The sequence below is a fragment of the Mobula birostris genome, chromosome 9 (assembly GCF_030028105.1).
Source record: "Mobula birostris isolate sMobBir1 chromosome 9, sMobBir1.hap1, whole genome shotgun sequence".
NCBI classification, from domain to species: Eukaryota; Metazoa; Chordata; class Chondrichthyes; order Myliobatiformes; family Myliobatidae; genus Mobula; species Mobula birostris.
In genome coordinates this window covers 53269855-53407438 of record NC_092378.1, presented here as the reverse complement: position 1 = coordinate 53407438, position 137584 = coordinate 53269855, and the positions used below count along the sequence as shown (strand labels likewise).

Here is a 137584-nt window from a genome sequence, read left to right as displayed (position 1 = left end):
AATTTTTATTTCACTTAAAACATCTTCCAGTTCTGAAAATTATCAGCTGGAAATATTTACTATTGCAACGAGGTATTGTAAGATTTCTCAAACAATAGGAATTCTGCAGATGCTGGAAATTCAAGCAACACACATAAAAGTTGCTGGTAAACGCAGCAGGCCAGGCAGCATCTCTAGGAAGAGGTGCAGTCGACGTTTCAGGCCGAGACGCTTCGTCAGGACTTACTGAAGGAAGAAATTGATATTCATGCCATCATGTTGGAGGCTAGCCAGACAGAATGTTGTTGTTCCTCCACCCTGAGGGTGACTTCATCGTGACACAAGAGGAGGCCATGGACTGACATGTCAGAACAGGAATGGGAAATGGAATTAAAATGTTTGGCCACCAGGAAGTTCCACTTTTGGCGGATGAAGCACGGGTACCTGACAGAGCGTTCTCCCAATTTACGATGGTTCTCATCAGTGTAGAGAAGGTGGCATTATATCGTACAAGAGTTCTAAATAATTGTATTATCTAAATGGGGAGAAGGTTCAAACATCAGAGATGCAGAGGGACTTCAGAGTCCTCATGCAGGACTCCCAGAAGGTTAATTTACAGGTTGACTCTGTGGTAAAGAAGGCAAATGCAATGTTGACATTTACTTCAAGGGGAATAGAATATAAAAGCAAGGAGATAATGCTGAGGCTTTATAAGAGACAAGTCAGGGCCCACTTGGAGTATTATCAACAGTTTAGGGCCTCATATCTCAGAAAGGATATGTTGTCATTGGAGAGAGTCCAGAGGAGGTTCACAAGAATAATTCCAGGAATGAAGGGCTTGACCTATGAGGAACGCTTGGCAGCTTTGTGCCTGTACTCACTGGAATTTTGAAGAATGTGGGGGGAACTCATTGAAACATACCGAATGTTGAAAGGACTAGATAAGGTGGATGGGGAGAGGACATTTCCTATGATGGTAGTATCCAGAAATAAAGGGCACAGCCAAAAAATTGAGGGGTGACCTTTTAGAACAAGGGTGTTGAGGTTGTTTTATAGCCAGAGAGTAGTAAATCTGTGGAATGCTCTGCCACAGACTGCGGTGGGGGTCTGGTATGTCGGTATATTTAAGGCAGAAGTTGCTAGTTTCCTGATCAGTCAGGGCATCGAAGGATATGGCAAGAAGGCAGGTGTATGGGGTTGAGTGGAATCCAGGATCAGCCATGATGGAATGGCAGAGCAGACTCGACGGGCTGAATGGCCTGATTCTGCTCCTATGTCTTATGGTCTTCTTACAGAACTGTCTGCATCCATTCAACCAAATTCTATCATAGAAAGATAGAAAACCTAGAGCATAATACAGGCCCTTCAGCCCACAAAGCTGTGCTGCACGGCCTTACCTTAGAACCACCTAGGCTTACCCACAGCCCTCTATTTTTCTAAGCTTCATGTACCTATCCAGGAGTCTCTTAAAAGACCCTATCGTTTCCGCCTCCACCACCGCCGCCAGCAGCCCATTCCACGCACTCACCGCTCTCTGCGTAAAATACTTAGCCCTGACATCTCCTCTGTACGTACTTCCAAGCACCTTAAAACTATGCCTTCTCATGCCAGCCATTTCAGCCCTGGGGAAAAAGCCTCTGACTATCCACATGATCAATTCCTCTCATTATCTTGTACTCCTCTATCAGGTCACCTCTCATCCTCCATCGTTCCAAGGAGAAAAGGCCGAGTTCACTCAACCTATTCTCCTAAGGCATGCTCCCCAATCCAGGCAACATCCTTGTAAATCTCCTCTGCACCCTTTCTATGGTTTCCATGTCCTTCCTGTAGTGCAGCGACCAGAATCGAGCACAGTACTCCAAGTGGGGTCTGACCAGGGTCTTATATTGTCATGGCCTGATCCGTTGACTTCTCATTTCAGTTCATTTCCTTTTCCCTGTGTTCCACTGGGCTCCTTGATTAGGGCACCTGATCCTCATTCGAACCGGCAGCATAAAAACTCCAGCTTACATCTACTCGCTGCTGGTTCATCACCGTAGCCAGTGCGGCTATGCTCATCCCGGAGCCGCCAAGAATCATGGACTTTTAAGTTGCTTCACTGCCTGTGGCTGCTTAGTGAATTCAGTTGTTTTCATGTCCAGCTGATTGCCGGCTGTTTGGCGCTTCATGAGCTACTCCGTGTCAAGATTCGTATTGTCTGTTAGTTGGTTTAGTCGTCTCGTTTCCAGCTGAGTAGGTTCGGCCATTTGCTGCTACTCCGAGTTGGGTATTCTGTCTCTCCATGTCCGAGGCCAAGTTCAAGTCCAAGTCCAGGCTTGGGGCCAGGTCCAAGTCACTTTAAAACTTTTTTTATTGATTTAAAAGAATAAGGATAAATTACCTCCTCAGGCGGGAGGAGAAGATGGCGGCGCGACGCAGCGCACGCAGCTCTCCGGTGAAATGATATCGTATTTGTAAGTAGGATGCCGTGCACAATTCTGATCTGATGGAGACAGACGTGAGAAGCAGAGGAACATCTGGAGAAATTTCTGAAATGTCCGGTTTGCTGCTGCTGCTGCTACTGTGTGATCGAGAATCTCCGGAGGGAAAGCCCCAAAATCCCCGGCTTTGCCTGCTGCTGGCGACCGAGGCTGAGGTCGAAGTGTTCGGCAGAGATGGTGCTCAGTACTCGGTGTCGGAGGGCTGATCAGAGCTCGAAGTTTTCGGATGACTCAGTGTCAGACTGTGGTTGGGCATGGCAAGGAGAGTTTTCTTCCTTCTCCCATCTGAGTGAGATATGGGACTTTCGAGAGACTTTGAACTTTTTTACTGTGCCATGGTCTGTTCTTCATCAAGTTATGGTATTGTTGCACTGTTGTAACTATATGTTATAATTATGTGGTTTTTGTTAGTTTTTCAGTCTTGGTCTGTCCTGTGTTTCTGTGATATCACACCGGAGGAATATTGTATCATTTCTTAATGCGTGCATTACTAAATGACAATAAAAGAGGACTGTGTGTCCTCATAACCTAAAAAATACAAACCAGAGGAGAGATTATCTCAAATACATATTTCAATAATAGTACAAAGGAATATACACTGTCAAAATCATATATAGTATTAAGCTAATCTAAAGAGAGAAAAGAACTACTTCTCCTCTTAACAGTTCATAGAAAAAAAAGACTTAAGATTTCTGTTATTGAGGGAAAAAAAATCCCCACTAAGCCAGCCTAAAACAAAAAAAAGGGACTGGGCAGTCCATTTTGAGGATACAGTTTTAAAAAAAAGGAAAAATCCTTCTGGTCAAATCTAAAACTCTGCGGAGAAGAAAAAAAAATTAACTGAAAAAGTAAAAAGAATTAGATCATATGAAAGTGTTGAATAGAAGGTCGCCAAGTTTGCTCAAATTTAAAAGATGTATCAAACGTCTGACTCCTTATTTTCTCTAAACTTAAAGAAGACATAATGGAGGAGAGCCAAAAAAAAACAGTAAGTGGATTGGGATCCTTCCAGTACAATAGAATAGTTCTCCTAGCCAATAAAGTTGAGAAAGCTATCATGCGTTGAGCGGAAGCAGGAACGTTTCCTGCTTCCTTTAGAAGAACCCGAAAATTGCCATAAATGAATCAGGTTGTAGGTCCAAACCTATGACTTCTGATAACGTTCTAAAAACATCTCTCCAAAAGTTATTTAACTTTATACAGGACCAAAACATATGAGTTAAGGTAGCCACCGCAGCGATGCACCTATCACACGTAGGATTTATATTAGAAAAAATATGCGCTAGTTTATCTTTTGACATATGCTCCCTGTGCACTACCTTGAACTGAATCAAGGAGTGACAGGCACAGATAGATGAATTGTTAGCTAAATGACAAATTTTATTCCATTGGTTATCTGAAAGTGACTCCTGAAGTTCCAATTCCCAAGCACGTTTAACCTTATCATTAGACATCATTTGTAAATTCAATAGCCATTTATATATAACGGCTATCAATCCTTTTTGAAATGGTTTAAGCTGAAAGATAACATCTATCATATTTGGTAAATGAGCAAATGGGTAATTCAGTAACAAATTGCATAAAAAATTCCTGACTTGTAAATATCTAAAAAATTGTGCATTAGCTAAATCATATTTGTCCACTAGCTGCGAAAAAGACATTAAGCAATCCTCTAAAAACAAATCTAGGAAAGTTTTTGTTCCCTTAGTTTTCCATGTTAAAAAGGCCTTATCTAAAATTGATGGTTTAAAAAAGTAGTTAAAATGGATATTACTAGAAAGAACAGAGTTATTTAAGTCAAAAGATCTGAGAAACTGAAACCAAATTTTTAATGTATGTCTAACAATGGGACTAAGATCTTGTCTACCAATCTTAGAAAACAAAAAAGGGAGAGGAGCTCCCAGTAAAGAAGCCAAAGAGAACCCCTTTACTGAGTTCTCCTCCAAGTCCAACCATGAAGGACAGTCCTGGTTATCTATATAGTGAATCCAAAAAGTAATATAACGATTATTGATTGCCCAGTAATAGAGCCTAAAGTTTGGTAAGGCCAAGCCACCATCTTTTTTTTAAATTTTTGCAGTAAAGGTTTACTTACTCTAGAGCTTTTATTATTCCAGATATAGAATAATCAATTCACAAGACAAGCCAAAGGAGCAGAAGTAGGCCATTCGGCCCATCGAGTTTGCTCTGCAGCTCCCCCATGAGCTAAACTATTCACCCATCTAGTTCCAATTTCTGGCTTTTTCCCCGTATCCCTTGATACCCTGACTAATTAGATACCTGTCAATCTCCTCCTTAAACACCCTCAATGATCGGGCCTCCACAGCTGTATGTGGCAACGAATTCCACAAATCCACGACCCTCTGGCTAAAAAAATTTCTCCTCATCTCTGTTTTAACTGGGTACCCTCTAATTCTAAGACTATGGCCTCTTGTCCTGGACTCACCCACCAAGGGAAACAACCTTTCCACATCTACTCTGTCCAACCCTTTCAACATTCGAAATGTTTCTATGAGATCCCTTCTCATTCTTCTATACTCTAATGAATACAGTCCAAGAGCCAACAAAGGCTCCTCATATGTTAGCCCCTGCATTCCAGGAATCATTCTCATAAATCTTCTCTGAACTCTCTCCAACATCAGTACATCCTTTCTAAGATAGGGGGCCCAAAACTGCACACAGTATTCCAAATGAGGTCTCACTAATGCCCCATAGAGCCTCATCAACACCTCCTTACTCTTATACACTATTCTTCTTGAAATGAATGCCAACATAGCATTCGCTTTCCTTACCGCCGATCCAACTTGGTGGTTAACCTTTAAGGTATCCTGCACGAGGACTCCCAAGTCCTTTTGCACTTCCGATTTTTGAATTTTCTCCCCATCTAAATAATAATCTGCCTGATTATTTCTTCTTCCAAAATGTACAACTGTACATTTGTCAACGTTGTATCTCATCTGCCATTTCTTTGCCCACTCTCCTAAACTGACTAAGTCTCTCTGCAACCTTTCCGTTTCTTCAACATTTCCTGCTCCTCCACCTATCTTGGTGTCATCCGCAAACTTAGCCACAAAACCATTTAATCCATAATCCAAATCATCAATATACATCGTAAAAAGAAGCGGCCCCAACACCGACCCCTGCGGAACACCACTAGTAACCGGCAACCAATCAGAATAGGATCCCTTTATTCCCACCCTTTGCTTTCTGCCTATCAGCCAATGCTCCACCCATTTCAATATCTTTCCTATAATTCCATGGGCTCTCATCTTATTAAGCAGCCTCATATGCGGCACCTTATCGAAGGCCTTTTGAAAATCCAAATACACAACATCCAGAGCCTCTCCCTTGTCAATCTTATTCGAGATTACCTCAAAAAATTCCAATAGGTTGGTGAGGCAGGATCTTCCCTTCATGAAACCATGCTGGCTTCGGCCTATCTTGTCATGCACCTCGAGGTATTTCATAACCTCGTCCTTGAGGATTGACTCCAATATCTTTCCAACTACCAATGTCAGACTAATAGGTCTGTAATTTTCTTTTTGCTGCCTCCTTCCTTTCGTAAATAGCGGAACTACATTTGCGACCTTCCAGTCCTCTGGAACCATGCCAGAGTCTATTGATTCCTGGAAGATCATCTCCAACGCTTCCACAATCTCCAAAGCCACCTCCTTCGGAACCCTTGGGTGCACCTCATCCGGACCGGGAGACTTATCTATTCTTAGTCCACTTAGCTTCCCAAACACTTTTTCTCTAGTAATCTTGACTGTACCTAATTCTATTCCCTGATACCTCTGGCTATCAGGTATATTTCTCATGTCTTCCACTGTGAAGACTGATGCAAAATACTCATTTAGTTCCTCCGCCATCTTTTTTTTATCCATTATAATTTCTCCAGCATCATTTTCAATCGGTCCCGTATCTACCCTTGTCACTCTTTTACTCTTCACATATTTAAAAAAAACTCTTAGTATCCTTTTTTATGTTAATCACCAACTTCCTTTCATAATTCATCTTTTCTTTCCTAATGACTTCCTTAGTTTCCTTCTGTAAGTTTTTAAGTCTTCCGGTACTCATTTTTCCCACTAATTTTTGCTTCCTTGTACACCGTTCCTTTTGCTTTTATTTTTGCCTGAACCTCTCCCGTCATCCACTTTATTTCTAATGCTGCGTGCATTTAATTCCCTCATCACAAGATCATAGAATCTATTCTATCAAAAAACGTTTTCGGGACAAAGGATGGAACAGCTTGAAATGTGCATAAAATTTTGGTAAAATTGTCATTTTTATAACATTTATTCGATCAATTAACAACAACGTCATTAGCGACCATTTGGAAAGTGTTTGTTGTGTATATTCAATTAAAAGAAGAAAATTATATTTATATAAGTCTTTAAAATTTTTAGTAATCTTAATACCAAAATAGGTAAAATAATTTTTAGCAATATTGCCGGCCGTTTGCCGCTTCATAAGCTACTCCGTGTCAAGATTCATATTGTCTGTCGTTGGTTGGTTTAGTCGTCTCGTTTCCAGCTGAGTAGGTCTGGCCTTTTGCGGCTACTCTGAGTTGTGTATTCTGTCTCTCCGTGTCCGAGTACATGTCCAAGTCCAAGTCCAAGTCCAAGTCCAAATCCAGGCTTCAGGTCCAACTCCAGATTCTGCAGGGAGCGCTCATGGAGTGAGGTCGTCTCTCTGGCTTCGCTCCATTCCCGTTATCCTTTTTAACCTATGATCTCCTTGATCTAATCAACTTTAAGTACACCAGAAGACTTACTTTATCTCTCTGAATTATCGATTAATTGACTTCCTTTTGTCAATCGCAACTTTTGAGCTTAAAGAAATGAGTACGAGATCTAAAACCAAAGATGGGAAAGACGCTGATGGGAACGGAGGAAAGAAGAAAGGTGACTCTAAACCAACGGAATTAACTTACGAAGTTATGGTGAAGTGTGTGGAGGAAATGTTTGAGCAGCATCGGATAAAATTATCTTAAAGTTTAACTGCTCAATTTGAACAACATCGTCAAAGCCTTAATGAAGATTTAAAATCAATCACGGAATCTTTGAAATTCCTGAATGCTGATGTTCAAAAACACGATGCAAAAATTTCTGAGCTGGATACTAAATCTCAGAAGACGGATACAAAAGCTGAGATCTTAGAGAAGAATCTAGCTTCGACTACTAAACAGCTCCAACAACTTAAATCCAAAGTTATTGATCTTGAGAATCGATCGAGAAGACAAAATTTACGTTTAATTGGCCTACCCGAGGATGTTGAGGTTGGAGATCCTGTAATATTCTTTGCTAAACTTTTAAAGGATTCGTTCGGTTCAGTTTTTCCCAACGATCCTCCATTACTCGATCGCGCCCATCGTATACCGTGGGTAAAGTCGGCAGCGGCTGTTTCCAAACCCAGACCAGTTATTCTTCGTTTCCATTATGTTAATGTTAAAGAACAACTTCTCCAGATCGCTCGTCGACAAGGGATGATCAAGTATCACTAGCATTCCTTCAGAATAGTTCAAGACTACAGTCCTGAAGTGATGAAGGAACGACTGACTTTTAAACCTTTAATGTCGGAATGCTATCAAAAAAATCTCAAACCGGCACTACTGTATCCTGCACGACTCAGAATCTCTCTTCCCGATGGAAATCGTCGTGTTTTCCACTCTACAACTGCCGCTCGGAGCTTTTTGGATGATAATTTCCCATCTGATACAGACACCCTTTCTTAATCTGTGTCGGGTGCTTCCAGCACCAATTTTTTTTTTCTCTCTGGTGTTTTTCTTCAAAATAAACCTTCTACTACTGTGCGATGAAGGTTTTTTATAAGTTTAAGATTTTTGTTCTTTGTTTTTTACTATAGTGATTATTCTATAACTTATATAGAATATTTATCTTCTGTGAATAACATCACTTTCCCTTAGTTAACCTTTTGTTTTAATCTATCCTTTTTTGTTATTACTAATGATCCGATCTGACGGTCATTTGTACTTATATGCTTCCTATTTTTGATTTTCGCATAATTAAAATGGCGACTTGTCTTTCTTTTTCTATAATTTTTATTTTTTTTTCGGGACGCCATGTTCTTATGCTTCTTCTTCCCATAATCCATTTTTCTTATTTTGGAAGCGTTTTTTTTATTTACTCGTTTATAATTAACTAATTATATGCACTGATACTGGTTTCTTTTATTTTATATATTTTAGTAATTTTTACTATGGAGACTAATTTACAATACTGTTTATTTTTCACATATTAGTCTTTGGGAGGTCACTTATCTAACATATTTTTGGAGTTGCCCCCTGCAGAAATGGGGTTAAAGTTAGTATTAGTTAGCGCTTTCTTCAGCCTTCTCTGGCTCAGTTCGGGTTTCTATTTGGGGTTGGGGGAGGGGGTGGTCTTTTTCTTTTTTAATTTTTTCTATTGGGCTGATTCAGAACTACAAAGATGTCCCCAGTGTCGAAATTTCCGGTTCCTCTCTAATCATGTATTCCTCTTCCGATTTCATGAGCTCACATTATGGTTAACCCCTTACTCACCAAAGGGTTAATTTTTAGTTATGGCTCATTCTATTAATTTTGTCTCTTGGAATACAAATGGTTTAAACCATCCAATAAAACAGAAAAAGATTTTCAAAATATTCCAAAGACTGAATGCTCATATTATCTTTGCTCAAGAGACTCATGTAAGGAAAGAGGACAGTCAACGCTTCTTTAAGTTTTGGAAAGAATAACAATACCACTCAAATGCTCAAGCCAAAATTAAAGGTGTTTCAATTTTTATTGATCCCTCAATTACATTCATTCATCAAGATATCATTTCAGATCCTAATGGCAGATTTCTGTTAATTACGGGGGTACTTTTGAATAAAAAGGTCGCTATGGTTAATGTTTACGCTCCGAATGTGGATTATCCTGAATTCTTTAAACATTTACTTACTTCCCTTCCTAATTTAAACGAGTATATGTTGATAATGGGCGGTGATTTTAATTTATGTTTGAATCCCATGTTGGATAGATCCACAAGTAGTCCGGCTTTACCGAATAAGTTGGCTACTATTATCAACTCTTTTATGTTGGATGCTGGGATTTCAGAAATTTGGAGATTTCTAAAATGATAAGGAATTCTCCTTTTTTTCACATGTTCACCGTTCTTTTTCCCGAATTGATTATTTCCTGATTGACTCTCGTTTGATTCCATATGTAGTTGATTGTAATTATGATATTATTGCTATTTCAGATCATGCTCCATTGAAACTTTCCATCAAGTTAATGGATACCTTTTGTACTACCAGACAATGGCGATTTAACCCTATTTTGCTTCAAGATCAGGACTTTGTCAAATTTATAAAGGAGCAGATTGATTTCTTCTTTTCAACTAATACTACGGATGAAGTTTCCAACGGAACTGTTTGGGACGCCTTTAAAGCTTATATCCGTGGTCAGATTATTTCCTATTCAGCCGGTTTGAAAAGACGTATTAACAATGAAATACTTCTACTGGTTGATAAAATTAAAGAAGTTGATAAAAAATATGCTATTTCTCCTAGCAAGGAGCTGTACAAACACAGAGTTGAACTCCAATTGGAACATAACTTATTATTAACATCCTTGATTGAAAATCAATTAATGAGAACTAGAAGTGATTTTTATATTCATAGTGATAAATCGGGTAAATTACTGGCTAACCAATTGAAATTTGATTTGGTTAAACGTCAAATTACTAAGATCCGCAAACAGGATGATACTTTCACAGTTGATCATGTTGGGATAAACCAAACCTTTCAAGAATTTTATACCTCTTTATATCATTCTGATTTTCCTCATGATTCTAATTTCATGCATGATTTTTTAAGTAAATTGAGTTTTCCGAAACTATCTCCCGAAGATTGCCTATCATTAGAAACTTCCATTTCAGAGGAAGAAATAATAACTGCAATCTCTTCATTAAATTCCGGTAAAGTACCCGGTCCCGATGGGTTTACAGTGGAATTTTTAAAATTTTTTTCCTCCATTCTTTCTTCTAAGTTGTCTAGAATATTTAAGGAAGCAATTAGTTTAGGTAAATTACCACAATCGTTTTATGAAGCCTCTATTTCCTTAATTCTTAAAAAGAATAAAGATCCTACGGATTGTGCATCCTACAGACCGATATCTCTTCTGAATGTAGATTCAAAAGTTTTTTCAAAAATTCTAGCTACTAGACTGGAGAAGGTGTTACCTCAAATTATTTCCATGGATCAAACCGGATTCATTAAAAATCGCTATTCATCTTTTAATATTAGGAGGTTAATGAATATTGTTTATATCCCCTCACTTACTACCCCGGAATGTATTATCTCATTAGATGCTGAGAAAGCCTTTGACAGAGTTGAATGGCCTTATTTATTTAATGTTCTTGAGAAATTTAATTTTAATTTGACATTTATATCTTGGATTAAATTGTTATATTACTCCCCGGTAGCCTCGGTCTGTACAAATAATTATAGATCTCCTTTTTTTCGTCTTTTTCGCGGTACTAGGCAAGGTTGCCCTCTTAGTCCTTTACTATTTAATATTGCTCTTGAACCTTTAGCAATTGCTATCCGTGACTCGCCAAATATTGTTGGTATTACCCGTGGAAATGAAATACATAAACTATCATTATATGCAGATGATTTGTTGTTATATATCTCTAAGCCGGAGAAGTCAATTCCTGCTATCTTAGATCTGTTAGCTCAATTTAGTAACTTTTCTGGTTACAAATTGAATCTTAGTAAGAGTGAATTATTCCCTTTAAATAAGCATGTACCTATTTATGGATGTTTACCATTTAAATTGGTTACTGATTCATTTATATACTTAGGGATAACAATTACCAAAAAATATAAAGATTTACTTAAAACTAATTTTTTACCTTTAATTGATCAGATTAAACTTTTATTTACCAAATGGTCCCCAATCTCTTTGTCTTTGATTGGTCAGATTAATGCTATTAAGATGATCATTTTGCCTAAATTTTTGTATATATTTCAATCGGTTCCAATTTTTATCCCAAAATCTTTTTTTGATAACGTAGATTCAAAAATTTCCTCATATATTTGGCAGAATAAAAATCCTAGGTTAGGTAAGAGATATTTACAGAAATCCAAGAAGGAGGGGGGACTTGCCCTCCCAAATTTTAGATTCTATTATTGGGCAATTAATATTCGATATTTAAAATTTTGGCTACAAGATTTGGACGCATCTTTAAACCCTCATTGGGTAAATCTTGAATCTAATTCATTACAAGGGTTTTCCTTGGGTTCGGTTTTAGAAACTTTACTTCCTTTTACTTCTTTTAAATCATATAAACAAATGAATAACCCAATAGTTAAACATACTTTACGTATATGGTTTCAATTCCGAAGATTTTTTGGGTTTAATCAATTCATTCTAGCAAGTCCCATTATATCAAATTTTCTTTTTCAACCTTCCATGATGGATCAAGCTTACTTTGATTGGAAAACCAAAGGTATAGTATCTTTTCGCGATTTATTCTTGGATAACTGTTTTATGTCTTTTGATCAACTCTCTAATAAATATAACTTACCCAGATCTCACTTTTTTAGATATTTACAGATTAGAAACTTTTTAATTACTGTCTCTCCTAATTTTCCACACCCATATCCAATGGACACTTTGGAAAAAATCTTAGACTTAAATCTTTCTCAGAAAGGTGTAATAGCAATTGTATATAATATAATTATGAATTTATGTCCTGATGCCTCTAATAAAATTAAAGCTGACTGGGAAAGAGAACTTGAGATTAATATACCGACTGAAAAATGGGAAAAAATTCTTCAGTTGGTGAATTCATCCTCTGTATGTGCTAAGCATAGGTTGATACAGTTTAAAGTAGTTCACAGGGCTCATATGTCCAAAGATAAACTATCTCGTTATTACTCTTATATTAATCCAATATGTGACAGATGCCAGTCTGAGATTGCTTCTTTAACTCACATGTTTTGGTCATGTCCCTTGTTGGAGAAATATTGGAAAGATATTTTTGATATTATTTCAACGGTCCTAAATATAGACTTACAACCTCATCCAATTACTGCTATCTTTGGACTACCAATGATAGACTCAAATAATTTAACCTCTTCATCACGAAGGATGATTGCATTTCTTACTTTATTAGCTAGTAGGTCCATCTTGTTGAATTGGAAAGAGATCAACCCTCCTACAGTATTTCATTGGTTTTCACAAACTATGGTGTGTCTGAATTTGGAGAAAATTAGAAGTGCAGTTTATGACCCTTCTATTAAGTTTGAAAAAATTTGGAGGCCATTTATTCAGCATTTTCATTTGATGTAATTTGATCATTTCCAAACTGGTTTTATTTCTCTATACTGTTGTTGGAGGGGAGTGGAGGCGTCGACGCTGAGGTTTTCTTCTTTTCCATTTTTAAGTTGTTAGTTTTGCCCAAGTCTTTTAGTTTAGTTTAGTTGTTTTTTTTTCCTTTTGGGATGGGTTTTTTTTTTCTTTTTCCCTTTTTTTTGCTTTATATTATCCGTGATCAGTTCTACATGTATGGGAGTTTTGGTAATTTCCACTATTTGGTTTTGCAATTACTCTTTTTTTAAATGTAACAATACATCTCATATTATCTGTATTATTGCTATGTTTTGTTTCTATATTTTGAAATTAATAAAAAGATTGAAAAAGAAAGGTCCAACTCCAAGTCCACGTTCTGGATCTGAGTCCAAGTCCACTCTGGATCCAAGTCCAGGCTCTGTGTGCAAGTCCAAGTCCAAATTCAAATCCAGTCTCCATGTCCAACTCCAGGTTTCAGGTCCAAGTCCGAGTCTGAGTCCGAGTCCAGGCTCCGGGTCCGAGACCGAGCCCAAGTCCAAACTCCGGGTCTGAGTCCGAGTCTGAGTCCAGGCTCCGGGTCCGAGTCCGAGTCCGAGTCCAGGCTCCGGGTCCGAGTCTGAGTCCAGGCTCCAGGCCCAATTCCAGACTTCGGGTCCAAGTCCTAGTCCAAGTCCAAGTCCAGGCTCTGGGTCCAAGTCTGAGTCCAACTCCATGCTCTGTGTTCAAGTCCGAGTCCAGGTTCCAGGTCCGAGTCCGAGTCCAGACTCCGTGTCCGAGTCCGAGTCCGAGTCCGGGTCCAGACTCCGGGTCCAAGTCCAAGCTCTGACCCTAAGTCCAGGTCCAGGTTCCGCGTCCGAGTCCGAGTCCAATTCCAGGTTCCGCATCTGAATCCGAGTCCAAGTCCAGGTTCCGTGTTCGAGTCCAGGCTCCGTGGCCAAGTCCAAGTCCAGGTTCCTCCGGTTTGTTGTCCAACATTTATGTCCATGTAAGCATCTAATCCTCGCTCTCTGGCCTTCCTGGCATCTATTAATAAACACATTTCTGTTATTGTTACCACCGTGTTTGTGTCCTGCTCTTGGGTCCGCTCCCCATCGCCCTATTGTAACAGAATGGACCAGCCATACGCAGACCTAGCGGACACAGACACTGTCTTACAATCTCTCGCTAACCAGAGTCCCCTTCTGCCAAACACCGCCGCCACCCCCCCCCCCACACGCCCGGGTCGTCGATAATCCGAGCAAGCCTGTTAGGTTGCTTGGAGGCTCCCGCTAGGGGGTGGTACTGTCATGGTCCAGTCCATTGACTCCTCATTTCAGTTAATTTCTTTTTCCCCATGTTCCACTGGGCTCCTTGATTAGGGCATCTGATCCTCATTCAAACCAGCAGCATAAAAATTCTGTCTTACATCTACTTGCAGCTGGTTTGTCACCGTAGCCAGTGCAGCTATGCTCGTCCCAGAGCCGCCGAGAATCACGGACTCTAAGTTGCTTCGGTGTCTGTGGCTGCTTAGTGAATTCGGTCGTTTTCGTGTCCAGCTGATTGCCGGCCGTTTGTCGCTTCATGTCGGTCATTTGTTGGGTTAGTCGTCTCGTTTCCAGCTGAGTAGGTCCAGCCATTTGCCGCTACTTTGAGTTACAAATTCTGTCTTTTTGTGTCTAGCTGAGTGATTGCTGGCCGTTTGCCACTTCATGAGCTACTCTGTGTTAAGATATGGATTGTCTGTTGTTGTTTGGTTTGGTCGCCTCGCTTCCAGCTGAGCAGGTCCGGCCATTTGCTGCTACTCCGAGTTGAATATTCTGTCTCTCCGTGTCCGAGTCCAAGTTCAAGTCCAGGCTCTGTGCCCAAGTCCATGTCCAAGTCCAGGCTCGCTGTCCAAGTCCAGCCTTCCTGGCAACTATTAATAAAATACACATCTGTTATTGTTACCACTGTGTCGGTGTCCTGCTCTTGGGTCCACTCCCCATTGCCTTATTGCAACATATATAGATGCAACATTACCTCTCGGCTCTTAAACTCAATCCCAAGGTTGATGAAGGCCAATGCACCATAAGCTTTCTTAACCACAGAGTCAACCTGCGCAGCCGCTTTGAGTGTCCTGTGGACTCAGACCCCAAGATCCCTCTGATCCTCCACACTGCCAAGAGTCTTGCCATTAGTGCTATATTCTGCCACCATATTTGACCTACCAAGATGAACCACCTCACACTTATCTGGGTTGAACTCCATCTGCCATTTCTCAGCCCAGTTTTGCATCCTATCAATGTCCCACTGTAACCTCTGACAGCCCACCACACTATCCACAACATCCCCAACCTTTGTGTCATCAGCAAATTTACTAACCTATCCCTCCACTTCCTCATCCAGGTCATTTATAAAAATCGCTAAGAGTAGGACTCCTAGAACAGATCCCTGAGGCACACCACTGGTTACCGACCTCCATGCAGAATATGACCCATCTACGATCACTCTTTGCCTTCTGTGGGCAGGCCAGTTCTGGATCCACAAAGCAATGTCCCCTTGGATCCCATGCCTCCTTACTTTCTCAATAAGGCTTGCATGGGGTACCTTATCAAATGCCTTGCTGAAATCCATATACACTACATCTATGGCTCTACCTTCATCAATGTGTTTATTCACATCCTCAAAAAATTCAATCAGGCTCGTAAGGCATGACCTGCCTTTCACAAAGCCATGCTGACTATTCCTAATCATACTATGCCTCTCCAAATGTTCATAAATCCTTCCTCTCAGGATTTTCTCCATCAATTTACCAACAACTGAAGTAAGACTCACTGGTCTTTAATTTCCTGGGATATATCTACACCCTATCTTGAATAAGGGAACAACATCCGCAACCCCCCAATCCTCTGGAACCTCTCCCATCCTCATTGATAATGCAAAGATCATTGCCAGAGGCTCGGCAATCTCCTACCTCACTTCCCACAGTAACCTGGGATACATACCATCCGTTCCTGGTGACCTATCCAACTTGGTGCTTTCCAAAAGCTCCAACACATCTTCTTCCTTAATATCTACATGCTCAAGCTTTTCAGTCCGCTGTAAGTCATTCCTTTTCCGTAGTGAATACTGAAACACAGTATTAAGTAGCTCCGCTATCTCCTCTGGTTCCATACACACTTTTGCACTGTCACACTTGATTGGCCCTATTCTCTCACATCTTATCCTCTTGCTCTTCACATACTTGTAGAATGCCTTGGGGTTTTCCTTAATCCTGTCTGCCAAGGCCTTTTCATGGCCCCTTCTGGCTCTCCTAATTTCATTCTTAGCTCCTTCCTGCTAGCCTTATAATCTTCTAGATCTCTATCATTACCTAGTTCTTTGAATGTTTCATAAGCTCTTCTTTTCTTCTTGACTAGATTTACAACAGCCTTTGTACACTATGGTTCCTATATACTACCATTCTTTCCCTGTCTCATTGGAACGTACCTATGCAGAATGCCAGACAAATATCCACCTAACATTTGCCATATTTCTGCCATACATTTCCCTGAGGACATCTGTTCCCAATTTATGCTTCCAAGTTCCTGCCTGATAGCTTCATATTTCCCCTTACTCCAATTAAACGTTTCCCTAACTTGTTTGTTCCTATCCCTCTCCAGTACTATGGTAAAGGAGATAGAATTGTGATCACTATTTCCAAATTGCTCTCCCACTGAGAGACCTGACACCTGACCAGGTTCATTTCCCTATACCAGATCAAGTACAGCCTCTCCTCTTGTAGGCTTATCTACATATTGTGTCAAGAAACCTTCCTGAACACACCTAACAAACTCTACCCCATCTAAGGCACTCGCTCCAGGGAGATGCCAATGAATATTTGGGAAATTAAAATCTCCCAGCACAACAACCCTGTTATTATTACACCTTTGCAGAATCTGTCTCCCTATCTGCTCCTCGATGTCCCTGTTACTATTGGGTGGTCTATAAAAAAATAACCAGTAGAGTTATTGACCCCTTCCTGTTCCTAACTTCCACTCACAGAGACTCCGTAGACAATCCCTCCATGACTTCCTCCTTTTCTGCAGCCGTGACACTATCCCTGATCAATAGTGCCATGCCCCCACCTCTTTTGCCTCCCTCCCTGCCCTTTCTGAAACATCTAAAGCCTGGCACTTGAAGTAGCCATTCCTGCCTCTGCACCATCCAAGTCTCTGTAATGGCCACAACGTCATAGCTCCAAGTGCTGATCCACACTCTAAGCTCATCCACTTTATTCACAATACTCCTCGCATTAAAATAGACACATCTCAAACCACCTGTCTGAGTGCATCCCTTCTCTATCACCTGCCTATCCTCCCTTTCACACTGTCTCCAAGCTTTCTCTATGAGCCAACCTCCCCTTCCTCCGTCACTTCAGTTCCTTTCCCACCCCACTGCAATTCTAGTTTAAACTCTCCTCAATAGCCTTAGCAAACCTCCCTGCCAGCATATTGGTCCCCCTGGGATTCAAGTGCAACCCATCCTCTTTGTACAGAGTCATAGAGTTTATACCGTCCAAATACAGGCCCTTCAATACTTCATGTCTGTGTCAATCTTTTTACCCACCTACACTGATTCCGTTTGCCTGTATCGAGTCTATGAGTTTACTGGAAGCTGCAGTCCTAAAGATGGCCTGTCCTGGGGTTGGAGTAGTGTGTGTATATATATATAAAGTGGATGGGAGGAGAAACAGGGCTTGTTTTGCTGTTCTATTTTGTTGTGTTCTGTGAACTTAATGGGCATGCTATGCTAGTGCTGGAATATGTGGCGACATTTGAGGGTTATCCCTAGCACATCCTTCCAGGCCTGAATCTGTATCTTCCTTGCCTGCTCAAAGGTTGGTTTAAATGTCTCTCAACTGTTGTGATTGTATCTGATTCCACCAGCTCCTCTGGCAGATATCAATTCATCTCTGTGTAAAATACTTACCCTTAGCACCCCTTTTAAACACCTTTCTCTCATTTTAAACCTATGCCCTCTTGCTTGTGCTACCCCTACCATAGGAAAAGTAGTCTGACTATCTGTCCATCTACTCCTCCTATAATTTTATCTATCTCTGCCAGATCATCCCTCAGCCTCTTGTGTTCCAGTATTTAGACCATAAGACCATAAGACAAAGGAGCAGAAGTAGGCCATTTGGCCCATCGAGTCTGCTCCGCCATTTTATCATGAGCTGATCCATTCTCCTATTTAGTCCCACTCCCCCGCCTTTTCACTATAACCCTTGATGCCCTGGCTACTCAGATACCTATCAATCTCTGCCTTAAATATACCCAATGACTTGGCCTCCGCTGTTGCCTGTGGCAACAAATTCCATAGATTCACCACCCTCTGACTAAAAAAATTTCTTCGGATTTCTGTTCTGAATGGGCGCCCTTCAATCCTTAAGTCATGCCCATTTATAAGACTATTACTCCACATCTTCTGAATTTCATTGACCTAGATGAATGGGTAGGAATTTTCCCTTTCCCCACTGATTCCATCTGCCCACCACCCAAGCTGTCTTCCTGTTGGAACCCTTTTCTCTACTGTTCCCATCTGCCCTTCCCCACCTCCCACACTTGGTTCCATTCTCATCTTCCTCTCTTGTCATTTGTGGCTCTTTGTCACATCCATTAATCACCACCCCACCTCTGACCCCATTTCCACCCTCCCCTGCTCCATCAGAAAATCACCCCTCCTCATTTGGATCCACCTATTCCAGTTCAGCTCTTGCTACCCTTCCACTCCACTTCAATGGACCTTTTTATACTGGCTATCTCCGTTCTGCCTTTCAGTCCAGATGAAGGGTCTCTACCCAAAACATGGCTGTCCATTTCCCTCCATTGTTGCTGCTCCACCTGCTGCATTCCTCCAGCAGTTTAATTGTTGCTTCAGATTCCAGCATCGACTGTCTCTTGTGTCTCCATCACTTACCTAAAGCTGGGTTACGGACCTGCATTTTAGATCCAGAGATCATTTCAATTTTACTTTCCATATCCTTCCATCATGAATTTTAAACTTAGCCTGTAAAGTTTTTAGCTCTAAATTTAGTTGGATGAATTACTGCAATAACTCTGCTCAGGAACTTTTCTGACTGGTTGAGCAAAGTGTGGAGGATGAATGTGAAGAAATCAGTATGAACTTGAAGAGCTGAAGGGCCTGGTTCTATGCTTCATGACTCTCTCAGGACCACATACAGGCCACTGGCATTGTTAAAATCAGAGAAATAAAACAAAAACAGAGTAAGAACATCTGGCACCAACTCTAACAATTTTAAACTTCTTATCTAGATGATCCAGCAAACGGTATTGGAGCCATAATCTACAACAAGCAGAAGCGGTACATTGTGAGTAAAACTTAACACCTTGGTTTATTAACTTTTGGGACCTCGGTGATATGGGCAAAGTTTGTGCTTCTTTCCCTTCCAAACAACACTTGAGAAAGTGAGGGCAAGCCTCTCCTTGGACTCGTGCTGATCACCTGGTAAAGAGGTAATTGTGGTACTTTTGGGTTGGGAATTCCAGCATTTTGGCCCAGACACAGTGACCAGTGACAGAGTTCAAAGTCAAGTTGATAGCTGGGCAGGGGGAGGTGGGGTATGAGTTCTTGGAGCTGACATATTCCCATCTTCCTGCTGCTCTTGTCCATCTATCCAGGTGGTGCAGCACATATTGGCCAAAGTCACAAATTTACACCGCATCAGCTAAATCACTGATCTGAGATAATCCCGCCTGCCTGCATTTGGCTCGTATCCCTCTAAATATTTCCTGTCCATTATCCTATCTAAGTGCCATTTAATTGTTCTTATTGTACCTGCTCTCCCACCTCCTCTGACAGCTCATCCTACACACCCAGCACCCTCGATGTAAAATCTTCCCCTTCAGGTCCCTTTAAAATGTTCCTCCCTTCCACCTTATACATCTAACCTTTAGTTTTAGACTTGCCTCCTCTGGGGGGAAAAGACTTGTCATTACATACCACCCCATAAGCCTCTGCATCCAGCTTGTCATTCGCCGTGACTTCCACACGATCCCACCACCAAACACATCTTTTTGTCCACTCCACTCTACAAGGATCACTCTCTCCTTGATTGCCTTCATTTGTCCCTTCCCACTGATCTCTCTCCTGGCACTATCCTTGCGAGAGGAAGAAGTGCTACAATTGTCCATTCACCTCCTGTCTCAGCACGAAACAGGTAAGGCAACACTTCACCTCCAAGTCTGTCGGGATCATCTACCGTATCTGGTGTTCCCGTTGCGGCCTCCTCTACATCAGTGAGACCTCATGTAGATTGGTGGACCACTTTGTCGAGGACCTTCACTCTGTCCACAAGAAGCAGGATTTCCCAGTAGCTAACCATTTTAATTCCAGTCCCCATTTGCATTCCAACAGGTTGGTCCATTGCCTTCTCTACTGCCATGATGAGGCCGCTGTCAGGTTGGAGGAGCAACACTTCGTTTTCCATCTGGGTAGTCCCCGACCTGATGACATGAACATCAATTTCTCTAACTTCCAGTAATTTCTTCTCCCGCCCTTTTTCTCTTATTTTATTTCGGACTCCCTTCTTACCCCTTCTCTTCTCCTCATCTAAGTATCAACTCCCTCTGGAGCCCTTCCTCCATTCCTTTCTCCAGTGGTCACACTCCTCCTTCTTCAGCCCTTTACCTTTCCCACCCATCTCCTCTCAGCTTCTCACTTCATCCCCCATCCACCTACCATCCTCCTAGCCTGGCTTTACCTTTCACCTTCTAGCCTGTAGAGAAGGTGAAGCAGCAAATCAAATCATGAAATCAAGAGATTCTGCTGAGGTTGGAAATCTGGAGCAACACAAGTTGGAGGAATTCAGCAGGTCAGGCAGCATCTATGGAGGGGAATAAACAGTCAACATTTTGGACAGAGAGCCTTCAGCAGGTCTGTGGAGGGGATGAAACTGGTGTTTCTAGTATGGAAGGGAATAAACAGTTGACGTTTCTTCGCTACATATTTTTGGTATGGGTACATCAGCTCAGAATTATGCCCTCTCCAATGGGATCACAGATAGGCACCAAAACAAACATTGGAATGGGAAACAAAACCATAGATACATCACCATGAAAACATTGCCTTTACAACCACCCTGTAAATGCTCTGCTCAATGAGGTCATCTCTCCTCCTAAACTCTACAGCCTCCTGTGGTCCTGTGCGTTGGAGTATACTGGTTAAATGATAATTCACCATTTTAGATTAATCCTGCTTTTAGTGAATAGACATAACTGGAATTTCCATATTGTTGGTTAGATAACAAACTTATATCTGTACTAAAAACAGCTTGGTTAGATGTGAGGTTAGTCCATGAATACAGCTGTTCAGATCTACAGCTGGATTGCAACTGGATCTTGCCTTCCACACCAATAGACCACAAGCAATCAGGGTAGGCAGTAAGAGAGGAGGCACAAGAGAGTGCAGATGCTGGAATCTGGAGCAACCAACAATTTCCTGGAGGAACTTAATGGGTCAGTCAAGCAGCATCTGTGGGAGGAAAGGAATTGTCAATGTTTTGGGTCGAAACCCCACATAAAGGTATACAGCAACACCCCTGCCTCCATTATCCTCAACAATGGTGCTCCACAAGATTGCATCCTGAGTGCCCTACTCAACTCCTTATACACTCATGACTGTGTTGACAGAATCTACTCTAATTCCATCTACAAGTTTGCAGCTGACACCAGAGTATTGGGTCTTATCTCAAATAACAATGAGTGGGAGTACAGAAAGGAGGTGGAGAGCTTAGTGTCATGACAACAACCTTTCCCTCAATGCCAACAAAAGAGCTGGTCATTGACTTCAGAAAGAGGGGTAGTGCACATGCTCTTGCCTACATCAACAGTGCTGAGGTTGAGAGCTTCAGGTTCCTAGCAGTGAACATCATCAATATCCTGTTTGAGTCCAACCATCTGGATGCCATGGCCAAGAAAGCTCACTAATTCCTTTACTTCTTCAAGGGGTTAAAGAAATTTGTAATGACCCTGTCGACCCTTATCAATTTGTATAAATGTACCTCAGAAAGCATCCTAACTGGGTGCACCATGGCTTGGTTTGGCAGCTGCTCTGTTCAAGACTGAAAGAAACTATGGAGAGTTATGGACGCAGTTCAGCACATCACAGAAACCAGACTCACCTCCACAGGCTCTGTCTGGACTTCTTGCTACCTCCATAAAGCAGCCAACACAAAGACCACCATCCACCCCGGATATTCTCTCTTCAGCACTCTCCGAAGATACAAAAGTACATACAACCAGATTTAAGGATAGCTTCTGCCCCACTATCATAAGACTATTAAATGGTACCCTTGTAGAATAAGATGGACTCCACTTCCCAATATACCTTATCGTGATCTTCAACATTGTCTACCTGCACTGTACTTTCTCTGTAACAGTAACACTTTATTCTGCATTCTATTAACGCTTTTCCCTTGTTTACCTTGATGTACTGATGCAATGAAATGATCTGTATGGATGGCAAGAAGAAGTTTTTTTTAAACTGACAGGCAACATCAGATCGATGTATGATGGTACCAAGAAGGCCCTTGGCCCATCACAGAGCAAGACAGCACCCCTGAAGTCATCCAGCGGTGAAATAATCGCTGATAAAATTAAGCAGATGGAACACTGGGTAGTACACTACTCTGAGCTCTACTCGAGGGAAAATGTTGTTGTTAGCTCAGCCATTGATGCTATCGATTGTCTACCAGTCATGGATGAACTCGACCCCGAACCAACCACTGAGGACGAGGACCTCAGCAACGCAATTGACAGTCTGGCCCCAGGGAAAGCTCCTGGCAATGATGGGATTCTTCCAGACCTGATCAAACACTGCAAAAGCTCACTCCTCCAACCTTTACATGAGGTCGTCTGTCAGTGCTGGGAGGAAGGAGCAGTACCACAGGATATGTGCAACTCCAAAATCATCACTTTGTACAAGAGCAAGGGTGACAGGAGTGACTGCAACAATTACAGGGGTATCTCCCTCCTGAGTATTGTCGGCAAAGTCTTTGCTCGAGTAACTCTGGCACGTTTACAAACTCTGGCAGAGTGGGTCTACCCTGAGTCCCAATGTGGTTTTCGTGCAAGGAGGTCAGCTGTCGACATGATTTTCTCACTCCATCAACTCCAGGAGAAGTGCAGGGAACAACAGAAACCCCACTATGTCGCTTTCATCGACTTGACCAAGGCATTCGACCTTGTCAGCAGGGATGGGTTCTTTCAGACTCTCCTCAAGATCAGCTGTGCCCCAAAACTCTGAACTATCTTCAAGTCATTCCATGCCGACATGAGGGCTACTGTTCAGTATGATGGCAGCTCATCAGAACCCTTTGCTATTCGTAGTGGAGTCAAACAAGGATGCGTGTTGGCCCCAACATTATTCGGCATCTTCTTTCTGCTATTGAAGCACGTGTTTGGGATGTCAACAGAAGGCATCTACATCCACACCAGGTCTGATGGCCGGCTGTTCAACCCTGCGCGTCTGAGAGCAAGAACAAAGGTGTGAAAGATCTTAATATGTGACATGTTCTTTGCCAATGACGCTGCTATAAACTCGCACACCAAACAGCAACTACAAGCTCTCATGGACTGCTTCTCTAAGGCTTGCAAGGACTTCGGGCTTACCACCAGCCTAAAGAAAACAAATGTCCTTGCCCAGAACGTAATGGAGACTCCAGTCATTACCGTTGACAATACGATCTAGAAGTGGTCCACGAGTTCACATACTTGGGGTTGACCACTAGCGACACTCTCTCCCTTGATGCTGAAATCAATAGGCTACCGGCAAAGCAGCATCGATCCTTGCTCGACTCTCCTCGCAGGTCAGAGAGAATCCAAAACTCGCTACAAAGACCAAGACTGCTGTGTTCAATGCATGCGTTATCAGCACCCTCCTGTATGGTAGTGAGACTTGGACCATCTACTCCAAGCAGGAGAGGAAACTCAATAGTTTTCACCTGCACAGTCTTCGCCGCATCCTCGCATCACCTGGAGAGACAAAGCCCCAAACTCTGAGGTCCTGTCCCACGCTGGACCTCCCACAATGTTCACGCTTTTAAGACAACGCAGACTGCGCTGGCTGGGCCACGTCCATCGTATGAAGGATGGTAGACTGCCAAAGGACATCCTCTACGGAGAACTAGCAACAGGCAAGAGGAACACTGGTAGACCCCAGCTTCACTTCAAGGACTTCTGTAATTGCGACATGAAAGCCTTTAAAGTCAACACAGAGAGCTGGGAGGATACAGCAGATGACCGCAACAAATGGTGAGGTACTCTTCAGCAACACCTAGAGCAAGGAGAAAGAGTGATCCTGAGTCAGTTTGAGGAGCGGAGAGCTAAACGGAGAGCACAGCGGACAGCGGACAACAATTCCACGATGCCCTACACATACAGCAACTGTAGCAGAGCCTGCCATTTCAGGATCAGCCTCAATAACCACAGTCGACGCTGCTCGACAAGCCAGTGACTACCAGAGGTGCAGTGCCCATGGTCGACCACGACCGACGGAGGCCACACACAGTACACGTGACAAGAATAAACCAATTTACTAGCTTATGTACAGCTCATATACTGTGTCAAGAATTGGCAAAAGGCAGGATTCTGTGATAGAGGGATCTCAGTATCAAGCCAAACTGCACCATCCATTTGGCACTTTTGATAAGTGCAGCAACCAGAGCTTTAGAATAGTATTTGTCACTCACCCATATCTGTGTTCTCTTGTTCCTCATCTAGAGGAAACAATCTGCCATTGTGTACCTTAAACTTTTCATAACTTCCCCTAAAGTCTGAGTAAGTGTTAGGAAAAACTGATCTGTCTGGGCCGGCTGTTGGCGCAATGACATCAGCACCGGACTCCGGAACGGAGGTTCCTGGGTTCGAACCCAGTCGGGTCCACTCCCGAGTGTGCTTTCCATCTGTGCCGGGTTGAGTGTCCAGATCGCAACTCGACCTCATAAAATAAAGGGAAAAATACTGCGAAATGTCTGTGTGAGGAGTGGCGTGCCACACAGTCTCTCTCTCTCGCTCCGCGCCTTGTAAAGGCATGAAAAAGATATTGTCCCGCCAACATCGCACACACACGGACACAAGCACACAGACGCACACACGTGCCAAAAAAAAAGGAAAAGCTGGTTTGCGTTTCCGACCAAGCATAATCTCATCTTTGTCCATCCCTAGGTGTGCCCAGAAGGCTGCAGACCGTTACCTACACATCAATAACATACAGACCGGGATTTATGCTGATGCAGTTAGAAATTTATATTTTTTATTTATTACATTTCAGAAATTGTATTACATTTGTGGGCTGCAGTAGAATAGTGATCACCCCTCATTTGAGGTGCAGTAGACAAGACACAGCGTCCTTAGTGGTAAAGCTGAGAGCAGCCCTGCTCAAAGGATCAAAACAGAGGCAGAGAGAGCCCAGGCATTTGATACAGCACAACTACTGATCAGGCACCAAATTTATCCGGTTATATCTACTACTGTGTGAAAGCGCTAACTACTTGTGGCAAGTCTTTGTGTCTCGTGAATTCTGGGAAATGTGATCAGGCACCACTAAAATGTGAAACTTTGTCCTTATTTGCATTTGCTAAATTTACTACTATGTTGCGGTACATATGTACTGCCAAATTAATTTCATTTTGCTCGATTCAGCACCACAGCTTCCCTTCTGCATTGTTGCAACACTTCCAGCAGACTCTCCAGTTTAATAGTCATCATCGAAGGGGTATTCTAGGTGATCCTTCCATCTACAGTGGGAGAGCAGAGGGTGACAGTGTGAGGTTTGATTACAAAAAACACAACCAGATTCCGCTCTAATTCCATCTATAAATTTGCAGATTATACCACTGTGGTGGGCTGCATTTCAATAACAATAGGTCAGACTACAGAAAAGAAGATAACTTAGTAACATATACAAGAGAGATTCTGCAGATAGTGGAAATCCAGAGTTACACACAAAATGTAGGAGGAACTCAGCAGGTCAGGCAGCATCTATGGAAATGGATAAGCAATTGATGTTTTGGGTCGAGACCCGTCATCAGGATTGGAAATCATTCTGGTATCTTTGCCCTTTCCTTCCAGTCCAGCTGTGGATTTTTTTTTGAACAACAGCTGCTCCAATAAAGTTGGCAGGTTGTGTACTTGAAGTAGGTTGATCATTATCTGCTTGTACCTTATTAATGCTTTGTTAGTTCATCCCAATGGAATGGTTACATCAGTGGGAAAGGTCAGGGGAAAATCAAAGCGGTCATTCAAAAGAAAATAAGAAACATAACGGATTCTGCAGATGGTGGAAATCTTGAGCAAAACACACAATGTGCTGAAGTAGGTCAGCTACCACTGTCTGGTTAAAGAAATTGCTCCTTACCTCTCTTCTATAGGGATGTCCTATTATGAGGCTGTACTCTCTGGTCCTAGATTCGCTCACTATTGGATTCATAGAAACATAGAAAATAGGTGCAGGAATGGGCCATTCAGCCCTTCGAGCCTGCACCGCCATTTAGTATGATCATGGCTGATCATCCAACTCAGAACCCTGTACCTGCCTTCTCTCCATACCTCCTGATCCCTTTAGCCACAAGGGCCATATCTAACTCCCTCTTAAGTATAGCCAATGAACTGGCCTCAACTGTTTCCTGTGGCAGAGAATTCCACAGATTCACCACTCTCTGTGTGAAGAAGTTTTTCCTCATCTCGGTCCTAAAAGGCTTCCCCTTTATCCTTAAACTGTTCTGGACTTCCCCAACATCAGGAACAATCTTCCTGCATCTAGCCTGTCCAATCCCTTTAGAATTTTATATGTTTCAATAAGATCCCCCCTCAATCTTCTATTCCAGCGAGTATAAGCCTAATCGATCCAGTCTTTCATCATATGAAAGTTCTGCCATCCCAGGAATCAATCTGGTGAGCCTTCTTTGTACTCCCTCTATGGCAAGAATGTCTTTCCTCATATTAGGGGACCAAAACTGCACACAATACTCCAGGTGTGGTCTCACCAAGGCCTTGTACAACTGCAGTAGTACCTCCCTGCTCCTGTACTCGAATCCTTTTGCTATGAATGCCAGCATACCATTCGCCTTTTTCACCGCCTGCTGTACCTGCATGCCCACTTTCAATGACTGGTGTACAATGACACCCAGGTCTCGTTGCACCTCCCCTTTTCTTAATCAGCCACCATTCAGATAATAATCTGTTTTCCTGTTTTTGCCACCAAAGTGGATAACATCACATTTATCCACAATAAATTGCATCTGCCATGAATTTGCCCACTCACCTAACCTATCCAAGTCACTCAGCATCCTCTTAGTATCCTCCTCACAGCTAACACTGCCGCCCAGCTTCGTGTCATCCGCAAACTTGGAGATGCTGCATTTAATTCCCTCGTCTAAGTCATTAATATATATTGTAAACAACTGGGGTCCCAGCACTGAGCCTTGCGGTACCCCACTAGTCACTGCCTGCCATTCTGAAAAGGTCTCGTTTATTCCCACTTTTTGCTTCCTGTCTGCCAACCAATTCTCTCCAAACCAACTCTATCCAAGCCTTTCAATATTCGGTGGGCTTGAATGAAATCCCCCTCATCCTTCTAAACTCCAGCAAGTGTAAGCCCAGAGCCATCAAATGCTCCTCAAACATTAATACCTTCATTCCTGAGATCATTCTCGTAAACCTCCTCTGGATCCTCTCCAATGCCAGTGCATCCTTCCTTAGATATGACACCCAAAACTACTCACAATATGTTAAATGTGGTCTGACCAATAACTCAGCTTAACAGCCCTGCTTTTATACTCTAGTCCACTCAGAATGAATGCTAATATTGCACTTGCCTTCCTTACTCAACCTGTCTGTTAACCTTTAGGGAATTATGCACGAGGATTCCCCAAGTCCCTTTGCACTCTCATTTGTGAATTTGCTCTCCATTTAGAAACTAGCCAATGCCTTAACTCCTTATACTGAAGTGCAAGACTATACACTGCCCTTTTGTCCCCCTGCACCTGCGTCTCAGTGAGTTCCACGCCCGCCTTGACGGTGACTTCTTTATCCACTCTCCTCGGTCTCCTGTGCTCGAGGGAGTAAAGTCCTAACCTTTTCAACCTTTCCCTACAATGCAGGTCCTCAAGTCCCAACGACATCCTTGTAAATTTTCTCTGTACTCTTTTAATCTTATTAATATCTTTCTTGTAAATTCTGACCATCAGTGTAGTATATTCTCCTTCACAGACGCTGCCTGATTCCAGCTCCAGCACTTTGTGTGTCTTATCAAATAGGAAGTGTTGTGAGAACCAAGTCTAGAACTGGGTCTGGTTGAGATTAGTGAGATTTGTGTGAACAAGGGACCGCGTCACATTAAACAATCATCCCTCATTGTTCAATCAAAGTGATGCACATCACAGAAGCAGGCCCTTCTGCTCAAAAACTCCATATTGCCCATTGTACCAGTTTCCATTAGTTCCACTTTACTGCACAGGTCAGTGCCCTTTTATGCCTTGGTGATTCAAGTACTTGTCTGGAGGTTTGTTTTTAAATGTTGTTAGAGAATCTGCCCCTACCACTTCCTCAGACGGCATGTTCTGGACTACTGTGAGGTAAAACTTCCTCCTCACGTCCCCTCTCAACTCCTTCCTCTCACCTCAAACCAGAACCCTCTTCCCTCTTATCTTTGCCACCCACCCCCCCCCAAATAGAGATCCTATCTGTTCTCCTTATGATTTTGTATATCTCTATCAGGTCACACCTTAAGGCTCAAAGAGGACACAAGCCCAGCCTCAAGTAGGTGGATGCTCTGAAATGAGACTGCTAGCAATGAGATCTGTTCAACAAATGGGAGGCTTACATTAAAAGCTCCACGTATCGTTGATTTTTGTTGAGTGCATCAATGGCTTTCATCTCTTCATCCGCTAAAGAAAAGTCAAAAATCTACAAATAAAAAGAGAATTCAAAGCAGTAAGATGAAAATAAAAGTTATTTGGTTTTTATCGACTGAAGTTCGCCTTTAAGTTATTCCTTGCCTGGATAGCAACCGCACTGTTGCTCTCGCTTCCTATTCATCCTGAGAGGAATGATTGGGCTGACATTGTGTTTGCTTCTACCAGAAACATTTCGGTGTCTATCCAGAGACCAGAACGAGAGTAACAGATTCGGTTGGGAATCTAGGACAAAGTTGCCCCCACAGAACAGGTAGAATATGAAGCTAGCTGTGACACAAAGTAATTGAAGTGTGTTACGCTGCACGGAACAAAAATGGTGACGGAGTAAGTGGGAATATGGGGTATTATTGAGTGATGTCAGCCATGGTACATGTGGGCAGCCTACAGCGCGGGAGCAATGTACTGGGCCTGCGAAGCGTAAACGTGCGCACCCGAAAGTCTGCAAAATCAATTCACCATGTGATCGATTGGCCACATGCTCACCTGCCATAGTCTTGCAATCGATCCAATACGGGTTCAAGGTGAATAAGTAAATTTAAGTAAAGGAGTTGGAGGAATATAAAGAGGTTCATATGGTGCAAAATCATTGTCATGGGTATATTCATGCAGCTGTTTGAAGTGTTTATCTCGTCATAAAAGAATCTTAAAACTTTACCTCAAAATTCTGCTTGATGCGCTCTGGGTTAAAACTTTTTGGGATGACAACAATTTTGCGTTGGATCTGGTAACGCAAGGCCACCTGTGCAGCGGTTTTCTTGTACTTAGTTGCCACAGCATTGAGGACAGGATCTTCCAACAAGGGGGGAATCTTCATGTTCACCCTGCCGACAGAAAAGCAGCATGTCATTGGAGAATGCAGTGGCCGTTCCCGAGAGAAAGGTGTCCTGTTCTGCGGTGCTGCGTATCACCTGGCGCCTGTGAGGCAAGATAGTAGTTACCAGGCCAAGCTGTTCGGCACCCATCCCGACTCTGCACACAGTCGCAGTCGTGGGAAGATTGAACAGTGGTTGGCAGTGGGAGAGCACAAGAAGAATGGGAATTCACAGTAGAGATTGGTGTGGGGAGGAGTGATGGTGGTGATAATCCTCCTTAATTCTCCCCGACTCGGGACACGTGACTGCGGTTCACTCAGCAGAGAGTAGGAACTGAACCCCAGTATTTCTGGCTCTTTCCAGTCCAGTGGATTTGATCATGTGATTAATTTGCTGTGACGACATTTGAAACCACAGGCTTGTCACAGTAGAACGAACAGTGCGCACTAAGAGACAGGGAACACCTGAGTGGTATTGGTTTATTATACAGTACTGTGATACAGCTAAAAGCTTGTCTTGGATACTGTTCACACAAATCAATTCATTACTCAGTGCATTAAAGTAGTACAAGACAAAGCGATAGCAGAATGCAGAACAAAGTGTAAGAGACGCAGAGGAAGTGCAGTGAAGGCAGACGACAAGTTGTAAGGGCCATGTCGAGGGCCATGTGAGGTCGGGAGTCTATCTTATTCTACTAGAGAACCATTTAATAGTCTTATTGCACCGGGATAGAAGCTGCCATTTAGCCTGGTGGTATGCGTTTTTAAGCCCAATGGAAGAAGGGACAAGAGAGAATGTCCTGGATAGGTAAGGTCTTTGATTATGCCGTGTCTCCCAGGCCCCAAGGTCAGCTCTTGGGTACATGGAGCCTCCATTTTCCTCCCACCCCAACTTTCCTCTCTCATCTGACATGACCAGCCCTTCTTCCCTGCTCTTCGATCCTAGCTCTCATCCGGTCCGGATATTCACAATTCCCTCTGACATTCCCCTCTCTGAGGCAGAACATTCTGTCCTCATAGGGGCCTCACCTTTTGTCCCCCTGCACCTGCGCCTCAGTGAGTTCCACATCTGCCTTGACGGTGACTTCTTTATCCACCGCATCCGTCTCGGAGCCTGCTTCTTTGCAAGGACTCTCCAGCCCGCGCTGATGACCACTTCTCCCATCTTCAGCACTCTTCCTCCTCCTGAATGCCCTGCTCTGGTCTTCTGCCTGTTCTGGATCTTTTCATTGCTGCCACCAAGACATCAACCATCTAGACTTTATCACTTGTCTCCCCAATTCTAACCTCACTCATTCCGAACGCACTGCTCTCTACTCTCTCCGCACTAATCCTAACCTCACCATCAACCCACAGTAGTCTCGTGGACTGACCTCTACCTCTACTTCTTCTTCCCCTCCCCCTACCTTCTTTTTCTGACTTCTTCCTTTCCTTTCCAGTCCTGATGAAGAATCTCGGCCCGAAATGTCGACTGTTTACTCTTTTCCATAGATGCTGCCTGGCCTGCTGAGTTCCTCCAGCATTTTGTGTGTGTTGCTTTGATTATGTTGACTGTTCTACTATGAAGAAGAGTCAACAAGAGTCTATGAAGGGGAGGCTGGTTTCCATGATGTGCTGAACAAGCTGCAGTTTCACAAAGTGGTTGACCCTGGATACGGAGTGGGGAAAATGTGATATACAGCGTTCTAAACCACAAAGGCAAGGAATGGACATATGGTGATAAATAGCAAAGAAATAAAATTGCATAATTTTTTCAGTATTATGTGATTGAAAATTGATTTTTCCTCTAATGAGATATCACATCATTCTGAAAAGTGATTTTGGCATTTCTGGGTGTCATTCAGAATGACTTTATTCCTTGAGCAACATGTTCTTACCAATACGCCGCTGAACAGGCTCTCTGCAGTGGCATCACACCACTTATGGCCACAAAAGCACACCAGTGCCTTTACCTCCTCAGGAGACTGAACATGTCCCCTTTGACCCTCACCAATTTTTATCGATGCACCATAGAAAGCATCTTATTCAGATGCATCACAGCTGGGTATGGCAAATGCTCTGCCCGAGACCACAAGACACTGCAGAGATTTGTGGACACAGCTCAGCACATCACTAGACTTTCCTCCATGGACTCTGTCTATACTTCTCGATGCCCCAATAAAGCAGCCAACATAATGAAAGACCCCACATACCCCAGACATTCTCTCTTCTCCCGGCTTCCACTTGGCAGGAAACATACCACTAAGCTCAAGGATGGCTTCTATCCCATTCTTATAAGGTTATTGAACAGTTTCCAAGAACGATAAGATGGGCTCCTGATATTACAATCAACTTTGTTACAGCCTTGCACCTTATCATCTGCCTGCTCAGCGATTTCTCTGTAACTGTAACACTTCATTCTGCATCTGTTATTGTTTTTCACTTGTACCAACTCAATGCACTGATGTGAAATGATCTGTACGGATGGCACATAAAACAAAGCTTTTCCCTGTACCACAGTACCTGTGACAATAAAAAGATAATTTACCAGTTCTTAAAAAAATCAATTTACATACATCCTTGAGCCTCCCACCCTGTTTTGAGCAACTTGTATCACCCCTCAGCATGTCCCAAACCTTCCCCACGAATGTTGTGTTCGCATCCGTCACCATCTCCTTCTCATCCTGCCACACAGGCCTGAGTTAGGTCTATGACCTCTGGTCTCTTAAACCCACACCTTACTAAAAGGTTTCTGATCCTCACACACGATTCCTAACCCGTTCCGGAGGACGAGGCCAAAATTTGAAGCTGAAGAGGTTGGCATTCTGTTGGTTCACCATTCTAGGAGAATCTAAAGAGTAGACTAGAGTTCCTTTAGGCAACTCAGTTGTCTCTGAGAGAGGTAAGTTACAAAGAAAATGTCAACTTTATTGTCATGTGCACAAATATATGTATGCACAGGTGCAATGAAAAACTTACTTCTTGCAGCATCACAGACACAGAGCATCAGAGAAACAACTTTTACAAGAAAAAGTGAAATTGAGCAACAATGACAGAAACAACACAATAAGAACAAAAAGCCCATGTCGTGCAAAGTGGTCATAGTCTTCCTATACTGAGGCAGTAATTAGTGTTCTGCAGGTTGGTTCAAGTACTGAATGGTTGAAGGGGAGTAGCTGTTCTAGAACCTGGTGGTGTGGGACTTCAGACTTCTGTGTCTCCTGCCTGCTGGTAACTTCAAAAAGATGGCATGGGAGATCTTTGATGAAGGTTTTTGTCTTTGATGAGTCAGCTGTCATGCAGATGCTACTGATGGTGGGAAGGGGTGTGCCTGTGTTGTATTGGGTGGAGTCCACAACACTCTACTCTGTCTTATTGATAAAGGCACTTTTATTCTGTCCATGATTACAATGTTCTGTCCATGATTACTATGTCGTGTCCTTTTCAGGGTGGTTAGTCCACCTTTGGTCCCCACCTGGCACTCAGCTCTCACCTGTGGCTCCCCGTAGCTGTTTGCATGCGACAGTGGCCACACCCCGGGCAACGGCTTCGACAAGCCGGCTAAACCAGGTGAGGGTAGCTGACGGGTCTCAAACCCTCGGTGAGATGGGGTGTTGTCTATCCCAGCATGTGAAGACAGACTCCGGCGGATTGAGCGGACAAGACCAATGGAAGGTCCAACGGTCAAGAATGCGGTCTCTGCAAGCGTCGTGGAACGTGTCGAGCAGGACAAGACACAGAAGACGTCCTAGTCATCCACTGCGCCTAGTCCCATCTCCAGACGTCTCGACTCTGTCTTGCCACTGGACCCAGATGGGAATTGGGAAGAGAGAATGAGGCTGACGCTGCGCAACTCTCCCTCACTTAAATCCAAATCACGTGCTAGTCTCGACACCATCATCATGGTGGCGAGGTCCTCATCGACATCAACGATGGACAAACAACAATGTTCATCCATTGTCAAATGTTAAAGCATTAGATTCAAGGTGAGCTGAGGATAGAATTGGAATTGGTTTATTATTGTCTCATATACTGAGATACAGTGAAAAGCTTGCCTTGTGTACTCTCCACACATATGAAATTATCACACATTGCACTGAAGTAGTGAAGGATGCAGAATGCAGAATAAAGTTACAGAGAAAATGTCGTGGAGGTAAACAGTAACATGAAAGACCATAACGAGGAAGCCTGTGAGGTCAAGTGTCCATCTTATTGTACTAGGGAACCTAGAAGTCTGATAACAGCAGGGTGGAAGCTGCCCTTGAGCCTGGTGGCACATGCTTTCAGGCTTTTGTATTGTCTGCCTGATGGGAGAAGGGAGACGAGAGAATGTCTGAGGTGGGTGGGTGTTTGATTATGCTGGGTAATTTCCTGAGGGAGCAAGAAGTAACTGGATTAGAATGAGATGTGGGTTATCTAATTGACTGGTACTGTGTGCTGACTCATGCTATAACACGAAGGGTCAATAAATGTGTATTACAGCAGTCTGTCTTAGGAGGATATCCACCCTCATCAAGGATAGCAGCTGAGGCACAATAGCCAGCTGCATCTTGATGGATACTCCATGTTCTGTCTGAAGGACTGAAGGACTTGGGAGAAACCTCAGCAGCTCCCACAGAAGGAAGTTAGTGACTCTGCTTACCATGTGGGGTCACGGCAGGTGCCCAGAGGGCTGTATCCCACGATGACGATGCCGTGGAGGTTACAGAATTCCCTCAACTTGGGCTGCGTGAAGTATGGGTGACATTCGACCTGAGCGGAGACAAAGACAAAAAAGAAAAGGCTCTTCTATGTTCGACAAGCCAGCAGGGGCATTTGTTCTGTAGCAGCAGGAATGAAAATAAAACAGCTCTGCCGTCTACTTTGGAGTATCAAAGTTAAAGAGTCATAGATCACAACCGCACAGAAACAGGCCCTTCTGCCCATTGAATACATGCTGAACTATTATTCTGCCTAATCCCATCGACCCACACTTGGACCATACCCCTCCCATCCATGTACTTATCCAAACTTCTCTTAAATGTTGAAATCCACCACTTCTGCTGGCAGCTTGTTCCATGCTCTCACCACCCTGTGAGTGAAGAAGCTCCCCCTCACGTTCCCCTTTCACCCTTTACCCATGATCATTACTTCTAGCCTCACCCAACCTCAGTGGAAAAGGTGCCTGCAGTCACCCTATCTATACCCGTCACAATTTTGTTTTCGTTTTTATATAATTTTGAAGTCAAAGTCAAAGTGAATTTATTATCTAAGTATGTATACGTCACCATTTACTGCCCGGAGATTCACTTTCTTGCAGGAGAGTCAGGGAATCAGGAGCTTAGCGGTCAAGAGCAGAGAAAGTGTGTTAGGATTCAGTAAGGACATTCAGTTCTGTTCACCCCCCATTATAGGAGGGATGTGGAGGCTTTGGAGAGGGTGCAAAAGAGGTTCATCAGGTGGCTGCCAGGATGACAGAGGATGTGCCCAATAAGGAGATGTTGGGAAAACTTGGCTTGCTTTCCTTGGAGCGGCAAATCCTGAGGGGAGATTGGATAGAGGTTTATAAGATTATGAGAGGCATAGATTGGGTAGAGAACTAGTATCATTTTCCCAGGGTTGAAATGTCTAATACCAGAGGGCATGCATTGAAAGTAAGAGAGAGAAATTTCAAAGACATGCAGGCCAGGTTATTTTTATGCAGTGTGGTGGCTGCCTGAAATGGGCTGCCCCGGTGGTGATGCAATCAAATGACTCTTACATAGGTACATAAATGTGCAGGGAGTGGAAGGATATGGGCATTGTGCAGGCAGAAGGGATTAACTTAGTTAGGTATTTGATTGGTAATGTAAGGTATTCAGTTTGGTTACAAGGAAGATAGGAGAGACGTTAAAGGCATGAGTTCGTGAGCTATAATTTGTTGGAGATGGAGACGGACAAAACACTTGTAACGTTCACTTATATTGGCTCGTGTATGTCTAGGGGAAATCCAGCCCAGCACACCCAGTAAATTTTAACAAATACACTTTATAGATATTACTAATTCTATGACATTAATATACATTTGATACAGAGAGGAAAGTAATGAAAAAAAAAGGCGCCAACGCTTATCAAAGTCCAAGTTCTTTGCGCGCTACGTTGGAGCTCAATTCGACTTCAGACGACCACCCGAATTCCGTCGACTCACGGCTCGGGACCGCCCTGAGTGATCGACCGGAGCCTCTCCACACGTCCGCGGTCCTCCTCGTCTCTCCTCCGACTCCCCGCCAAAACTCAGTCCACAGTCATATCATACAGCATGGTATCCGAAAACAAAACGATACATAACCACCCTTTGGCTACTGGCACCTCCCTTGGGGCCTCATCTAGCTCCTCCTCCCTGGCACCTCCTCACTTGCGTCCTCGGTCAGCCGCCCGAATCAATCACAAACATCAATCATCAGTTTGGGATTTGATGTTTACTACAATCCATTACATGTCCAGAATAACAAGTATGTTCTTAATGATTCATGGTAGATTAAAGAAGTTGCTCACCATTGTTGGACTGGGTGTAGAATTGTTACTTTTCTTGTAGTTTAACTTTCCTATGCTTGTTTGTATCTTTATATAATCACCAATATACTGAAGATGGAATTATACAGTGAATTTTCCAGTAATTACAGTACAGTTGTTTCTATATTTTTTTCTGGCAACTTCTTAGTTTTCAGTAGCAGGAGTCATGCCACATAAAACTGCCTATTTTATATGTTAATTATTATCAATGGAATTTTATTATCTCTAGTCTGATATGATATGAACATAACTACTTTTTAGAAAACATAGAAAACCTACAGCACAATACAGGCCCTTCAGCCCACAATGCTGTGCTGAACATGTACTTACTTTAGAAATTACCAAGAGTTACCCATAGCCCTCTATTTTTCTAAGCTCCATGTACGTATCCAGGGGTATTTTAAAAGACCCTGTCGTATCCACCTCCACCACCGTCGCTGGCAGCCCGTTCCACACACTCACCACTCTCTGCGTAAAAAACTTACCCCTGACATTTCCTGTGTACCTATTTCCAAACACCTTAAAACAATGCCCTCTCATGTTAGCCATTTCAGCCCTGGGAAAAAGCCTCTGACTATCCACATGACCACATCATCTTATGCATCTCCATCAGGTCACCTCTCAAACTCTGTTGCTCCAAGGAGAAAAAGCTGTGTTCTCTCAACCTATTGTCACAAGGCATGATCCTTGTAAATCTCCTCTGCACCCTTTCTATAGTTTCCACATCCTTCCTGAAGTGAGGTGACCAGAACTGAGCACAGTACTCCAAGTGGGATCTGACCAGGGTCCTATATAGCTGTAACATTACCTCTTGACTCTTAAACTCAGTCCCATGATTGATGAAGGCCAATGCACCGTATGACATCTTAACCACACAGTCAACCTGCGCAGCTGCTTTGAGTGTCCTATGGACTCGGACACCAAGGTCCCTCTGATCCTCCACACTGCCAAGAGTCTTGCCATTAATACTATATTCTGCCATCATATTTGACCTACCAAAATGAACCACTTCACACTTATCTGGGTTTATCTTATCGATGTCCTGCTGTAATCTGACACCCTCCACACTATCCACAACACCCCCAACCTTTGTGTCATCACCAAATTTACTAACCCATCACTCCACTTCCTCATCCAGGTCATTTATAAAAATCACAAAAAGAAGGGGTCCCAGAACAGTTCCCTGAGGCACACCACTGGTCACCAACCTTCATGCAGAATATGACCCATCTACAACCACTCTTTGCCTTCTGTGGGCAAGCCAATTCTGGATCCACAAAGTAATGTTCTCTTGGATCCTATGCCTCCTTACTTTCTTAATAAGCCTTGCGTGGATACCTTATCAAATGCCTTGCTGAAATCCATATACACCACATCTACCGCTCTACCTTCATCAATGTGTTTAGTCACATCCTCAAGAAATTCATACTCAAATCAATTCAATCAGGCTTGTAAGGCACGACCTGCCTTTGACAAAACCATGCTGACTATTCCTAATCATATTATGCCTCTCCAAATGTTCATAAATCCTGCCTCTCAGGATCTTTCCCATCACACTGGTTTATAATTTCCTGGGCTACCTCTACTCCCTTTCTTGAATAAGGGAACAACATCTGCAACCCTCCAATCCTCCGGAACCTTTCCCATCCCCATTGATGATGCAAAGATCATCGCCAGAAGCTCAGCAATCTCCTCCCTCGCCTCCCACAGTAGCCTGGCATACATCTCGACTGGTCCCAGTGACTTAGCCAACTTGATGCTTTTTTTTGGGGTGTGCCTGCGTGTGTGCGAATCTGTGCGTGTGCGTCTGCGTGTGCGTCCATGATAATGTCTTTTTCATGGCTTTTGTTTTACAAGGCATGGAGCGAGAGAGAGAGACTGTGTGGCACGCCACTCCTCACAGAGACATTTTTGCAGTATTTTTCCCTTTATTTTACAAGGTCGAGTTGCAATCTTGACACTCAACCCAGTGCAGATGGAAAGCGTATTTGGGAGCAGACCCGACTGGTTTTGAACCCGGGAACCTCCGCTCCCGGGTCCGGCGCCGATATCATTGCGCCACCAGCCGGCCCAACTTGATGCTTTCTAAAGGCTGATTTATACTTGTGCGTTAAATGTACACCGTAGGTATGGCATAGCTGCGAACCCTACGTAGTATCTACGCTGAACCCTACGCCGTAGCCTAACGCGGACCTCTCCCAAAATGTAACTACGCGTCGCGGCATCGCAGACTGCAACAGCTGTGATTAGTCCGCTTGGTAGCATCGCATTTCGTCCTGCGCTGTAATGGCTTCCCATTGGGCGACTGAAGGGCAAGGAAGGAACTCTGGCTGCAATGTTTTCCATAAAGCTTTACAGATCTCCGAAATTATGGAGGACCCTGTGCTTGATGCCAGTTTGTAGCTAGCTGCTACAGCCTGTTGACTTCCACCCGAAGCTAAAACTGGAATGGTGATTGCCAGTCCCTGACTATACTGTGCGTACACTGATGCGAAATAGATGGTTGGAGACGATGAACCAAATCGTCAAACCTACCTGCCGACATCTGAAACTATTTGAAATGCATTTCCTCGTCCATGTCTCTCAGTGGCCGGACAAGCACAGAAAATTCACCCTCCTTCAGTTTCAGTTGCCGTTGTTTGAAGTTTGAGTTTCTTCATGTTGAGTTTCAACACGAAGAAACTCAACACAGTGGCATAGAAACCCCACCGCCAACTAGCATTTTGGTGGTGAATTGCAGAGTGACGCAGACACACCAACGCACAAGTATAAATGCTCACAACAGCGTAGCCAACTTGTGTAGCCTGCAGCGTAAGCTAGTAAGCACAAGTATAAATCAGCCCTAATAGCTCCAGCACATCCGCTTTCTTAATGTCTATATGCTCAAGCTTTTCAGTCCGCTGTAAGTCATCCCTACAATTGCCAAGATCCTTTTCTATAGTGAATACTGAAGCAAAGTATTCATTGCATAGCTCTGCTATCTCCTCTGGTTCCATACATGCTCTTACATGCTCTTCCACTGTCACACTTGTTTGGTCCTATTTGCTCACATCTTATCCTCTTGCTCTTCACATACTTGTAGAAGGCCTTGGGGGTTTTCCTTAATCCTGATTGCCAAGGTCTTCTCATGGCCCGTTTTGGCTCTCCTAATTTCTTTCATAAGTTCCTTCCTGCTAGCCTCTAGATCTCTATCATTACCTAGTTTTTGAACCTTTCATATGCTTTTCTTTACTTATTGACTAGATTTTCAACAGCCTTTGTACACCACAGTTCCTGTACCCTACCAGCCTTTCCCTGTCTCAATGGAATGTACCTATGCAGAACGCTAGACAAATGTCCACTGAACATTTGCCACATTTCTGCCATACATTTCCCTGAGAACATCTGTTACCAATTTATGCTTCCAAGTTCCTGCCTGATAGCCTCATATTTCCCCTTATTCCAATTAAACGCTTTCCTAATTTGTCTGTTCCTATCCCTCTCCGATGCTATGGTAAAGGAGATAGAATTGTGATCACTATCTCCAAAATGTTCTCTCACTGAGAGACCTGACATCTGACTAGGTTCATTTCCCAATACCAGATCAAGTACAGCCTCTCCTCTTGTAGGCTTATCTACATATTGTGTCAGGAAACCTTCCTAAACACACCTAACAAACTCTAAACCCCTTTCTCTAGGGAGATGCCAATCAATATTTGGGAAATTGAAATCTCCCACGACAACCCTGTTACTATCACATCTTTCCAGAAGCTGTCTCCCTATCTGCTCCTCGATGTCCCTGTTACTATTGGTGGTCTATAGAAAAACACCCAGAAGAGTTATTGACCTCTTCCTGTTTCTAACTTCCACCTACAGAGACTTAGTAGACAGTCCTTCCATGACTTTCTCCTTTTCTGCAGCTGTGACATTAACTCTGATCAGCAGTGCCACGCCCCCACCTCTTTTGCCTCTCTTCCTGTCCTTTCTGAAACATCTAAAGCATGACACTCTAAGCAGCCATTCCTGCCCCTGAGCCATCCAAGTCTCTGTAATGGCCACAACATTACAGCTCCAAGTACTAATCCACGTTTTAAGCTTATCCGCTTTGTTCATGACACTCCTTGCGTTAAAATAGACACATCTCAAACCATCAGTCTGAGTGCATCCCTTCTCTATCACTTGCCTATCCTCCCTCTCGTACTACCTGCAAGCTTTCTCCATTTGTGAGCCAAGTGCCATTTCCTCCGTCTCTTCAGTTCGGTTCCCACCTCCCCCCCCCCAGCTTATACTCTCCCCAACAGCCTCAGCAAAGCTCCTTGCCAGGATATTGATCCCCCTTGAGTTCAAGTGCAACCCATCCTTTTTGTACAGGTCACGCCTGCGCCTAAAGAGGTCCCAATGATCCAGAAATCTGAAGCCCTGCCTCCTACTCCAACCCCTCAGCCACGCATTTATCTTCTACCTCATGCTATTCCTATACTCACTGTCGCGTGGCACAGGCAGTAATCCCAAGATTACTACTTTTGAGGTCCTGCTTCTCAACTTCCTTCCTATCTCCCTGTAGCCTGTTTTCAGGACCTCTTCCCTTTTCCTACCTATGTCATTGGTACCAATATGTACCATGACCTCTGGCTGTTCACCTTGCCACCTCAGGATATCGTGAACACGATCAGAAACATCTCAGTCCCTGGCACCTGTGAGGAAAAACTACCATCCGCATTTCTTTCTTGCATCCACAGAATCGCCTGTCTAACCCCCTAACTATAGAGCCCCCTATCACTGCTGCCAGCCTCTTCCTTTCCCTACCCCCTGAGCCACAGGGCCAGACTCTGTTGCTTCCCCCAGGTAGGCTGTCCTCCCCCCAACAGTACTCAAGCAGGAGTACTTTCAACAGCCACAGTGGTACGCTCTAGTACCTGCCTCTTGCCCTTCCCTCTCCTGACTGTTACCCATTTATCTGTCTCCCAGGGTCCCGGTGTGACTACTTGTCTATAGCTCCTCTCTATCACCTCCTCACTTTCCCTGACCATACGAAGTTCATCAAGCTGCAGCTCCAGGTCCCTAACATGGTCCCTAAGGAGCTGCCACTTGACACACCTGGCGCAGATGTGGCTGTCCGAGATGCTGGGAGTCTCCCAGACTTCCCGTATCTGACACCCAGTACAGAACACTGGCCTCACAGAACACCATAAATCCCCTTACCCATTTTCCTTGGAGAAGGGATGGAAGGAATGATGATGGAGAGCAACCAGAGGGATGATTTTATTAGAGATTGAGTCACAAAATAATGCAGCCAATGCAGAAATGTTCTGGATTTTAGAGGATTGCCGATGAGGCTATTGGAAACAATAATCTATTCCGAATGACTTTGTAGCAGATGCTTTTCCAGCAGTGGCACAGGAGTGGGCATGGCAAGAAAACAGTAGACCAAGATGAAGTATGATATAAGGGGTTTATCATGAATGAACTCGGCATCCCCACTGACTCCTCAGAAACTCTGGCCCATAATGAAGAAAGAGCGTTCAGAGTGGTAGTGAGGACCTCTGAGTCAATGCACCAGATGTCCCAAGGAAGGAGTTGCCATGTCACAAAATCCCCACTGGCCTGCCCAGCAGCATCAGGCTCCATCTGCTAGAGAGGCAAGCCCTCTACACTGGCCTCATTAGTTACTTCCGAACCCAAAAAAACCGGAGTGGGAGCAAATCACCTTGACCACTGAGGGATGTCAATGGAAAAGATCAGTGGAATGTTGACTATACTGAGTTGGACAACAAGGCACAGGGATAGTCTTTGAAAATATGTTTGGGACTTAGACCATTAGACTATAAGACATAAGAGCAGAATTAGACTGTTCAGCTCCTCAAGTCTGCTCCACAATTCCATCATGGTTGATTTATTACTGCTCTCAAACACCATTCTCCTGACTTCTCCTTGTAACCTTTGACACACTTTCTAATTAAGATCCTATCAACCTTCACTTTAAATATTCCCAATAATTTGGAATTCACAGACATGTGTGGCCATGAATTCCACAGATTCACCAGCCTCTGGCTAAAGAAATTCCTCCTCATCTCTGTTCTAAAGGGATGTCCTTCTATTCCAAGGCTGTGCCCTCTGGTCCTCGACTCCCCCATAATAGGAAACATCCTCTCCACATCCAGTCTATCTAAACCTTCCATTATTTGATAGGTTTCAATGTGATCCCTCCTCATTCTTTTAAACTCTAGCAAGTACAGGCCCAAAGGCACCAGACTTCTCCTCATTCAATAACACTTCCATTCCTGGGTTAATTCTTGCAAACCTCTTCATGACCCTCTCCAATGTCAGCACATCCCTTCTTAGATAAGGGGCCTGAAACTTTAATATGGAGGAAGACGGTAAGTTGGGGTAGGAAGCAGTAAACAAAGAAACAGGAGCATTCGGTACGAAGTGGAGATTGAGGTAACTGAGGTGGTGAGGTGAGTCAGTGCAGGGGCTGAGGGAAAGGGAGCAATGCAGGCACACTCACTATGATTCCTGGGTGTTAGACTAAAGTCATGATATGAGAGCTGAGAAATGTAGAACACTGAACTGCTTCAGAGAAGGTGCCAGTGGATAAGATGGCCACGTTCTGTTGACTATCACAACACCGTCATCACAATGGTTTGACCAGGAAAACAGAGGAAGGTGTACCTGGGCAGGAAAGCTGTACTCAAGGTAAAGGTTTCATCAGATGAGTTTGGCAAGGTGTGATTATGATACAGTGCCGCGACTCTGCTGTTCTCATGGGATGGTACCTGATTAACTGCTGGCTTGTACTTCAGGCCCTTCTTGTGCAGAATCTGCTCCAGCTGCCTGCGATTGAAGTTGGACACACCGATCGACTTGACCAGGCCGGCATCTTTACACGCTTCCAGAGCCTAGCAAATAAAAAAAAACCCTTATTCAAGAGTGTAACTCCGTGCATGTTCCAAATCCAAAATCAGAATTGGAATTATTATCACTGACATTGATTATGAAATTTGTTTTGCGGTGGCGGTACAGTGCAAGGCATAAAATACTATAAGGCACAATAAGACATTAAAAATATTAAGTAGTGCAAAAAAGTGAGGTAGTGTTCATGGGTTCATAGACGATACAGAATTCTGTTGGTGGAGGAGAAGAAGCTGTTCCTATAATGTTGAGTGTGGGTCTTCAGAATCAGAATCAGGTTTATTATCACCGGGATGTGACGTGAAATTTGTTAACTTAGCAGCAGCAGTTCAATGCAATACATAATCCAGAAGAAAAAAAATAAATTAAAAATAATAATAATAATAAGTAAACAAGTAAATCAATTATAGTATACATATATTGAACAGATTTTTCAAAATGTGCAAAAAACAGAAATACTGTATATTAAAAAACAGTGAGGTAGTGTCTAAGGATTCAAGCAACACACATCAAAGTTGCTGGTGAACGCAGCAGACCAGGCAGCATCTCTAGGAAGAGGTACAGTCGACGTTTCAGGCCAAGACCCTTCGTCAGGACCCTTCTCGGCCTGAAACGTCAACTGTACCTCTTCCTAGAGATGCTGCCTGGCCTGCTGCGTTCACCAGCAACTTTGATGTGTGTTGCTTGAATTTCCAGCATCTGCAGAATTCCTGTTGTCTAAGGATTCAATGTCCATTTGGGAATCGGATGGCAGAGGGGAAGAGGCAGGAGGTACAGAAGCCTGAAGGCACACATTCAGCTATTCAGTGACATTAATGGCCAAGTGAGAGATTTGATGTGGTGAATCTGATTGGGTCCTTTACCATGACCTCGTTCAAGCTCACTTTGCCATTAATATCACTGAATCACCGAGTGTGCGCCTTCAGGCTTCTGTACCTCCCACCTGATGGTAGCAGGGAGAGGACATATCCTGGACGGTGAGGGTCCTTGACAATGGATTCCGCTTTCTTAAGGCGTCGCCTATCGAAGATTTCCTCAATGCTGGGGAGGCCAATTCCCACCATGGAATTGGCTGAGATTACAAACCTCTTTAGCCTTTTCCAATCTTATGCTTTGTTGCCTCCAGACCAGAAAATGATGCATCAGTCAGAATACTCTCCTTGTTACATCTCTAGAAATTTAGTAGAGTATTTGGTGACATAACAAATTTCCTCAAATTCTTAATGAACTATAGCCACTGGTGGTGCCTTTTTCATAGTTGCATCAATATATTGGTCTCAGGATTAGTCTTCAGAGATGTTGATGTTCAGGAACTTGAAACTGCTCACCCTTTCCACCTCTGACTTCTCAATAATGACAAGTGTGTGTTCCCTCGAATTCCCCTTCCTGAGGTTCACAATTCATTCCTTAGTTTTATTGAGTGCAAGGTTATGTCGCACACCACTCAACTGACTGATGTGACTCACTCTTGTACACCTCCTCGTCACAGTTAGACTGAAAGGTTGCCTCTATTTACTCTCCATGGATGCTGCCTGACTGTTCCTGCCACCTCCTGTTCTTGCACACTGTAATAATCTTGTTCCTGGAAACACTTCTAACAGAGAAAGAATTGGGGAGGGGTACCAGAGAAAGGACTGTTCTACATAGCCAATAAAGATACAGTCATAGCTGGAATCTTTGCAAGTGTCTGTAGCTGCACATTTGAGGTGCAAGGAGTGCAAGAATTCGAAGAAGTGTTCAGAATAAGAATAAGGTCACTGGGAGGATGAGAGATTTCATGTACTGGAGATTGGGTCCTTTAGCATGACCTCATTCAAGCTCACTTTGCCATTAATATCACTTTAGTTTTTTACTTTAATTATTAGAGATGAAGAATTCTTTTTGAGTATATATATAGTTTCTTATAAGACTATCTTTCTCACCTTCTCTAACGCCAGAGGATTTAGACACACTGTTAAACGTAAGGCTTTATTCTTCTTTTTAAAGCAGCATAAACACATGGACTTTTCTTTTAATCCAAGAGTCACACTCTGTGACTGAAGACATTAAACTATGGAAATCCCAGTGGGGGAATGATGTTTGGTTTTCACATGATTCTGAACATTCTGCAGGTGTTCTTACTCTGATGTTTAGCTTTAAAGGAGATGTTTTGCACTTTGAGGCAGATACGAATGGACATTTTTTGGTTCTTATTGTTCAATATTGTGGTAAAATGTTTCTTATTGCTAATATTTATGGTTATAATATTAAAAATGATAATGATAGATTACTTGGGATCTTGGAAAAACATTTGGATTATTGGCTTTTTAAATTTCCTGATCTGTTTATTGTTATGGGAGGAGACTTTAATATGGTTTTAGATGAAAATATTGATTGATGGCCACCAAGGCAACTCTCTACTTATAATAACTTCACAAGCTTTATTCAGAAGTTTAATATCATAGATATCTGGGGAGAGCACTTTCCTGAAGTTAGAAATTATACCTGGACTAATAAATCTATTACGTGCATGTCTAGATTAGATTACTGATCACTGTCCAATACCTTAAGAAATAATAATGTCACTTTTAATTTTTCTCCCTCACCTTTAACTGATCATAAAGCTATCTCTATACAAATTGCATTATCTTCAGCTGAATCCAACTTTAAATCTTATTGGAAACTAAATAATTCCATTTTGGGGCATGAACTTGACTCTTTGCACATTAAAAAGTTGACAACCTACTTTTTACATAAAGCGATGGTAGAAAATAATTTCTCTACAAATTGGGAACTTTTAAAATTTGAATCTGACAAATTTTTTTAGGAAATACAGTAGTGATTTAGTAAAGAAAAGAAAATTGGAAGAACAATTATTGATCTCAAAGGTTGCAAATTTATGTGAATTGTTTCCAGATAACCTTTCAGGGAGAGATAAAGAGGAGCTGGCTTTGTTAAAGGATGAGCTAAACCATTTTTATCTTATAAAGGCAGAAGCTGCATATGTGAGATCTAGAAAAAGCAGCATGCCCAATTCAATTTCATTCATCAGTTTAATATTGATGGTGTGACCACAGAGGACTCTAAAAAAAATAGCAAAATATTGTTCTGCTTTTTATAGTCTCTCTCTCTCTCTCTGGCTATCCATCCCATAGGATGATGATGGTTCCTTTCAGTCAGTTAGTGGGGTGGTACCCCACTCCTCAGAAAGGAATAGCGTGTGCATGAGTGGATTTTAGGTGAGTGGGGGGTTGCACAGGTCCAGACCCACCCTCTCGACATCCCCTCCCGGATCCAGCGGCATGGTGGAGTCCAAGACAGCTGGGGGAAGTTCTGTTGCAGTGAATGGCCAGACCAAGCTTCGATGCAAGGAATGTCCTTTCCACGCTCCACGACACGTGTTTGCTAGATAGAGGTTGACCCTACGAGAGGGTTCATCTGCCCTTTGACAGGTCTTGTTCTTCACCCTGCGGGGTGTCTAGCCACCCTCCTCACCAGGCAAGCCTGGTGGGGGAGCCGGTTTAGTCGCCAACCACCCGACCGTGCGACGGGTAGTACTGGGTTACATGGTACCGGTGGCACTCAGACAAGTGACCCGACCTGACCTTTTTCTAGTAAACTGTATAGCTCAAAATATTGTGAAGCATCTACACTAAATTTCATGAATGATATTAATATTCTTAGGAACCTGTCCAATGATCAGAAAGACCTGTGTGAGGCTCTTATTACCTTGGGAGAGGTTAAGGCTGCCATTTCAAATTTAAAAAACAATGAGCCGCCAGGTGTGGACGGTCTGACTGCAGAATTTTATAAGATGTTTTCTGACACCTTAGCTCCCTTTTTGCTGAAATTGTTTTTAGAGTGTGTTGATAAAGAATTTCTTCCCACTTCTTTAATACAGGGCCTTATTACTTTAATTCCTAAACCAAAAAAAGATAAATTATTTATCAATAATTGGCATCCTATTTGCCTTCTCAATAGTGATTATAAAATTCTGGCCCAAATCTTTGCTAACAGAATGAAAGTAGTTTTACCATTTATTATTGATGAAACACAGTCAGGTTTCATGAGGGGTCGTCATATCTCTAATAATGTCAGATTAGTTTTAGATCTTATTGATTATTCCCATCTTGTTCAAAATGATAGTTTTATACTGTCTTTAGATTTCTACAAAGCTTTTGATATTATTGAGCACCCATTTATTTTCTCCGCTCTTGGCAAATTTGGATTTGGTCCATTATTTTGGAAGGTGGTTAAGGCTTTGTACACAAACACTAATAGTTCGATAAAGTTGAAGTTGGGGACTTCACCGAGGTGTGATGTGAATTGGGGGTGGGGGGTGAGACAAGGTTGTCCTATCTCACCTTATCTATTTCTTTAATGTGCTCAGCTGCTCACCTGTTCCATCAAGTCTAGTCCTCTAAAAGGCATTTCCTGTGCAAATTCCAATTTGCTGATTAGTCAGGTTGCAGATGATACGACTCTTTTTAAATGGTGTTTCTGAAATTTCATTAGCTTTAAATTGCATTTCCGTTTTTTCTAAAGCCTCAGGTCTCTGTTTAAATATTCACAAACGTGGATCGTTTCCTCTTAAAGGTTGCACTCAATCTATAATTAATAATAGGTATTCCAGTAAAAGATAAAGTCACATATTTGGGGATAACTATTGTTAAAAATGAATACATAAGGTGTGTCCATAATTTTTAACCTCTTATAGACAAAACCAAAAATAGATTAAACCAGTGGCTTCAAAGGGACTTATCTTTGGAAGGCCGGGTTTTGCTTTGTAAAGCAGAAGCTCTTTCCAGGCTTATATATTCAACTCTCTCCTTATACGTTGATAAAAAAATTTGTAAGTTTATAGTATGACGAAAAACCAAGTTATCAGAAGATTGATGCTGATGAGAGAGATAAGGGAGACAAATGGAGAAACGTTCAAAATGTTAATGACAGAGGAGAGAGATAACGAAAAGAGACACAATGCAGAATATTGACAGACCGGTTGCTTTGAACCTGAACTGTTTGAAGTTTGATGGACAGGCGATACCCCAGCAGAGGGATAAAAAGAACAGGTTCGCTAATGCATGACACGCCACAAGGTCACGAGACAATGAGACCCTGGAAGAGCGGTGTGCCCCCACAAGTTGGTGGGAGTTTGGAGGTCTGGTTCAAAGGAACCGACCATAGACTCACAGGGTGAAAAGGGACGATTGGCGGGAATCTGGTGTGTGTGTCCGCCCTTGCCTGGGTGCTGGGTTCACCATGGAAGAACGGTCGTATCCGGAACAGAGGGGTCACAGTTGGTGACCACAGCGGGATAGAAGACATAAAAGCGTTCGCCTGAAAGCTAACTGCGAAGAACATCAAAGCTCTGTTTGAATCAAAATTTGCATTCTCTCTCTCTCCAATGGCACAACAGCGATTACTGCGAACTGTACTAAGCTGAACTGAACTCTGCGTCACTTGAGACTGATCATTTTACCCCTAGACTGCGATAGAGCTTGGTTGATTCCTATTACCCTAGTTCTGTGTACATGTGTGTTTTATCATTGCTAACCTGTTGCATTTATATCCTTACGATTAGAGTACTGTGTTACTTATTTCTTTAATAAAACTTTATTAGTTTCTGTTAAACCAGACTTCAACATGTGGTCCATTTCTGCTGGTTTGGCAACCCATGTTGCTTAAATTTTTATGGAAAAACAAAGTTCATTATGTTAAAAAAAATCTGCTGTCATGAATAGTTATGACAAAGGGGGGTCTAAATTTTCTTGATTTTGACAGTCTTAATAATACTTTTAAAATTAATTGGATTGAACAACTTTTACATAATCCTACTTCTATATGGAATTGTATTCCTTTTTTTGTCTTTTCCAAGGTTGGTGGATTGAAATTTTTTCTTTTATGCAATTACAAAATCGACAAAGTTCCTCCCCATTTATCTCAGTTCCATAAACAGATGCTTTTATCTTGGTCTTTGATTTACAAACAAAATTTTTCTCCTCATAGTTATTTTATCTGGAATAACCACAACATAATTTATGAGAATAAATATTTGTTTGATAAAGGTTTGTTAGTTAAACAGTGAATTTCCTGTGACTTCAAAAGAACTTGCTGTTGTTATGACCTGGTGTAATTATGTTGTTTAGAAATACATCATATTTGGTAGTTGAATTACCCAGCTTGGATCCATCCAGTACAGCTGTAGGAAAGATTTGTTTTCTTCCATCTTTTTTTTAAAAAAATAGAGGTATTAGAAGTTTGTTTCAAAAAGACATCACTTCTATTCCTACAGCTGTCAGTTTTTGGAATAGTCGCTTGGGGAATCTGAGGTGGAGGAGTATTTGGGGCTTATTTAATAAATTTTTATTGAGGAATAAAATTAAAGAAATTTCTTTTAAAATTATACATAGATATTATCCAACCAATGTTTATTTGACAAAGTTTAATTCTGATATTGAAACTAACTGTTCTTTTTGTGGTTCTGTGGTTTTGCAGTAATCTGAATGATTACCGTCCCGTTGCCCTGACCCCCATAGTGATGAAATGTTTTGAACGGCTTGTCAAGCCTCATATCACAGCCAGCCTCCCCTCATCACTGGATCCTCTGCAGTTTGCTTATTGTCCAAATCGCTCTACGGAGGACGCAATATCCTCCACACTGCACAGCGTTCTCTCTCACTTGGACAACAAAGACACTTATGCCAGAATCCTGTACATTGATTTCAGTTCAGCGTTCAATACCATCATCCCACAGAGACTAGTGGGGAAACTGTCGCTGCTTGGCCTTAGCACTGCCATGTGTCGCTGGATTCTGGATTTCTTGACAGAGAGACCACAGTCAATCTGTGTTGGCAGGAACATCTCTGACTCCATCACACTGGATCCCCACAAGGCTGTGTGCTTAGCCCATTGCTGTTTACACTGCTAACACATGACTGTGCAGCCAGATTCAAGGAGAACCTGATCATTAAATTTGCTGATGATACCACAGTGGTGGGGCTCATCAGCAAAATTGATGAAACTATGTACAGGGAGGAGGTCAAACACCTAGAGAGCTGGTGCAGGGATAACAACTTGATGCTTAATGTCACCAAAACCAAGGAGATGATCGTCGATTTCAGACGGTCTCAACCTGAGCGCACACCCCTCAGCATCAGCAGCTCCACAGTGGAGAGAGTGGAAAACATCAAGTTCCTTGGGGTGCAGATCTCGGACAATCTCATGTGGTCCAGGAACACCACTGGGATTGTGAAAATGGGCCCAGCAGAAATTGCATTTTCTGAGGAAGCTTAAACAAGCATCACTCCCCACTAACATCTTAACTACATTCTACAGAGGCATGGTTGAGAGTGTGCTGACCTTTAGCATCACAACCTGGTACTCCAGCTGCAGTGCTGTCGACAAAAAAGCCTTGCAGAGGGTGGTTAGGGGAGCAGAGAAGTTGGGGTCTCCCTACCTTCTGTCCAAGACCTCTTTCAGAGTTGATGCCTCCAGAAGACATGGTACATCATTAAAGACCCCTCACACCCTCTCCATGAACTGTTTGTTCTTCTGCCATCAGGCAAACATTACAGGAGCATCAAAACTAAAACCACAAGGCTACTAAACAGCTTCCTCCCACAGGCAGTCAGACTGCTAAATAGCTGCCCTACCTGACTCTGCCTTGGACACTTTTAACTTGCACCGGACACTTATAACTGATTTTAACTGACATGTGGCTGTTGTGTTTTACTATTTATTGTTATGTTTATTATTTAGTGCTGCATTTGTTATGTTATGATTGCACTGCTCCTGGGAAACGCTGTCTCATGCTGCCCTGCAGAGCTGATGTACAGTTAGAATGACAATAAAGTTTTTTGAATCTTTGAATCTTATATCTTTATATCCAGAGGATTTATTTAATCTGTTTTGGGATTGTGAATATGTTAAAACTTATTGGGTCGATGTTTGTCAATTTATAGATCAATATATTAATGTGGATTTTACATTTTGTATTGAAAATGTTTTATTTCGGTTTACTAATAATATCAAATTTCATAGGGATCATTTCTTTATCATAAATCTTCTGTTAATTTACAGCAAATTTTATATCTATAAATGCAGATAGGCATCTGTTAGTCTCGTGAGACCATGGATTTGCGCCTTGGAAGGTTTCCAGGGCACAGGCCTGGGCAAGGTTGTATGCAAGACCAGCAGTTGCCCATGCTGCAAGTCTCCCCTCTCCACGCCACCAATGTTGTCCAAGGGAAGGGCATTAGGACCCATACAGCATTGGTCGCAGAGCAATGTGTGGTTAAGAGCCTTGCTCAAGGACACAACACGCTGCCTCAGCCAAGGCTCAAAAAAACGTCCTTCAGATCACTAGACGAACGCCTTAACCACTTGGCCATGCACCAACATGCAAATACAGCAATAAGAAACCTTAATTTATATTTTTTACGTTAGACTTCAAACTATACATTAATACTTTGAAAACTTCCCACAACCAGAAAGCTGTAGACTGTACAAATTTGTCAATGTTTCGGATTATTTCTGTAAATGGTTTTGTTTTGTGACTCTCTTTAGATATAGTTCTTTCTATCCAGCAGTATTTAGAGTGGATTTTTTTTTGTTTGTATATTTAAAATTAATAGCTATATATTTGTTACTGCTTAAGTGTGATTCCCTGGCATTGTTAGTATATGTTCAGTGTTTTTGGTTGTGTTTAATAATTTTTTTAAAAAATCACTTTAACTTTATTTACAGGTATTGTATTTTATTTAGAGATAGAGCATGATAACAAGCCCTTCTGTCCCAATGAGTCTCTGCCACCCAATTATCCTCACGAACAGGAGAAAATCTACAGATTTGGAAATCTGGAAATCCAAAGCTACACTCATAATGAGATCTGATGAAGGATCTTGGCCTGAAACATTGACTGTTTGCTCTTTTCCATAGATGCTGCCAAGTTCCTCCAGGATTTTGTGTGCATTGCTAACCTATTAACCTATATGTCTTTGGCACACACACAAAGTACTGGAGTAACTCACCTATTGAAGGGAATAAACAGTCAATGTGTTGGGCTGAGACGCTTCATCAGGACTGGAAAGGAGGGGAGCAGAAGCCAGAATAACAATGTGTGAGGGGTGGGGGGGAAAGAACTAAAAGCTGGCAGGTGATAGGTGAGACCAGCTGAAGGGGAAGGAGGGGGTAATGTGGGATATAAAGTGAGAAGTTGGGGGAAAGGGAAAGGGCTGAAGAAGAAGGAACCTGCCAGGAAAGGATAGTTGACTATGGGAGAAAGGGAGGGAAGAGGGGTGCTAGAGGGAAGTGATGGGTGTGGGGGTGAAGGAGCAAGAGGGGAACCAGAATGGGGAATAGAAAAAGTGAGGAGGGGGAGGAAGGAGAAATTAACAGAAGTTGAAGTACTGTGTGGAGGGAACTGGGCAGTCAGAGGAAATGCAGGCAGTCACAGAGACAACGTATACACTACCTTATATACAGCGGCAGAATTGAATCCTCGTTGCTGGTACTGTAATAACATTATGCTAATCGCTATATGACCCAAGATTAAATCCTGTCTCAAATTGTTGCTGGCCCTTCATTGCTTTAAGTGCAATGTAGTTATATTTCCAAATGGGCTCTCTTATTATTTTGTGACAGTAAACCCAACTCTCTCATTTCAGCACCATGAAGAGGCAATGCCTTCTACAAGTCCCTTCCACACCCTCCAGCACACACCCCTCACTCCCACAGCACTTTCCCACGGTCCACGGGGATTGTTCTTTGAGTCTTCCCACCCCACCGTCCATGGACACACACTCGGCGTGCCCCACTCAGTTTGTTCCCGGGAGCCGAGGAGACTGCGGGCAGTCGATGGTTCTACTCGAGTTGGATACCTGCCCTTCTCTCCCTGGAGAAACAGCACATGGTATCCATGGTACATTGAAGGTCTTCCAAGACCGATGGATGCCGGTACGTTCAAAATAGAGGTGGCTGTGTTGTGATATGAAGTTGGTGTTTGCAAATAGTGTGTATAGTGAATCACTGTAGTGTCATGAATGCTTTGGATCAGCAAGAGACCTCCAAGGGCTCCAAACCTTGGTATTCTACTTCACCTGAATATTGCTAATTTACCTTATTGTAGCTTGTTAACTGATCCCTGACCCCCCCACCCCAGCCCCCTGCTGTTTATTGGTAACAGCGGGTTTCTCGTGCGACCTTGTACAATTTAAGTTACGCATGCTGAGCACTCATCGCTTAGTCTTGAACTAGCCTTTCCACAGTGGCCTTCGTTCCGAGTGACCTGGGTATCTTCGTTGATTCTTCCGTGAATAAATTCTCGTTGGTGTTTTCACTCGAGTCTCTAGTTACCCCGTGCTTGAGTCTGTTACACTGTAATACTGCAATAACATGATGTTGTATTCAATGAACTAACTGTGAGATGGAAGGGTGAGGCTGATCTTGGAGCAGATTGACAGGTTGAAGGGCCTGTACAGTTCTACGTTCTATTCATGAAACAATGAACCTTACCTTGTTATTCTTTTCTTTTTGCACTTTTTTTTGTAACTTATAGATTTCTGTTTTTGCACTACCTCTGTCACAAAGTAACAAACCTCACTTCATATGTCAGTGATAATAGATCTGATTTTTTGGAAAAGGGGATGGGGGTTGCAAGACCCACTCCTTCTAGGTCAAGCACTCATTGCCTGTGTAAGGGGGTTTCGACTTTTATGTTACCGCAGAGGCTAATTAAAATGGCGTCTTTGTTATGTTAATCTGGGGAATGCGGCTTTGTTGTGTTAAACGCTGAGAAAGTTTGCGCTAGCAGCTTGTTTTGGTTTAGAGTGTGATAAGAAATATGTTATTAACCAATTGGGATAGTTGTTACGTTTTTGGTTTATTTGAAGATACTGTATGTGCGGGGTTTTGGGGGCAGAAGGCGGGAGAGCGAAACAGAGGATGGACGAGGTGCTGTGATGTCCGCTAACGGGGTTGGACCCCGAGGAGGGCGTTCGGTGAGGAGACGGAGACGGACTCGTGTGGAGTGTCTGGTCGACCACCGTTGTTGGTCCCAAGTGGCCAGTCGAGGTGGTCCGAGGGGTCGCAGGGTGAAGAAGAAGGTTCTTGAGCTCCAACTGTTTTGTGCACGAAGAGATTGAACTTTGATAAGTGTGGCGCCTTTTATTTTCCTTTAATATTTTATTCTCTCTTAATTATATAGTTCCAGTAATATCTATAAACTGTAACTCATTTAATCGTATCTGGTGTATTGTCTGTTATTTGGGCGGGGTGGGGTACCTCACACAGCATCCACACAAACGAATTATCCAGTTTGGCGGGGCTGAGGCTGTTTCCCTAGACGACAGCGAGCCGAGCGACCCTGAGGGTGGCCGGTGGGGGGGGGCTACACCGGCGTTTCGGTCAATTTATCATGCTGCATTCACTACTTGCAGTGTGACCCCGCCTACTGTGAGAAATCAGAAACTGACTGGGTGACTGTTCTGCCAAGACCTTCCGCTCTGCACGCAACAGAACCGCAAGTTGCCTGACGCTTAGGCTTCCCTGACCTTACCTCCCAGGTGGCGCACAGGTCTGTCTGGTGATACAAATACTTCCTATTTTCATCTTGTGGATAAATCGCATCCCCAGGCTGGAAAAGATACACACAAAGGTTTACAAGACGTGAAGCAAATGGACATCAGGCAGCATGTGTACAAACATGAATTAGAAGCTGGAGTAGGGTACACAAACCAACGCCATTAAACAAAACAGCCGTTTATCTGATGGTAATCTCAGCTCTGTATGCCTCTCTGTGCGTAGTGACCCCCCCCGCCTGTTTATCGTACCTACCTCTGCCTTAAACATATTCACTCTGAGGATAAAGACTAACTTTGTGTGTCACAAGTACATCAAAACATAAAGTGAAATGTGCTGTTTGCATCAAATCAAGTCAGCGAGGATAGTGGTAGACAGCCCACAAGTGTTGCCTTATTTCCAGCAGCAACGTAGCATGCCCACAATTTAACCCTAAACATATGCCTTTGGAGTGCGTGGGAAAACCGGAGCTAGAGGAGGAAACCCCCACGGCCACGGGGAGAACATACAAACTCTTCACAGGCAGTGGCGGGAATTGGTCGGCAATCGCTGGCAGGCGCTGTAAAGTTCTGTGCTAACCGCAACACTACCGTGTCGCTCGTGTGGAGGGAGTGAGTTCCCAGGGTGCACGATCCTCTGAAGAGAAAAATTTTTCTGTCAAGTGAATGGGTGATCTCAATGAGTTTTTGCACAGCAACCTTCCAGTTCTCTCTCAAGGAAAAACATGCTGTCTGAACCCGGTCTTTCAGGACGCCTCGACACCTTGAATGTTTCAGTTAAATTGCCCGTTAGTGTTCCCAACTCTGGTGGATAAATGCTATGTTTAACTCTTTCCTCGCAACCTGCTCATTCCGGGTATCAGGGTGGTAAAATGTTTTGTATTTTTCCTAAAGTAAGGGCCCAAATACTGTTTTCAGGCCATGTCTCCAAGAAAATGTCAGAAGTGGTCTAATGAGTGCTCGATATATTTTCCTTCCCTCGGGAAGCCTCTGGGATTGAGGATTCCTTGTATTGCAGAATAGGCTTTGAACACCTACTGCTGTGGTGTGAGGTGTTAGCTCAATGGCAGGGGCTCTAAAACAACTCTATAGTTAGGGGGACAGACAGGCGATTCTGTGGATGTAGGAAAGAAACATGGATGGTAGTTTGCCTCCTGGGTGCCAGGGTCTGAGATGTTTCTGATTGCATCTACGATATCTTGAAATGAGAAGGTGAACAGCCAGAGGTCGTGGTACATATTGGTACCAACGACATAGGCAGGAATAGGGAGGAGGTCCTGAAAGCAGACTACAGGGAGTTAGGAAGGAAGTTGAGAAGCAGGACCTCAAAGGTGGTAATCTTGGGATTACTGCCTGTGCCACGTGATAGTGAGTATAGGAATAGAATGAGGAGGAGGATAAATGCATGGCTGAGTGATTGGAGCAGGAGGAAGGGATTCAGATTTCTGGATCATTGGGACCTCTTCTGGGGCAGGCGTGACCTGTACAAAAAGGACGGGTTGCACTTGAATCCGAGGGGGACCAATATCATGGCAGGGAGGTTTGCTAAGGCTATTGGGGAGACTATAAACTAGAATTGCTGGGGGGTGGGAACCGAAATGGAGAGACGGAGGAAGGGGCAGTTGGCTCACAAACAGAGAAAATTTGTAGGCAGTGTGAGAAGGAGGATGGGCAGGTGATAGAAAAGGAATGTGCTCAGACTGATGGTTTGAGATATGTCTATTTTAATGCAAGGAGTATCATGAATTAAGCGGATGAGCTTAGAGCATAGATCAGTACTTGGAGCTATGATGTTGTGGCCATCACACAGATTAATGGCTCAAGGGCAGGAATAGCTACATAGAGTGTCAGGCTTTTAGCTGTTTCATAGAAACATAGAAAACCTACAGCACAATACAGGCCCTTCAGCCCACAAGGAGGCGCTGAACATGTCCCTACCTTAGAAATCACCCAGGGCTACGGTGGGAAACTTTGTCACATGATGTGAGCAGAATTATCTGCAGCTTAATGTGAAAAAGACTAAGGAGCTGGTGGTAGACCTGAGGAGTGCTAAGGTACCGGTGACCCCTGTTTCCATCCAGGGGGTCAGTGTGGACATGGTGGAGGACTACAAATACCTGGGGATATGAATTGACAATAAACTGGACTGGTCAAAGAACACTGAGGCTGTCTACAAGAAGAGTCGGAGCCGTCTCTATTTCCTGAGGAGACTGAGGTCCTTTAACATCTGCCGGACGATGCAGAGAACGTTCTATGAGTCTGTGGTGGCCAGTGCTATCATGTTTGCTGTTGTGTGTTGGGGCAGCAGGCTGAGGGTAGCAGACACCAACAGAATCAACAAACTCATTCGTAAGGCCAGTGATGTTGTGGGGATGGAACTGGACTCTCTGAAGGTGGTGTCTGAAAAGAGGATGCTGTTCAAGTTGCATGCCATCTTGGACAATGTCACCCATCCACCACATAACGTACTGGTTAGGCACAGGAGTACATTCAGCCAGAGACTCATTCCACCGAGCTGCAATACTGAGCGTCATAGGAAGTCATTCCTGCCTGCGGCTATCAAACTTTACAACTCCTCCCTTGGAGAGTCAGACACCCTGAACCAATAGGCTGGTCCTAGACTTATTTCCATCTGGCATAATTTACATATTTAATTATTTATGGTTTTATATTGCTATATTTATACTCTATTCCTGGTTGGTGCAACTGTTATGAAACCCAATTTCCCTCAGGATCAATAAAGTATGTCTGTCTGTCTGTTACCCATAGCCTTCTATTTGTCTAAGCTCCATGTACCTCTCCAGGAGTCTCTTAAAAGACCCTATCATATCTCCCTCCACCACAGTCGACCGGCAGCCCATTCCACACACTCACCATCCCTGCGTAAAAAACTTACCCCCGACATCTCCTGTGTACTTACTTCCAAGCACCTTAAAACTGTGCCTTCTCCTGTTAACTATTTCAGCCCTGGGAAAAAAGCCTCTGACTATCCACATGATCAATGCCTCTCATCAACTTATAAACGTCCATCAGGTCACCTCTTATCCTCCGCTGCTCCAAGAAGACTGGCCAAGTTCACTCAACCTGTTCTCATAAGACATGCTCCCCAATCCGGACAACATCCTTGTAAATCTCCTCTACACTCTTTCTATAGTTTCCACATCCTTCCTGTAGTGAAGTGACCAGAACTGAGCACAGTACTCCAAGTGGGGTCTGACCAGGTTTCTATCTAGCTGTAATGTTATCTCTTGGCTCCTAAACTCAATCCCACGATTGATGAAGGCCAATGCACCGTATACCTTAACCACACAGTCAACCTGCACAGCAGCTTTGAGTGTCCTATGGACTCGGACCCCAAGATCCCTCTGATCCTCCACACTGCCAAGAGTCTTACCATTAATACTATATTCTGCCATCATATTTGACCTACCAAAATGCTCCTGTCATAATGCAAGACACAGACACTGAAGTACTAGGAACAGGACTTGACTAGAGAGCTGGGACAAGAACACAGACTAGGGCTAGGGCATTGGCTAGGCAAGCGGGACCAGAACAAGGAACTGGGAACTAGGAGTCTGGGCTTGGACTCCAAGCTGGAGACTGGACAAGGACCCAGAACCTGGGTCTTGACTTGGGCTTGTCCCTGGAACTAGGCGAGGACATGACGTGGCTACAGGACTGGACATGGCCTGGGTTCTTTGAGGCGAGGACATGATGAAGCTTGGGTTCTTCAATGCAAGGACATGACGAGGCTTGGGTTCTTCGAGGTGAGGACATGACAAGGCTTGGGTTCTTTGAGGCGAGGACATGATGAGGCTTGGGTTCGGACTCCGAGCCAGAGACTGGACAAGGACCCAGAACCTGGGTCTTGACTCAGGCTCGGACTCCAGGACTGGACGGGGCCACAGGGACAGGACAGGATGAGGGGACACAGGGACAGGACAAGAACACAAACCTTGACTTGGTACTCAGGAACAGGATGAGGGGACACAGGGACAGGACAAGAACACAAACCTTGACTTGTTACTCAGGAGCCTTGGACTTGGAATGACAGGAATCTCGGAACCTTGGACTCGGGACGACAGGAATGCAGAACACAGAGCCTTGGTCTTGGGGAGGATAGGAGCACAGAGCCTTGGTCTAGAGCACGGTAACACAAAGCTTTGGACTTGAGAGACAGGAACACCGGGACATGGAACACAGAGCCGGGACCCCTCCTTGGGAACTGAACTTAGGGCTGGGATTCTACACAGAATGCTGAACATGACGAGACAGCTCCCAACACTAGGTAGTGGCAAATGGCCAGACCTACCTAGCAAAGGCATGGACACAGAGACGGTACGCAACACTAGGTAGTGGCAAACGGCCGAACCTACCTAGCGCAGGTGTGGACACAGTGACAGTTCCAACTCAATGATAGACAGTTCTTTATCTTGACACAGCAAGGCTCCGGTCTCACTCCGGTGATAGAACTTGATAAGGTTGCTGGGTAAGGTTGCAGAAGGAAGGAGAAGGGAAGGGAACAGTCACAAAGGAGGCCTGACTTACCCCATGGAGGCAAGAATAGGAAGGGACAGATCCATTGCAGAGTAATGGGAAAGATGGCCTGACTTGCCCAACAGAGGCGAGGATGGGATACTGACGAGATGAACCAGCAACCACACTTGAACCCAGGGTCACTTATATTCCCAGCCCCAAGACGAGCATCAGGTGCCTATGATTAAGCCCAACTGAAACAAGGGACAGCCGGAAGACCCAAAGTCCAGAGTCCATGGACCAGACTGTGACAGTACCACCTCATACTTATCTGGGGTGAACTCCATCTGCCACTTCTCAGCCCAGTTTTGCACCCTATCACTGTCCAACTGTAACCTCTGACAGCACTCCACACTATGCACAACACCCCCAACCTTTGTGTCATCAGCAAATTTACTAACCGATCCCTCCACTTCCTCATCCAGGTCATTTATAAAAACCACAAAGAGAAGGGGACCCAGAACAGATCCCTGAGGCACACCACTGGTCACCGACCTCCATGTAGAATATGACCCATCTACAACCACTCTTTGCCTTCTGTGGGCAAGCCAATTCTGGATCCACAAAGCAAGGACCCCATGGATCCCATACCTCCTTACTTTCTCAATAAGCCTTGCATGGGGTACCTTATCAAGTGCCTTGCTGAAATCCATAAACACTACATTTACTGCTCTACCTTCATCAATGTGTTTAATCGCATCCTCAAAAAATTCAATCAGGCATGACTTGCCTTTGACAAAGCCATGCTGACTACTCCTAATCATATTATGCCTCTCCAAATGTTCATAAATCCACATACACACACACACACACACACACCCCTAATCTGTATATATACACAGGTACATGGACACACACTGCACACTCAGTTACATGTATACACACACACATACAGATACTGCTGCAACTTGGATTGTGCCAGTTGGCAGCATTCCTCCATGGACATCTCGATATCCTGGCTGACCAACAACTTTCATGCAGACCAAATGCGTCTTTCACTAAGTTGATGATGTGCCAGCAGCACTTGATGTTTGTCTCCAATGAAACAGCTCGTGGATGAGAGAGTCCTCTGTCACTCAACTGCTCGGCCCTTACATCTTTCTCCACACTGTCCTCATAGATTCACAGTCCGCAACGAGGTGAGGTCAGTTCCCCACTGCTGTTATCCCGTGGACAGCGCATGGTGAGAGTGATGCTCTGGGCTTACAGGGAGACCTCTCTCACCGCAGTTGGCCATGGAAGAATTAAAATATGGAAGAAGAAGTCAAACTCAAATGGATCAAGGACAGTAGAAGCAGACAAACCAATTCTTTGTTCATGGGGTCAAAGGAATGGAGGCTGCCATTTTGTACAGCTGCTCTACATCCTCCATTTTGTGAATCAGAGTTGCTTGGCTTTTGGTGTTTTAAAGTAGACACAATGATGCTCAAGGAAATCTGATGGACTAGAGATTATTTCCAAATAAGAAGTTATTTGTGAGGTGTTCTTTGGTTGGATATAACATCAGGTTTTTGGTTGGATATAACATCAGGTTTGTGACTGTTGGGATCTGTGTCTGCCCTGATTGATTCAAACTAGTTACTGGCTTTATAACTGATTTAAAACAAAGAGCATAAATTACTAGCTATCAGTTGTCATTTGCAGAAGAAGGGCAATAAATGGAATCTGGTTTGGACCAGAGCCAATAAGAAGGCGTTAAAGGTCAGTCAGATGACCCTTAGCCAATAACACTAAAATGCAACATTTGAAATGGTAAGCAATGAATATCAAAACAGAGGTTTTCAGATACAAGGTAGTGATAACTTCAGAAATTCACCATCTCAAGGAAGAACCCCACACCAGGGGCTGGGAGAAGAAGGATCGATTGTCTGGCCAATAGGAGATCCCCTATTTTGGTGTTATAAATTGGAATAGTGGTCTGAGTGTGTATTGGTACAGAGGAACAGTAGAAGTCATGTTCTAAATTGTTGGCCCAGGGTTAACATAGTTACTTCGCCGTCTGCGCAGAGACAGTAAGGTGCGAGCTTTGATTAATTAGGTGTTGCGTAGTGAGTTTCATAACTAGCTTCATTGATGAATGGTCAACACTGCCAGCCAGGCAAGGTCTTGGTTCCTGTTAGTGGGGTCTGGTGATGAGGCATTCTGCCAGATGGTTTGGACAGTCTGATCAGGGAATTGCCCTACTGTTTCCATCAAGTCCTTCTTCTGAAGTGTCTGCAAAACGTGCTGTGCTGACCACTGCTTGATGGACTTGTGGTTAAAGGTGTTGGACTGGAAGAACTTTTCCACGAAGGACAGATAGTGTGGCAACGACCAGCTGACTGGGATGTTGTGCGGCAATTAGGCCAGACCCATCCTTTGCAACACTGGGGACAGATAGCACCTTGGTATGTGGTAGTACTTGTTTTCTACGTATTTAAGTTCCATACACAGCCTGATGCAACCACACACAAAGGTCTATGGCAGTATTGGGTACGTTTTTGCTGCCGTTCTCCAGGGATTAGTGTGGCCTGTGTGACCTGCTCCATTCTTAGATCCTCAGGTGAGCCTGAAGACAGTTCTGGTGATTCTCAAGCTGGAGAAGCAGGGGATGGGCCCATACCTGCACCAAGTACAACTACCCTGAGATCACCTCACACCTGATGACCAGCTTCTACCCAGTCATTGACAGGGAGTGCCTTCCCGCAGTCCCAATTTATGTTTTACCTTCCCAGTCCACTCTAGCCAATTCTAGTTGCACACTTCAGATTCCCAGCTGCCGACGATCATGGCCTCACTCTCCGTGCGGTTAACTCTGGCCCTTGATGCCAACTCAAATTGACCTCAGATCTGAGCAGTAGACAGTGGCATTGTTCATGTACAGGGAGGACTGGCGTTCCTCCGTTGCCTGACAACATCATCCCTCATATGCTTTTGTCCTTCCTGATGGCTTTGGTAAAGGGTCCTATGCAGCACACAAGCAAAACAGGGAGAGTGGGCAACCCTGCCTGACTCTAGATTTGATGGGGAAGCTATCCGTTTCCACCCATTGATTTGGATTGCGCTACAGATGTATGTGTAGAGCAGTTGGATCCAATTCTTGATTAGGTCCCCAAAGTCCATTTTGGAGCCAAGTACAACTCAGCCAGTAAGCCGTCACATCTGCTAGTTTTATTCGAGTCAATGAATCAGCCAATCCAGGGCTGGAGGCTCTTCCTCTTGCTGTTGTCTAACACCTCTGTGATAGAGAACAGGAAGTTCTGGGTGGCCACGGTGTCCATAGCCTTTCAAAGAACTTAAGGTAGATTTATATAAATTATACAATCTATAAATTATACAACCTTGAGATTTGCCTGCTTACAGGCAGCCACAAAGCAAGGAACCCGAAAGAACCCAATCTAAAAAAAGACCAACACCCACTGTACAGAGAAAGAGGAAAAAAAACACAAATCATGCAAACAATAAAAACAAGCAACAGCATTCCGAACCAGATTGAGTGCATAGACCCAGAGCCTGACCAGCTGGAGTGGGCCTATAGCCTCAGTCTTAGTTCATCACCTGGCAGGGAAAATTGCCGCAAAGCTCACAAGCACAAAGCGCATAGCAGCTGGAGCAGAATCACGGCCTCAATGTCATGGAGTGAGAAATAAACATTGCAGAAGATGATCAGAAGCAGTGCAACCCTTACCTCCTGTCCCTACATCCTGCCCTTTTAGTTTATCTGGGTCGGCATTTAAATTGAATTGACTTTGTTTCTTACATCCTTCACATACATGAGGAGTAAAAATCTTTACATTAGGTCTCCACCTAAATGTGCAATCATAGTAATTTATAATAACTTATAATAAATAGAACAGTCAGTGAAATGATGTAACATAAATTGTCCGAACACTGCGTCATACCCCGCACTAGGACCTGGGCCCTGCCGCAGTGATATGCAACGGGTCTAGACCTCACTGCCCAGCCCATGGCTGCAGCTGTACTCCACCTCTCCAAATCGGTACAGCATTTAAATTGATTCAACCTCGTTCCCGGTTTAGCTGGATGGGCTCTGAAACTCCTCTCTAAATTCTAAATTTGTGTATGTTTACAAAATACAATTAAGTTGGTCAGTAAAACTATTGAAAATCTTTTCTTTGTACTTTTGTCAGTTAAATAAAGGTTCACGTGAATTAACATATCACAGATTTTTGTTTTTATTGCATTTTGGAAAATATCCCAACTTTTCTGGAATTGGGGTTTGTACATTTGTTCTGCAGATTTGCTAAGTATGCCCACAGTAAAAGAATCTCAGGATTGTATATGGTGACATGCATGTACTCTGATAATAAATTTTATTTTGAGCTTTGATTTCTGAATGGTCCATGAACCTATGCACACTACCTTACTAACTTGCTCCCATTTTGCACTAGTTTTTAAAATGTATTTTTTACTGTAACTTATAGTATTTTTTACGTATTGCAATGTACTATTGCCATAAAACAACAAATTTCACGCGTACGTGCCGGAGGAACTCAGTAAGCATTCTATGAACACCACAACAAACTGCAACTGCCCTTCAAATCCTTGGAGGAAGAACTCAAGGTAACAAGAGCCAGAGAAGTGCTACAGTATAGGGACTCAAGTGACCCGAAGGTGGCTGGAGCAGGGATCCAAGTAAGTACTGGTAGGAAGTGGAGGGCAGAGGAAGCTGTTCAGGAGGCAGAGGCAAGACTGCGTCACAGGAGGCTGGTGGGAGTGGTCACACGAGGCTGAGCTGGGCTAGGATCCTTTCCAACTCCCGAAATGGACATCAGAGGGAAGGAAAGGCGTTGTCTAGTTCAGGAGGAGGTGAGGGCAGTAGTGGAGGAGACGAGAGCCTGCAAGGCGGTGGGAATGAAGCAACAGGGAGCTTGGACAAGATGGGAGAATGTGGTTGAGAGGAAAGTGACCTGGGCTGATCTTTGGAAAGCCGAACCACACCACATCGAATTTCTCATCCAGGCAGTGTACGATGTGCTTCCAAGCCCATCAAACCTGCACACATGGGGCAAGGCAGAGTCATGTGCGTACCCACTGTGCTCCAAGTGAGGAACCCTGGAGCACATCTTCAGCGGCTGTGCAAGGGCAATTGGTGAGAGACAGTACCAATGGAGGCATGACCAGGTCCTGAAGACCATCGCTGAAGCCATCAGTGCAGGTGTTGAGTGGGCAAAGCGGTCCCGACCCTCCAAGCAGACCATCGCCTTTGTCAGAACTGGGGAGCAGCCAATACGCGCCAAAAGGTCAGGTATCCTGACGTCTGCAAGGGACTGGCAGCTGTTGGTGGACCTCAAACGACAGCTGAAGTTCCCCAGCCATATCGCAGCCACCACCCTGCGACCAGACATTGTCCTTGTGTCTGAGTCTACTAAGCAAGTGGTGCTGCTGGAGCTGACAGTCCCATGGGAAGATCGCTTGGCAGAGGCCTTTAAGGACTGGTCAGCAAGCATCAGCAGGCTGGATGGAGAGTGAGGTGTCTCCCAGTGGAGGTTGGATGTAGGGAATTCGCAGCCCATTCCTTAGCCAGAGCCTTCAGCATCTTGGGCATCGAGGGAGAGAGGAAGAGGAGGGCCATCCGCAGTACCACCAATGCAGCAGAGAGGGCCTCAAGATGGCTGTGGCTCAAAAGAGGGAAGCCATGGAGTCATAAGTAGCTAGCCATCTGGACACAAGATGGGGTCTGATCAGCCCCGGCTGGGTCACCTGGAGGAGGGTGTATGATGTTGAAAGACCCGAAACACTCGATGATTCCAGGAACATCACTGAAAATGTGTCCAGAGGCATCAGTAGATGTATGTACACAGCATGGAAAAGAGTATAGTCAACTGTTTTCCCTTTCCCACTGATGCTGCCTGACCTGCTAAGCTCCTCTAGCATTTTATGTGCATTGCTTGGATTTCCAGCACCTGCAGATTTTCTCTTGTCAGTGATAGTAAACCTGATTTTGATGCTGATTGTATAATTTTATCAAGTAATTCTGTGTATTTTCTGACTTACGGAGAAAATTGTCTTATGAGTATATGTAAACACCCTTTGAAATCCAGGTATGTTATTCCTCAGTTCAAGAGTTAGTTGTGGAGCTGTACAAAATGGAGTGTGCTAACCATGAAACAGCCATTGACACTAATCTTGTAGGTTGTGTGACCAACTCAGTCGTTCAATTTTGAATATGCCACATAAAGAAGATGGCGGCGCGACACAGCGCGCAGCGGCCACTCCGGTGATGAATATCTGTTATCTGTCAAGTAAGGTGCCGTGCACAATCCTGATTTGATGGAGACAGACGTGAGAGCACGGAGGAACATCTGGTGAAACTTCTGAAATGCCTGTTTCGCTGCCACTGCTACTGTGTGATCCAGAATCTCCGGAGGGGAAGGTCCCGAGTCCTCGGCTTTGCTTGTTGCTCGGCAGCTGGGGCGGGGTTGAAGCGCTCGGCAGAGATGGTTCTCGGTGCTTGGTGCCGGAGGCTTGAAGTTTTCGGATGGACTCAGAGTCAGCTGTGGTCGGGTGCTTCCAGGGTGCTGCATTGACAAGTTTGCGGCGCTGGAGGTTCATGGCAGGGAGAGTTTCTCCCCTCTACCGCCTGTGTGAGATGATGGGCTATCGGGACTTTTTTTTACCATGACAATGGTCTGTTCTTTATCAAATTACAGTATTGCTTTGCACTGTTGTAACTATATGTTATAACTATGTGGTTTTTGTCAGTTTTAGTCTTGGTCTGTCCTGTGTTTCTGTGATATCATACTGGAGGAACATAGTATCATTTCTTAATGCATGCATTTCTAAATGACAATAAACGAGAATTGAGTGTCCTCATAATCTAATCTAATCTAATATTTTACACTAAAACCCACCTTTGCTGAATCCATGGACTCCGTCCAGTCGCAATGTCCCATGGAGCAGCACTGTAGAAATGGGGGGGGGGGCGGAATCGCAGCTGAGGGCACATTTAAGGTCCAGTGCGAGCTTCACAACCTATGCTTTCATGTGAAGAAGGAATATTTAGGTGAAGGCCAGTGTGGTGGACATGGGGCAGAAGACATCTGTGGGCTGTCCCAGACTGGCGCATGCCCTTGCGAGCAGGACGCATGAGGTGATGTGGGTCGGTTAGTTGGCATACTTGGAGATCGAGCCTGGAATTTGCGATTCTGTTGTCGGCTAGCCTAGGGGTCAATGTTGAGGATCAAGGCTTGAAAGTCTGGAAATCATTGCCTGATGGCTAAAGACTGCAGACTGAAGACCTGGAGGGCTGTCCACGTGTGTGGGTGGGAGGGAGGTTGTTGTTGTTTTGTTGCTTGTTGTGTGCTCTGTTCTGCTGAGCATTGATGGGCATACCAAGTTGGTGCCAGAAGATGTGGCAACACTTGTGGGCTGCACCAGCACATCACTATGAGTATTGGGTGTTAGCACTAATGATGCATTTCACCGTATGTTTTGACATATATGTGATAAGTAAACCTGACTCAGTCTGAAGCTGATAAAGACAGCCAGCGACAAGCGGACAGAGATCTGAAGAGGAAGATGAAAAAGCAACTTCTTTAGACAGCACTATAGATTTCAAGATCTCACCTTAAAGGCTAGCGGCAGCTCAATAATGTACAGGTCAATGTAATCAAACTTCAGGAGTCTCAGAGACTTTTCCAGGGCAGGCCTTACCAACTCTGGGGGATGGAATGTGTTCCAAAGCTGTAAGTTAGACAAGCTTGATATTAGAAAAGCAATCTGAATCAGCTTATCCAGGATTTCTTATCTTCATTATGCATATATGCTGTAGCTGTGTTCATGGCTGAATCTCAGGACGAGCCTAAAGGCTGTATGGGCTCCTGTGTTGTGGGAGAAGGGGGAACATGCACATGGTAAATGTACAATGTCTGAATCACAGAAAACTGAGAGACTGCAGGTACCGGAATCTGGTGCAACATACAAACGGCTGAAGGAACTCAACAGGTCAGGCAGCAAATGTGGAGAGAAATATAGGGTTGACCCTTCAGGATGACACCCTTCATGACCTGAAATTCAACTGTTGACTTTTTTGAGTCACAGAGTCATGTTTGATTCATAAGCTAATAAGCTGACACGCTGCTGGAAATCGATACTTCAGACCAGGAATATTCAAAGAGGTGGATCTAATGAGCCAACTCAGCCCGAAATGTAAACTGTTTATTCTTTCCCATAGATGCTGCCTAGCCTGCTAAGCTCCTCCAGCATTTTGAACGTGTTGCTTAGATGTATTTTTTTTTTTACCAGGATGCTACCTGCATTAGAGAACATATCTTATGAGGAGAGGCTGAACAAGCTAGGGCATTTTTCTTTGGAGTGAAGGAGGATGATGGAGTTGTATTAAGATTATGAGAAACATAGATATTGGATAGCCAGCACCTCCTCTCTAGGACTGCAATTGCCAATACCAGAGGAAATCAGTTTAAGGTGAGTGGAGGAAAGTTTTGGGGAGATGCAGAGTGCTGAGTGTGTGAAATGCACCACCAGGGGTGGTGGTAGAGACAGATACATTAGGGACATTTAAAAGACTCTTAGGTTGGGACATAATCTTCAAGGGTAATAATTTGTTCTATTCCTAATTCATCAGGACCTGCTGCCTTTCCTTTCTTCATCTTATTCATTGCATTATGAACTTCAGATTTTAAAATATTTGGACCTTCAATGTTCTTCTTAATTTCTGGTGTTTCGCCTCGATTGTCTTCAAACAATTCCTGAACATACTCAGTCCACCTGTTCATAATCTCATCTTTTTCCATGATAATGGTATCATCTTTTGCTTTCAAACATCCATCTGAAGAACAGAGGAGCTTTTTACCAGTGATATTCTTGATTTGTTGATGTAACCTTTTTGGATCAGTAACAGGGATTCTTTCTATTTGCTCACGTTCCTGGTTTAACCATTCTTCTTTGGCCTTCTGACATAAGCTTTTAACTTTTTTATCTAAGGACTTATATTCTATAGGATTTGCTTTCTTCTGTCTCCTTTCTTCAATTAGATTTTTGATTTCATCTGTCATCCATTTATTCTTTGTGCTTTTTCCTTTTTTAGGAATCACTGACTTTGCTGATTCTACTAAGGCATCCTTCAGAGAGTTAAACTTCATTTCTACATGATTGCTATCATCTTCAACAGATTCTATTTCTAGACTTTGAAATCTATTCCTTACTTCAGTTGTAAATTTTTGTCTTAAGTTTTCTTCTTTAATTAATTGCGAGTAGTCAAGGGATTGTTCAGGTTTTCGCTTCTTTAGTTTTTTAAGTTTTACTTTTACATGACATATTACTGGGTTATGGTCACTATCACAGTCTGCACCTGGATATGTTTTGCATTGAGTCACTGAGCTTCTAAATCTTTGGTTTATAGTAATAAAGTCAATTTGATTTCTGGTGTTATCACCTGGACTCTTCCAGGTCCACAAGTGTCTTGAATGGTTCTTAAAGTAGGTATTCATAGTGACCTGATTATTCAACTTGCACCATTCTACCCATTTCTCACCTCTTTCATTTCTTTCCCCTCGTCCAAATTTTCCTATGGTATTTCCATCAGCACCTTGTCCTACTTTAGCATTTAGATCTCCCATGACAATAACAATATCTTGAGATTTGCATCCATTCTTTGCTTGTTCAAGCTCTTCATAGAATTTATCTATGTCCTCATTTGTTCCATCTATTGTTGGTGCATATACCTGTATAATTGCTAAATCAAGTGGTTGTCCTCTGAATCTAACAAGAAGCACTCTTTCTGATATTGCCCAATGTCCTAAAAACACTTTTTGCCATGTTTTCATCCATAAGAATTCCTACTCCATTAGTATGGGATGTTCCACAAGAATAAATTAAGTGTTTTATTTCTATTCTGACATGTTCCAGCACCTGTCCGACAAACTTCACTAATTCCCATGATGGTAAACCTGGAGCAATAGAATGTGAATTACATAGTACCATATGTTTAATGAGTCATATCACCAAGATACTTCTAAGAACTTTGATGACAAGAGCTAAAAGTAAGATACAAGTTGAAACAGGTAAAGAGCAATGTGGTTTTGTGAAAGACAAAGGTACAAGAAACGCAATATTGATGTTAGGGATACTATCAGAATGAGCTATTCAGATGCAAAAAGATTTGTTTGTTTGTTTTATCGACGACACAAAAGCATTTCATAAAGTGAAGCACAATAAGTTATTTGAAATATTACAGGAAACTCGAGACTAGATCTAGATTCGAAAGACCTCCGCCTAATCAGAAATCTGTACTGGGAACCAACTGCTGCTGTGAGAATAGATGGAGAAGTGAGTCAATTTATGAAAATCAAGAGAGGCTTTAGACAAGGGTGTGTTTTCTCCCCTGATTTGTTTAATGTGTACAGTGAAACAATACTACAAAAAAATAAGAGGCATCTTGGGGAATCAAAGTTGGCGGTGAAAACATCAATAATTTCAGATACGCAGATGACACTGTGTTAATTGCAAGTACGGAGGAAGAACTACAAAACTTAATAGATATAATTGTTGAAGAAAGTGCAAAAATGGGTCTATCTATCAATTGCAAAAAGACGGAATGTATGGTGATATCGAAAAAGAAGGAGAATCCTATCTGCAGGATGAGAATAAACGGGGAAGACATAAAACAAGTACAGAACTTTTGCTACTTAGGAAGCTGGGTGACATCAGATAGCAGGTGACACATGGACATCAAAAGAAGAATATGGTTGGCAAAAGACACCTTTACGAGAATGAAGAGTATACTGACTAACACTAAACTAGGCATGACAACCTGGTTCAGAGTACTGAAATGTTACGTTTATCCAGTTATGTTATATGGCTCAGAATGTTGGACGATATCTAGTAACATGAGGAAACGAATTGTAGCAGCAGAGATGTGGTTTTTGAGGTGGATGCAAACAATATCATGGATGAAACGAATATCTGACGAGGATGTCATGAACAAACACAAAAAGAGAAATAATGTATGAGATCATGAAAAGGCAACGTAACTTCATTGGACGTGATTAGGAAAGAGGAGTTAGAATTGTGACGAGAATACACATAGATAAGATGTTAGCTGTCCTGTGTGATCAGCAGTTGGTCTGCCACCTGTCTTCAAGAGAGAGATAAGCAAGACAATGGAGCAGCATTTGGAGATGTGTAATGAAGGGACGGGAGAGAGAGCTGTCTAGAGCGGCTCCCCCTTTGAACCCTGAACTGTTTGAAGTGATGGACAGGTGATACCCCAGCAGGGGGATAAAAAGGGACTGGTTCGCTAAGGCAGGACACACGAAACCCGAGGTAACGAGACCCTGGAAGCGGTGCACCTCTCACGAGTCGGTGGGAAGTACCGGACAACGCACAGGGTGGACGGGTACGATCAGCGGGAACACGGTGTGTGTCCGCCCTTGCTTGGGTGCCGAGTTCACTGCAGAGGATCGACCGCATCTGGAGGAGGGGTCACAGTCGGTGACCTCAGGTGACATCACCAAGGACCTGCCCAAAAGCTGCTTGTGAGCAATTATCACCGGTCTGTGAGTGGAAGCCGTTTCTGAATGATCAGTCGTTCCCGTTCTCTCTCTCTCTCTCTCCCCCCATGTTGTCCATCGCCATGGCAACGATTACTGCGAACTGCACTACTAAATTGGACTGAACTTTGTGTCACTTTGAAATTGGTCATTTATCCCTGGACAACGATAGAGCTTGATTGATGCTGTTATCTTAATTCTGTGCACATGTGTGGTTATCATTGCTGAACTGTTGCATTTATTATCCTTTCGATTACTGTGTTGCTTGTTTCTTTAATAAAACTTTCTTAGTTCTAGTAATCCAGACTCCAACTGAGTGATCCATTTCTGCTGGTTTGGCAACCCAGTTACGGGGTATGTAACATAAGTGGGGTTCTCGTCCGGGATTTTGAACGCTAAATTTGGGACGGAGTAAATTGGTTGGGTTAAAATTCCCGAAAGAAAGAAAAGACAAACAGCAGAAATGGAGGCTGAGGAATTTATAAAGGCGCCGACCTTGGAGGCACTAGAGAATGCCAGGAAATCGGAATTGGTAGCTGTGGCCAAACGGTTGAATCTTGCTAAGGTGAAGTCGACAATGAAGAGGGAGGAGATACACAGAGCTATTGTAGGGCACTATGTATCTAAGGGTGTGTTTCCCCAAGGCGAGCTGGGAGTGGTGTCTATTGAAAAACCTGCTGGACACGCGGTACAGGTACAGCTTGAAAAACTGAGACTCGAGCACGAGTTCCGGGTACGACAGTTGGAGCGAGAAGAGAAGGAAAGAGAGGTAGAAAGACAAGAGAGAGAAAGACAGTTGGAGAGAGAGGAGAAAGAGAGGGACAGACAGTTGGAGAGAGAGGAGAAACAGAGGGAAAGGGAATTCGAGCTGGAGAAGTTAAGGTTAAGGGCCGAGCAGGGGCTCGTGCCGAACCAAGGTGGAGGGTTCCGGGCGACCCAGGAGGTTAGGCTGGTTCCCCCATTTGATGATACCGACGTGGATCGGTACTTTCTCCACTTCGAAAAAGTGGCTATAAGTCAGGAATGGCCGAGGGATAAGTGGGCTGTGTTACTTCAGAGTGTACTGAAAGGGAAAGCCCAAGAAGTTTATTCCGCTTTGTCCGCGGAAGATGCCCAGAGGTATGAGGTGGTAAAAGAGGCCATCCTCAGGATTTATGAGTTGGTCCCGGAGGCATACCGGCAGAGGTTCCGGAATGCGAGGAAGCAGTGGGACCGCACGTATTTGGAGTTTGCCCGTGAGATGCAGACATATTGTGAGCGTTGGTGCGCCTCGAAGGGGGTAGAGGGGGATTATGACAGACTGCTACAGCTGATCCTGATTGAGCAGTTTAAAGGTTGTGTCCCTGAGGGTATGAGACTCTACCTCGATGAGAAAGAGGCAGCCACGTTAGCCGCAACTGCTAAGTTAGCGGATGAGTATGCGTTGATGCATAAAATGAAGGTTGCCCCGAGTAAAGGCTACCAGAAGGGTAGTCAGGACGGCGGGGAGAGTCTGCTGGAAAAGTCAGAAAGTAAGCCGGGGACTAGTGAAAAAGAAAAGGTAGACCGGGAGCAGTCTGGTAGGGAGTGGCAGAGGTAAGTTTTATTTACACAGAGAGTGGTGAGTGTGTGAAATGTTTTGCTAGGGACATTTAAGAAACCTAGATAGGCACATTATGATAGAAAAATGGAGGGCTGGTTAAGAGGGAAGTGTTAGATTGATTGCAGAGTAGGTTAGAATGTCAGTACAACACCGTTGGTCAAAGGGCCTGTACTCCATGTTCTATGTACCATATCTGCATAGGTGTCTTGGCGCTGGCTTTCAGGTATCTGCAGCCACTGGGTGGAAAGGCTGGTTCTCCAGACATTCATGGAACAAACTAATTGAGAGTCAGCAGTTCGAGAGAGGGAGAGACCCTTGGAATGGAATTACCTTTCCACAGGTTGAAATCCATCTGCCACTTCTCAGCCCAGCTCTACATCCTAACAATGTCCCGTTGTAACCTATGACAGCCTTCCTTGCCACCCACAACATCACTCCAACTTTTACATCATCTCTTCCTGACACCTTCCCTAAATTTTCCTCCATTCTCCTCAAAAGGATGCCTTCTTGTAATAGCCATTGCTGTTCTGGGAGAGAAGTGCAGACTGTCTGCTCCATGTCTCCTATCATCTTACACACCTCAATCAAGTTACCTCTCATCCTCCTTTGCTGATGAATCAACATTATTTCTTTTACGTTGGTGGCTTAACAGTAACTCCAGGCTGTAGGAAATTGGAAATGTGTTTCCAGTGGAAACAGCAGAATCCTGGCCAGGACAATGGCTTGGTTGCTACAGTAGCCCACCGGCCAGCGAACTGGGACACTAAGGCCAACTCTTTCAACAGGCAGCTGGGATTGCTGCAAAGATACAGTTCTGGAGCCATAACACCAGCTGCATTGCAGTGTTATTTAACACTCTGAGACTCAAGTGTTCCTCCACTTCTAGCCTCTTGATGCACAGTTTGGTCTGTCAACCACTCCACCCGAGACCAGAAGAAACTGCAGAGAGTAGTGGGCACAGCTCAGCGCATCACAGAAATGGTCTATACTTCTCTCTGCCCTTATTAAAGCATCTAGGATAATCAAAGCCCCTACCCACCCAGCTATCTCTCTTCTCCCCTTTCCCATCAGGCACAAGATACAAAAGTCTGAAAGCATATAGTATACCATCAGGCTCAAGGACGGCTTCTATCCGGCTGTGCTAAGGCTATTGAATAGTATTGTAAAATGATATATTACCTCATAATCTTCTTCATCATAGCCTTGCACCTTATTCTTTGCATGCACTGCAACACTGTAGTACCTCAATAATTGTGCTAGCTCAATAATCAAATGACCTGTACAGGTGACATGCAAAACATCTTTCCAACATACTTCAGGGCATTTGACAAAATAAACCAGTTTACCAATTTCTTCAGCTGTCAAAGCTGCACCATTGGTAACAACACCTTCAACGGCATGGGTTTAAGATGTAGAATTCCTATCCAGAAACCTCACTACCTCTATCCATTGACCTTTCTCATTTTCTTCTTCACCATGCCCGGTGTGGTTTAGTACTCAGGTTTCTTTGACAATCACTTCTAAAACAGAGAAACAGTTTGGTAAGTGTTCATTAAAAAGCAACGCTTCACAGGAATTTCTGCATTTGAAGAGCGGTCAATCAGATACTGGGAATGAGAGAAGAGGAGACTCATGTCATCAGCATTTGAACAGCAGCCAATCGGTGATTGGGATTCATTAGGAAGGGCAAATAAAAATACGAAGTGTGTGGATTGGACAGTGTTATAGAGTGGGAATTTGAAGCTTTAGCTCAAGAAGGTGAAAAGCTGTAGGTAGATTTCTTTTTCAGTGTTTAGTGTTTCCTTCTTTATAATTGCATAGTTGCAGCAGTATGGATGGCAGGCGGGACAGTAGAATGCTCCAATTGCGGGACCTCCAGTGTCCTTGATGACTTCACCTGCAAGAAGTGCATCCAGGTATACCACTTTGGATGCTGTTGGGGTCGGGGCTGTAGCACCCGTCTGGTCACATGTGACGAGTTGCAGCACCCTTTGAGAAAATCAAATTACATAGTACTACACTAGATGCTAGTAGCCCATCGGAAGATTCTGGTATCTGAAGGAGGCAGTGAATAGAAACCACACACTTCTGGAGATAAGGTTTGTTTAGAAGAAAAATATTTACATGAGCAAGAACAATTCAAAATCGTAAATATCAAACCAAAACAAATTCCTTTTCATCCACAGAAAGTCAACTCACAAACTTGTACAAAATCTTGACCAAATCCCTTGGTATAATTTTACAGAACTAATTCCCGACTACACGGTAGGGATTTTGGACACTCGTCTTTTCCAATACTGTTGTTACGTACCCCGTAACTGGGTTGCCAAACCAGCAGAAATGGAACGCTTGTTGGAGTCTGGATTACTAGGAACTAATGAAGTTTTATTAAAGACATAAGTAATACAGTACTCTAATTGTAAGGATATCGATGTAACAGGTGTGACGAGAATACAGATAGATAAGATGTTAGCTGTCCTGTGTGATCAGCAGTTGGTCTGCCACCTGTCTTCAAGAGAGAGATAAGGGAAACAATGAAACAGCATCTGGAGATGTGTAATGAAGGGACGGGAGAGAGAGAGCTGTCTGGAGTGGCTCCCCCTTTGAACCCTGAACTGTTTGAAGTGATGGACAGGTGATACCCCAGCAGGGGGATAAAAAGGGACCGGTTCGCTAAGGCAGGACACACGAAACCCGAGGTAACGAGACCCTGGAAGCAGTGCGCCTCTCACGAGTCGGTGGGAAGTACCGGACAACGCACAGGGTGGAAAGGTACGATCAGCGGGAACACGGTGTGTGTCTGCCCTTGCTTGGGGGCCGAGTTCACTGCAGAGGATCGACCGCATCTGGAGGAGGGGTCACAGTCGGTGACCTCAGGTGACATCACCAAGGACCTGCCCAAAAGCTGCTTGTGAGCAATTATCGCCGGTCTGTGAGTGGAAGCCGTTTCTGAATGATCAGTCGTTCCCGTTCTCTCTCTCTCTCCCCCCACGTTGTCCATCGCCATGGCAACGATTACTGCGAACTGCACTACTAAATTAGACTGAACTTTGTGTCACTTTGAAATTGGTCATTTATCCCTAGACAACGATAGAGCTTGATTGATGCTGTTATCTTAATTCTGTGCACATGTGTGGTTATCATTGCTGAACTGTTGCATTTATTATCCTTTCGATTACTGTGTTGCTTGTTTCTTTAATAAAACTTTCTTAGTTCTAGTAATCCAGACTCCAACTGAGTGATCCATTTCTGCTGGTTTGGCAACCCAGTTACGGGGTACGTAACACAGGTTAGCAATGATAATACACACATATACACAGAAATAGGGTAATAGGAATCAACCAAGCTCTATCGCAGTCTAGGGCTAAACTGATCAGTCTTAAGTGAAGCAGAGTTCAGTTTAGTGCAGTTCGCAGTAATCGCTGTTGTTGTACCGTTGGAGAGAGAGAGAGAGAGATGCAATTTGGTTCAGGCAGACCTTTGATGTCTTTGCAGTTGGTTTCGGGCAGACCCTTTTATGTCCTCTAATCCCTGCTGTGGTCACCGATTGTGACCCCTCCGTCCTGGGTACGATCATTCTTCCGCGGTGAACCTGGCACCCAGGCAAGGGCGGACACACACCTCAGGTTCCCACCGATTGTACCTTTATACCCCGTGAGCCTCTGGTCGGTTCCCGCGAACCGGACCTCCAAACTCCCACCACTTGTGGCGGTACACTGCTCTTTCCAGGATCTCGTGGTGTCTTGCGTGCCTTAGCAAACCTGCTCTTTTTATCCCCCTGCTGGGGTATCACCTGTTCATCAAACTTCAAACAGTTCAGGTTCAAAGCAACCAGTCTGTCAATATCCTGAATTGTGTTTCTTTTCTGTTAATCCCTCTCTTCTCTGTTATTAGCATTTTGAATGTTTCTCCATTGTCTTTCTTATCTCTCTCATTAGCATCAATCGTCCAATAGCTTTGCTTGGCGTCACACACCCACTATTAAAAGGATTTTTACCGGGGTAAAAATTATGGGCATGAGTGCACATTATTAGATACACACTAATATACATGTAGTCATCAGCAATTCGGCTAATACAGATAACTTCAAGTTTTAACACCTTGACAGACAGTCAGCAATCACATTGTCCGTTCCTTTTATATGTTTTATTCTAATATCAAATTTCGGTAAGACCAGGCTCCAACTTAGTAACTGTTTGTTTTTATCCTTCATAGTGGCCAAAAACACTAATGGATTGTGATCAGTGTAAATTATCAGTGGTTTCCATGCTGGACAAATATAAACCTCAAAATGTTGTAATGCTAGTATGATTGCCAATAATTCCTTCTCCACAGTGGAATAATTTCTCTGATGGACATTAAACTTCTTAGAAAAATAAGCCACTGGGTGGTCAATCTCCTCTTTGTCTGTCTGCAACAGCACTGCCCTGGCCGCTTCATCGCTAGCATCTGTTGCTAGGGAGAAGGGTTTTGAAAAGTCAGGCGCATTCAGTACAGGGTGGTGATACAGAATCACCTTCAGACTCTCAAAGGCTTGTTGAGAAAGGTCGTCCCACACAAACTTCGCATTCTTCGGCAAGAGCTTAGTAAGAGGGAGGGTAATATCTGCAAAGTTTTTGCAAAACTTCCGATAGTATCCCACCATCCCCAAGAACCTTCTCAGGGCTCTCTTGTTCGTCGGGATGGGAACTTCAGAGATAGCCTGCATCGGGGCCAGCTGCCCCTGTCCTACCACATATCCCAGATAAGCGACCTTGACGTGGCCGAATTCACTTTTTGCGAGGTTCACTGTCAGGCTGGCTTCAGACAGCAGTTTAAACAGTTCCTCTACTGCCACAATGTGCTCCTCCCACGTGTCACTCCAGACCACTAAATCGTCAATATACGCTTCTGCATTCTTTAACCCTTTTATCACCAAATTAATCATCCTTTGGAAGGTCCCTGGGGCGTTTTTCATGCCAAACGGTAAAACATTATACTCGTATAACCCGGATGGAGTGACAAATGCTGAGATTTCTCTAGCCCGGTCTGTTAAAGGAACACACCAGTACCCTTTTAGCAAATCGATCTTTGTGATGTACTTAGTTCTTCCCACTTTATCGATGCAATCATCTACCCTTGGGATGGGGTAAGCATCAGTTTTTGTGATGGCGTTCACTTTTCTGTAATCTGTACAAAATCGTATGCTCCCATCGACTTTCGGGACAACCACAAAGGGAGACGCCCATTCCGATTTGGATGGCCTAATAATATCTGCGGCTAGCATGTGTTCAATTTCTTTCTCCACTAGCTTGCCCTTTTCCAAGCTCATCCTATAGGGGTGTTGCTTAATAGGCTGGTCTGAGATGACAACAACATCATGTACCATCCCTTTGCATCGCCTTGGGACATCCGGACACACATCGGCATGCCGGTTAATTAGCTTTATCAGTGGGTCACTCTGTTCAGAGGTTAAGTGAGAGACCTTATCAGCAAAGTTGGCCAAAACAATAGAGTTCTCCAATCTGGTCAGCACCATATTTATCTTTTCAAGATGGGTTTTCCCCTTATCATTTGGCACCCCAGCCTCATTAACTTTCATGATAATACCAACTAGATCTGCTTTCTGATCGTGGTAAGCTTTTAACATATTAATGTGTTCTAATTGTGTTGGCTTACGCCTGTCCGGTGTTTCGATAACATAATTCAGAGTCTATCTTTTTAATCACCTTGTACGGACCGTGGAATCTCGCCTGCAGGGGGGTGGTCACCACTGGAAACAGAACTAAGACCCGATTGCCCACTTGAAACACTTGTTCGCGGGCATGTCTATCATACCACTGTTTCATTTTAGTTTGGGAGTGTCGTAGATTTTCTTTGGCAAGGTCACAGATCCTTCTAAGCCTCTTATGAAATTTTAAAACATAGTCAATTACATTGACTTGTTCTGCCAGACTGGACCATTGCTCTTTCAGTAAGGTCAGGGGTCCTCTGGGCCGATGACCGAAGACGAGCTCGAATGGGCTGATCCCCAATGACTCCTGAACTGTGTCCCTTACAGCAAATAGTAGAAGAGGCAAGGCATCATCCCAGTCCCTAGTGTTCTCTTGACAATAAATTCTAATCATGGTCTTTAATGTTGCGTGGAATCTTTCCAACGCCCCGTGGGACTCTGGGTGGTACGCGGAGCCCAAAATCTGCTTTGCTCCCATCTCATCCAACATCCGTCGGAATGTGTGAGATGTGAAGACACTTTCCTGATCTGACTGGATTTCCCTGGGCAGCCCCACCGTAGTGAAAAATTTCACAAGGGCCTTTACCACTGTGGGATCCTTTACGCTGGCCAAGGGCACCGCCTCCGGAAACCTGGTGGCGGCGCACATCATAGTCATCACATACTCTCGTCCACTCGCACTTCTGGGCAGGGGACCGACAAAATCTTTAATTATTTGGGAAAAAGGTTCCCCGAAAGTGGGTATCGGTCGAAGGGGTGCTTTAGGCAGGACCGGGTTCGGCTTTCCTACCACTTGACATAAATGACACCGTCTACAATATTCAATAATATCCTTCCTCATGTTCGGCCAGTAAAACTCTTTCATAATTCTATCGACTGTTTTCCTCACTCCAAAATGTCCACTGAGGGGTATCTTGCGGACCAGGTTAAAAATCTTGTCCCTATAAATTTTCGGCACTACCACCTGGTGTACCACCTCCCACTCCTCATCTGCGGGCACGGTACTTGGTCTCCACTTCCTCATCAGTACTCGCTCCTTCACATAATAGCCCACTGGCTCCCTTTTTATTTCTGCTTCAGAGAGAGCTGTCTCTGTCAAAACCATCAGCTCCCCGTCTCGTTCCTGTGCCTGTATAAATTCCTTCCTCGCTAATGATAAATCTACCTCAACTCCCTCACTTCCTTCCGCTCCACTATGCTCCTTCTTCTCACTTTCTAACCCTCCCCCCGCTGGTACAAGGCTGGTAAAAACGTCTCAACTAAATCTACATTCGCTTCGGCAGCCTTTCTGGACATGTGCCGAGTCACTGCACAAACAGGTTAAACCTGTGAGTCCATGGGTGGGTCCTCAGTTCTGGCAGGCTTGCTTGTCAGCTTTACTGCTGGGTACACATCTCCGCCTGCAAGGTCATTACCGAGTAAGACCTCCACGTCTTCCATCGGTAGTTCGGGCCTCACCCTGATCGTGACCGGTCCGGAGACCAAGTCGCTTTCTAGGTGTATCTGGTGCAAAGGTACTGCTTCAGTCCCTTTCCCAATGCCTTTTATCACACTGACCTCCCCAGTCTCGGTCTCTGAACTAAAGTCTAACACCCTCCTTAAGATCAATGACTGACAAGCCCCACTGTCTCTCTAGATCTGTACTGGAATTGGGTTTGACCCCTCCTTCACCGACACTAATCCAGCCGAAATAAACCTCTCGCGCCCTTCCTGAACTCTGTCAGACCTCTTCTCCCCTAACGGTTTGTTTGCCGGCTCAATACAGCCAGTCGGAGTCGTCGTTTTTCCCTTCCCCGTCTCCTTCGTTGGGGCAAAGCACCTGGACGCAAAGTGACTGGCTTTCCCACAATTATAGCATACGACCCCAGGAGACTTCCTACCAAACTGCTTACTGTCTTCCTTACCCTTCTCACCAGTCCCCGACTTACTTTCTGGCTTTGCCGGAGGACTTACTCCGCCCTCTTGACTACCCTTCTGGTAGCTTTTACTTGGGGTAAACTTTGCTTTGTGTGTTAACGCGTATTCATCCGTTAACTTAGCAGTTGCGGCTAAGGTTTCTGCCTCTTTCTCATCTAGATAGGGCCTCATACCTTCAAGGACACAACCTTTAAATTGCTCAATCAGTATTAGCTGTAGCAGTCTGTCATAATCCCCATGAACCCCTTTCGAGACACACCAACGCTCACAATACATCTGCATCTCACGGGCAAACTCTAAATACGTGCGGCCCCACTGCTTCCTCACATTCCGGAACCTTCGCCGGTATGCCTCCGGGACCAACTCATAAATCCTGAGTATAGCCTCTTTCACCACATCATACCTCTGGGCATCCTCTGCTGACAACGCGGAGTAGGCTTGCTGAGCCTTCCCCTTAAGTACGCTCTGAAGCAAAACAGCCCACTTATCCCTCGGCCAGTCCTGACGCAGCGACTTTTTCAAAATGTAGAAAGTACCAATCATCATCAGCCTCCTCAAATGGGGGAACCAACCTAACCTCCTGGGTCGCCCTGAACCCTCCACCTTGGTTCGGCATTTGGCCCCTCTCTAGCGTCATCCTTAACTTCTCCAACTCAAACTCCCTTTCCTTCTGCTTCTCTCTCTCTTCCCGTTCTAACTGCTTGTCTCTCTCTTCTCGTTCCAACTGCTGTACTCTCTCTTCCCGTTCCAACTGCTGTACTCTCTCTTCCCGTTCTAACTGCTTTATTCGGATCTCGTGCTCGAGTCTTAATTTTTCCATCTGCGGCTGCACTGCTTCTCCACCAGGTTTGCTCATAGACACCACCTCCAGCTCCCCTTGGGGAAACACACCTTTAGGTACATAATGCTCAATGATAGCCCTGAGCATGTCCGCTCTCCTCATTGTCGGCTTCCTCTTAAAAAGATTCAACCGTTTGGCAACAGTCGCCAATTCTGATTTCCTGGCATCCTCTAATGCCTCCAAGGTTGGCGCCTTTAGAAATTCCTCAGTCTCTATTTCTGCTGTTTGCCCTTTCTTTCTTTCAGGAATTTTAACCCAATCAATTTACCCAGTCCCAAATTTGGCGTTCAAAATCCCGGACGAGATCCCCACTTATGTTATGTACCCCGTAACTGGGTTGCCAAACCAGCAGAAATGGAACGCTTGTTGGAGTCTGGATTACTAGGAACTAATAAAGTTTTATTAAAGACATAAGTAATACAGTACTCTAATCGTAAGGATATCGATGTAACAGGTTAGCAATGATAATACATACATATACACAGAAATAGGGTAATAGGAATCAACCAAGCTCTATCGCAGTCGAGGGCTAAACTGATCAGTCTTAAGTGAAGCAGACAACAGGAATTCTGCAGATGCTGGAAATTCAAGCAACACACATCAAAGTTGCTGGTGAACTCAGCAGGCCAGGCAGCATCTGTAGGAAGAGGTGCAGTCGACGTTTCAGGCCGAGACCCTTCGTCAGGACCCTTCGTTAGTCCTGACGAAGGGTCTCGGCCTGAAACGTCGACTGCACCTCTTCCTACAGATGTTGCCTGGCCTGCTGCGTTCACCAGCAACTTTGATGTGTGTTGCTTAAGTGAAACAGAGTTCAGTTCAGTTTAGTGCAGTTCGCAGTAATCGCTGTTGTTGTACCGTTGGAGAGAGAGAGAGAGAGAGAGAGATGCAATTTGGTTCAGGCAGACCTTTGCTGTCTTCGAGTTTGGTTTTGGGCAGACCATTTTATGTCTTCAAATCCCTGCTGTGGTCACCGACTGTGACCCCTCCGTTCCGGGTACGATTGTTCTTCCGCGGTGAACCCGGCACCCAGGCAAGGGCGGACACACACCCTAGGTTCCCACCGATCGTACCTTTACACCCTGTGAGCCTCTGGTCAGTTCCCGCGAACCGGACCTCCAAACTCCCACCACTTGTGGGGGCATACTGCTCTTTCCAGGGTCTCATGGTCTCGTGGTGTCTTGCGTGCCTTAGCAAACCTGCTCTTTTTATCCCCCTGCTGGGGTATCACCTGTCCATCAAACTTCAAACAGTTCAGGTTCAAAGCAACCGATCTGTCAATATTCTGAATTGTGTTTCTTTTCCGTTAATCCCTCCCTTCTCTCTTATTAGCATTTTGAATGTTTCTCCATTGTCTTTCTTATCTCTCTCATTAGCATCAATTGTCCGATAGCTTTGCTTGGCGTCACACTGTCTTGTTATACCTGCTGCGTGCTATAGTCATAGCTTCAATAAATCTTTTATTGCAATTGTCTCTCCTCTAGGGGTTTCACCCTGAGGTTTTCAAGACAGTAGCATAAAGATACAGGGTGGGGGGTGAAGCTAGAGTTGCAAAGGGGGTGGGACCAGAGTGCCAGAACAGATATTGGAGTTGTTGTAGAGACAGATGTTGCAGAGACTTCAGACAAGGCCGGGAATAAAATGTCGAGCATGGAGGGACTCATGTTCTGGATTGTGTATATTTAACCATAAGACATAGGAGCAGAATTAGGCCATTTGGCCCATAGAGTCTGTTTTGCCGTTCAATCATGGCTGATCCTTTTTTCAATTCCCCAGCCCCACTCCCCAAGCTTCACCCCATAACCTTTGATGCTGTAGCCAATCAAGACCCTATCAATCTCCGCTTTAAATACACCCAACGACCCGGCCTTGACAACGAGAGTGATGGGGACCCCCAAATTTCCCGAGGGCCTGAGGGTGAGGCCCGAATTGCAGAAGCCCTCAGTTGTACAGGCAAGCAGGATGGCAGTGATCATTAGGAACACTACGAAGAGGAAGGTCACCTTCAAGCGGGGGATGCCCCTAGCACGTCTGCTCCTGGTGACAGTAATATTTAGTGTCCCTGTGAGACAAGCCAGGGAGAACCTATTGGAAAAAGAGGGAAAGTTGACTGCTGATTCATTCAACTTCAGGGACTCCCCAGTTCCTGTGGGTTGGAAGAGGAGGTTGCTAGAGAAGATGTTGAAGCTGTAAGGTGTCATTTCCACTGACGAGTTTGATGTTGGTTGTTCCAAGAGCACTCGTCACACTATCCGGGTGACTGAGGACACCTCGTTTAGAGAGCAGTCACGGAGGCTAGCCCCTGCTAGCCCCTGGATAGTCCCAACTTATGTAAGTTGAAGGAAGCTGGGATCATCACTGAGTCCTGAAGCCCCTATGCATCCCCAATAGTAGCGGCTCGAAAGAAGAATGAGAAGGTACGGATGTGTATAGAGTATAGGACTCTGAACAGCTGCACTGTCCCTGACCAGTATACTGTCCCGAGGATTGAAGACGCGCTGGCCTGTCTGAGTGGTGCGAAGTGGTTCAGTGTGCTGGACTTGAGGACTGGATATTACCAGATCCCCACGAGTGAAGCTGACAAAGAGAAGACGGCATTTATATGTCCACTGGGATTCTTCCAGTTCGAAAGGATGCCCCAGGGCATATTGGGAGCCCCTGCAACCTTCCAGTGTGTCATGGAGAAGATAGTGGGGGATATGAACTTACTTGAGGTATTGGTGTATCTGGATGACCTCACAGTGTTTGGATCCACCTTGGAAGAACATGAAGTGAGGCTGCTGAAGGTGCTGGACCGCCTGAAAGCTGAAGGGTTAAAACTTTCCCTGGGCCAGTGCCAGTTCTTCCAAACGTCTGTTAGCTATGTTGGGCATATAATCTCACGTATGGATCCGGCTAAGATAGAGGCGGAGATCACTTGGCCAAGACCCAGACTGTGAGCACCCTGCGCTTGTTCCTCGGGTTCTGTGGTTACTATCGGAGGTTCGTGAAAGGCTATGCGAAAGTGAGTCACCCGTTGGATCAGCTTCTGTGCGGTTACCCTCCCCGGGGAGAAAGGGAGGGGGGAAAATGGACAGGAGGGTGGAGAGTATCTTAGCCCGTCAGAGCCCTTTGGACGGAAGTGGGATGCAAAATGTGAGGAGGCCTTTCAGTTGCTGAGGGAGCTGCTGACCCAGGCACCGGTGCTGGCTTTTGCAGACCTCCAATTGCCGTATGTACTGCACACAGATGCCAGCCGAGGGGGCTTTGGGGGCATCCTGTATCAGGATCAGGGCACTGGGTTGATGTCTTACATCTGTCAGCTGAAGCCTGTTGCCCTCTGAGAAAAACTATCCTATGCGCAAGTTGGAATTTCTGTCGTTGAAATGGGCAGTGGTGGATAAGCTAAGTGACTACCTCTATGAGGCCAAGTTTGACCTGGGAAGTAGGAACATTGATGCTGATGCTTTGTCCCGACGGGCACACAAGGGACTGGTCAGGGACAAGGAGTGGGAGAGTGTTCCTGCCCAGGGGTGAAGGCCATGTGTCAGTTTGCCATCACTGTGAAGGCAGAGGGAAAGTAGGGGCAGGATCGAGCAGTGGATCAATTGGGAGCTTCTGATGCCACCATTCCCCAAGTTTACTGTAACCTGACTGCTCTGAAGACAAATCAGCTGCTGGAATTGAGCTCTGAGGAGGTAGCAGCTGCTCAGTGAGATGATCTGGGCATTGGTACCATTTGGGCAGCGGTCGAAAAGAGAGACATGGCTCAAGTGGAGAAGACGAAACATGTGTCGGTTCCTCCATTACTGCAAGAATGGCCTGGGTTGGAGTTGAAGAACCAGATCCTATACCAGGTCACGTAACCCCCAGACCGACCTCGGCGTTGCCAGCTGGTTCTGCCTGAGAAGTATCGGAGGATTGCGTTGCAGTCACTTCATGATGATTCTGGACATTTGGGGGTTGAAAAGACCTATGGATTGCTCCGAGACCGGTTTTACAGGCCCCGGATGAAGTCAGAGGTCAAAGAATACTGCAAGTTGTGCATTTGAGGCATACGGCAGAAGATGCTGCCTAAGTGGGCAGCTCCCTTGTCCCACTTGCAGAGTGGGGGGGCCCATGGACCTGGTGTGTATGGATTTCCTGTCAGTAAACCATATGTCAGCAACATGGAAAATGTCTTAGTCATCACGGACCACTACACCAGATATGCACAAGCTTTTCCTACTAAGGACCAGAAGGCGTCCATGGTGGCAGAAATGTTATGGGAGAAGTATTTCATTTATTTTGGCCTCTCCAGGTGGATCCATAGTGACCAGGGACGGGATTTCGAAGGCAGACTGAACCATGAGTTATTGGGCATGCTTGGAGTCGAGAAATCGAGGACCACACCCTATGACCCTCAGGGTGATCCCCAGCCAGACAGGTTTAATCGGACCTTGCTGGACATGCTCGGGACCCTGGAGATCAGGAAGAAGAGCAGGTGGAGTCAGCATATTGGAATCTGGTCCACAGTTACAACTGTAACGGAAATGAAGCTGCCGGGTACTTGCCATACTATCTGATGTTTGGGCATGAGACAAGGTTGCCCATTGACCTTTGTTTTGGGGCTGATGAGGGTGACTTACCACCGAGGACTCATCTGAAGTCTGTGTGGATGCTGCATGATACGTTACCCTGTTACAAATAAGTGCCACAAAATAACGGACAGTACACTTCATACAATTAAAAGATTTCTTAATTTGACTAAATGGTTAGAAAAGAAAGAACAAAGAAAAGGGCCTATTTTAATGAAATAGTCTAACATGCATGAGTTGGAGCTCACGATTTCCCCTTCGACGATCCCTGTTCAATCTCATCCTGGGCTTTGTCGAATCACGGCCCTGCTCCAGGCCGAATTCTATGTCCTCTTCTCTCCAGCATCTTCTCTCTTCATCTCCTCAGCAAAGCACCCCAAGCCCAGCCTTAGTGTCCCTAATTGGATGGCATACAAATCCCCTATCTCTTATCTTCAACAGTAACCCAAACAAGCAGCTTGCAGAGAACAGCACAAAAATCAAGTACAGAGGAGCATAACAGTGAAATATGCAGCAGGGCATGACACTGTCCCACCACCAAAATGGTCATGTCCTCATGACTTTGAAATAATTTGTCATTTTGTTATTAATAACTGCACTTCAAAGGAATTTTGTGATGTCAGAACCAATCCATTCGTAAAGGGTAGTGACATATCTCACTAGGGGGATAGCCATAGCACTCTGTTCCGCTGGTGCTACAGAGGCCAGCCTATCTCCTGATTCCTTACCCCGGCATCTACTTCAGGTTCCAACACTCTTTGTGATACATGGTGAGGTCTCCCTCAATCTATCACTCATGCCATCCTGTAACTCGGATTCTTCTGCCACTTGTCTGAACCCTGCTTCATTCCCTTCATAGTCCCACGTGAAACCCAGCCTTTCCACAGATAGTCCCTCTCCCCCCCCCACCCCCTCCCCCCCGATTTCACCTGCCTCAGTGTGGGAAGAGTTGGGAATCTCTTCCTCAGTTAGTGGGGAGTTAGCAAAAGACAGCATATACCAACCCCGTTTCCTCATCCTCCGAGTCTGTATCCCATTCAGGGGTGGGGGCCGGTCTAATCTTTCCTGCTGGTGGTCCTTCAGTCTCCCACGTCACCGGAGAGTCCTCTTACTAGGTGTAGGATCCAGGTCAGGCTCTGGGTCAACCCACAGCTCTTGTCCCAGAGGGAGGAGTTAGTTCTGATGGAGAATCTTGACAGGCCCATTCTCATCCTCTGGTTTCACTCAGAAAACTGGTATGTTTGGCATCTGACTCTTCACCACATAGGGCGAGGTGCCCAACAGTCAGCCAACTTATGCTTCCCAGCAATCCCCAAATTCCGTATGAGGACTCAGTCCATAGGTCTTTTCAACCCCCAAATGGCCAGAATCGTCATGAAGTGATTTCAACGCAATTCTCCGATACTTCTCAGACAGAACCAGCTGGAAATGCCGAGGCCAGTCCGGAGACGACGTGACCCGGTTCCGTACTCCAATCTGGGCCACTCTCTCAGTAATTGAGATACCGCAGCGTGTTTCATTCCTCTCCGCTTGGGCCATGTCTCCCTTTTCCATTGCTAACCAAATGGCACTGATGTGCGGGTCATCTTGCTGAGCGGCTGACGCTTCCCCAGGCCTCAATTCTGGCAACCGGTTTGTCTTCAGAGCGGTCAGGTTACAATCAACTTGTGGAATAGCGCCATCAGAAGCTCCCAATTGATCTACCGCTCAATCCTGCCCTTGTCTTCCCTCTGCTTTCACCGTGATGGAAAACTGACACGTGGTTTTCACCTCCCAGGCAGGAACGCTCTCCCACTCTTCGTCCCTGTCCAGTCCCTCATGCACACGTCAGAACAAAGCATCTGCATCAATGTTCCTGCTTCCCGGCCGGTACTTCAGGCTGAAATCATAGGCAGACAATGCCGCCAATCACCGACAGCCAGTTTCACCAAGGTCAGGATATAAGTCAGGGGACTGTTGCCCATCCTCACCTCAAACTTGCCACCGTAGAGGTAGTCACTCAGCTTATCCACCACAGTCCATTTCAATGCCAGAAACTCCATCTTGTGCGTGGGATAGCTTTTCCTTAGAGGGTGACAGACTCTGGCTGACAAACGCAACAGGTCTCAACCCGGTGCCCTGATCCTGATACAGGACACCCCCTAAGCCTTCTCTGCTGGCATCTATATGCAGTACATATGGCAATCGGGGGTCTGCAAAAGCCAGCACTGGTGTCTGTGTCGGCAGCTCCTTAAGTGATCGAAAGGCCTCTTCACATTTCGCATCCCATCTCACTCCAAAAGGCTCCAAAGAGCTAATTTCATCTTTACCCTTGTCTTCTTTTGCCTTCCTCCCTTTCTTCTCCAAGGGAGGGTAACTGCACAGAAGCTGATTTAGAGGGTGACTCACTTTCTCATAGCCCTTCATGAACCTCCGATAGTACTCATATAACCCAGGGAACAAGCACAAAGCGCTCACAGTCTGGGGCCTTGACCATGTGGTCACCGCCTCTATCTTAGATGGATGTGTAACTACTCCTGCCGTGAGACTATGTGCCCAACATAAGACGTTTGGCAGAATTGGCACTTGTCCAGGGAAAGTTTTAACCCTTCAACTTTCAGGCAGCCCAGCACCTTCAGCAGCCTCACTTCATGTTCTTCCAAGGTGGAACCAAAACTATGAGGTCATCCAGATACACCAATACCTCAAGCAAGTTCATATCTCCCACCATCTTCTCCATGACACGCTGGAAGGTCGCATGGGCTCCCAAGATACCCTGGGGCATCCTTTCAAACTGGAAAATTTCCAGTAGATATATAAATGCCACCTTCTCTTTGTCAGCCTCACTCGTGGGGATCTGGTAATATCCAGTCCTCAAGTCCAGCACACTGAACCACTTCACACCACTCAGATTGGCCAGTGTGTCTTCAATCCTCGGGACCGTAGATTGGTCGGGGATTGTACGCCTGTTCAGAGTTCTATAGTCCACACACATCGTACCCTCCCACTCTTCTTTCAGGCCACTACTATTGGGGACGCATAGGGGCTTCAGGGCTTGTTGATGATCCCAGCTTCCTTCAACCTCCACAAATGCTGCCGAACATCTTCCACCCCTGCAGGAGCCAGTCGCTGCAACCTTTCTCTAAACGGGGTGTCCTCGGTCACCCGGATAGTGTGACAAGTGCTTATGGTACAACCCACATCAAACTCATCAGTGGAAAAGACACCTTCCAATTTCAACGTCTTCTCTATCAACCTCCTCTTCCAGCCCGCAGGTATCGGGAAGTCCCCGAAATTGAATGACTCGACAGTCAACTTTCCCTCTTTTGAAGGGAGTTTCTTTCCGGCTTATCTCACAGGAACACGAGACATTACCGTCACCGGGAAGAGATGCTCCATGGGCATCCCCTGCTTGAAGGTGACCTCCCTCTTCATAGTGTTCCTGACAATCACTGCCATCCTGTTCAGCCTGTACAACCGAGGGCTCCTGCAGTTTGGGCCTCACTAGTACCCCAGCCGGTAAGCTCGACTCCTTCATGGTGTTCCAGAGCGTCCACCAAGAGGCCATCAGCTTTTCAGAAAATTCTCTCCAGCTTTCTCCTTGCAGGCTCCCATTAGCCTTCGCACGATAGAAGTATTTGTCCCCACAAGAATTGAAACGCCGTCCTTCTTAATGGGGTCCAGACAAACCAGCGCTAGTGTACCAAACATCAAGGACCTCAGCTATTCCCACATCTGCCTCCGAAAACTCCACCTTCACTGACAAATAACCATCATACGGATAACCACCCACACTAAGACCCCAGATCTCTAGTGCACTGAGTTGCGTCAATGGTAAATGCGTCAAATACTGGTTGTAAAATAAACGGTTCAGCAAAGTTACCTGTGACCCTGTGTCAAGTATGCCTTCAGCATATCCATAGTGATACTCTGTAACTTGGCCCCACTAAGCCTTCAGGAATAGGGTTTTTTGCTTTAGGGTGTTCCTTGATATATTGCTGGGATGCCAGGTCATTCCCTCACTCTCTTCTAAATTTCCAGATGTCTCTCTTTGCTTAGGTAACTGGGGGGTACCTCCGAGGCATTTCCCATCGTTCATACTCCCACCTTTCCATCACAGTTATAACAGAGAATACCAGCCGCTCCCCTTCTCATGGGACCCCGGCCCCTAGCAGCCCTCTACGTAGACCGTCCCCTTAGGGGGTCTGCCTCCCATCAGCTCAATCATACGGGGGGCGGGGGGCCACACCCACTGATAACAACCGAGACATCTCAATACTCAACTCTGCCATGATCTTCTTTACCACTCCCAGGGGTGGGCTATCCATGGTCACTTCAGTGCAGGGGGCTACTACCGAGGACTCTACCCTGCTGACAGAGTACCCCCCCCCACCCCCATTGCACCTCTGATGCGTTCTCCTCCTCTCGTACTTCTCTGATCAGCTCAACAACTGGGGGGTGGGGGCGCATCTTACAAGACAGTCGGAGACCCCAAGCAATCAGGTCCTGGGACTGGGCGCCTTTCGTTATTTGGTCCATCCTTAACTGATCCACCTCAGCCGTCTGAATGGCCCCTGTACGTCACAAGCAATTTAGCTGCCTCTCTAGCCAAAAAATGTAGGCAGAAAGCCCCTTCTCCTGACACATGTTCTGAAACCCCGTCATGAGCTCCCATCGTGCCAAACACCTGTTCTAGTGCTTGCATATAGGCCACAGAAGTTCTTACCTCTGCTTTCCTAATATCATAATTTCAAACATAAAACTGAATTCAATGTCATTCTACCCTTCCAGAATCCGCTCTGATAAAACGCTATATCACCTCTTTTTTCCAAAATATAATTCAACCACTCTATTACCATATGTTCCATAAGTTTACACAAATGGGACATGTATGATATTGGTCTATAACTAAAAGGATCTGATGGGGGTTTTCCAGGTTTTAGAATAGGCACTACCACTACCATTTTCCATGAGGAGGAAAGATGGCCTAAATTCCAAATATGATTGAAAAATTTTAAGATTATCTTAAGAAAGCTGTCAGCCATATGTTTAAACATACAATAACGTGTATCATCTTTTCCTGGAGTCGTCTTACCTGTTCTATTAATAGCTTTCTTAAATTCACACAAAGAAAACTGTACATCACCAATACTATCATTGCTACAGCTAGCTTCTCACACATTAGGGTATTCTTAGAAATTCATCCCTACATTGTTTAGCCTCTTCACTTAAATTATCTTGATTATGAATTGCAGCAAATGACCAAGCCAGTACTTCAAACTTCTCCGTTTCAGTAACAATTGTATTAACTTCTTTAATCAATGCTGGAATGTTATTAGCCCCATGAATCCCCACACTCCTTAAACCATTTTGCAAATATCTCCAAGTTTAGTATCCTTTCCAATACTATTACAATATGACCTTGTGTAAATCTTTTTTGCAGCCTTCACTACTTTCCTCACCACGGGCTTTGTCTTTTACTTAATAAGGTCAGTCAGAGAGTGATACTTCTTAACTTTCCTAGATGCCTTATTTCTCTCCCTAATTGCCTCTGCACACTCCTCAGTACAGCTCATGGTACAGCCTTTCTCCTATTAATGCCATTTTTAATTGGAATCATTTCCACCGCAGTTTGATGAATAATGTGACATAACCTTTCATTGCAGAAATCCACATCATCCTCAACATTCAGCCCAGATGTTTATCACATAAATCCTTAAACCTCTCCCAATTTGCTACCAAAATACCACCTCCTAAAATTAGCCTTCTGTTCCCTATATAAATCCACACCCAAGTTTATAATTTAAGAACATTAGATTATTAGATTATGAGGACACGCAGTCCTCTTCTATTGTCATTTATTAATGCATGCATTAAGGAATGATAGAATGTTACTCCAGTGTGATGTCACAGAAACACAAGACAGACCAAAAAACTGACAAAAACCACATAATTATAACATACAACAATGTAAGTAATACTGTAACTTGATGAAGAACAGGCCATGGGCACAGTAAAAAAAGTTCAAAGTCTCTCGAAAGTCCCATCATCTCACGCAGACGGGAGAAGGAAGAAAACTCTCTTCCTGCCATGAGCTTCCAGCGCCGCAAACTTGCCAATGCAGCATCCTGGAAGCACCCGACTACAGTCCGACTCTGAGTCGTCCGAAAACTTCGAGCTTCCGACCAGCCCTCCGACACCGAGCACCGAGCACCATCTCTGCTGAGCGCTTTGACCCCGGCCCCGGCCGCCAGCAACAGGAAAAGCCCAGGATTTGGAGCCTTCCCTCCGGAGATTCTTGATCGCACAGTAGCAGCGGCAGTGAACCGGGTATTTCAGAAGTTTCTCCAGATGTTCCCCTGTGCTTCTCACGTCTGTCTCCATCAAATCAGAATTGTGCACGACCCCCTATTTAACAAATACGATATCATTTCATTGGAGTGGGCGCGCGCGCTGCGTTGTGCCGCCATCTTCTCCTCCCAATGTTTCATCTCCCATGACATCCCACTCACTCACTCCAGCCAGAATGTTCGAAACTAAAGTTAAATCTATAGCAGATTCAGAATAGTTATGAACATTAGACTTCACTTCATCAAAATATATCAACACAGATCAACTATCTATCATTTCCCCATTTCTGACTACTTGCAATCTCTTTACCTCCTTAATCTTGCCTCCAAATAAGTGAAATTTAACCTTTTCTATCTAAATTTCCACAGGAACACGCAGTATAACTCCCCTAACAACTATATTTTCATTAGACAACATAGATACTTTCTTTTTCCCATGTAAAGTCTTCATTGTAATGCCTTCTCACACTGCTTTTTATCCTTACAAACATTTAACACCTTCCTTCTCTTAAAAGTACGAGCACAATCTATATTCCCTATGGCTAATTTTAACTTGACTTAGTTAATTTAATGGGATTGATAGAAGGCAATTGTTCCAGATCAAATTTAAACAATACCTTCAAGATTTCCTTCCATTTTAAAAATATCCTACCTTTCCTCTCCATTACTTGAAATCATTCCAATATTAAGCTTCCTTTTCCGTTTTCCAGATCTAAATTCAACTTCACTCCAACACGCTCCCGCCAAACTGCCTTCACCTGAACCCTCTATTTCTAGTTCCTTTTCCAGCTCCTTCCCCCACCTGAACCTACACTATTTCCCGACATCCCCACACCATTCACAGCAGCGCCAACAACCGTCACTGATCAACCTTGAGCCGACCAGCCAGCCAAAACAAACTCAGTCAGCCGAGCCAAGCCAGCCGTTGGACTTTCCAGATACAGGTGTATTTTTACTACAATCAATTGAAGGACCTTGACTGCACACAGGTGATCTCCATTCAACTAATCATATGACTTCTAAAACCAATTGGCTGCACTAGTAGTGATTTGGTGTGTCATATTAAAGGGGTTGACCACTTATGCAAACAATTATTTTGTGCTTTATATTTGTAATTAATTTAGATCACTTTCTAGAGATCTGTTTTCACCTTGACACTGATCTGTTGAACAGTGTCAAAAAAAGGCCAAATTGACTGTGATTCAATGTTGTAGAACAATAAAAGATGAAAATTTTCAAGGTGGGTGAATACTTTTTATACTTCTTAATTACTGTTTCCCATGTGTCCACCTGACACTTTGTCTGCCTGGTTCACTTCATTTTTCAGAACCAAATCATCCATTGCTCCCTCCTTGGTACCTGTACATATAAAAGAATTGTACTGATGTATGTACAAAAGAAATTCTCTGCTTTGCTCTGATTAAACCACTGAATTTTTGAGTAATTGATCCCTGATTTTTTTTAAACTATGCTACAAATTATTATTACACTTATTATTGTCACTTGTACTGAGGTACAGTGGAAAACTTGCCTTGAATACTAATCATACAGATCAATTTGAGGAAGAACAAGGTAAAACAATACAAAATGCAGAATAATGTAACTCCTGGAGAGAAAGCATAGGGCAGACAATGAGGCGCAAGATCACAGGTAGATTGTGAAGTCGAGTTTATTTTATAGAGCTAGGGAACTAAATAGTCTTACAAGAGCAGGCTAAAAGCCATCTTTGAGTCTGGTGGCATGTGCTTTCAGGCAGTGCTATCTTTTGGCTGATGGGAGAGGGGAGAAGAATGTTGAGAGTGGGTGTGACCTTTGATTAGTGGGCTGCTTTATTGAGGCAGTGAGAAGTGTAGACAGGGTCCATGGAGGGGAGGCTAGTTTCTGATATGCTCAGCTGTGTCCACCACTCTGCAGTTTCTAGCAGTCATGGACAAAGTAGATGCAGTACTAGTCTGTGATGCATCCAGCTAGGATGCTCTCTATGGTCCAGCAGTTGAAAATTGCTTAGGGTCGAGGGGGACATGCCAGATTTCTTTAGCCTCCTCAAGTAGGTGCACTTTCTTGGGCCAGGATAGACTATTGGTCAAGTTCACTCTTAAAAAACACAGTTGACATAGTCAGGAGCATATGCGCAGCTCCCTTCCTGAATCAATGACTTGATCTTTTGTCTTGCTGGCTTGAGGGAAGGGTTGTTGAAACATGTTACTAACTACCCTCTCCTTCCTGTACTCTGACTTATCATTATTTGGAGTATGGCCCACTACAGTGGTGTCATCTGCAAACTTGTAGTTGGAACGGAATCTGCCCAGTCATGAGTGTAAATTTGTTGCTCCATTACACTTTCACTGCTTGGCTTCTTGAATACACCAGTCATGTAACAACATTTCTAGTTTATTTTCATAAGAATGTGAAATGGTAACAGGTGTGGTCCACTTGGTCTGTTGAGGCTATTATGCCATTGCGATGTGGAGATTAGCAGTAAGGGAAAAGATGCAGTTGAACGACATGCTTCCACAGGTAAACATCAAGATAATACTTGTACTGTTGGGAAAACTAAACCAAGAGCTCTGTGTGAAAATATTCTAGCACCGTATTCTGTACAAAAGCACGTAGATTATATCAAAGAACATGGCTTGCCCTTTTCAGTAGCAACTGATGCTTCAAACAAAGGTGCAGCAAAGTGTTTTCCAATTACTTCTGAGATACTTTCATTTTGAGAAGGGAGTGCAACATGTGTTACTTGATTTTTACAGCAAAAACATTGAATCATAAGAGGACATAACAAATCAACTGCTGGTTAAATGAGAAATGTCAGGTCTGGATCTGAATAAAGTGTCCACATACACTGCTGACAATGCAAGTGTAAACTATGGAAAGCACAACAGTGTTTATCAAAAACTGAAAATGGCACAAAAGAACATTATGGCTGCAAATTGTCTGGCCCATGTTTTGTACAATGCAACAAGATTTGCTACATGAAAACTGGAAACTGATGTTGAAAATATTGTGCTCAAAGTGTACAACCACTTCAACATCTCAGCTCACCCCCTCCCCCTCCCTCACCACCCAGCCCCCAGCCAGTGGAGGAGCCTATGCAAGTGGGGCGCATGCGCCTGTCTCAGGAGGAACGAAAGCGGCGCTGGAAAACAGGTTCCTGCCTCTACTGTGGTGATCCAGGACACTTCCGGGTGGCATGTTCCAAGCATCCAGTAAAAGTGAATACCCGTCAGCGGGGAGGGGAATCCTGACGGCTCGGTTCTCTCTTCAGTCAGCTTCCCCTAATTCTGTAATGCTCGCAGCTTCCTCGTCATGGAGGTCTCAGACCCATGAACTTAAGGTGTTTATTGACTCCGGTGCAGCCGGGAATCTTATGAACATCTCTCTCGCTGAAAGTTGGGGAGTTCCAACTCAGGAGTTAAGAGAAAAGATCAACGTCAAGGCGCTGGAAGGTCAACCTCTGGGAATCGGCCAGATCCACTTTTACACCAAGTCCTTCAACTGGTGCTCGAAGGCAACCACCATAAAGAAATATCTTTCTATCTGGTTAATTCACCTGAACCGCCACTGGTACTTGGTCTCCGCTGGTTATCCCAACATAACCTACTGATCGATTGGTCTCTGAAGGTACTCTAAGAGTGGGGACCAGCATGCCTGTCTGCCTGTCTGGGTCCAGATCAAACTCCATTCCATGAATCCCCTCCTGTGTCAGTTAAGGATGTGGACCTATCTGGGATTCCGGCTGAATATGCGGATCTCCTTGTGTTTTCAGTAAAAGAAAGGCCACCACCCTGCCCCCACACCGGCCATATGACTGTGCCATAGACCTCCTACCTGGCACTAGTCCTCCCCGGGGCTGGCTCTTTTCCCTCCCTCGTCCTGAAACGATGGCCATGGAGGAATACATTAAGGAGACATTGAGCATGGGGTTTACCCATCTGTCAACCTCGCCGGCAGGAGTGGGCTTCTTTTTTGTGAGCAAGAAAGATAGCAAGCTCCGTCCCTGCATCGATTATTGGCCCCTGAACAACAGCACTGTGACAAACCGCTACCCTCATCCCTCACTGGCATCTGCGTTTGAACACCTCCAGGGAGAAACAATATTTTCCAAAATTGATCTGCGCAATGCTTGCAATCTAATTCGCATAAGAGAAGGGGATGAGTGGAAATCGGCTTTCAGAACCTCTAGTAGCCACTATGAATACCTGGTGATGCCCTTTGGTCTGACCAATGCCCCTGCTGTATTCCAGGCCTTGGTTAACGATGTGCTGAGGGACATGTTGAACTAGTCTGTGTTTGTGTATTTAGATGACATCCTTGTCTATTCCCGGTCTCATCAGGAGCACGTCCAGCATGTCCGGAGAGTACTAAGACGCCAATGAAAATGACCTGTACACCAAGCCAGAAAAATATGAATTCCATAAAGACCAGGTGTCGTTTTTGGGCTATATACTTACCCCCATCCAGTTTTCAAATGGACCCTACTAAAGTTCAGGCAGTTGCAGAGTGGCCTAAACCATCTACAGTCAAACAGATACGGCTCTTCATAGGGTTTGCAAACTTTTATCGCCGCTTCATCTGGAATTTCGGCTCCATCGCGGCTCCAATTAATGCACTCACAAGAAGACCTCAGCAGGATTCCATTGGACGGACGATGCTGACCAAGTATTTTCTGAGCTAAAGCGACGTTTCTCCACTGCCCCGCTGCTGCAACATCCAGACCCATCTCGGCCATTCATTGTCGAGGTGGATGCATCCAATACAGGCATTGGAGCTGTCCTCTCTCCGCGCTCGTCTGCGGATAGCCGGTAGCACCCTTGTGCCTTTCTTTCCTGTCGCTTGACTCTGGCGGAGGGGAATTACGACATCGGGAACCAGGAACTTCTGGCTGTCAAGGAGGCCCTGGAGGAATGGCAACACTGGCCGGAGGGGTCAGAGCATCCATCCTTGGTCTGGAGAGATCACAAGAACCTCTCCAATATTCAGAATGCTAAGAGACTCGACTCTCGTCAAACCCAGTGGACTTTCTTCTTCACACAGTTCAATTTCGTCCTCACTTATCGTCCCGCAGCAAAAATACAAAGGCCGATGCTCTCTCCCGGCAGTTCAACGGATCTGAGGACAATGTCAATCCAGAGCCCATTCTTCCTCGCTCGTGTATCGCTACTCCGGTGATCTGGGGAATAGAGGCAGAGGTGAGGGCTGCCCAACAATCAGATCCAGGCCCGGATGGGATTCCTCCCAACCAGCTGTTTGTCCCTGCTGCGGTGCGTTCCAAAGTGTTGGAATGGGGTCCCTCCTCACATCTGGCTGGACATCCGGGAATTCAACGGACTTAGAACTTTATAAAGAGACAACTTTGGTGGCCATCTATGTCCCAGGATGTCCACATCTTTGTATCTGCTTGTCCCACCTGTGCTCGGAACAAAACAGACCCACAGGACGCTGGCGTGATGTCATGTCCACTACCTGTATCCCACTGCCCCTGGTCCCACCTCTCAGTAGATTTCATCACTAGTCTGCCCCCATCTAATGGAAACGCCACCATTTTGGATCGATTTTCCAAGGCTGCCAACTTCATTGCCCTCCCCAAGCTCCCATCGGCTCGTGAGACTGCCACACTCATGGTTCACATTGTGTTCAGGCTCCAGGCTTTCCTCAAGACATAGGGTCTGATGGTGGACCACAGTTCACTTCCCGCTTTTGGAAGGCTTTCTGCTCTTTGTAGGAGACACGGCCAGCCTCTCGTCTGGCTTCTATCCCCAATCTAATGACCAGACTGAGAGATTCTAATGGCCTCTTCCAACCCCACATCCTGGAACTCCCAATTGGTTTGGGCAGAAATCGCTCACAATAACCTCCATTCGTCCTCCACCAGTATGTCTCCCTTTGAATGCCAGAAGGGATTCCAGCCCCCGCTCTTCCTTGATCAGGAGATTGACGTAGGAGTTCCTGCTGCCGAACAGCTGATTCAGCGCTACAAGCACACCAGGAGACGAGCCAGGGCTTCTCTGCTGCATGTCCAGAAACAGCATTCCCGGCAGGCTGATCAGCTCCGTTGACAGGTAAGGCCTTTCAAGCCAGGAGAGGAGGTCTGGTTGTCATCGAGGTATCTTCCCCTGAAAGTTGAGAACCAGAAATTGGCACCGCGCTACATTTGTAGTGGAAAAGGCTGTCAACAAGGTGTCCTAAGATTGCGTCTGTCAGCGTCACTGAAAATTCACCCAGCATTCCATGTTTTCCCAGTTCAAGCCGGTTACTACCTCTTCCCTGGCCCCAGTCACCCCAGCTCCCCCTCCTCACAGCCTGGTAAATGATTCCCTTGTCTATACTGTGCGGCGCCAACTGGCATCTCGCTGGTAAGGTCCAGTACCTTGTGGACTGGGAAGGATATGGCCCAGAAGAACGTACCTGGATCCCAGCAAAGGACATCTTGGACAAGTCGCTGATCCGGGACTTCCAGCGGACAGAGGTCTGTGGTGCCTCAGGGGCTGCGCCTAGAGAGGGGGCCTGTCACAACACAGATTCGGCAGCACAGTAGATACGGTAATTGCACTTGTGAATTTGCACGTACCAGATAATTATTACTCAATCGTGATAGTATTTAACTCCATTCTTGTCATCGTAGTGCTTGCCGAGACTTGGACAGAGCATAGCAATGCTTCACTCCTGTTTTGTATTCGGCCTTCCCTGAGTTATTGGACTTTCAAATCAACTGACTCTGAAGACTAGCGGTATTCGTTTAATGTTTTGATGTTCTTTTCAGCCACAGTGTAAGCTTCGTTTTCCTTTGAGAGTTTTAGTTAACGGCCCTGTTTGGCCTAGCGTTTACTGTTTTATCTTCCCTTTAATACTGTTCATATTAAAGTCTGTGAACTATCGACCTGCTTCAGTGTCTCTCACTCCGCACTTGGGCCACATCCGAACCGTGGTGACAACACCTCAGCAGGGACTGTCTCCGCTCTGATGACCAGAAAAGGCTTACTAGAACAGATTGTGAGTGACAACAGACCACTATACATGTATGGAGAATTCCAACTGTTCAAGAAAAATCAATTCAGACATTTCAAGTCAGCTCCTCACCACCCGGCAATGAATGGGTTAGCTGAAAGGTTTATCCAAACCTTCAAGAAGTCCGTTAAAGTGATGGACGAGGAGGACATTTCTCTACAGAACAAGGTGGACAACTTCCTTTTTGTGTATCGGAACTCTGTTCAACCAGTTGCCAATTGAAACAGCAAGGAGCTTCCAGATTGCACCGGAAGTCCTAGCGCGTGATTACTGGGAAGACATGTGGACACCCAGTAGGATAGCTACAAGAACTGGACCACAGTGGATGTTGGAGATCAGACATGGAGATGTCATGTGGGCCAGATGCTGGATGATCAACCAAAGAACACACGTAAGTCAATTGCATCCAACAAAATGGACACATTACAGTCACCAGACTTGCCTCTCAGAGATGATCATGTCACTGACAGCTATGTGACACAGGAAACACACATCAAAGTTGCTGGTGAACGCAGCAGGCCAGGCAGCATCTCTAGGAAGAGGTACAGTCGATGTTTCGGGCCGAGACCCTTCATCAGGACTAACTGACAGAAGAGCTAGTAAGAGATTTGAAAGTGGGAGGGGGAGGAGGAGATCCAAAATGATAGGAGAAGACAGGAGGGGGAGGGATGGAGCCAACAGCTGGACAGTTGATTGGCAAAAGGGTTATGACAGGATCATGGGACAGGAGGCCCAGGGTTCTCCTATCATTTTGGATCTCCCCCTCCCCCTCCCACTTTCAAATCTCTTACTTATTAATGTTATTGTGAAAAGCTTGTTTATTTGGAATGTGGGTTTATGAAAGGGGAAATTGAATGTTTTGTATATATACAGTTTAATGTTGCATTAATCTAATGGGTGAGGAAGTGTAATGTACGGATCTATTTCTTTTTGTGCAATGACCTCCCCTTGGCACTACATTGATCTGCTGTCTGTGCATGTGCATTGTTCTCTCTCTCCTGCTGCAATGTGAATCCACCAGTTAAAGCATTTCCTGCATGTGTGCTTTTATTTAATTGATATGTAGTTGTGCACAGACACAAGTTTAATGCTGTTTCAAACTTGTGGTCATGCAATTAGAACATAAAGCAAACTTTGACATGACTACTCTGGGATGTGTTCTGTCCACATCAACATCATACTATGAAGTTGGTAGTGTTACCTTAGGAATCTTTAATATTGACTGGAACCAATGAAGCCTCATCAGATCAAAAAGGAGCAAACTGAATCAGTACCCTAATCTATTGAACATTGCTTGGGAGGAAGCAATAACACAATAGAGTGTGAAGGGCGGGCTTAGCCATCCATCATGAAGGCTGATTCAAAACTATGAATACTGATCCCCAGTGGAGTAGTACAACATAGAATTGGGCCCTTTGATCCAACAGGGGCAAGTCCAGTGGCCAGCATTGGAGTGATCATTGAGCTAGAGCGGAAATTTTTAGGTTTTAGCTCTTCAAGGCTTCAGCAAGGAGAGGCTTCAGTCTGAGAAGGCAAAAAAGAAAAGCTGTAGGTAGAGCTCCTGAGGCGCCATAAACCTGGAAGTCCTGGTTGAGAGACTTGGCCAAGGTGTCATCCGCTGAGATCCAAGTACGTTCCTCAGGACCATACCCTTCCCAATCCATGAGGTGCTGGACCTTGCCCTAAACCAACGAGATCTCAGGAGACATCGCATAGTATAGACCAGAGAACCATGCACCAAGTGGGGGAGCAACCAGCTGGGAGGAGTGACCCCATTCCAACACTTTGGAGCACATCATAGCAGGGATAAATATCCAGTTGGGAGGTCACCCACCTGGGCCTGGATCCAACTACTGAGCAGTCCCCACCTCTGCCTCTATTCCCCAAATCACGGGAGCAGGAATGCAGGAGCAAGGAAGGATGGGCTCAGGACCTGCATTGTTCTCAGACCTGTCGAACTGCTGGGAGAGGGCATCTGCCTTGGTATTCTTGTTGCTGGAATGATAGGTGAGGATGAATTAAAATGGGCAAAGAGAGCCCAACGCATTCGGGTTTTCAGACAACCCCTCAAGAATATCCTGTCCACCAAGTCAGAGAAGTGCGAATTCTGTTAAGACCAGGTGTCGTTTTGGGGCAGCAGTTGAGTTTCTTGGCATCCTGAATGAAGGAAAGGTTCTTATGGTCTGTCCAAGCCAAACAAAATAATTCTCTGCCCTCTCCAGCCAATGTCTCCATTCTTCCAGGGCCTCCTTGACAGCCAGAAGTTCCTGACTCCTGACATCATAGTTCCTCTCGGCCGGAAAGAAGCGACGGGAAGGAAAAGCAGAAAGGTGCAGCCGGCAATCCACAGAAGAGCTCTGAGAGAGGACAGTTCCAATACTGACATCAGACATGTCCACCTTGACAATGGATAGCTGGGATGGGTCTGGGTGTTGAAGCACTGGGACAGTGGTGAAGCTTCACTGTAGTTCGGAAAATGCTTAGTTGGTTTTGGTCGTCCAATCAAATCCTACAGAGGTCTTTCTAGTGAGTGCATTTCACTTATGGGGGCCGCGATAGAGCTGAGATTTTGGCTGAAGCAGCAAAAAAGTTCACAAACCCTATAAAGTGCCACACCTGTTTAACTGTAGACAGTTTGGGCCGTTCCATAACTGCCTGAATTTTACTCTGGTCCATTTGAACACTAGAAGAGGTAAGTGTACAGCCCCCAAATGACACCTGGTCTTTATGGAACTTGTGCCCCTCTGAATTGGTGTACAGGATACTCTTGAGGGGCCATTTGAAAACCTTCTGGGCATGATCCTGGTGAGAGCGGGAATAGATCAGAATGTTGTCCAAGTACATAAAGCGAACTGTGTCAATGTGTTCCTGAGCACATTGTTGACTAAGGTCTGAAAAACAGCATGGCCATTGGCAAAGGACAGAGGGCATCCCAGGCGAACTTCATAGTGGCCTGTGGAGGTGTTGAAAGCTGTCTTCCACTCATCCCCCGGCTCTGACATAACCAGATTTTAAGCATTGCACAGGTCTGTCTTGGAGAGTATAGTTGCTCCCTGGAGATGTTCGAGCGCAGGGGCAAGCAGGGGAAGGGGGTAGCGATTCTTCAGGGATATTACTTTGGGGCCAATAATCAGTACAATGATGAAACTTGTCATCCTTCTTACTCACACAAAAAAGAAGCCCATGGATAAACCCTAAAGCTGCAAAGCTAATACCACCTTGATATACTCATCCATGGGCATCGTTTCTGGATGAGACAGAGAGCTGGCACCAGGTAAAAGGTTGACGGCGCAGTCGTATGGGCAGTGTGGAGGCAGGGAGGTGGCCACCTTTTTACTGAAGATCAGCATATCCAGTTGGAATCCCAGATAGGTCCACACAGGGACTTCATACAGGAAGGGATTTGCAAACTGGAGCTTGAGATGGACCCAAACAGGCAGACAGGCATACCACTCCCACTCTTGGAGTGCTTTTAGGGACCAAACAATCATGGGTTATGTCGGGATAACCAGGAGAGACCAGGCCCAGTGGCAGTTTGGGCAATTCAACCAGGAAAATGGAGAGTTGTTCCCTGTGATTACCTTCCAGCATAAGTTGTAGGGAGGAAAGATGGATCTGGCCTGTCGCCCAGATGTCAACTGTCCAAGGCTTTGACATTGATCTTTTCTCTCAATTCCTGAGCCAAAAGTCCCCATCTTTCAGCTAGATTCATGTCCATGAGAGTCCTGGCTGCACTGGAGCTGATAAATGCCTTAAGTTCATGGGTTCGAGATCCCAATGACAAGGAAGCTGGGAGCATTGTATAATTAGGAAAAGCTGACTGCATAGAGAACCGAGCCATCAGGATTCCCCTCCATGCTGAAGGGTATCCTCTTTTGCTGGACACTTGAGACATGAAGCCCAGAAAAGCCCCTGGATCACCCGTGGAGGCAAGAAGCTGTTCTCCTGCGCCAATCTCATTCCTCCTGAGATAGGTGCATGCACCCCACTTGCATGCGCTCCTCCATGGACTGGGTGCTGGGTAATGAGGGAGGGTGAAGACAAATGGTGATCAGACGCCGAGTAGGAAGCTTGAGCCATTCTTTCCCTGCGCCAATCCAACCTGAGGGCATGAACATCGATTTCTCGAACTTCCACTAATGGCCAGTGCCACCCCTCCTTGACCATTCTCCATTCCTATTTCCCTCTCTCACCTTATCTCCTTACCCAGTGCTCCTTCTCGTTCCTTTTCTTCCATGACCTTCTACCCTCTCCTATCAGATTCCACCTTCTTCAGCCCTTTATCTCTTTCACCAGTCGACCTCCCAGCTCTTTACTTCGCCCCTTGCCCCTCTCCTGGTTTCACCTATTACCTACTACCTTGTATTTCTCCCACCCTTTCCCCTCCACCTTCTTACACTGACTTCTCGTCGTTTTTCTCCAGTCCTGATGAAGAGTCTTGGCCCAAAACGTTGACCTTTTAGTCTCTTCCATCGATGTTGGCTGACCTGGTGAGTTTCTACAGCATTCAGTGTGTGTTTCGACCACTCACTTCCAGCATTGGTCAAATGGTAGTCCTCTTTCTCAGACAAGGACAAAGGTAAGCAGGGAGCATAATATTGCTATGCTTTTGCTCACATCTCGAGAAGACGATGATGAAAAGAAAGGAATTAAATGCCGCCATAATCAACCAGTAATTAGCTGGAACATGCATATTCATGAGTGCAATTGCCAAGCCTGCTGCGCAGCCTGCCCAAAGGCTGATTTATACTTCTGCGTCAAATCAACGCCGTAGGTACGGCATCGCGGCGAACCCTACACAGAGCCTACGCGGATCTCGACGCCGTAGCCAGACACGCACCTCTCCCGAAACGTAACTGCGAGTCGCGGCAACGCAGACCGCAACAGCTGTGATTAGTCCGCTTGGTAGCATCGCTTTTTCTCCTAAGCTGCAATAGCTTCCCATTGGGCGACTGAAAGGCAGGGAAGGAACTCTGGCTGCAATGCTTTCTATAGCTTTACAGACCTCCGAAATTATGGAGGACACATTTCGCTTTTACGAAAAAAGACGCTCGCTCCTTGTTTACCCCGAGAAAGACTACCATGACCATGAAGCCTTGCGCGGGCAGGTGTGTGCACATGCGCGACATGCCCGAATTGCAGAGCGACGCAGACACACCGACGCACAAGTTTCAATGCTCACAAGGCGGGTAGGCCACTTGCGTGTTAGTGGGAGAGTTTTTAATTGGATTAAAGATTTTTTGTTTGGTAGAAAAATTCAAGTTCAGATTGGATCAGAATTATCAAAACAGTATATAGTGGAAAATGGCACACCTCAAGGTAGTGTGATTAGCCCGTTACTTTTCATCATTATGATCAATGATGTCTTCACAAAGGTACCAGTGGATATAGGTGGGTCACTGTTTGCGGATGATGGGGCCTTATGGAAAAGAGGCAGGAACATGGAGCATATAATCAGGAAACTACAAGAAGCAATTGATGAAGTGGTGGAGTGGGGTTATGATTGGGGATGTAGATTTTCAGTAGATAAAACTCAAACTGTATTTTTTACCAGGAAAAGGGTTGAGGTAGGGAAAAAGTTAAGGATGTATGGGGTTGAATTAGAAAGGGTTGTATCATTTAAATTTCTGGGAGTTATATTTGATTCATGATTAACATGGGCAGACCATATCAGGAAAGTTGAGGAGAAATGTAAAAAAGTAATAAATGTGATGAGATGTTTGACTGGTAGGGAATGGGGAGCAAGTTGTTCAGCTTTGAAGAGAATGTATGTGGCTTTAGTAAGATCTGTATTGGATTATGGAAATATAGTATATGGATCAGCAGCTAGGTCTCTTATAAGGAAACTGGATGTGATTCAGGCTCAGGCCTTGAGAATGTGCAGTGGGGCTTTTAAAACATCACCGGTGTCAGCACTACAGGTAGAAATGGGAATAATGCCTTTGGAACTAAGAAGGATGCAACTGATGGCAAACTACTGGGCTAACTTGCAGGGGCACAATGATTCTCACCCTACTAAAGGAGTGTTGCAGGAGTGCTGGGAAAATGGGAGGTTTCAGAGGGATACCTTTAGTCGGGAAGGGAATGATATGGCGAAAGAATGTGGAGTGTTTGATCTGAGGATAAGTCCTTCAGTAGTTTATCCGGTTGTAGCTCCATGGAAGTTTGTATGGCCTGACATAGACTGGCATTTGTTAGAGGTAAAAAGGAAAGAAAGATATAAGCAGATTTGGTAAATGCATTTAACTGTCATGTGATGGAAAAGTATAGTGATTATACTCACATTTATACAGATGGTGCGAAGGAACCTGAAACAGGAGTGACAGGGTTTGGGGTGGTAATACCAGCAAAAGAAATTGGAATCAGCAGAAGAACATCTAATAAGTTAGGGGTGTTTACAGTGGAGATGCTGGCAGTGTTGGTTGTGTTGCAATGGGTGCAGAAAGCCAGACAAGCCAAAGCATTGATATGTTCAGATTCATCCTCAGTTCTAGCAAGTTTAAGGTCTTTTCACACAAACAGTCGGCAAGATGTACTTTATGAAGTCCTTAAGTTAGTTACAAGAATTGCAAATCAGGGAGGTCAGGTAAAATTTCTATGGGTTCCAGCACATGTAGGGGTGAAGGGGAATGAGAGGGTGGATGAGTTGGCAAAGAGGGTGTTAAAGAAACAAAATGTGGAAATGCACATTAGTATCAGTAAAGCAGAGGTTAAGTGTGTAATCTGGGAAAAAGTCAACCGAATGTGGCAAGAAAGATGGGACAGGGAGGGGAAAGGGAGGCATTTATATCAAATACAAAAGAGTGTTGCAGTTACTAGGGTAGGTAATGGAAACAGAAGAGAGGAAATGGTGTGGACTAGGTTAAGGCTGGGGCATTGTGCATTAAACAAAACATTGAAAATGATAGGGAAACACCAGACAGGATTGTGTGAGGAATGTCAGGAAGAGGAGTCAGTAGAATATGTAGTTCTGAGTTGCAGGAAGTATGGGATACAGAGAGAGATGATGAGAAATAAATTAAGGGAGTTGGGGATGCAGGAATTCACATTAAAAGGGTTGCTGGGCATGGGTGAGAGAGCATAAGTCCGGGTATTTTGTAGCGTTTTTAAGGGGTACAGGGGTTTTTTATAGAATATGACGAATAAACAGGAATACGATACTAGGATGGTCAAAGATGGGAGGGTGAAGTGTAGGTTTGTATATATGTATGTGTGTGTGTGTGCGTGCGCGCGCGCGATTGAGTGAAGGGACTTAGAATGTATGTCTAGTGCACATTCTGGAGCAGAGGGTGGCGGTAATGCACCATTAAGCTGGATGCCAACCGCCGTAAAACAAGATACAGACAGACAGGCCACTTGTGTAGGTTACGGCGACCATTTGACCTACAAGCATAAATCAGCCTTAAAGGGGTGTCTAGATCCTACAGCAGGGTCCATGGTTGTGACAGTGAGAGGCATAGATAAGGCAATCAGCTGGTATCTTTCTCTGAGGAGTGAACTGTCAAACCCCAATAAGTAGGAATTTAAAATGAGAGGGAGTAAGTTCAAAGATGTGTAGTGCAAGTTTTTAACATAGATAGTGGTAGGTGCCTGGAAAGTATTGCCAGGGGAGGCAAATACAATAAAGGCATTCAAGATAGACATGCAAGTTTGATTAAATTAGTAATCAAATGTTCATCTGAACTAATCCCTTCTGTGGCACATACAAAATGTTGGAGGAACTCAGCATGTCAGACAACATCAGTGGAGGGGGAATAAACAGTTGGTCTTGGGCAAAGACCCTCAATCAGGATTGGAAAAGAAGGGTACAGAAATCAGAATGAGAGGGTGGGAGGGGAAGGAATGCAGGCTGGCAGGTATAGGAGAGACCAGGTGTGGGGAAAGGGGGTGAGTGGAAGGAAGATGAAGTATGCAGCTGGGAGGTGATAAATAGAAGAGGTAAATGGCTGAAGAACAAGGAATCTGCAAGTGGACCATAGAAGAAAGGGAAGGAAGAGGAGCACCAGAGAGAGGTGATGGGCAGGAGAGGAAAAGAGGAAGAGTGAAAGGATTATCAGAATGGGGAATGGAAAAAGAGAAAAGGTGGTGGGGAAAAATTTCCAGAAGTCAGAGAAATTGATGGTTGGAGGTTACCCAGATAGAATATGAAATGTTGTTCCTCTAACTTGAATATGGCTTCATTGCTTTGTACTGTTCCATGTTCTAGCTTACAGAGTTCATGGTGTGATGTAATTCCGGTTATCCATTGTAGATCTCTCACTAAAATAAATAAAATATTACCAGGAACATGGCTGAGACTAACAAGAAAAGATAAAGATGTTTGACAACGGTGCAAACTCTGATTTATCTGAGATAAAACTTGCAATGCACACATGTGATGAAATAACTTTAAATTACATAACAGGAAAAGGTTTTCTGTTCAAGGAGTGTTACATTGACCCTTATATTACTCCCATTGGCATGTAGTTTTCTTTGGAAATGTTGCGTTATTGTTTCTCATTGATGTTTTGAGCCTCAGTGGAAAATCTCCTGTATATTGCGCAGGATAGTTTGGTCAGCGACCCTCTCAAAGTCTCTTGGACTGTGTCCTGATGTGTTCTTCCACGAGAATTAACCAAGAACAGAGCCTGGTAGTTTATACACATCAGATCCTAGGGATAGAAGAAAATGTACAATCACCTTTAAAACAGAGGGTGGTGGGAATATAAAACGAGCTCCAGAGGAAGTGGTAGATTTGCAACAGTTAAAAGACATTTGGACAGGTTAATGGATAGGAAATATTTAGGGGGATATGGTTCAAATGGGATTAGCTCAGGAAGGCTTCTTGGTTAGAATAGATGAGTTGAGATGAAAGGCCTATAGTGCTGTATAACTGTGACACTATGTCGATGAGCTGGAATTATGCCTGTTTGTTCCTTGTTGACTGGGGGAATGCCATACTAGATCTAGTACTAGTAATGAACCGGGTGAGGTCACAGATCTCTCAGTGGGTGAGCATCTGGGGGACAGCGACCACCTCTCCCTGGCCTTTATAATTATCATTGAAAAGGATAGAATCAAAGAGGACAGGAAAATTTTTAATTGGGGAAAGGCAAATTATGAGGCTATAAGGCTAGAACTTGCGGATGTGAATTGGGATGATGTTTTTGCAGGGAAATGTACGATGGACATGTGGTCGATGTTTAGAGATCTCTTGCGGGATGTAAGGGATAAATTTGTCCCGGTGAGGAAGATAAAGAATGGTAGGGTGAAGGAACCATGGGTGACAAGTGAGGTGGAAAATCTAGTCAGGAGGAAGAAGGCAGCATACATGAGGTTTAGGAAGCAAGGATCAGATGGGTCTATTGAAGAATATAGGGAAGCAAGAAAGGAGCTTAAGAACGGGCTGAGAAGAGCAAGAAGGGGGCATGAGAAGGCCTTGGCGAGTAGGGTAAAGGAAAACCCCAAGGCATTCTTCAATTATGTGAAGAACAAAAGGATGACAGGAGTGAAGGTAGGACCGATTAGAGATAAAGGTGGGAAGATGTGCCTGGAGGCTGTGGAAGTGAGTGAGGTCCTCAATGAATACTTCTCTTCAGTATTCACCAATGAGAGGGAACTTGATGATGGTGAGGACAATATGAGTGAGGTTGATGTTCTGGAGCATGTTGATATTAAGGGAGAGGAGGTGTTGGAGTTGTTAAAATACATTAGGACAGATAAGTCCCCGGGGCCTGACAGAATATTCCCCAGGCTGCTCCACGAGGCGAGAGAAGAGATTGCTGAGCCTCTGGCTAGGATCTTTATGTCCTCATTGTCCACGGGAATGGTACCGGAGGATTGGAGGGAGGCGAATGTTGTTCCCTTGTTCAAAAAAGGTAGTAGGGATAGTCCGGGTAATTATAGACCAGTGAGCCTTATGTCTGTGGTGGGAAAGCTGTTGGAAAAGATTCTTAGAGATAGGATCTATAGGCATTTAGAGAATCATGGTCTGATCAGGGACAGACAGCATGGCTTTGTGAAGGGCAGATCGTGTCTAACAAGCCTGATATAGTTCTTTGAGGAGGTGACCAGGCATATAGATGAGGGTAGTGCAGTGGATGTGATCTATATGGATTTTAGTAAGGCATTTGACAAGGTTCCACACGGTAAGCTTATTCAGAAAGTTAGAAGGCATGGGATCCAGGGAAGTTTGGCCAGATGGATTCAGAATTGGCTTGCCTGCAGAAGGCAGAGGGTGGTGGTGGAGGGAGTACATTCAGATTGGAGGATTGTGACTAGTGGTGTCCCACAAGGATCTGTTCTGGGACCTCTACTTTTCGTGATTTTTATTAATGACCTGGATGTGGGGGTAGAAGGGTGGGTTGGCAAGTTTGCAGATGACACAAAGTTTGGTGGTGTTGTAGATAGTGTAGAGGATTGTCAAAGATTGCAGAGAGACATTGATAGGATGCAGAAGTGGGCTGAGAAGTGGCAGATGGAGTTCAACCCGGAGAAGTGTGAGGTGGTACACTTTGGAAGGACAAACTCCAAGGCAGAGTACAAAGTAAATGGCAGGATACTTGGTAGTGTGGAGGAGCAGAGGGATCTCGGGGTACATGTCCACAGATCCCTGAAAGTTGCCTCACAGGTGGATAGAGTAGTTAAGAAAGCTTATGCGGTGTTAGCTTTCATAAGTCGAACGATAGGGTTTAAGGGCCGCGATGTAATGATGCAGCTCTATAAAACTCTGGTTAGGCCACACTTGGAGTACTGTGCCCAGTTCTGGTCACCTCACTATAGGAAGGATGTGGAAGCATTGGAAAGGGTACAGAGGAGATTTACCAGGATGCTGCCTGGTTTAGAAAGTATGCATTATGATCAGAGATTAAGGGAGCTAGGGCTTTACTCTTTGGAGAGAAGGAGGATGAGAGGAGACATGATAGAGGTGTACAAGATAATAAGAGGAATAGATAGAGTGGATAGCCAGCGCCTCTTCCCCAGGGCACCATTGCTCAATACAAGAGGACATGGCTTTAAGGTAAGGCGGATATTAGAGGAAGGTTTTTTACTCAGAGTGGTTGGTGCGTGGAATGCACTGCCTGAGTTGGTGGTGGAGGCAGATACACTAGTGAAGTTTAAGAGACTACTAGACAGGTATATGGAGGCATCTAAGGTGGGGGTTTATATGGGAGGCAGGGTTTGAGGGTCGGCACAACATTGTGGGCCGAAGGGCCTGTACTGTGCTGTACTATTCTATGTTCTATGTTCTATGTTCTATTATCAGTGGCTCAAATGCTGGACCACTACAATGACGAGATTGAGTAAATATAGAGTGCAGCTCACCAGTACCTAGTTCAAGAACAAAACTCAAAGTGATTCAAATGTTGCTTTTCTCATCAACACTTCAATCCTGTGAATGAACAGTAAAACAAATGTGATGATGTTGATTCTTTTCTTGAAATGAATACACTCAGTGGCCACCTTGCTAGGTACACCTGCTTGTTAATGCAAATATCTAATCAGCCAGTCAAGCGGCAGCAACTCAGTGTAAGGTAGTCACAGAGTATAAAGGCTAAGATAAAGATGAAGAAAAAAGTTTTCATTTGAAAGATCAAGTAGAATCAGTTTGGATGGAGCTGAGAAAGAATTAATAGCGGAGGACACATATGGAGTTGTCTACAAGCCCCAAACAGAGTAATGTACATATCGTAAATCAGAGAAATAGTTCTGCAAGTAATAAGGATAGTAAAACTAAAGGGATGTAGACAGAACTAAATTAGCGGTAGGTGTTGTACATAATGAATTCATAGAGAATATAGAAGATGGCTTTCAAGATCAGCATGTTGTGTGATAATGGAAGTGTTGTCCAAATATTGCTGACAAGAGAAGTTAAAGAAAAGACAATTTAAAAATGTTTATCATGTTGCCAAAAGACAACCTGGCAACATCACCATGAAGAGGATGTGGAAGAGGGAACCAATGGTCTAATAGCAGTTGGGAAGAGGCTGTTCTTAATTCTGCGAATCTTGCCTCTATATCTTTTCCAAGAAGGAAGAAGGTAGCAGAGAGAAAAGGGAATGACCAAGGTAGCAAGAACCTACACAAAATGCTGGCAGAGCTCAACAGATCAGGCAGCATCTCTGGAGAGGAATAATGGTCTCACCTATCACTTGCCAGCTTGTACTCCCCTCCTTCCCCCACCTTCTTATTCTGGCTTCTGCCCCCTTCTTTTCTAGTCCATGATGAATGATCTCACCCCAAAAAGTCAACCGTTTATTCCTCTCCATAGATGCCGCCTGACCTCCTCCAGTATTTTGTGCGTGTTGCTCTGGATTTTCAGCAACTACAGAATCTCTTGTGTGGCAAGAACATATCCGGATTCCCCAACTCTATTGCAATATCCAGGCACCAGAATATCACTGGGATCTGACTGGACACTTGGCAAATTAGAGGATAGGAGAACTGATGGCAAAATGGAAGAGGCCTTGAACTTATCAAGTGGTGAAGTAGGCTTGAGGAAGAGCATACCCACCTTGTGCTTCTGGTAAGTTTGCACGTATGAATACCTCAAGCAAACCCTGGCCGTAAAGGTTAAGTTTAGTCATCTTAGTCAGTGCAATTCTTGTCAAGAGTGTAAGAGATATGGTCAAGCATGGAATGGAGACAGTGAATTAATAACCAATAGTCATAGTCATAGTCATAGTCATACTTTATTGATCCCGAGGGAAATTGGTTTTCGTTACAGTTGCACTATAAATAATTAAATAGTAATAAAACCATAAATAATTAAATAGTAATATGTAAATTATGCCAGGAAATAAGTCCAGGACCAGCCTATTGGCTCAGGGTGTCTGACCCTCCAAGGGAGGAGTTGCAAAGTTTGATAGCCACAGGCAGGAATGACTTCCTATGATGCTCAGTGTTGCATCTCGGTGGAATGAGTCTCTGGCTGAATGTACTCCTGTTGTCCACCCAGTACTTTATGTAGTGGATGGGAGACATTGTCCAAGATGGCATGCAACTTCGACAGCATCCTCTTTTCAGACACCACCGTCAGAGAGTCCAGTTCCATCCCCACAACATCACTGGCCTTACGAATGAGTTTGTTGATCCTGTTGGTGTCTGCTACCCTCAGCCTGCTGCCCCAGCACACAGCAGCAAACATGATCGCACTGGCCACCACAGACTCGTAGAACATCCTCAGCATCATCCGACAGATGTTAAAGGACCTCAGTCTCCTCAGGAAATAGAGACGGCTCTGACCCTTCTTGTAGACAGCCTCAGTGTTCTTTGACCAGTCCAGTTTATTGTCAATTTGTATCCTCAGGTATTTGTAATCCTCCACCATGTCCACACTGACCCCCTGGATGGAAATAGGGGTCACCGGTGCCTTAGCCCTCCTCAGGTCTACCACCAGCTCCTTAGTCTTTTTCACATTAAGCTGCAGATAATTCTGCTCACACCATGTGACAAAGTTCCCCACCGTAGCCCTGTACTCAGCCTCATCTCCCTTGCTGATGCATCCAACTATGGCAGAGTCATCAGAAAACTTCTGAAGATGACAAGACTCTGTGCAGTAGTTGAAGTCTGAGGTGTAAATGGTGAAGAGAAAGGGAGACAAGACAGTCCCCTGTGGAACTCCAGTGTTGCTGATCACTCTGTCAGACACACAGTGTTGCAAGCACACGTACTGTGGTCTGCCAGTCAGGTAATCAAGAATCCATGATACCAGGAAAGCATCCACCTGCATCGCTGTCAGCTTCTCCCCCAGCAGAGCAGGGCGGATGGTGTTGAACGCACTGGAGAAGTCAAAAAACATGACCCTCACAGTGCTCGCTGGCTTGTCCAGGTGGGCGTAGACATGGTTCAGCAGGTAGACAATGGCATCCTCAACTCCTAGTCGGGGCTGGTAGGCAAACTGGAGGGGATCTAAGTGTGGCCTAACCATAGGCCAAAGCAGCTCCAGAACAAGTCTCTCCAGGGTCTTCATGATGTGGGAGGTCAATGCCACCGGTCTGTAGTCATTGAGGCCGCTGGGGCGCTGCGTCTTTGGCACAAGGACGAGGCAGGATGTCTTCCACAGCACAGGAACCCTCTGGAGACTATAAATTAAGAATATAGATAAGAAATCAAAGGGTACAACTAAGTGATGGACATGACAAATAGAGGATAAGGGAAGAATTACACAATATGGAGATTAGTGTAATGTAGAGAACAGAGCAGTAAAGAAAGGGAAAGAAGATTGGGGAACAGCAAAGGCAGCCAAAGTGCAGAAAACCTTTGCAAAGTGCAGAATTTTGCAGAGAACAAGAGACAGGAATTCTTTAAGTTTATTTCTCCAGTAAACTGACTTTTTTGTTCCAGCAATGTCTTGGATTGGAAATGTACCTGCATTTTACATAATCTTACAACATCTAGTCTGAAAATAAAATATCAACCCTCTGCAAGAAAGGAATCTTCAATGACTTTCACTTTTAACCTGCAGAGTGTTGAGCTTGAATCAGCACAATAATATCAGAGAATTGTTGTTTTGATCTGCACAGTGCTCTGGGCAAAAATAACTCAATAACATTCCCAAATGTTTCATTGCAATTATTATTTAGGGACAGAGATATATAGCACAGTAATGGCTGCTCTGGTCCAACAAGCCCACGGTACCCAATTACACTCTTGTGACCAATTAACCTACTGACCTCTCCGACTTTGGACTGTGGGAGGAAACAAAAACACTGAGAGGCAACCCACGCGGCCACTGGGGGAACGTAAAACTCCTTACAGACAGTGGCGGGAATTGAATATGGATCGCCAGCACTGTAATAGCATATTATGCTAACTGTGAAGTTACTGCGCTGTCCAACAGGGGGAAATGAAAGAATTTTCCACATCACTTTGAGACTTCCAAATAAACTTAATGGACTTCAATGTAAATCAGCTGAAATTCTTGAACACCCATAAGATGTAAACAAACAGGTCTATAAGTTATACATTCTGACATGAGACTTTTTACAGCAGAACCTTTTAAGATGTCTGCCTTTAACCTTTCCTGTGGCTTCCACTCTGCTGTGGGTGGTAGGGTTCTCATCAGAGTCTCCTCTATTTCTTGAGCAACCCCCAGAAATGCTGGAGGAGCTCAGTAAGTCAGACCTCATCTATGGAGTGGAATAATCATTGGATGAAGGGTCTTGGCGGGAAGTGATGACTGTTTATTCCCCTCCTATCGATGCTGCCAGACTTGCTGAGTTCCTCCGGCATTTTATGGCTGTCGCTCAAGATTTCCAGCATCTGCAGAACCACTTGTGACTCCTCCATTTACTACGCTTTTCTTTCATCCCCTGTCATAAGGAGGTGGCTAGGAACACACCCAAGTGCAAGACACAGACACTGAAGTACTAGGGATTGGACTAGCATACAGGGGGAGGGCAAGGACATGGACAGGAAAACCAGGAACTTGGAACAGGACTGGACAAGAGAGGGAGGAGACCGGGCATAGACTCTGAGCCAGAGACTGGACAAGGACCCAGAACCTGGGTCTTGCCTCTGGCTCAGACCCCAGAACTAGGCAAGGACGAGGCTTAGCAGGAGGCTGGTGTCTTCAGGCTTGAGGGTAGAGACTTGAGCTGAGGCTTGGCTGGAAGCAGGAGGCTGGATTCTTCAGGCTTGAGGCTAGAGGCTAGGTTCTTGTGGCAACGCTTGGCAGGAGGAACGAGGCTGGAGTCATCAGGCTTGAGGCTAGAGACTAGAGGCGAGGCTTGGCAGGAGGCAGGAGGCTGGAGTCTTCAGACTTGAGGCGAGGCTTGGCAGGAGGCTGGCGTCTTTAGGCTAGAGGCTAGAGACTTGAGGCAAGGCTTGACAGGAGACTAGAGGCTAGAGACGAGGCGAGGCTAGAGACGAGGCGAGGCTTGGCAGGAGGCAGGAGGCTGGAGTCTTCAGGCTTGAGGTTAGAGACCTGATGTACGGCTTGGCATGAGGCAGGAGGCTGGAGTCTTCAGGCTTGAGGGTAGAAACTATTGGCGAGGCTTGGCAAGAGGCAGGAGGCTGGAGTCCTCAGGCTTGAGGCTAGAGACTTGAGCTGAGGCTTGGCAGGAAGCAGGAGGCTGGATTCCTCAGGCTTGAGGCTAGAGGCTATGTACTTGTGGCGATGCTTGGCTGGAGGAACGAGGCTGGAGTCTTCAGGCTTGAGGCTAGAGACTAGAGGCGAGGCTTGGCAGGAGGCAGGAGGCTGGAGTCTTCAGACTTGAGGCGAGGCTTGGCAGGAGGCAAGAGGCTGGCGTCTTCAGGCTAGAGGCTAGAGACTTGAGGCGAGGCTTGCCAGGAGGCAGTAGGCTGGTGTCCTCAGGCTTGAGGCTAGAGATTAGAGGAGAGGCTTGGCAGGAGAGTAGAGGCTAGAGACGGAGCGAGGCTTGGCAGGAGGCAGGAGGCTGGAGTCTTCAGGCTTGAGGCTAGAGGCTAAGACGAGGCGAGGCTTGGCAGGAGGAAGGAGTCTGGAGTCTTCAGGCTAGAGAATTGGGGCAAGGCTTGGCAGGAGGCAGGAGGCTGGAGTCTTCAGGCTTGGCGCTAGAGGCTAGAGCCTTGAGGTGAGGCTTAGCAGTACGCACGAGGCTGTCGTCTTCAGGCTTGAGGCTAGAGACTTGACCCGAGGCTTGGCAGGCGGCAGGATGCTGGCGTCTTCAGGCTAGAGGCTAGAGACTTGAGGCGAGGCTTGGCAGGAGGCAGGAGGCTGGAGTCTTCATGCTTGAGAATGGAGGCTAGTGACTTGAAGGAAGGCTTGGCAGGAGGCAGGAGGCTGGAGTCTTCAGGCTTGAGGGTAGAGGCTAGAGATGAGGCGAGGCTTGGCAGGAGGCAGGATGCTGGAGTCTTCAGACTTGAGACTAGAGACTGAAGCAAGACTTGGCAGGAGGAAAGAGGCTGGAGTCTTCAGGCTTGAGGCTAGAGACTGGAGGCGAGGATTGGCAGGAGACCAGAGGCTACAGACTTTAGGCGAGGCTTGGCAGGAGGCAGGAGGCTGGAGTCTTCAGGCTTGAGGCTAGAGACTATAGGCGAGGCTTGGCAGGAGGCAGGGGGCTGGAGACTACAGGCTAGAGAATTGGGGCAATGGTTGGCAGGAGACAGGAGGCTGGAGCCTTCAGACTTGAGGCTAGAGACCTGACGCACGACTTGGCAGGAGGCAGGAGGCTGGAGTCTTCATGCTTGAGAATGGAGGCTAGTGACTTGAAGGAAGGCTTGGCAGGAGGCTGGAGTCTTCAGGCTTGAGGCTAGAGACCTGACGCACGACTTAGCAGGAGGCAGGAGGCTGGAGTCTTCAGGCTTGAGGGTAGAGGCTAGAGATGAGGCGAGGCTTGGCAGGAGGCAGGATGCTGGAGTCTTCAGACTTGAGACTAGAGACCTGACGCAAGACTTGGCAGGAGGAAAGAGGCTGGAGTCTTCAGGCTTGAGGCTAGAGACTAGAGGCGAGGATTGGCAGGAGACCAGAGGCTACAGACTTTAGGCGAGGCTTGGCAGGAGGCAGGAGGCTGGAGTCTTCAGGCTTGAGGCTAGAGACTATAGGCGAGGCTTGGCAGGAGGCAGGGGGCTGGAGACTACAGGCTAGAGAATTGGGGCAATGGTTGGCAGGAGACAGGAGGCTGGAGCCTTCAGACTTGAGGCTAGAGACCTGACGCACGACTTGGCAGGAGGAAAGAAGCTGGAATCTTCAGGCTTGAGGGTAGAGACTATAGGCGAGGCTTGGCAAGAGGCAGGAGGCGGGAAACTACAGGCTAGAAAATTGAGGTGAGGCTTAGCCGTAGGCACGAGGCTGGAGTCTTCAGGCTTGAGGCTAGAGGCTAGAGACGAGGCGAGGCTTGGCAGGAGGCAGGAGGCTGGAAACTACAGGCTAGAGAATTGAGGTGAGGCTTAGCCTTAGGCACGAGGCTGGAGTCTTCAGGCTTGAGGCTAGAGACATACGGTGAGGCCTGGCAGGAGGCTGGAGTACTTAGGCTTGAGGCTAGAGACTTGAGGCGAGGCTTGGCAGGAGGCAGGAGGCTAGAAAGTTGAGGCAAGGCTTGGCAGGAGGCAGGAGGCTGGAGTCTTCAGGTTTGAGGCAAAGCTCTAGAGACGAGGTGAGGCTTGGCAGGAGGCAGGAGGCTGGAGTCTTCATGCTGGAGGCTGGAGTCTTCATGCTTGAGGCTAGAGACTAGAGTCATGAGGCAAGGCTTAGCAGGTGGCAGGAAGCTGGAGTATTCAGGCTGGAGGGTAGAGACTATAGGCGACGCTTGACAGGAGGCTGGTGGGTGGAGACTACAGGCTAGAGAATTGGGGCAAGGCTTGGCAGGAGGCTGGAGTATTCAGGCTTGAGGCTAGAGACTTGAGGCGAGGCTTGGCAGGAGGCTGGAGTCTTCAGACTTGAGCTTAGAGACTAGAGGCGAGGATTGGTACGAGACTAGAGGCTACAGACTTTAGGCGAGGCTTGGCAGGAGGCTGGAGTCTTCAGGCTTGAAGCTAGAGACTATAGGTGAGGCTTGGCAGGAGGCGGGGGCTGGAGACTACAGGCTACAGAATTGGGGCAAGGGTTGGCAGGAGGCAGGAGGCTGGAGCCTTCAGGCTTGAGGCTAGAGGCTAGAGCCTTGAGGTGAGGATTGGCAGGAGGCAGGAGGCTGGAGTCTTCAGACTTGAGGCTAGTGACTTGAGGCAAGGCTTGGCAGGAGGCTGGAGTATTCAGGCTTGAGGCTAGAGAGGTGAGGCGAGGCTTGGCAGGAGGCAGGAGGCTGGTGTCTTCAGGTTTGAGGCTAGAGACTAGGGACGAGGCTTGGCAGGAGACCAGAGGCTAGAGACTTGAGGCGAGGCTTGACAGGAGGCTGGTGGGTGGAGACTACAGGCTAGAGAATTGGGGCAAGGCTTGGCAGGAGGCTGGAGTATTCAGGCTTGAGGCTAGAGACTTGAAGCGAGGCTTGGCAGGAGGCTGGAGTCTTCAGACTTGAGCTTAGAGACTAGAGGCGAGGATTGGTAGGAGACTAGAGGCTACAGACTTTAGGCGAGGCTTGGCAGGAGGCTGGAGTCTTCAGGCTTGAAGCTAGAGACTATAGGTGAGGCTTGGCAGGAGGCAGGGGGCTGGAGACTACAGGCTAGAGAATTGGGGCAAGGGTTGGCAGGAGGCAGGAGGCTGGAGCCTTCAGGCTTGAGGCTTGAGGCTAGAGACTTGAGGCGAGGCTTGGCAGGAGGAAGGAGGCTGGAGTATGCAGGCTTGACGCTAGAGACTAGAGGCGAGGCTTGGCATGAGGCAGGAGGCCGAATTCTTCAGGCTTGAGAATGGAGGCTAGAGACTTGAAGCAAGGCTTGGCAGGAGGCAGGAGGCTGGAGTCTTCAGGCTTGAGGCTAGAAGCTAGAGACGAGGCGAGGCTTGGCAGGAGGCAGGAGGCTGGAGTCTTCAGGCTTGAGACTAGAGGCTAGAGACTTGAGGTGAGGCTTGGTAGGAGGCAGTAAGCTGGTGTCTTCAGGCTTGAGGCTAGAGACTAGAGGTGAGGCTTGGCAGGAGACTTGAGGCGAGGCTTGGCAGGAGGCAGGAGGCTGGAGTCTTCAGTCTTGAGGCTAGAGGCTAGAGACGAGGCGAGGCTTGGCAGGAGGCAGGAGGCCGGAGTCTTCAGACTTGAGGCTAGAGACCTGACGCACGACTTGACAGGAGGAAGGAGGCTGGATTCTTCAGGCTTGAGAGTAGAGACTGTAGGCGAGGCTTGGCAGGAGGCAGGAGGCTGGAGACTACAGGCTGGAGAATTGGGGCAAGGCTTGGCAGGAGGCAGGAGGCTGGAGTCTTCAGGCTTGAGGCTAGAGACCTGATAAACGGCTCAGCAGGAGGCAGGAGGCTGGAGTCTTCAGGCTTGAGGCTAGAGGCTAGAGACGAGGCAAAGCTTGGCAGGAGGCAGGATGCTGGATTCTTCAGGCTTGAGAATGGAGGCTAGAGACTTGAAGCAAGGCTTGGCAGGAGGCAGGAGGCTGGAGTCTTCAGGCTTGAGGCTAGAGGGTAGAGCCTTGAGGTGAGGCTTAGCAGTAGGCACGAGGCTGGAGTCTTCAGGCTTGAGGCTAGAGACTTGAGGCAAGGCTTGGCAGGAGGAAGGAGGCTGGAGTATGCAGGCTTGACGCTAGAGACTAGAGGCGAGGCTTGGCATGAGGCAGGAGGCCGAATTCTTCAGGCTTGAGAATGGAGGCCAGAGACTTGAAGCAAGGTTTGGCAGGAGGCAGGAGGCTGGAGTCTTCAGGCTTGAGGCTAGAGGCTAAGACGAGGTGAGGCTTGGCAGGAGGAAGGAGGCTGGAGTGTTCAGACTTGAGGCTAGAGACCTGATACACGGTTTAGCAGGAGGCAGGAGGCTGGAGTCTTCAGGCTTGAGGCTAGAGGCTGGAGACGAGGCGAGGCTTGGCAGGAGGCAGGAGGCTGGAGTCTTCAGGCTTGAGGCTAGAGATTGAGGCGAGGCTTGGCAGGAGGCAGGACGCTAGCGTCTTCAGGCTAGAGGCTAGAGACTTGAGGCGAGGCTTGGCAGGAGGCAGGAGGCTGGAGTCTTCAGGTTTGAGGCTAGAGGCTAGAGATGAGGCGAGGCTTGGCAGGAGGCAGGAGGCTGGAGTCTTCAGACTTGAGGCTAGAAACCTGACGCACGACTTGGCAGGGGGAAGGAGGCTGGAGTCTTCAGGCTTGAGGGTAGAGTCTATAGGCGAGGATTGGCAGGAGGCAGGAGGCTGGAGTCATCAGGCTTGAGGCTGGAGAGTAGAGCCTTGAGGCGAGGCTTCGCAGTAGGCAGGAGGCTGTAGTCTTCAGGCTTGATGGTAGAGGCGAGATACTTGAGGCGAGGCTTGGCAGGAGACAGGAGGCTGGGGTCTTCAAGTTTGAGGCTAGGGATTTGAGGCGATGCTTGGCAGGAGGCAGGAGGCTGGCGTCTTCAGGGTAGAGGCTAGAGACTTGAGGCGAGGCTTGGCAGGAGGCAGGAGGCTGGTGTCTGCAGGCTTGAGGCTAGAGACTATAGGTGAGTCTTGGCAGGAGAGTAGAGGCTAGAGACTTGAGGCGAGGCTTGGCAGGAGGCAGGAGGCTGGAGTCTTCAGGCTTGAGAATGGAGGCTAGAGACTTGAAGGAAGGCTTGGCAGGAGGCCGGAGTCTTCAGGTTTGAGGCTAGGGATTTGAGGCGATGCTTGGCAGGAGGCAGGAGGCTGGCGTCTTCAGGGTAGAGGCTAGAGACTTGAGGCGAGGCTTGGCAGGAGGCAGGAGGCTGGTGTCTGCAGGCTTGAGGCTAGAGACTATAGGTGAGTCTTGGCAGGAGAGTAGAGGCTAGAGACTTGAGGCGAGGCTTGGCAGGAGGCAGGAGGCTGGAGTCTTCAGACTTGAGGCTAGAAACCTGACGCACGACTTGGCAGGGGGAAGGAGGCTGGAGTCTTCAGGCTTGAGGGTAGAGTCTATAGGCGAGGATTGGCAGGAGGCAGGAGGCTGGAGTCATCAGGCTTGAGGCTAGAGAGTAGAGCCTTGAGGCGAGGCTTCGCAGTAGGCAGGAGGCTGTAGTCTTCAGGCTTGATAGTAGAGGCGAGATACTTGAGGCGAGGCTTGGCAGGAGACAGGAGGCTGGAGTCTTCAGGCTTGAGACTAGAGGCTAGAGATGTGAGGCAAGGCTTTGCAGGAGGCAGGAGGCTGGACTCTTCAGGCTTGAGGCTAGAGGCTAGAGACTTGAGGCAAGGCTTGGCAGGAGGCAGGAGGATGGAGTCTTCAGACTTGAGGCGAGGCTTGGCAGGAGGCAGGAGGCTGGGGTCTTCAGGTTTGAGGCTAGGGATTTGAGGCGATGCTTGGCAGGAGGCAGGAGGCTGGCGTCTTCAGGGTAGAGGCTAGAGACTTGAGGCGAGGCTTGGCAGGAGGCAGGAGGCTGGTGTCTGCAGGCTTGAGGCTAGAGACTATAGGTGAGTCTTGGCAGGAGAGTAGAGGCTAGAGACTTGAGGCGAGGCTTGGCAGGAGGCAGGAGGCTGGAGTCTTCAGGCTTGAGAATGGAGGCTAGAGACTTGAAGGAAGGCTTGGCAGGAGGCTGGAGTCTTCAGGTTTGAGGCTAGGGATTTGAGGCGATGCTTGACAGGAGGCAGGAGGCTGGCGTCTTCAGGCTAGAGGCTAGAGACTTGAGGTGAGGCTTGGCAGGAGGCTGGTGTCTGCAGGCTTGAGGCTAGAGGCTAGAGACGAGGCGAGACTTGGCAGGAGGCTGGAGTCTTCAGACTTGAGGCTAGAGACCTGATGCAAGACTTGGCAGGAGGAAAGAAGCTGGAGTTTTCAGGCTTGAGGGTAGAGACTATAGGCGAGGCTTGGCAGGAGGCAGGAGGCTGGAAACTAAAGGCTAGAGAATTGAGGTGAGGCTTAGCCGTAGGCATGAGGCTGGAGTCTTCAGGCTTGAGGCTAGAGACATGCGGTGAGGCCTGGCAGGAGGCTGGAGTATTTAGGCTTGAGTCTGGAGACTTGAGACGAGGCTTGGCAGGAGGCTAGAAATTTGAGGCAAGGCTTGGCAGGAGGCAGGAGGCTGGAGTCTTCAGGTTTGAGGCAAGAGTCTAGAGACGAGGTGAGGCTTGGCAGGAGGCTGGAGTCTTCATGCTTGAGGCTAGAGGCTAGAGTCATGAGGCAAGGCTTGGCAGGTGGCAGGAAGCTGGAGTATTCAGGCTGGAGGGTAGAGACTATAGACGATGCTTGGCAGGAGGCTGGAGGGTGGAGACTACAGGCTAGAGAATTGGGGCAAGGCTTGGCAGGAGGCTGGAGTATTCAGGCTTGAGGCTAGAGACTAGAGGCGAGGCTTGGCAGGAGACAGGAGGCTGGAGTCTTCAGGCTTGAGACTAGAGGCTAGAGACATGAGGCAAGGCTTTGCAGGAGGCAGGAGGCTGGAGTCTTCAGGTTTGAGGCAAGAGTCTAGAGACGAGGTGAGGCTTGGCAGGAGGCTGGAGTCTTCATGCTTGAGGCTAGAGGCTAGAGTCATGAGGCAAGGCTTGGCAGGTGGCAGGAAGCTGGAGTATTCAGGCTGGAGGGTAGAGACTATAGACGATGCTTGGCAGGAGGCTGGAGGGTGGAGACTACAGGCTAGAGAATTGGGGCAAGGCTTGGCAGGAGGCTGGAGTATTCAGGCTTGAGGCTAGAGACTAGAGGCGAGGCTTGGCAGGAGACTGGAGGCTACAGACTTCAGGCGAGGCTTGGCAGGAGACAGGAGGCTGGAGTCTTCAGGCTTGAGACTAGAGGCTAGAGACATGAGGCAAGGCTTTGCAGGAGGCAGGAGGCTGGACTCTTCAGGCTTGAGGGTAGAGGCTAGAGATGAGGTAACACTTGGCAGGAGGCTGGAGTCTTCAGGCTTGAGACTAGAGACCTGATGTATGGCTTGGCAGGAGGCAGGTGGCTGGAGTCTTCAGGCTTGAGGGTAGAAACTATATGCGAGGCTTGGCAGGAGACAGGAGGCTGGCGTCTGCAGGCTTGAGGCTAGAGGCTAGAGACGAGGCGAGACTTGGCAGGAGGCAGGAGGCTGGAGTCTTCAGACTTGAGGCTAGAGACCTGATGCAAGACTTGGCAGGAGGAAAGAAGCTGGAGTTTTCAGGCTTGAGGGTAGAGACTATAGGCGAGGCTTGGCAGGAGGCAGGAGGCTGGAGTCTTTAGGCTTGAGGCTAGAGGCTAGAGATGAGGTGACACTTGGCAGGAGGATGGTCTTCAGACTTGAGGCTAGAGACCTGATGCACGGCTTGGCAGGAGGAAGGAGGCTGGAGTCTTCAGGCTTGAGGGTAGAAAGTATATGCGAGGCTTGGCAGGAGACAGGAGGCTGGAGTCTTCAGGCTTGAGGGTAGAGACTTGAGCTGAGGTTTGGCAGGAAGCAGGAGGCTGGATTCTTCAGGCTTGAGGCTAGAGGCTAGGTTCTTGTGGCAACGCTTGGCAGGAGGAACGAGGCTGGAGTCTTCAGGCTTGAGGCTAGAGACTAGAGGCGAGGCTTGGCAGGAGGCAGGAGGCTGGAGTCTTCAGACTTGAGGCGAGGCTTGGCAGGAGGCTGGTGTCTTCAGGCTAGAGGCTAGAGACTTGAGGCAAGGCTTGCCAGGAGGCAGTAGGCTGGTGTCTTTAGGCTGGTGTCTTCAGGCTTGAGGCTAGAGATTAGAGGTGAGGCTTGGCAGGAGACTAGAGGCTAGAGACAAGGTGAGGCTTGGCAGGAGGCAGGAGGCTGGAGTCTTCAGGCTTGAGGTTAGAGACCTGATGTACGGCTTGGCAGGAGGCAGGATGCTGGAGTCTTCAGGCTTGAGTGTAGAAACTATTGGCGAGGCTTGGCAAGAGGCAGGAGGCTGGAGTCTTCAGGCTTGAGGCGAGGCTTGGCAGGAGGCTGGTGTCTTCAGGCTAGAGGCTAGAGACTTGATGCAAGGCTTGCCAGGAGGCAGTAGGCTGGTGTCTTCAGGCTTGAGGCTAGAGATTAGAGGTGAGGCTTGGCAGGAGACTAGAGGCTAGAGATGAGGCGAGGATAGAGACGAGGTGAGGCTTGGCAGGAGGCAGGAGGCTGGAGTCTTCAGGCTTGAGGTTAGAGACCTGATGTACGGCTTGGCAGGAGGCAGGAGGCTGGAGTCTTCAGGCTTGAGGGTAGAAACTATTGGCGAGGCTTGGCAAGAGGCAGGAGGCTGGAGTCTTCAGGCTTGAGGCTAGAGACTTGAGCTGAGGCTTGGCAGGAAGCAGGAGGCTGGATTCCTCAGGCTTGAGGCTAGAGGCTATGTACTTGTGGCGATGCTTGGCTGGAGGAACGAGGCTGGAGTCTTCAGGCTTGAGGCTAGAGACTAGAGGCGAGGCTTGGCAGGAGGCAGGAGGCTGGAGTCTTCAGACTTGAGGCGAGGCTTGGCAGGAGGCAAGAGGCTGGCGTCTTCAGGCTAGAGGCTAGAGACTTGAGGCGAGGCTTGCCAGGAGGCAGTAGGCTGGTGTCTTCAGGCTTGAGGCTAGAGATTAGAGGAGAGGCTTGGCAGGAGAATAGAGGCTAGAGATGGTGCGAGGCTTGGCAGGAGGCAGGAGGCTGGAGTCTTCAGGCTTGAGGCTAGAGGCTAAGACGAGGCGAGGCTTGGCAGGAGGAAGGAGTCTGGAGTCTTCAGGCTAGAGAATTGGGGCAAGGCTTGGCAGGAGGCAGGAGGCTGGAGTTTTCAGGCTTGACGCTAGAGGCTAGATCCTTGAGGTGAGGCTTGGCAGGAGGCAGGAGAATGGAGTCTTCAGACTTGAGGCTAGTGACTTGAGGCGAGGCTTGGCAGGAGGCTGGAGTATTCAGGCTTGAGGCTAGAGACCTGACGCACGACTTGACAGGAGGAAGGAGGCTGGATTCTTCAGGCTTGAGGGTAGCGACTGTAGGCGAGGCTTGGCAGTAGGCAGGAGGCTGGAGACTACAGGCTGGAGAATTGGGGCAAGGCTTGGCAGGAGGCAGGAGGCTGGAGTCTTCAGGCTTGAGGCTAGAGAGTAGAGCCTTGAGGTGAGGCTTAGCAGTAGGCACGAGGCTGGAGTCTTCAGGCTTGAGGCTAGAGACTTGAGGCAAGGCTTGGCAGGAGGAAGGAGGCTGGAGTATGCAGGCTTGACGCTAGAGACTAGAGGCGAGGCTTGGCATGAGGCAGGAGGCCGAATTCTTCAGGCTTGAGAATGGAGGCTAGAGACTTGAAGCAAGGCTTGGCAGGAGGCAGGAGGCTGGAGTCTTCAGGCTTGAGGCTAGAGGCTAAGACGAGGCGAGGCTTGGCAGGAGGAAGGAGGCTGGAGTGTTCAGACTTGAGGCTAGAGACCTGATACACGGCTTAGCTGGAGGCAGGAGGCTGGAAACTTCAGGCTTGAGGCTAGAGGCTAGAGACGAGGCGAGGCTTCGCAGTAGGCAGGAGGCTGTAGTCTTCAGGCTTGATGGTAGAGGCTAGAGATTTGAGGCAAGGCTTTGCAGGAGGGAGGAGGGTGGACTCTTCAGGCTTGAGGCTAGAGGCTAGAGATTTGAGGCGAGGCTTGGCAGGAGGCATGAGAATGGAGTCTTCAGACTTGAGGCGAGTCTTGGCAGGAGGCAGGAGGCTGGAGTCTTCAGGCTTGAGAATGGAGGCTAGAGACTTGAAGGAAGGCTTGGCAGGAGGCAGGAGGCTGGAATCTTCAGGTTTGAGGCTAGGGATTTGAGGCGATGCTTGACAGGAGGCAGGAGGCTGGCGTCTTCAGGCTAGAGGCTAGAGACTTGAGGTGAGGCTTGGCAGGAGGCAGGAGGCTGTCGTCTTCAGGCTTGAGGCTAGAGACTAGAGGCGAGGCTTGGCAGGAGGCAGGAGGCTGGAGTCTTCAGACTTGAGGCGAGGCTTGGCAGGAGGCAAGAGGCTGGCGTCTTCAGACTAGAGGCTAGAGACTTGAGGCGAGGCTTGCCAGGAGGCAGTAGGCTGGTGTCCTCAGGCTTGAGGCTAGAGATTAGAGGAGAGGCTTGGCAGGAGAGTAGAGGCTAGAGACGGAGCGAGGCTTGGCAGGAGGCAGGAGGCTGGAGTCTTCAGGCTTGAGGCTAGAGGCTAAGACAAGGCGAGGCTTGGCAGGAGGAAGGAGTCTGGAGTCTTCAGGCTTGGCGCTAGAGGCTAGAGCCTTGGGGTGAGGCTTAGCAGTACGCACGAGGCTGTCGTCTTCAGGCTTGAGGCTAGAGACTTGACCCGAGGCTTGGCAGGCGGCAGGATGCTGGCGTCTTCAGGCTAGAGGCTAGAGACTTGAGGCGAGGCTTGGCAGGAGGCAGGAGGCTGGAGTCTTCATGCTTGAGAATGGAGGCTAGTGACTTGAAGGAAGGCTTGGCAGGAGGCAGGAGGCTGGAGTCTTCAGGCTTGAGGCTAGAGACCTGACGCACGACTTGGCAGGAGGCAGGAGGCTGGAGTCTTCAGGCTTGAGGGTAGAGGCTAGAGATGAGGCGAGGCTTGGCAGGAGGCAGGATGCTGGAGTCTTCAGACTTGAGACTAGAGACCTGACGCAAGACTTGGCAGGAGGAAAGAGGCTGGAGTCTTCAGGCTTGAGGCTAGAGACTAGGGGCGAGGATTGGCAGGAGACCAGAGGCTACAGACTTTAGGCGAGGCTTGGTAGGAGGCAGGAGGCTGGAGTCTTCAGGCTTGAGGCTAGAGACTATAGGCGAGGCTTGGCAGGAGGCAGGGGGCTGGAGACTACAGGCTAGAGAATTGGGGCAATGGTTGGCAGGAGACAGGAGGCTGGAGCCTTCAGACTTGAGGCTAGAGACCTGACGCACGACTTGGCAGGAGGAAAGAAGCTGGAATCTTCAGGCTTGAGGGTAGAGACTATAGGCGAGGCTTGGCAAGAGGCAGGAGGCTGGAAACTACAGGCTAGAAAATTGAGGTGAGCCTTAGCCGTAGGCACGAGGCTGGAGTCTTCAGGCTTGAGGCTAGAGGCTAGAGACGAGGCGAGGCTTGGCAGGAGGCAGGAGGCTGGAAACTACAGGCTAGAGAATTGGGGTGAGGCTTAGCCTTAGGCACGAGGCTGGAGTCTTCAGGCTTGAGGCTAGAGACATGCGGTGAGGCCTGGCAGGAGGCTGGAGTACTTAGGCTTGAGGCTAGAGAGGTGAGGCGAGGCTTGGCAGGAGGCAGGAGGCTGGTGTCTTCAGGTTTGAGGCTAGAGACTAGGGACGAGGCTTGGCAGGAGACCAGAGGCTACAGACTTGAGGCGAGGCTTGGCAGAAGGCAGGAGGCTGGAGTCTTCAGGCTAGAGGCTAGAAACTTGAGGCAAGGCTTGGCAGGAGACTGGAGGCTAGAGACTTGAGGCGAGGCTTGGCAGGAGGCTGGTGGGTGGAGACTACAGGCTGGAGAATTGGGGCAAGGCTTGGCAGGAGGCTGGAGTATTCAGGCTTGAGGCTAGAGACTTGAAGCGAGGCTTGGCAGGAGGCTGGAGTCTTCAGACTTGAGCTTAGAGACTAGAGGCGAGGATTGGTAGGAGGCAGGGGGCTGGAGACTACAGGCTAGAGAATTGGGGCAAGGGTTGGCAGGAGGCAGGAGGCTGGAGCCTTCAGGCTTGAGGCTTGAGGCTAGAGACTTGAGGCGAGGCTTGGCAGGAGGAAGGAGGCTGGAGTATGCAGGCTTGACGCTAGAGACTAGAGGCGAGGCTTGGCATGAGGCAGGAGGCCGAATTCTTCAGGCTTGAGAATGGAGGCTAGAGACTTGAAGCAAGGCTTGGCAGGAGGCAGGAGGCTGGAGTCTTCAGGCTTGAGGCTAGAAGCTAGAGACGAGGCGAGGCTTGGCAGGAGGCAGGAGGCTGGAGTCTTCAGGCTTGAGACTAGAGGCTAGAGACGAGGCGAGGCTTGGCAGGAGGCAGGAGGCTGGAGTCTTCAGGCTTGAGGCTAGAGAGTAGAGCCTTGAGGTGAGGCTTAGCAGTAGGCACGAGGCTGGAGTCTTCAGGCTTGAGGCTAGAGACTTGAGGCAAGGCTTGGCAGGAGGAAGGAGGCTGGAGTATGCAGGCTTGACGCTAGAGACTAGAGGCGAGGCTTGGCATGAGGCAGGAGGCCGAATTCTTCAGGCTTGAGAATGGAGGCTAGAGAATTGAAGCAAGGCTTGGCAGGAGGCAGGAGGCTGGAGTCTTCAGGCTTGAGGCTAGAGGCTAAGACGAGGCGAGGCTTGGCAGGAGGAAGGAGGCTGGAGTGTTCAGACTTGAGGCTAAAGACCTGATAAACGGCTCAGCAGGAGGCAGGAGGCTGGAGTCTTCAGGCTTGAGGCTAGAGGCTAGAGACGAGGCAAAGCTTGGCAGGAGGCAGGATGCTGGATTCTTCAGGCTTGAGAATGGAGGCTAGAGACTTGAAGCAAGGCTTGGCAGGAGGCAGGAGGCTGGAGTCTTCAGGCTTGAGGCTGGAGGGTAGAGCCTTGAGGTGAGGCTTAGCAGTAGGCACGAGGCTGGAGTCTTCAGGCTTGAGGCTAGAGACTTGAGGCGAGGCTTGGCAGGAGGAAGGAGGCTGGAGTGTTCAGACTTGAGGCTAGAGACCTGATACACGGTTTAGCAGGAGGCAGGAGGCTGGAGTCTTCAGGCTTGAGGCTAGAGATTGAGGCGAGGCTTGGCAGGAGGCAGGACGCTAGCGTCTTCAGGCTAGAGGCTAGAGACTTGAGGCGAGGCTTGCCAGGAGGCAGGAGGCTGGTGTCTTCAGGCTTGAGGCTAGAGACTAGAGGTGAGGCTTGGTAGGAGACTTGAGGCTAGAGACTTGAAGCGAGGCTTGGCAGGAGGCAGGAGGCTGGAGTCTTCAGGTTTGAGGCTAGAGGCTAGAGATGAAGCGAGGCTTGGCAGGAGGCAGGAGGCTGGAGTCTTCAGGCTTGAGGCTAGAGGCTAGAGACGAGGCGAGGCTTGGCAGGAGGCAGGAGGCTGGAGCCTTCAGGCTTGAGGCTAGAGATTGAGGCGAGGCTTGGCAGGAGGCAGGACGCTAGCGTCTTCAGGCTAGAGGCTAGAGACTTGAGGCGAGGCTTGCCAGGAGGCAGTAGGCTGGTGTCTTCAGGCTTGAGGCTAGAGACTAGAGGTGAGGCTTGGTAGGAGACTTGAGGCTAGAGACTTGAAGCGAGGCTTGGCAGGAGGCAGGAGGCTGGAGTCTTCAGACTTGAGGCTAGAAACCTGACGCACGACTTGGCAGGGGGAAGGAGGCTGGAGTCTTCAGGCTTGAGGGTAGAGTCTATAGGCGAGGATTGGCAGGAGGCAGGAGGCTGGAGTCATCAGGCTTGAGGCTAGAGAGTAGAGCCTTGAGGCGAGGCTTCGCAGTAGGCAGGAGGCTGTAGTCTTCAGGCTTGATGGTAGAGGCGAGATACTTGAGGCGAGGCTTGGCAGGAGACAGGAGGCTGGGGTCTTCAGGTTTGAGGCTAGGGATTTGAGGCGATGCTTGGCAGGAGGCAGGAGGCTGGCGTCTTCAGGGTAGAGGCTAGAGACTTGAGGCGAGGCTTGGCAGGATGCAGGAGGCTGGTGTCTGCAGGCTTGAGGCTAGAGACTTGAGGCGAGGCTTGGCAGGAGGAAGGAGGCTGGAGTGTTCAGACTTGAGGCTAGAGACCTGATACACGGTTTAGCAGGAGGCAGGAGGCTGGAGTCTTCAGGCTTGAGGCTAGAGATTGAGGCGAGGCTTGGCAGGAGGCAGGACGCTAGCGTCTTCAGGCTAGAGGCTAGAGACTTGAGGCGAGGCTTGCCAGGAGGCAGGAGGCTGGTGTCTTCAGGCTTGAGGCTAGAGACTAGAGGTGAGGCTTGGTAGGAGACTTGAGGCTAGAGACTTGAAGCGAGGCTTGGCAGGAGGCAGGAGGCTGGAGTCTTCAGGTTTGAGGCTAGAGGCTAGAGATGAAGCGAGGCTTGGCAGGAGGCAGGAGGCTGGAGTCTTCAGGCTTGAGGCTAGAGGCTAGAGACGAGGCGAGGCTTGGCAGGAGGCAGGAGGCTGGAGCCTTCAGGCTTGAGGCTAGAGATTGAGGCGAGGCTTGGCAGGAGGCAGGACGCTAGCGTCTTCAGGCTAGAGGCTAGAGACTTGAGGCGAGGCTTGCCAGGAGGCAGTAGGCTGGTGTCTTCAGGCTTGAGGCTAGAGACTAGAGGTGAGGCTTGGTAGGAGACTTGAGGCTGGAGCCTTCAGGCTTGAGGCTAGAGATTGAAGCGAGGCTTGGCAGGAGGCAGGAGGCTGGAGTCTTCAGACTTGAGGCTAGAAACCTGACGCACGACTTGGCAGGGGGAAGGAGGCTGGAGTCTTCAGGCTTGAGGGTAGAGTCTATAGGCGAGGATTGGCAGGAGGCAGGAGGCTGGAGTCATCAGGCTTGAGGCTAGAGAGTAGAGCCTTGAGGCGAGGCTTCGCAGTAGGCAGGAGGCTGTAGTCTTCAGGCTTGATGGTAGAGGCGAGATACTTGAGGCGAGGCTTGGCAGGAGACAGGAGGCTGGGGTCTTCAGGTTTGAGGCTAGGGATTTGAGGCGATGCTTGGCAGGAGGCAGGAGGCTGGCGTCTTCAGGGTAGAGGCTAGAGACTTGAGGCGAGGCTTGGCAGGAGGCAGGAGGCTGGTGTCTGCAGGCTTGAGGCTAGAGACTTGAGGCGAGGCTTGGCAGGAGGAAGGAGGCTGGAGTGTTCAGACTTGAGGCTAGAGACCTGATACACGGTTTAGCAGGAGGCAGGAGGCTGGAGTCTTCAGGCTTGAGGCTAGAGATTGAGGCGAGGCTTGGCAGGAGGCAGGACGCTAGCGTCTTCAGGCTAGAGGCTAGAGACTTGAGGCGAGGCTTGCCAGGAGGCAGGAGGCTGGTGTCTTCAGGCTTGAGGCTAGAGACTAGAGGTGAGGCTTGGTAGGAGACTTGAGGCTAGAGACTTGAAGCGAGGCTTGGCAGGAGGCAGGAGGCTGGAGTCTTCAGGTTTGAGGCTAGAGGCTAGAGATGAAGCGAGGCTTGGCAGGAGGCAGGAGGCTGGAGTCTTCAGGCTTGAGGCTAGAGGCTAGAGACGAGGCGAGGCTTGGCAGGAGGCAGGAGGCTGGAGCCTTCAGGCTTGAGGCTAGAGATTGAGGCGAGGCTTGGCAGGAGGCAGGACGCTAGCGTCTTCAGGCTAGAGGCTAGAGACTTGAGGCGAGGCTTGCCAGGAGGCAGTAGGCTGGTGTCTTCAGGCTTGAGGCTAGAGACTAGAGGTGAGGCTTGGTAGGAGACTTGAGGCTAGAGACTTGAAGCGAGGCTTGGCAGGAGGCAGGAGGCTGGAGTCTTCAGACTTGAGGCTAGAAACCTGACGCACGACTTGGCAGGGGGAAGGAGGCTGGAGTCTTCAGGCTTGAGGGTAGAGTCTATAGGCGAGGATTGGCAGGAGGCAGGAGGCTGGAGTCATCAGGCTTGAGGCTAGAGAGTAGAGCCTTGAGGCGAGGCTTCGCAGTAGGCAGGAGGCTGTAGTCTTCAGGCTTGATGGTAGAGGCGAGATACTTGAGGCGAGGCTTGGCAGGAGACAGGAGGCTGGGGTCTTCAGGTTTGAGGCTAGGGATTTGAGGCGATGCTTGGCAGGAGGCAGGAGGCTGGCGTCTTCAGGGTAGAGGCTAGAGACTTGAGGCGATGCTTGACAGGAGGCAGGAGGCTGGCGTCTTCAGGCTAGAGGCTAGAGACTTGAGGTGAGGCTTGGCAGGAGGCAGGAGGCTGGTGTCTGCAGGCTTGAGGCTAGAGGCTAGAGACGAGGCGAGACTTGGCAGGAGGCAGGAGGCTGGAGTCTTCAGACTTGAGGCTAGAGACCTGATGCAAGACTTGGCAGGAGGAAAGAAGCTGGAGTTTTCAGGCTTGAGGGTAGAGACTATAGGCGAGGCTTGGCAGGAGGCAGGAGGCTGGAAACTAAAGGCTAGAGAATTGAGGTGAGGCTTAGCCGTAGGCATGAGGCTGGAGTCTTCAGGCTTGAGGCTAGAGACATGCGGTGAGGCCTGGCAGGAGGCTGGAGTATTTAGGCTTGAGTCTGGAGACTTGAGGCGAGGCTTGGCAGGAGGCAGGAGACTAGAAATTTGAGGCAAGGCTTGGCAGGAGGCAGGAGGCTGGAGTCTTCAGGTTTGAGGCAAGAGTCTAGAGACGAGGTGAGGCTTGGCAGGAGGCTGGAGTCTTCATGCTTGAGGCTAGAGGCTAGAGTCATGAGGCAAGGCTTGGCAGGTGGCAGGAAGCTGGAGTATTCAGGCTGGAGGGTAGAGACTATAGGCGATGCTTGGCAGGAGGCTGGAGGGTGGAGACTACAGGCTAGAGAATTGGGGCAAGGCTTGGCAGGAGGCTGGAGTATTCAGGCTTGAGGCTAGAGACTAGAGGCGAGGCTTGGCAGGAGACTGGAGGCTACAGACCAGGCGAGGCTTGGCAGGAGGCAGGAGGCTGGAGTCTTCAGGGTTGAGGCTAGAGGCTAGGTTCTTGTGGCGACGCTTGGCAGGAGGCAGGAGTCTGGAGTCTTTAGGCTTGAGGCTAGAGATTAGAGGTGAGGCTTGGCAGGAGACTAGAGGCTAGAGACGAGGCGAGGCTAGAGACGAGGTGAGGCTTGGCAGGAGGCAGGAGGCTGGAGTCTTCAGGCTTGAGGTTAGAGACCTGATGTACTGCTTGGCAGGAGGCAGGAGGCCGGAGTCTTCAGGCTTGAGGGTAGAAACTATTGGCGAGGCTTGGCAAGAGGCAGGAGGCTGGAGTGTTCAGGCTTGAGGCTAGAGACTTGAGCTGAGGCTTGGCAGGAAGCAGGAGGCTGGATTCCTCAGGCTTGAGGCTAGAGGCTATGTACTTGTGGCGATGCTTGGCTGGAGGAACGAGGCTGGAGTCTTCAGGCTTTAGGCTAGAGACTAGAGGCAAGACTTGGCAGGAGGCAGGAGGCTGGAGTCTTCAGACTTGAGGCGAGGCTTGGCAGGAGGCAAGAGGCTGGCGTCTTCAGGCTAGAAGCTAGAGACTTGAGGCGAGGCTTGCCAGGAGGCAGTAGGCTGGTGTCTTCAGACTTGAGGCTAGAGATTAGAGGAGAGGCTTGGCAGGAGAATAGAGGCTAGAGACGGTGCGAGGCTTGGCAGGAGGCAGGAGGCTGGAGTCTTCAGGCTTGAGGCTAGAGGCTAAGACGAGGCGAGGCTTGGCAGGAGGAAGGAGTCTGGAGTCTTCAGGCTGGAGAATTGGGGCAAGGCTTGGCAGGAGGCAGGAGGCTGGAGTCTTCAGGCTTGACGCTAGAGGCTAGAGCCTTCAGGTGAGGCTTGGCAGGAGGCAGGAGGCTGGAGTCTTCAGACTTGAGGCTAGTGACTTGAGGCGAGGCTTGGCAGGAGGCTGGAGTATTCAGGCGAGGCTAGAGAGGTGAGGCGAGGCTTGGCAGGAGGCAGGAGGCTGGTGTCTTCAGGTTTGAGGCTAGAGACTAGGGACGAAGCTTGGCAAGAGACAGGAGGCTGGAGTCTTCAGGCTTGAGGCTAGAGGTTGGAGAGATGAGGCGAGGCTTGGCAGAAGGCAGGAGGCTGGAGTGTTCAGGCTAGAGGCTAGAAACTTGAGGCGAGGCTTGGCAGGAGACTGGAGGCTAGAGACTTGAGGCGAGGCTTGGCAGGAGGCTGGAGTCTTCAGGCTTGAGGCTAGAAGCTAGAGACGAGGCGAGGCTTGGCAGGAGGCAGGAGGCTGGAGTCTTCAGGCTTGAGAGTAGAGGCTAGAGACTTGAGGCGAGGCTTGGCGGGAGGCAGTAGGCTGGTGTCTTCAGGCTTGAGGCTAGAGATTAGAGGTGAGGCTTGGCAGGAGACTTGAGGCGAGGCTTGGCAGGAGGCAGGAGGCTGGAGTCTTCAGGCTTGAGGCTAGAGGCTAGAGACGAGGCGAGGCTTGGCAGGAGGCAGGAGGCTGGAGTCTTCAGACTTGAGGCTAGAGACCTGACGCACGACTTGACAGGAGGAAGGAGACTGGATTCTTCAGGCTTGAGAGTAGAGAATGTAGGCGAGGCTTGGCTGGAGGCAGGAGGCTGGAGACTACAGGCTGGAGAATTGGGGCAAGGCTTGGCAGGAGGCAGGAGGCTGGAGTTTTCAGGCTTGAGGCTAGAGACATGCGGTGAGGCCTGGCAGGAGGCTGGAGTATTTAGGCTTGAGTCTGGAGACTTGAGGTGAGGCTTGGCAGGAGGCAGGAGGCTAGAAATTTGAGGCAAGGCTTGGCAGGAGGCAGGAGGCTGGAGTCTTCAGGTTTGAGGCAAGAGTCTAGAGATGAGGTGAGGCTTGGCAGGAGGCTGGAGTCTTCATGCTGGAGGCTGGAGACTTCATGCTGGAGGCTGGAGACTTCATGCTTGAGGCTAGAGGCTAGAGTCATGAGGCAAGGCTTGGCAGGTGGCAGGAAGCTGGAGTATTCAGGCTGGAGGGTAGAGACTATAGGCGATGCTTGACAGGAGGCTGGAGGGTGGAGACTACAGGCTAGAGAATTGGGGCAAGGCTTGGCAGGAGGCTGGAGTATTCAGGCTTGAGGCTAGAGACTAGAGGCGAGGCTTGGCAGGAGACTGGAGGCTACAGACTTCAGGCGAGGCTTGGCAGGAGACAGGAGGCTGGAGTCTTCAGGCTTGAGACTAGAGGCTAGAGACGTGAGGCAAGGCTTTGCAGGAGGCAGGAGGCTGGACTCTTCAGGCTTGAGGCTAGAGACTTGAGGCGAGGCTTGGCAGGAGGCAGGAGACTGGAGTCTTTAGGCTTGAGGCTAGAGGCTAGAGATGAGGTAACACTTGGCAGGAGGCTGGAGTCTTCAGGCTTGAGACTAGAGACCTGATGTATGGCTTGGCAGGAGGCAGGTGGCTGGTGTCTTCAGGTTTGAGGCTAGAGACTAGAGGCGAGGCTTGGCAGGAGACCAGAGGCTACAGACTTGAGGCGAGGCTTGGCAGGAGTAACGAGGCTGGAGTCTTCAGGATTGAGGCTAGAGCCTAGGTGCGAAGCTTGGCAAGAGACAGCAGGCTGGAGTCTTCAGGCTTGAGGCTAGAGGTTGGAGACATGAGGCGAGGCATGGCAGAAGGCAGGAGGCTGGAGTCTTCAGGCTTGAGGCTAGAGATTAGAGGTGAGGTTGGCAGGAGACTTGAGGCTAGGCTTGGCATGAGGCAGGATGCTGGAGTCTTAAGGCTTGAGGCTAGAGTCTTGAGCTGAGGCTTGGCAGGAAGCAGGAGGCTGGATTCCTCAGGCTTGAGGCTAGAGGCTATGTACTTGTGGCGATGCTTGGCTGGAGGAATGAGGCTGGAGTCTTCAGGCTTGAGGCTAGAGACTAGAGGCGAGGCTTGGCAGGAGGCAGGAGGCTGGAGTCTTCAGGCTTGAGGGTAGAAAGTATATGCGAGGCTTGGCAGGAGACAGGAGGCTGGAGTCTTCAGTCTTGAGGGTAGAGACTTGAGCTGAGGTTTGGCAGGAAGCAGGAGACTGGAGTCTTTAGGCTTGAGGCTAGAGGCTAGAGATGAGGTGACACTTGGCAGGAGGCTGAAGTCTTCAGGCTTGAGACTAGAGACCTGATGTATGGCTTGGCAGGAGGCAGGTGGCTGGAGTCTTCAGGCTTGAGGGTAGAAACTATATGCGAGGCTTGGCAGGAGACAGGAGGCTGGATTCTTCAGGCTTGAGGCTAGAGGCTAGGTTCTTGTGGCGACGCTTGGCAGGAGGCAGGAGTCTGGAGTCTTTAGGCTTGAGGCTAGAGGCTAGAGATGAGGCTTGGCAGGAGGCAGGAGGCTGGAGTCTTCAGACTTGAGGCGAGGCTTGGCAGGAGGAAGGAGGCTGGAGTCTTCAGGCTTGAGGGTAGAAAGTATATGCGAGGCTTGGCAGGAGACAGGAGGCTGGAGTCTTCAGTCTTGAGGGTAGAGACTTGAGCTGAGGTTTGGCAGGAAGCAGGAGGCTGGATTCTTCAGGCTTGAGGCTAGAGGCTAGGTTCTTGTGGCAACACTTGGCAGGAGGAACGAGGCTGGAGTCTTCAGGCTTGAGGCTAGAGACTAGAGGCGAGGCTTGGCAGGAGGCAGGACGCTGGAGTCTTCAGACTTGAGGTGAGGCTTGGCAGGAGGCTGGCGTCTTCAGGCTAGAGGCTAGAGACTTGAGGCAAGGCTTGCCAGGAGGCAGTAGGCTGGTGTCTTCAGGCTTGAGGCTAGAGATTAGAGGTGAGGCTTGGCAGGAGACTAGAGGCTAGAGACGAAGTGAGGCTTGGCAGGAGGCAGGAGGCTGGAGTCTTCAGGCTTGAGGGTAGAAACTATTGGCGAGGCTTGGCAAGAGGCAGGAGGCTGGAGTCTTTAGGCTTGAGGCTAGAGACTAGAGGCGAAGCTTGGCAGGAGGCAGGAGGCTGGAGTCTTCAGACTTGAGGCGAGGCTTGGCAGGAGGCTGGCGTCTTCAGGCTAGAGGCTAGAGACTTGAGGCAAGGCTTGCCAGGAGGCAGTAGGCTGGTGTCTTCAGGCTTGAGGCTAGAGATTAGAGGTGAGGCTTGGCAGGAGACTAGAGGCTAGAGACGAGGTGAGGCTTGGCAGGAGGCAGGAGGCTGGAGTCTTCAGGCTTGAGGCTAGAGGCTAGAGACTTGAGGCGAGGCTTGGCTGGAGGCAGGAGACTGGAGTCTTTAGGCTTGAGGCTAGAGGCTAGAGATGAGGTGACACTTGGCAGGAGGCTGAAGTCTTCAGGCTTGAGACTAGAGACCTGATGTATGGCTTGGCAGGAGGCAGGTGGCTGGAGTCTTCAGGCTTGAGGGTAGAAACTATATGCGAGGCTTGGCAGGAGACAGGAGGCTGGATTCTTCAGGCTTGAGGCTAGAGGCTAGGTTCTTGTGGCGACGCTTGGCAGGAGGCAGGAGTCTGGAGTCTTTAGGCTTGAGGCTAGAGGCTAGAGATGAGGTGACACTTGGCAGGAGGATGGAGTCTTCAGACTTGAGGCTAGAGACCTGATGCACGGCTTGGCAGGAGGAAGGAGGCTGGAGTCTTCAGGCTTGAGGGTAGAAAGTATATGCGAGGCTTGGCAGGAGACAGGAGGCTGGATTCTTCAGGCTTGAGGGTAGAGACTTGAGCTGAGGTTTGGCAGGAAGCAGGAGGCTGGATTCTTCAGGCTTGAGGCTAGAGGCTAGGTTCTTGTGGCAACGCTTGGCAGGAGGAACGAGGCTGGATTCTTCAGGCTTGAGGCTAGAGGCTGGGTTCTTGTGGCAACGCTTGGCAGGAGGAACGAGGCTGGAGTCTTCAGGCTTGAGGCTAGAGACTAGAGGCGAGGCTTGGCAGGAGGCAGGAGGCTGGAGTCTTCAGGCTTGAGGCTGGAGACTTGAGGTGAGGCTTGGCAGGAGGAATGAGGCTGGAGTCTTGAGGCTTGAGGCTAGAGACTAGAGGCTTGGCTTGGCAGGATGCAGGAGGGGGGAGTCTTCAGCCTTGAGACTAGAGGCTAGAGACTTGAGGCAAGGCTTGGCAGGAGGCAGGAGGCTGGAGTCTTCAGGCTTGAGGCTAGAGGCTGGAGACTTGAGGTGAGGCTTGGCAGGATGCAGTAGGCTGGAGTCTTCAGGCTTGGGGTGCAGTGCTGCTGGAGCTCACCGAAGCATAAAATAGAGTCAAAATAAACAAATGGGGAACGTGACAGCTCTCAGGAAGCGAGAACTGTGTTTTTCTGCTCCATCGAGAAGGTGAAATGGGAGCATTCTTAGAGAATTTACAGCCTCTTCAAAGATACCTGAGACATGAGGTGCATGTGGCAGGGAATTCGGAGGATTACAGACTACAAGCCTACCCTGCGCTTCACTCCCTGAGAAGTTGAATGTCTTGATGTGCAGAACTAAGAGCTGGCGAGGAAGACACCCCATCTCCCCAGGGGATCAGACCCTCCGTATTGCTGAAGCTGATGTTAGGAAGACCCAGGCCAGAGCCAACGCGTGCAAAACTGCAGGACTCTATAATATACCAGGCTGGGTTCTGAAAAACTGCACAGCCCAGCTGACAGAGGTGCTGACAGATAGATTTAACATCTCTTTGAAACAATCCATTGTCTCCTCAGTTTTCAAGGCGGCAACCATCAAAGAAGATGATTGTAACCTGCCTAAATGACTACTGTCCGGTGGCATTATTAGTTTAGATTATTAGATTATGAAGATACGCAGTCCTCTTTTATTGCCATTTAGTAATGCATGGAATAAGAAATGATACAGTATTCCTCTGATGTGATATTACAGAAACACAGAACAGAAAAACTGACAAAAACCACATAATTATAACATATAGTTACAACAGTGCAACAATACTATAACTTGATGAAGAACAGGCCATGGGCACAGCAAAAAAGTTCAAAGTCTCTCGAAAGTCCCACATCTTAGGCAGACAGGAGAGGAAGAAAACTCTCCCTGCCATGCCCGACCACAGTCCGACTCTGAGTCGTCTGAAAACTTTGAGCTCTGATCAGCCCTCTGACACCAAGTACTGAGCACCATCTCCGCCGAAGGCTTCGACCCCAGCCTCGGTCGCCAGCGGCAGGCAAAGCCGAGGATTTTGGGGCCTTCCCTCCAGAGATTCTCGATCGCACAGTAGCAGCGGCAGCGAACCGGGCATTTCAGAAATTTCCCCAGACGTTCCTCTGTGTTTCTCACGTCTGTCTCCATCAAATTAGAATTGTCCACAGCCCCTACTTAACAAACGATATCATTTCACCGGAGATCTGCTCACACTGCGTCGCGCCGCCATCTTCTCCTCCCTCCATTAACATCAACCATTATGAAATGCTTTTAGCGGCTGGTCATGAAGCACATTAAAGCCTTTCTACTGGCTACTTCGGACCCTTTTCAGTTCGCTTATTGCTCAAATCGATCCACCGATGATGCAA

General features: G+C 46.7%; 1 protein-coding gene and 1 long non-coding RNA gene across 2 annotated transcripts; both read right to left on the bottom strand.

Annotated features, from left to right (window-relative positions):
- Window positions 1–25051: 25051 nt before the first annotated feature.
- On the bottom strand, window positions 25052–88571 carry LOC140202409 (aldo-keto reductase family 1 member D1-like). Its single transcript, XM_072267282.1, has 10 exons — window positions 88512–88571; window positions 86563–86795; window positions 78433–78529; window positions 66608–66724; window positions 54481–54558; window positions 42809–42931; window positions 34165–34274; window positions 29388–29553; window positions 28639–28721; window positions 25052–25552 (listed from the first exon to the last, which is right to left on the bottom strand). The coding sequence occupies exons 1-10, from the start codon at window positions 88569–88571 to the stop codon at window positions 25510–25512; spliced, it is 1110 nt and encodes a 369-aa protein (XP_072123383.1). The 3' UTR covers window positions 25052–25509.
- A 2382-nt stretch (window positions 88572–90953) lies between these two features.
- Window positions 90954–92239, bottom strand: LOC140203377 (uncharacterized). Its single transcript, XR_011887351.1, has 2 exons — window positions 92139–92239; window positions 90954–91544 (listed from the first exon to the last, which is right to left on the bottom strand). It is a non-coding gene; the product is annotated as an uncharacterized lncRNA (long non-coding RNA).
- Between the last annotated feature and the right edge of the window lie 45345 nt (window positions 92240–137584).

Coding starts and splice junctions, on each gene's coding strand:
- LOC140202409 (XM_072267282.1), bottom strand. CDS start 88,571: ATGAAGAGGGAGGTCACCTTCAAGCAGGGGATGCCCATGGAGCATCTC. Junction 86,796..88,511: donor AGCATCTCTTCCCGGTGACG/GTAATGTCTCGT, acceptor ACCGCTCTGAAG/ACAAACCGGTTGCCAGAATT. Junction 54,559..66,607: donor AGCTGCCGCTAGCCTTTAAG/GTGAGATCTTGA, acceptor TATCTTTTCCAG/CCTGGGGATGCGATTTATCC.